Source organism: Xenopus laevis, chromosome 2S (assembly GCF_017654675.1).
Source record: "Xenopus laevis strain J_2021 chromosome 2S, Xenopus_laevis_v10.1, whole genome shotgun sequence".
NCBI classification, from domain to species: domain Eukaryota; kingdom Metazoa; phylum Chordata; class Amphibia; order Anura; family Pipidae; genus Xenopus; species Xenopus laevis.
This window is the reverse complement of record NC_054374.1, coordinates 6,606,996-6,751,174: the sequence shown is the minus strand read 5'-3', so window position 1 is coordinate 6,751,174 and position 144,179 is coordinate 6,606,996. Positions and strand designations below refer to the sequence as shown.

Here is a 144,179-nt window from a genome sequence, read left to right as displayed (position 1 = left end):
CAAAGCTCAGGCCTGGTGTGAAAAAGAAACACAGAGGCAACTGGATAGAAGCTAAAACGAGATTGGAATTTGTAGGCACTTGTAGACAGGAAACTATTCATTCTACTGATGTTCTCAGACGCTCCTTGCAGCACAACAACATGAACTACAGAAGAAAAATGGATGTAGACAATAATTGCAAAATTATGCCTTTTCTTGTGTGAATCTAGCAAATGATCCTCTTTTTAGACCCTCTGGGAGGTGGAGTAGGAAGCTGCAAGGTCTCCTCAGTTGAGTATGAATCCCCAGGAGATCACTGGTAATGTCCTGTAAGGATCTGTGATTGGCTGTGTGCAAGTTGGATTGTAACCAAGCAATTGCTTTTCCATCTGACCTATGGACTGATATAATGCACATTTGACTGATTTTCAATTTGATGAAAAGATGCTTGCATGTTTATCATTGTCGCGCTCAACCTTTGGATGAAGGAAAGTCACCTATCGGTACAAGCCAAGGGTGAATGAAAGATTTAATGCTCATCAGTGGGAAGTTGCGCTGGTTCCTGTGGAAGCTCCTTGAAACTCTTAAAGGAGAAGGAAAGGTTAAAACTAAGTAAACCTTATCAGAAAGGTTCACCTAAATATACAAGTAACCCCTCAAAGTAATGCTGCTCTGAGTCCTCTGTCAAAAGAAACAGCACATTTCTTTCCTTCTATTGTGTACTCATGGGCTTCTGTATCAGACTTCCTGTTTTCACCTTAAACCTCCAGGGCTTGGGCTTGAGCATGCTCAGTTTGCTCCTCTCCCCTCCCTTCTCTGCTGTAATCTGAGCACAGAGCTATAAGTGAGCAGGGAGAGACTCAGGCAGGAAGTGATGTCACACCAAGCTAATATGGCAGTTGCTATCCTAAACAAACAGAGAGCTTCTAGAGCTTTTTACTCAGGTATGGTAAAATATTCAACAGAATAAATATTAGGGATGCACCAAATCCAGGATTCGGTTCGGGATTCGGCTTTTTTCAGCAGGATTCGGATTCGGCCGAACCCTTCTGTCCGGCTGAACCGGATCCTAATTTGCATATACAAATTAGGGGCGGAGGGGGAAATCACGTGACTTTTTGTCACTATGCAAATTAGGATTTGGATACGGTTCGGTATTCAGACGAATTCTTCGTGAAGAATTAGGGTGTTCGGCCGAATCCAAAATAGTGGATTCATGCATCCTTAATAAATATAGCATTCTAGCTTGCACTATTGCAGCAATAAAATGTCTCCGTAGCTTTCCTTCTCCTTTAAGCTGGCATACACTCGAAGATCCCTCTTTTGGAGAGGTTGACAAATGAGTAGATCTTTCCCTGACACTGACAATCATCACAATACAGGCAGTTTCCTTTCACCATAGTTGTGACAAGTGTCATTTTGCCTGTCCTGCTTCTTCTGGTCAATGGTGCTAAATTATCCTGACTGTGGCAGTAATTCCAGGGTTCCCACAGCGGGTCGTTTAATAGTAGTCTTCCATGAACTAACTTCATTTTAACAGTAGTGCAAGAAGTGATACAATCTCCCGACGGGGAAATTTGTCGAATCGATACAAACACTCGACTGTGTGCAACAAATCTCCTGAAAATGCCTCTCCATGGGAAATAAACCGAAATTAGCAGCGGTAAAACCAAAGCATCACTTTGTGCTTCCAAAGACACCTGGGGGTATATTTATCAAAGAGTGAAGTTAATAGTGAAATTCCGCCACTCTCCATTCATTTCTATGGGATTTTTATAGGCGTATTTATCAAAGGGTGAACTTTCACTTTCACCCATTGATAAATACGCCTTTCAAAATACCATAGAAATGAATTGAGAGCTGCGGAATTTCACTCTAGTGGCGGAACTTCATTCTTTGATAAATTTACCCCCTGAAGTTGCCTCGGGAGGAAACTTCAGTTGACTTCACAATATGTTGGTGTTATTGTCAGCGATTTTTATATTATTTCCAATGGAGACGCATTTCTGGGAGATTCGTTGCCCACAGTTGTGACAAATACCGACAAACCTCCCTGTCGGCCACTGACCTTAGCCAAAACTTACATCTGATTTGCTAACACAGGCACCACAATTGCATTGGACACACCTGTGGCATACACACCTACTTACATGTTCTCAATTAAATATTTTCAAAGGGCCACATTATGTACCCACTGAAAGTTTTCAACAAAACACATTTATGGCAGCTGCATACCTCCCAACTGTCCCTTTTTCGGAGGGACAGTCCCTCTTTTGACAGCTCAACCCGCAGTCCCTCATTTGTACTGGAAAGTCCCTCTTTTCTCTGCACTGAACAGCCAGAAAAAGAAACAAAGGGGCAAATTCACTAAGCGCCGAAGGCTAGCGTTAATTCGCTAGCGCTTGGCATTTTCGTTACTGCGCAAATTCACTGACGAACGCTGGCGTAGTTTCGCTAGTGTTACTTCGCACCCTTACGCCAGGCGAATTTTCGCTAGCGACGTAACTACGCAAATTCACTAACTTGCGCAGTGTACTGAACGCTACCTTTTACGCTAGACTTCCTTCGCCACCTCAGACCTGGCGAAGCGCAATAGAGTAGATAGGGATTGTTTCAAAAAAAGTCAAAATATTTTCTAAGTCCCAAAAAACGCTGGCGTGTTTTCTACATTATGGGTGATAGGCTGAAAAAGATCGAAAAAGTTTTTGGGGCTCCCCTCCTTTCCCCCTACATTTCCTGACTCATGGCAACTTACCTATACAGTGGGCACATGTGTAGGGCAAAATAAAAATTTTATTTGATGATTTAAAGGTTTTCTTGGCATTTGTAGTGCTGATACGTATTCCTCCATTGAAATTTGAATTTGGCGCTGTATGCAAATCGCTTTACATAGCGAATCAACGCTAGCGCAACTTCGCAATCTTACGCTACCCCTGAGCGCAACTTCGGATTTTAGTGAATTTGCGGAGCGCTGGCGAAACTACGCCTGGCCAAGTGCGGCGAAGTTGCGCCTGGCGCAACTTCGCATCTTAGTGAATTTGCCCCAAAGTTTCTCACTTAATTGGCTTTTAGCAGAGATCCCAGAACAGCTAACAGGTGCAAATAAGATACTTTGTAACAATTTTGATACACAAAAACACAGTTTAGATAAGGAGAAATATTTTCAAACTTTCATAACCTGCCAAATTTTGTAAAACAAACATGGTAATTAGGGGGTGTGGCCACAGAAAGGGGTGTGGTCAAAAATGCTGCGCTACGTGCTGAAAAAAAATTTTTGTCCCTCTTTTTACTTCCAAAATGTTGGGAGGTATGCAGCTGCTCTATTCTTATTATACTGGTTGAGTATTCATTTTTAAAACAATAAAATGTTCTCTAGTCAGAGTCAGAGGGTGGACTGAAAGGAGAGCTAAATGTTCCATGACATTCTGACCACGGAAGACTAATGTTTCACTGGAATCTCTGGAGATTTCTGTGGTTGCTCTTATATTAAACACTGTAGTAGCTCCCTGTGTTATGGGTGAACAAATATATACAGGTAAATAAGGCACCTGGTGGAATGTGTGGAAGTTATACTGTGGCAACCTAAATTAGTTTACACTTTAGCAGTAGGTGAGAACAGAACTTGCACATATGCCACGAAAGACTACAATGTAGAAGCAACGACTACATATAGAGAATGTAGGAGCCAACTGACTATATCTCTCTTTATTTTGTTGTAAAAAGGATACCGTCATGGGAAAATAAAAATTTTTTCCAAAACACATCAGTTAATAGTGCTGCTCCAGCAAAATTCTGCACTGAAATCCATTTCTCAAAAGAGCAAACAGATTTTTTTATATTTAATTTTGAAATCTGACATGGGGCTAGACATATTTTCAGTTTCCCACTACCCTAAGTCATATGAATTGAGTTGAAGTGATATCCCCTCCAGGAGCCTAACAACAGAACAATGGGAAGGTAACCAGATAGCAGCTCCCTAACCCAAGATAACAGCTGCCTGGTAGATCTAAGAACAGCACTCAATAGTAAAATCCAGGTCCCACTGAGACACATTCAGTTACATTGATTCGGAGAAACAACAGCCTGCCAGAAAGCAGTTCCATCCTAAAGTGCTGGCTCTTTCTGGAAGCACTTGACCAGGCAAAATGACCTGAGATACACCTACACACCAATATTACAACTAAAAAAATACACAAACATACAACATTTTATATTGTAGAGTGAATTATTTGCAGTGTAAACAGTGTCCTTTAGAAATAAAAACGACATCATAAAAATCATGACAGAATCCCTTTAACAGTTTTCTTCTTCTTCAAGAGAAGAGTCAGAGAGGATACCAAGGCCAACAACAAGGGATCTCTGGGACAAGTGACAAAATGACTGTACTAGAAGCACTAGATTAGTACCCCAGGTCTGTGAATTTATCAGAGAAGAAAAGGGTCGGCCAAGGGTCTAAGGTTAGCGATTATATTTGGCGTAGCTGATAAATTGGTACCCCGAAGTACATAAGCCTTTTCTTGTCCTTTAAGTAGTTCTAAAGCATCTAAACCTTACCTCAAAGAACACAGAAGTAAACTATTAAATGTCTTTACAAAAAGCTGATAACATAATTATTTAGACCCCCATGTGAATGATGGTAGAAAACAGGATGGTTTCATGTAAATGTACAAGCCGTAATCATAATGTCAGCAGATTCTGATGGGACATTGTCCCTTCATAGTGGAACATCCAAGCTTTGCTATCAAACAGTGCCCATCAAGAGAGCAAATCAGTTTACAAATCTGAATGCCATAGAGAAGCTTGAGAGCACATAAATTGGACAGGCAAAAAAAGCCATGTCAGGCATTTCAGTGGAAAGTTGGAGCGATTCTCACTGCTGGCTGCATAAAAGCTGCTGGTGTGAGTGGAATCTTTTCTTACTTACTGTATGTATTTCGCAAATAGAGGGTGGCCCAAAAAAAATGCCTCCCATTAGAATTCTGCAAGGTGGCCAAATTAGCTTTAAAGTGCACATCTTGTTTGAATTACCAGGAACCACTGCTTACATGCAAGCTGTTCCATTTGTAGAACTCACTATATATATATATATATATATATATATATATATATATATATATATATAGTGAATAAAGTAGCCCCTTTTGTAAAATATAAGGATATTATAAGTTACCGAGGAGTTTCATGACCATATAAAAGTACGAGGCCGAAGGCCGAGTGTTTTTATACAGGTCATGGAACTCCGAGGTAACTTCTAATATCCTCATATTTTACAACTGGGGGTACTTTATTTATTATAATACACAAGTTTCAATGAGTCATGTGAAAGAAATGACATCAGAACTCACCGTTTATAACTGATGACATCAGAACTCACCGTTTATAAGGATATAATTTACAGGATATTCATGGCTTTTGTGTATTATATATATATACATATATATATACATATATATATATATATATATATATATATATATATATATATATATATATATATATATATATATAATATATAATATATAGTGGATATATTGTGAGCAGTTCTGATGGCAAATTAAGATTCTATGTTATATTTGGTAACTGACGTTAGATGTTAGTTTATCCACTCACTTATGGGGCTGCTTTATTTCTGCTGTTATTTGGCCAGATCTGCTCATTGGCAATATCACCAAATAAGCAGATCTGGGTCCAGTTTGGTCACTAATACACAAATTGGGCTGATCTGATCATTGCTTCTAGAGCGATTTGGAAACCCATCAGATGAGAACTGCTTGGGAGCTGCTTGTGCAACTGGATTTTCAAACCTACCAAATAATACATACCCAATACTTGGCCAGATCTCAGTAGAGCCAGCCTCTCAATGTGCCCCACACACAGGCAGATAAACAGCGACTAAAGAGGCTAAATCAACAGCTGAAAACTACCCATGCTTGGGCACCTTTACAATAGTGATATCACAGAGTTAACTTTTAGTATATTATAGAATGGGCAATTCTAAGCAACTTTACAATTGGTCTTCATTATTTTTTATTTTTTTGTTTTTTTTAATGATTTGCCTTTTTCTTCTGACTCTTTCCAGCTTTCAAATGGGGGTCACAGACCCCACCTAAAAAACAAATATTCTGTAAGGCTACAAAAATATTGTTATTGCTATTTTTTATTCCTCATCTTTCTATTCAGGCATCTCCTATGCACATTCCAGTATCTTATTCAAATCAGTGCATAGTTGTTAGGGGAAATTGGACCTGAGCAACCAGATTGCAAAACAGCGACTTTTTGCCAGCGTTGCCACCCACAGGGACATCGCCAATTCACTAACAGGCACAGGTGCCAATTCGCTAGCGAACGGGACCATTGCTAGTGTTCATTCACACTATCGGCAAACGACTATTCGCTCTGGTGAACGATCTTTACTTCGCAAATTCACTTAAGTGCGGATTTTACTGAACGTTACCTCTTTCGCCAGAGTTGACTTCGCCACCTCAGACCAGGCGAAGTGCTAAGAAGAAGCTACATCTTCCGTCACTTACATCATATTCTGTCTGAAAATGCATTAAAGTTCAAAAAACACTGGCGACTTTTTATTTTTCTCTTGTCTTTATTAAGGTTCTCTGGACATGTGTAATAAAAAACAGTAATTTCAAGCATTTGCACCAACATTTATAATAATACAATTTTAAATTACCCGCCCTATGCAAACTGACCTAAGCGTAAGCTCACTAGCGAAGTTCGCTAGGCACAAATGAACGATAGCGCATCTTCATTATGAAATGCTCGCACTGCCGAAGTAACACTAGCGAAAAGTCGCCAGTGTTCGACACCCAGGACGAAACTTCGCATTTTAGTGTATTAGCATATTCGTAGTGCATTTGCGCCTGGCGAAGTGGTGCGAGGGGTACGAATCGGACGCTGGTGAAAATTCGCTCGTTAGTGAATATGCCCCATGGTCTGCAAAGAGCACTCACACCCCTTGGTCTAAAGGAGAACTAAAGTTTAACTAAAGAAATATTCTAGCAATGTACATTGTGTTTTGAGCTTCTATAGCAGCCCAAGGGAACCACAGTCCTTAGCAGTAAAGATCTGTGTCTCTGAAGATGACCTAAAAAGCTTCTATCGGCTACTGACGTTCAGTACAGAATATATAATAAATGTCACAATATAAGGCTAATAAATAATTCAGAAATCAGCACAATTATCTTCAGCTTATATGACAGACAAAAACTCTTTTTCTGCTTAAAGATTTGTGATGGCCCCTAAACTTATTTTCTCAACAGCCGTTCAAAGCTCATTGAGCATGTGCAGTGTCACTGGCACTCCCCCCAAAAAATCCAAGATAAGAAACTCTGGTGGCAACTTTGAAGGCCTAAATCATTACTACTATAGGGATACTGAACATTTAGGCTGGTTCAGTAAGTTCAGCATATAAAACATGGCATTTCAGACATTTTCATTTTTAGGGTTTAGTTCTCCTTTAAGTCAGTAGCATACTTATAGAGAAAGAGAACTCTGCAACTACAGCTGGGCACTAACTGAAAAGCAGTTTTCATATATTGTATGAGAAATGTCTTACTCACAAAGTTTATGGTGCAAACAGCACGGAGGTACATTCAGCTTTATTGAAATCATGGAAAGAATTTACCACCAAACAAAACAAACCCACGCGCTAGCTGGCGGCGTGTACAGAAGTTCCAGTACAGCAAGGGAGTGTCAGCAGGGGAGGTGGACCAAGCCCAAATAATAAAACAGAAAAGAGCAACAGAATCTTATCATACTGGAATATATATTTAAGTAAATATTGTCATTTTACATCTATTTAAGTAAATATTGTCATACATCATTGTATGACATTCTCTGCTGCCTCAGAGATCACGTGACCAGAAATACTGCAGCTCTAACTGTAACAGGAAGAGATCACCTGACCAGAAATACTGCAGCTCTAACTGTAACAGGAAGAGATCACCTGACCAGAAATACTGCAGCTCTAACTGTAACAGGAAGAGATCACCTGACCAGAAATACTGCAGCTCTAACTGTAACAGGAAGAGATCACCTGACCAGAAATACTGCATCTCTAACTGTAACAGGAAGAGATCACCTGACCAGAAATACTGCATCTCTAACTGTAACAGGAAGAGATCACCTGACCAGAAATACTGCATCTCAAACTGTAACAAGAAGAGATCACCTGACCAGAAATACTGCAGCTCTAGCTGTAACAGGAAGGGATCACCTGACCAGCAATACTGCAGCTCTAACTGTAACAGAAAGAGATCACCTGACCAGAAATACTGCAGCTCTAACTGTAACAGGAAGAAGTGTGGAAGCAAAAGACACAACTCTGTCTGTTAATTGGCTCATGTGACCTAACATGTATGGCTTGTTTGTGTGCACCATGAATCCCACGATACCAGGGGGCAATTGCCAATGACAATTTTCTATTTATGATTACCCAATGGCACATACTACTAAAAAAGTATATTATTATGAAAATGGTTTATTTACATGAAGCAGGGTTTTACATATGAGCTGTTTCATGCAATATATTTTTATAGAGAGCTACATTGTCGCGAGGTATAGTTTTCCTTTAAAACTCTCCTAGCTTGTCCATAGCTTAAGCTTTCATGGGGAATTCACATATATCTGCCCAGCTCACATGCTTTATAAATCCTCTTTTCTTGCATGTAGTTGAATATAATGGTAAAGGAAAATATTATGTATGCACCGAATCCAGAATTCGGTTCAGGATTCGGCCAAGATTCAGCCATTTTCAGCAGGATTCGGATTTGGCCAAATCCTTCTGCCTGGCCGAACTGAAATCATCATTTGCATATGCAAATTAGGACAGGAGGGAAATCGTGAGTTTTTGTCACAAAACAAGGAAGTAAAAAATGTTCCCTTCCCACCTTTAATTTGCATATGCAAATTAGGATTTGGTTCAATATTTGGTCGAATCTTTCGCGAACGATTCGTGAGCCTTTTCCGCATTGCCTTTTAGTCTTAAAGGAGAAGGAAAGCTACAGAGACAGTTTATTGCCAATAGAATAGTCACAATAATACAAGCTATAAGACTATATTTATTCTGCAGAATGCTTTACCATACCATGCCATATTAGCTTGGTGTGACATCACTTCCTGCTGGAGTCTCTCCCTGCTCGCTCATAGCTCTGGGCTCAGGGAGGGGGAAAAGGAGGGGGGAAGGGAGCAAACTGAGCATGCTCAAGCCCAAGCCCTGGAGGTTTAAGCTGAAAGAAGGAAGTCTATTTTGACAGAGGATTCAGAGCAGCATTACTGAGGGTTTACTAGTGTATTTATATAGACCTTTCTGATAAAGCTTACTTAATTTTAGCCTTTCCTTCTCCTTTAATGCTTTTAATCATTAAACGAATAAAGACCTTTAGAGGCACATTTATCAAGCGTCGAGTTTTGAATTCATGTGCGTTTTTTAAAACTCCCATAAAACCCCATAAATTTGAAATTCGACTAGTCGAAATGCATTACTAAAGTAAAATTTTCAATACTTGGACGAATTTAAACAACCTGAAAACTCAAATCAAATTCAATACGAAAAAAACTTGAATGTCAGGAAGGCTACAAATATCTCCAAACTGATCCCTGCACGTCTCTCATTGCATTTAACAGTCATTTGGCAGGTTTTAGGTGGCGAATAGTCGAATTTGAATTCTTAAAGGGCCAAAGTATGATAAATCTCGAAAATCGAATTTGAATTTAAAAAAAAACAAAAAAAAAACTCGAATTGAGTTTGGATAACTCCCTACTTGAATTTGACAGTTTTGACCATAACAAAAAATTTGAATTCAAATTTTAAATTCGACCCTTGATAAATCTGCCCCTTAGTCTGTTGAAATACTTGAGTGTGCTGAATCGCTTAATTGTATTTTATAAACATGCCTTAGGGGCAAATTTACTAAGGTTTGAATTGTAAAGTTGAATTTGATTTTTTGGAAAACACATTTTTGGTTAAAATTCCTAATTTATCATTTAAAAGCACTAACTTGAATATGAATGTGAGATTTATCACACCTCAAACCTGGAAACAGTTCTAATTAGAATATTCGCCACCTAAAACCTGCCGAGTTCATGTAGAAGTCAATGGCAGAGGTCATCTAAGATCTGAAGATGTTAAAAGTAGTGACGAGCCAAAATTTTGGCAAGTTTTGCTGTAAAAAATGACGCCCCATAGACTCCAACGGGAGAAAAAAAATGTTGCGCATCAAAAAAAAAAATTTGTTGCAAAAAAAATAGAGGAAAACTCAATTCTTTTTTTAAAGGTTGTTCGTATTCAATTGAATATTAGTTTCTTCATAAAAAACCTCCCATTCAAGTTGTGAGTACATTCGAATTTTACATAACTTCAAAATTTGAACTTTGATAAATTTACCCCTTAAAGTAAAGATAGAAATATCACAATATTGTGTCCAGTAAGTCTCTGCCTATAATGATGTGGATCAGTTACTAGCAGGAATAGATGAGCATAATGAACAAAGACTGGTGCCTGGGGAGTAATTAGTCTAAATGTTCCAAAGTGTGGCCTTGAAATATCAATAACATTGCATGTTTTCAGGATTTCCTCCCATGAGAACAAGTGAATGCAATTAAAATAGGTGGATTAGCTGTAATTTCCATTCTAGAGTTACTGCAAGGATAGCCTGAAAAACTGCACTGCTATAGAGTCTTCTGAACTATTACTGGTAACATGCAGCCAGAATGTTTAAGGAATAAATATTTTCACGTGTGTCATGCTCATAATGGGCATACCTGCTATTATACTTGTATAGTTTCAGTACGTTATTTTAAAAACATCAGCATGTACACACATAGGGGTAGATTTATCAAGGGTCCAATTTAGAATTAAAAAACTTCGAAATTCGAATTAAAAAAGACCAACCAAAAAAAGGTTTGTTTTTTTTTCGGGTGAATAGGCTGTTTTTGTTCAAATTAGAATCGTACGAATCGAAGTAACGTCGCAATCGATCTAATTCAATTCAAGGTTTTTCCAAAAAAAACTTACATTTTCCAAATTGAAATCGAATTTCGGCTATTCCCTAAAATTCCCTAAATTTGCTCAAAATTATTATTTTTTTTAATTCGCACTTTCATTTCGACCTTTGATAAATCTGCCCCTTAAAGAGAGCCTTCTGATATTTAGATGTTTTAAAGTTCACACTGACAGAATCCTGGGTAGACCAGTGCTGTAATAGCATAAAGTAGTTTATTTACATTCTCTAAGGTGTATTCAACCTCACACATTTCATGCTATGGTGCAGCTAGTCACTGGTCCGTTGGATAAAGCTCAAAATTCTAAGAAATTACTGATTTTGGTTTAAAGAACAATCAGTCCAAAAAATTATTTTTCAAGGTCCAACAACTGACTCCAAATAGGTTCTAGTAGGTCCCCCATAGGCTAAAACAACAATTCGGCAGGTTTTGGATGGTGAATGGTCAAAGTTTTAAAGAGACAATACATGATAAATTTCGATATTCGACTTTTCCAATTTTTTTCAAATTCAAATCGAATTTGGACTATTCCCTAATCAAAGTACACAAAAATTTGCTCAAAATTCAAATTTTTTTTAATTTGCATCAAAGTTCACACTGAAAGAATCCTGGGTAGACCAGTGGTGTAATCGCATAAAGTAGTTTAGTGTATTCAACCTCACGCATTTCATGCTATGGTGCACCTAGTCACTGGTCCATTGGACAAAGCTAACAAATTTAAATAGAAATCACTGATAGATTTTGGTCAACCCAAAAAACAAGTTTTGCTTAATGAAAAAACATAATTCTAAGCAACTTTGCAATATACATTTATTATTGTTTTTATGGTTTTTACATTATCTGTATATGCATTGATATTGGAAGCAGTGTCTGTCCCTTTCTATTCTCTGACCTGATGGTAAGAGTCCTGCAGCGGGTCGGGTACCCGTGGGTTACCCGCAAAAAACTGCGGTACCTGAGGGGAGAAGTTCTGGGTGCGGGTAAAGACGCGGGTCGACGGTTCTGCGGGTTTGCGGGTCGGGCCACGGGTCTTCTGCAAGATTTTTGCTTTTGCAAAACTGTTTAAAAAGTAACAACCAGGAGTTAAGCAAATGCTGCTTTTAATAGCAATTACATTTACAAATAACTTTTAAAGGGGTGGTCCTCCTTTAAGTTAACTTTTGGTATGTTATAGAATGGCCAGTTCAAAGCAACTTTTCAATTGGTCCTATTTATTTTGTATATTTTTTTTTAATTATTTGCCTGCTGACTCTTTCCAGCTTTCAGATGGGGGTCAATGACCCCATCTAAAAATCAAGCCTACAAATGTATTGTTATTGTTGCTTTGAATTACTCATTTTCCTATTCAGGCCTCTCCTATTCATATTCCAGTCTCTTATTCAAAGCAATGCATGGTTGCTAGGGTATTTTTAAACCTAGCAGCCAGATTGCAGCTGCTGAATTAAAGGCTACATAACTCAAAAAGCACAAATAAAAAATTAAAACCAATTGCAAATTGTCTCAGAATATCACTCTACATCATGCTAAAACTTAATTTAAAGTACAGGTATGGGACCTGTTATCCAGAATGCTCGGGACCTGGGGTATTCTGGATAATGGATCTTTCCTTAATTTGGATCTTCATACCTTAAGTCTACTAGAAAATCATGGAAACCGAGTACACTGATTTTACTTCCAATAAGGAATAATTATATCTTAGTTTGGATAAAGTACAAGGTACTGTTTTATTATTACAGAGAAAAAGGAAATACCTTTGTAAAATGTTGGTGTATTTGATAATAATGGGGCCTTTCCGTAATTCGGAGCTTTCTGATAACGGGTTTCCGGATAATGGATCCCATACCTGTAGTAACAAGTTTTAATAAATTCATATTGGAAAGTTGCTTTTAATTGTGTTTTCTTTCATTAAGAAAAACAAAAATTTTGCTAGGGGTGACCCTAACCTGCCCTACCTTGGCCCCGCCCGCCTGCATCCGACTTCTGGGTTGCTTTTATAGACCTGTGCTGACCTGCCGATGATGTCACAAAAGGGGCGGGGCAAACCGCTGCATCGTCTATAAAAGACGAAACCGGGAGTCAGAAGCCGGAATTTGACGGTGGCGGGCAGGGCAAGCAGGAGAAGAGCTCAACCCGCACCTACCTGCCACCTGCAAAGAAGAGTGTGCGGTCGGCCCAAACCCGCGGGTATCGGGATCACTAATCCACAGGGTCAGATACTATTCACCAAGTTTGCAGTCTATTGGCAAGGACATATTTCATAAATTTTAGTCCACAATGTGGGTGGCCAAATCATGCTTAAATTTGGTGATTTGGAATCAGCAGGTTTTAAAGCTTAATGTACTGCAAAAATAACTAAATCATATACCTTGCTAGGGTATGGCTCTGCAACTGGAGGCCATGGGCTTCAAGAAGTTGCCCCAAGTCCTCTTTCATGACATTTATGCATGATATTATGGTTTAAATATTATGTGTCCATCTATTCTGTGTTAGAGCAGATAACTGGCCCACTAGGTTTAAGAATTTGTTATGGGGGGCATAATCAGCAGCCTGGGAAAGGATCTCCCACAGCTTTTTGTTTGTCCAGCTCTGCAGGAAGACTCTTCTCACTCTGCAAAGTCGATTTACTGGCAGGTCTCAAAGGCAGGAGATAAAACAGGAAATGTCAAGACAATCCAAGTTTCTCACCCATTTATTATTTTTATTTTAATAGAGTAGAACCACCCAGCACAAAATATTTTTCTAGTTTCTGAAATGAAGTCGTAGCAGAGCTTTAAGTGAACTTACAGTAAAAAAGTAAATGGTATTCTTAAAAAGAGGGCTATAAAGTAAGCACAGTAAACTATAACATAGGGAGACAGAAAGGATGGGTGGTTAAAGGTATGGTTCACCTTTACATAAACAAAACTGTTTTCAAATACTATGATACAAACTACATCTGTTTTTATAGGGATGCACCCAATCCAGGATTCAGCCTTTTTCAGCAGGATTCAGATTCGGCCGAATCCTTATGCCCCGCCGAACCGAATCAGAATCCTAATTTGCATATGCAAATTAGTGGTGGGAGGGAAATTGCGTGACTTTTTGTCAAAAAACAAGGAAGTAAAAAATGTTTTCCCTTTCCCACCCCTAATTTGATTATGCAAATTAGGATTCGGTTCGGTATTCAGACTAATCTTTTGCGAAGGATTAGGAAGGGTTCGGCTGAATCTAAAATAGTGGATTCGGTGCATCCCTAGCTTTTTAATAGATTTTTTTTATTTACAGTTGTTCTAAAATGTACATTTCCTATTTCCCAATAGCAGCTTAGTAATGATAGTCATACATGGCCAGAATTTGTTGGGTAGTTTGGCTTATTCTGACCACACTGCCCATCTAGGAGTGCTTGACCATCAGGGGGCTGTATAGATAATCCAGTGTTCCTGGAAGATAAAGTATTATCTGTCATGATGGTGCTCTTCCAAATTCTTAGATGACAAGTCTGAAGAAATGGAACAATTAAGGTTATTCAAGTGTATGGCCCTTGTATAGTATCCATCCTTCCAGCCTACAGGCAGATAGATCAACCATGCGAGTATGCCAGTGATTGGCCCTTAAGAAAAGGCAGTAATGTAGAAAGAACCTCACGGCACACAGGTCTGCATGAAGTTTTCAGTGATTTTGCACTCCGCTTCAATAAATCACTGAAAACTTCATGCAGACCTGTGTGCCGTGAGGTTCTTTCTACATTACTACTTTGGGGGGTTGCCTCCACCCACGTGCACCAGGCATATCTTCACTTATCGACAAGGTGGGTGTGCTAATCCACACTACATTGCCTTAAGAAAAGGCACCAGCTAAGTAAATATTAGTTGTGAGTCAAATGGTTATGCTGCTCATGTGCATATCAATAAATTCATATGAACCTGTCTGTAAGATTTTAGGTATGGATGCACTAAATCCACTATTTTGGATTCGACCGAATCCTTTGTGTGTCAAGGCCGCTGGGAGCGCAAAGAGACGCGTCTGCTCCCGGAGGCGAAGAATCCAAAATGGCGGCGCCCAGTCGGCCCACGTGGACGCTGGGACGCCAGCACCGCAACGCCGACGCATGCGTAAAACACGCATGTGCAAACTCGCGGGCGCAAGCACGCCGGCGTAAGGATGCCAGTGACATCACTATGGCGCCAAAATTCACCTATAAAAGGGCGCCCAGGACTCCAGTAGGGCGCCCAAGAATAGGTTCTGCTTCCCTGAATCTGGGTTCCTGTTTCCTAGCCTTGATTTCTGTTCCTGCATCCAGATACCTGCACCTGCCTTGGTTTTGACCCTTTTACCTGGACTCCTGCTTATTGATCCTGTTCTGCCTGCCCTTGAACTCTAGCCTGAACTCTGATTATCCACTTGCCTAACCCCTTCGACACCGTGACCTTGATCCCTCAAGAGGGCTTCCTCCTTGATCCAGACTACCTCCCTGGAGGGAGCTCCCGGCTCCCTGACATTGTGAAAGATTCAGCCGAATACCAAACCGAATTTGCATATGCAAATCAGGAAGGAAAGGAAAAAGTTGGGAAAAATTTTATTACTTCTTTGTTTCGTTCCATTCCTGCCCCTAATTTACATATGCAAATTAGGATTCGTATTCGGTTCAGTCTGGCACAAGGATTCTGCCGAAACCCGAACCCAATCCTGGTTTCAGTGCATCCCTAACTTTTGGTACCTATGTAGATGATCCAGATCAGTATGTTTGTACATGCTGTACATTTTTTTGGAGCACGCTTATAAAGGAACGTTAATATTGGTTTTGGTGTTCTGAAACGGACTACAACAATCATAAATCCTTTTGTTTCTACCCTAATATCTGCTAGATTTTGGTCTTTATGTTAATTGTAGAAATTAATGAATCTTTCTATGAATGTTAGTTGTTGGAAAGATGTTTCTCTATACGAGCATGGGCAGTTTTAGTGTGGATGGAGGTAAATAGGCTTAATCAATGCAAAATAGAAAATCAGATGGCACAAACTTCAGCAATTGTGCTAAATCTTTAGTGATTTATTGAGATCTCTACACTGTGTGTGTGTGGAGATCTCAATAAATCACTAAAGATTTAGCACAATTGCTGAAGTGTGTGCCATCTGATTTTCTATTTTGCATTGAATATTGGGACCAATTTATGCAGCAAGGTTTCCAGATAGAGCACCACGGTATGATGTTAAATAGGCTTAAGCTACTGCTACTGTAAAATATTATCAATGAATGTATGATATTGTTTAGAGATTAGTGACCAGGCTTACTGAGCTGCTACTGGGAAAAAGGTAAGAGAGAGCAGAAAACTAGAATAATTCATTTTTAGAAAGAACAAATGTCAGTAGATATTGGCAGGTCCACATAATGTGTGTATAACTACATGCAGCGCTCATGGTTTTTTTCTTTTGACCTTGCAACTAACCCTGTAAACTGTTCCAGCTCACAGTTAATATTTGTACTTCTGCAACAACAACAGGTTGACCAGCTCTTGAAGGACCTCGGCAAAGCCCAACATCTGCTCCAATATTAATCCTTCGGAGGAACAATTATATTCTCAGGGACTATCAAATTGTAAACCATCCAGTGAAACAGTTTATCCCTTTGCCTTGCTAAGCTTTATCTCAGTCACATAACTGAAACCTGTTAAAGCAGCTAGACGTGGGCTGATCGGGTATGGTATCCATGGGCCGATTGAAGAGCGTACCCAATCAGCTCATTTACAGGTTGTAGGACCAGCCTTCTCTTGTTCTGATCATTTGTGTAAGAAGTATGGGTGATCGGAACAGGACTTGAAGAACAGACACAGCTCCTCTTCACGTTCTCATTTGCAGATACACTATATATCATGTGTATACCTCATGTGTATACCATACACTGCCTGACATGGTGCAGAAGCAGATGAAATCTTTAAACATGCTCAATTCCAAAACTGATTACATGGATACTGGTCAGGTTTGTGGAGCACCGTACTTATACAGAAAGCATATTGTTGTCATGGGTATGTTCAGCTACCAACAGATCTTGGATCACTTTTATGAAAAGGACAGGTGTCACACTGCCAAAACGGACAAGGTGGATTGGGTGCAAGCACTTTAGCAATGATCCTTACCATATAGAGAATGTTGCACTATTGTGTTCTCAATTCTCCAGCTAGAATTTCAGCCATAAACCATGTGAAATATGCTGTGTTGCAAGACAAAAGGTGGCGACCGTTGGACTGCAATTCTCTATGCAAAAAATTCTTTTTTTATAGAAATTACTTACAAACTCTATTACAAAAGTGTCACTTTAAATAACATCTGCACACACCTATATAGCCTTTTACTGACCTCAATGCTGAATGCTTAAGTAATGGGAGATTCCTGTACTCCCTGACCTCACCTTCCAATGCCAAACACTGCAGAGCATACCCTGCACATGCTGTGACCATGCGAGGAAGGGAATCCACTTTAGCACTTTATCAGCTTTAGAGAAGAAATAAAAACATGCTAAACAAACATTTCTGAGAAACCAGCATATGTTAGTTATACAGTATATCACTCATTCATTATCCCATCCCCCAAAAGCAGGTAAATGCTACAACAGAAACCCTATAAATCCACACTACAGTATGTCTGATATGTCTTGCACCTCATACATCTAATGCACAGAGCACTGACACTTGTATCTCCTATTGAAATTTGGATTTAACTTGTGCTGCTTGGGTCACTCAGTGGGATTTAAGGATGGGTTATATGGTCGGACGGAGCTGGACTGACCTTGTCATACACTAGTTCAAGTGAGCTTGGTTGGGGTTAATGAAATCTGGTAGATTAGAAGGGCATGTGGGTTGAACCTGGAAAGTGTGCATCACTGTGATTGGTATTGACTTATTTTATTATTATTAACATGTATTTTTAGAGCACTAACATATTTGGCATTTCTGTAAAATAAATGTGTATATACAAAGAACATACATAATTACATACATGGCAACCAGTAGCCAATGCAAAAGGTGAAGAAGGTCCTGTGCAAAAGAGCTTACAATCATAATGGGGGAGGGAATGAGACATAAGGTGCGGGCAAGATCAGAATTAAGCAAGGTGAGAGGTGTAGCATATGGTATTGCCTTTTGTAGTTAAACAGAATCAGCGTAGGCTCCTCTAATTGAGTGTGTTTTAAGACAACGTTTTAAAGCAGAAAGTTTGGAAGAAAGTTGGACAGAGCGTGGGAGAGAAGGGGTCCAGCCTTTGCAAAGTCTTGAATGCGAGCATGTGAGAAGGTAATGAGAGAAGAGTTGAGTAGCAGATCAGTGGAGGAGCAAGCGGTTGGGTGAGATGAGTTCAGAGATGTAAGGAGGGCAGAGTTAGTAAGTGCTTTGAATGTCAGGGTCATTCATTTGAATTTTATTCTGAAAGGTAGTGGAAGCCAGTGTAGGGATTGTCAGAGTGGCGAGGCAGAGGAGGAGCGGTTGCTGAGGTGTATGAGCCTCGCAACAGTGTTCATTATGGACTGGTGACAGTCTATGGTGGGGAAGGCCAATTAATAGAGAGTTATAATAGTTTAGACATGATATGATGAGAGTGTGAGAAAGAATTTTGGCAGCATCTTGGTTGATTCAATTTTGTATATATTCCTTAGGTGAAAGTGACATGATTTGATAAGTGACTGGATATGACGAATGAAGGACACGGCAGAATCTAGGGTAACCCAAAGGCATCGGGCCTGGGGAGACGGGGTGATAGTGGAATTGTTAATTATGATAGATACTTCTGGAATGTTATGGAATGGAATGTTTTGGGTGTTAGTTGGGGGAAAGTGAACCATTTCTATTTTAGAGAAGTTTAATTTAAGGTTGTGACATCCAAATAGAGATAGCAGACAGGCAGGAGGAGACCCGAGTTAAGAGTTCTGGGTTGAGATCAGAAGAGGAGATATAGATCTGAGTATCATCAGCATAGAGGTGGTATTGGAAACCATATTAGTTGATTAGTTTGCAGAGGGAGGAACTATAGAGAGAAAATATTAAGGGGCCCAGGACAGAGCCTTGAGGAATCCCAACAGAAAGAGGTAGGGGAGAAGAGGATACTCCATTGTAAGAGACACTGAAGAACGATTGGTGATGTAAGACAAGAACCAGGACAGGGCCAATTGTGAAGTCCAAGTGAATGGAGGGATTGGAGGAGGAGAGGATGATCGACAGTGTTAAAGGCAGCTCAGACATCAAACCGTATTAGTACTGAGAAGAATCTTAAGCTGTTAGGTCATCAGTTAGGTCAGGTTAGGGCAGTTTCAGTGGAGTGTTGTTGCCTAAAGCAAGATTGTAGGGGATCCAGCAGGTTATTGTCAGAGAGAAATAGCATTGGTAGGTTATAGAGTAGGCGGTCAATTAGTTTGGAGATGAAAAGAAGCAGAGAGATAGGTCGGAGGGCTGTTTTGGCCAGGGATTATTTTGACATTACAGCAACATGCTTTCCAGTGGGAGCCATTTCCCTACTCAGCAAAGGTGAGAGGGCCCACAGAAACATAGGCTGACCAGGCACAGGGATTGATTAACTTTTCCACTTCAAGTGGTGGAATGCTCTGGATCGTACCATCTTGCTTTGCTTTTCCTGGCCAGACCAATCTCAGCAGGCCTCCAGTGGTACAGCCCTGCCTTAAGCAGTGCCTTCTATTGTCATTAAACAGAAAATTCTAAATTTAAGATTAAGAAATCTAAACAACGTTTGTATATTTTTACAAGACCATTTTTTCTTGACTCAAAAGAAAAAAAATGCCTTTTTTCAGATTTATTCTGCGGTCAGAGTGGAATATTGGAATAACGAAGGACATTTTGTCATCAAACAAGCACAGCCATTAAGTGCAAATGTACCTTTAGGCAAACACCCATACTGCATAAACAATAACTGGCAGGAGTGCAGTCACGGGGTGTTTATAAATAGGCAACTAAATGATAGCCCCAGAGTACTGAGCATTGATAGGAGTTCTCTGCTACCCAGCAACTCAGCTCTCACTTCAGCTCAGTGGGCTGCTAATAATACCAGCGCTGTGGTCACCAGCGCCGTCACCCAACCAGCAGCTAGAGTCAAAGGCCAAGCTAGAAGGGAGAAAATGAGGGAGCAGCATTAAAGCCGACCAACTGCACAGAAGTCTTTCATTGTGGTTAGTGGCAGACAGCAGCTCCCATAGACTGTCTATGCTGGTGCAACCCACATGTAGACCCAGACATTTTTTAAAGGAATTATTCAGCATAAAAATAAAACTGGGTAAATAGATAGTCTGTGCAAAATAAAAGATGTATCTAATATAGTTAGTAAGGGAAAAATGTAATGTATAAAGGCTGGAGTGACTGGATGTGTAACATAATAGCCAGAACACTACTTCCTGCTTTTCAGCTCTCTTGGTTTTCACTGATTGGTTACCAGACAGTAACCAATCAAAGACTTGAGGGAGGGCCACGTGGATCATATCTGTTGCTTTTGAATCTGAGCTGAATGCTGAGGATCAATTGCAAACTCACTGAACAGTTATGTCCCATGTGGCCCCCCTTATAGTCACTGACTAACTCAGAGTTAGAGAGCTGAAAAGCAGGAAGTAGTGTTCTGGCTATTATGTTACACATCCAGTCACTCCAGCCTTTATACATTACATTTTTGACTAATTATAATTGAAACATTTTTTATTTTGCACATCCTTTTCATCCAATTTTTATTTTTACACTGAACTGTTCATTTAACATAAAAAGGAAAACTGCTGCACAAAGTTTGACTAACCAGTATAATCCTTGTCTAGGTGTAACTAACGCCTAAAGGCAAGCTAAAGCCCAAAATAGCATTACGTCCATCAATGGGGCCAGTAGCGTCACTAGAGGGGGGCGGGCCCTGGTGCGTGACGCGCAGCCGGGCCCCGCCCCCCTACGTACGGCCGCATTTGTCAGTGGCGCGCGGGCTGCTGGGGGGCCCTGAGGGGGTGCGGGCCCTGGCCCGCTCGCACCCCCCTGCTCCACCGGTAGTTCCGCCACTGAATGGCGCACAATCAAGGGAAAAAAAATCACTAATTAGCTGGTGCTCACTACAACAAGTTAATTTGTTATAATGCTTTCTTTATAGTGTGTATCTTTTCAAGCCCAATACTGTGCTCAGCCCAATTGATTGGTGTCCATGCCACTGCAACCAGGGCTGCTACCAGGTGAGAGTCCTGTCTGAACATACCTCCCAACATTTTGGAAATAGAAACAGGGACAAAAATATTTGCCATGCTGATTGTGGGAAGAATTTTTGACCACGCACATTTTTGTGGCCACACCCCCTAATTACCATGTTCATTTTACAAAATTTGGCAGGTTATGAAAGTTTGAACACATTTCTGTGGTTTTTATGTGTTATTATAGTTTAGCTAATGAAGGTGAATTGCCCTTTAAGCTGCAAGTCACAGTTTCTGAGTCCTCTGTCAAAAGAAACAGCACATTTCTTTCCTTCTATTGTGTACTCATGGGCTTCTGTATCAGACTTCCTGTTTTCAGCTTAAACCTCCAGGGCTAGGGCTTGAGCATGCTCAGTTTGCTCCTCTCTCTCTCTCAGTTCTCTGCTGTAATCTGAGCCCTGAGCTATAAGTGAGCAGGGAGTGACTCAGGCAGGAAGTGATGTCACACCAAGCTAATATGGCAGCTGCTATCCTAAACAAACAGAGAGCTTCTAGAGCTTTTCTAGGGGTATGTTAAAACATTCTACAGAATAAATATAGCATTCTAGCTTGCACTAATGCAGCTAATCTATTGGCAATAAAATGCCTCTGTAGCTTTCCTTCTCCTTTAATTTTAGTTGACCTTTAAGTGATGGAACACATCTCTGACAACTATTTCCTACTGATTCCTAGAACACAAACGTTTAAATATAAATCACAATTCCCCCTTTAAAAGGATGAGCGGGAAAAGGAAACGTAATACGTGTGTAGTTTGGGATTCACAACGTGACGTAAGTAAAGGACGTTTCTTTTGTTTTACGCGTGTAAAGAGCGCACACAGCGATAAACTTAAATCTAAATGAACTTTTAGGGGCAGATTTACTAAAGGTCGTATTTCGAAAGTTAAAAAAAACAAAATTTGACCCTTGAATTGAAGCTTTTTTTAGCGTATTCGAACGATCGAATAGAAATCATATGATCGAACAATTCGAAGGATTTTTATTCGATCAAAAAAAACGTAGAAAAGTGCTGTGGAAGGTCCCCATAGGCTAACATCGCACTTCGGTAGCTTTAATTTGGCGAAGTATTGAAGTCGAAGTTTTTTTTAAAGAGACAGTACTTCAATTATCGCATGGTCGAATATTCTAACGATTTTTACTTCGAATCGAAGTCGAAGTAAATTGGACGTTGTAGTATCCTATTTGATGGTCGAAGTACCCAAAAAATTACTCTTTTAACTTCGAAAATTCACTCTAGCTTAGTAAATCTGCCCCTTAGTATGATGTAGAGAGGGATATTCTGAAACAATTTGCAGTTGAGTTTCATTTTTTAATTATTTGTGGTTTTTGAGTTATCCCACTTTTTATTCAGCAGCTCTCCAGTTTTCAATATCAGCCATCTGGTTGCTAGGGTCCAAATTACCCTAGCAACCATGCATTTGAATAAGAGACTGGAATATGAACAGGAGAGGCCTGAATAGAAAGATGAGGAATAAAAAGTGGAAATAACATTGAATTTGTAGCCTTACAGAGCATTTGTTTTTAGATGGGGTCGATGACCCCCATTTGAAAGCTGGAAAGAGTCAGAAGAAAAAGGCAAATAATCACAAAACTATAATGAACACCAATGGAAACGTTGGGCATTCTATAAAATACTTATACTTAAAGGGAACTACCATTTTAATGGCTTCTTCCTCCTAAAGTTGTGAAGGAGTAACCCACACACAAACCTCTCTCACAAGCCGCCAGGCTTTTCTGCTACATGTAATGGTGATACAGGTTGAAGGTCTCCTGTCTAAAAGCTCAAGTCCCCGCCCACTTAGGTGCTGAAGTTTCGCACGAGCCTCTGAACGCGGTGCCGTAAGGTCCTTGCAGGAATGTAGTTCTCTCGGCTTTTGTTTCGCTTCTTTATTTTCTCAGTCTCCGAAATGTCGATGTGATATTTAAGAGCTCGGTCAAACAGGGGTTTCACCAACCTCGTTAGGCGATGAAGTTCTTGGCAGAGCTAAGTAGGCGCATGTAATAATACACCGCTTACAGGACCTTGCGCGACTGACTGAGAGTCCGAGGAGGAGGGGAGCGAATGTGAGAGATTCCGGAGTGAGGCCGCAACTCATACACTCACAGTACGGACTAGGGACATGTTTGGGGAGGATTCGTGATTCCGCGGTGCCGCCAGCGAGAGAAGAGAGCGAAGGAATTAATAGGAGTCGCGGCGAGGAGGAAGAGAGGGGGGAGGGAATACAAAATGGCGGACGGGCTGCGACTCCTGGGAGTGTGAGAGACTAGTTCAGGGCACCGGGCAGGACGTGTCACGGCGGAGTTTACACCGTATGAGTGGGACTGTACAGGCGCCACACGGTGAGTCAATAGGTTTAACTCGCTCTTACAGCTTTAGGCATTTTGTGTGGGAGGGTTAAAGGCTGAGACTTGTAGTGTTAGTGCTGCTAATCCTGAGGCAACGCTGCCCAGAGCTCTAACTGCTCATCGGCCTCTTCTATGTTCCACTCCTCAGTCTGACCCCTTGTACGTCAGATACTTGTTATTCTTCTCCTCACTCATTTCTACCCTGTGACCCTGCACTTATTGGCATCTCAGTGTCTTGTTGTTGCAGGGAGCTGAAGTTCAACAACAGCAGCCGGGCATTTGTGAGCTCCATTCCTCCCCACAGATCTGGACCCAGGGTTGTCAGGTCTAATTTTCCAAAACCAGCCAAAGTCGGCTACTAAACCAGCCTCAAAAGTAGCCCAAAAATAACCCCACGTGTGCAGTGAAAATAAAATCGAAAAAACAAATAAATACATGTGAAAATACGCCGTGAAGCAAATGGGACAGTTTTGCCCCTTCACCAGGGTCGTAACTAGTGATGCACTTCATCCACTATTTTAGATTCAGCAGAACCCACAAATCCTTTGCAAAAGATTCGGCCAAATATGGACCCGAATCCTAATTTGCATATGCAAATTAAGGATGGGAAGGAGGAAAACCTTCTTTACTTCCTTGTTTTTTTACAAAGTCACGTGATTTCCCTCCCACCCCTAATTTGCATATGTAAATTTGGATTTGGTTCGGCCGGGCAGAAAGATTTGGCGAATCTGAATCCTGCTGAATCCTGGATTAGGTGCATCCCTAGTCATAACTACAGAGGGGGCCCAGGAGGTATAGGGGCCCCACGAGGCCCGAATACATACACATTCCGTGGCGGAACTACTGGGGGAGCAGGGGGTGCGAGTGGGCCAGGTCCCGCACCAGGGCCCACCCCCCTCTACTTACGTTACTGTACACATTTTCAGTAAATATTGGTAAAACAATTCAACCTCTAGACATTTTGGTAGCCAGCAGATTTTTGCCCCAACATTGTCTGAAATTGAGGAAAGTCGCCGGAAAAAGCGAGAATACTGAGCCCAAAATCTGGTAACTCCCAACTTCTACACTAAATCAGTTCCATTGCATGCTGGGTATTGTAGTCTTACATTGAACTTGACTACTACCCAACATGCATTGGGAGATGCAGACTTGGCACATTAGGGCAAGAAAAAACTTTGGCTCGTTTCCAAAGTAAAAACCAACCAAAGGCCCAAAAAGTATCCCAAATCCCTACCTTGGCTAGTTTGAACTTTTTTAAAACCCACCTGGACTTTAAATTAGTAGCCCAATTTGGCTGGAAACCTGGCAACCCTGCATGGACCCCTGGATTAATGATTGCGGCCTTGCTTACATTATTCCCCCTGCTGAAAGTTGTAGTTCAGTAACTAGACGGCAGTATTTTGGCTTTGCTAGCATGTTTCTGGGATCTTTACTTCGTTTTCACCATCTGCATTTTCTGTAGAAAGCCATGAAATAACCACTGTCAGTTGTCCTCTTTCTTTAATGTCAAATCACTCGACTGTTCTGTGGAGCCTATAGTTAAAGTTATACATACATATAAATAAATACATTAAAGTTATACATACATATAAATAAATACATTAGTTATACATACATATAAATAAATACATTAAAGTTATACATACATATAGATAAATTAAAGTTATACATATAAATAAATACATTAAAGTTATACATACATATAGATAAATTAAAGTTATACATATAAATAAAGAGCTTCTTATCTTTTCGTATGTTGTAGAATGGCCGATTCTAAGCAACTTTTCAGTTGGTCTTCAATATTTTTTATAGTTTTTGAGTTATTTCCCCTTCTTCTTCTGACTCTTTCCAGCTTTCAAATCAAGGTCACTGACCCCATCTTAAAACAAATACTCTGTAAGGCTACAAATGTATTGTTATTGCTACCTTTTTATTGCTCTTCTTTCTATTCAGGCCTCTCCTATTCATATTCCAGTCTCTTATTCAAATCAATGCATGGTTGCTAGGGGAATTTGGACCCTAGCAACCAGATGGCTGAAATTGCAAACTGCTGGATAAAAAGCTAAATAACTCAGAAAACACAATTAACAAAAAAAAATTAAAACCATTTGTATTTTCGGCATCTAAATCATACTAAAAGTTAACTCAAAGGTGGACAACCCCTTTAATAATTTAAATGAACATCCCCATTTGTTGCCCATCAGCCAGAGCTCCCTGGTGTTATAGAACTGGAGGTTATTAGAAGTTCTTTAAGCCTCAACACACTGTACAATAAATGGGAATAAAATGTGAACATACAGATTACGTATAAAGGTACATCCGATACAAGATGGAAAAGAGGGCCCTACCCAAAAGAGCTTGCAGTCTAAATGTGCTGATCAGCGACAAATGGTGGAAATAAGTGAACACCAAGCTTTTATCTGTATATTTCCTTCCAGCCTCAGCACTGGCAAACATTTCTGGGAATTATAGTTGGCCGGCAGCAGTATATTGGATATACAGGATTTCAGAATTAATTGTGGTGGCTACAAGGCTGGTGAGGTTTGCTTCTCCAGTTTTTTATTAAAGTGGTTCTTCACCTTCCAAACACTTTTTCCAGTTGAGTTGTTTTCTGATTGTTCACCATCAACAAATACTTTTTTCAACTGCTTTTCATCTTTTATCGTTTTCCTAAAGTTTAATGTTTGTGTCTCTAGTGTTTCAGTCTGGCCGCTCAGTGATCCAGGAGCATCTGAACTGTTACAATTGAAAACCTTTAGTTGATACAATTAGTTGATACATTTCTCAGCAGCATCTGTGCAATATTAGCAACTATTGTATCAATTCTAAAGATGGTCATTAGTGATGTGCTGCCTGACCTGATACCTGTGGGCCGGCGGGTTCGGACCGATCCCTCAAGCTTAAGCTGGCCATAGATGTTTAAAAGATCAGATCCTGATCGTGAGACCACGATCTTCTGAGAACGATCGTACGAATTTACCATCAACTAAAAAGACCAATTTTCCAGGAAAACAAAGGGGAGCTACCTGCTTGGCCCTGCAAACATAGATACATTGCACTGGGGCCGACAAAGATTTTTTGACCTGGCCGATCAATTTCCTGACAGATGTCGGCCGAAAAATCGTAGGATGTACGATCGTTCGAATCCCACTAACCGCACTATAATTTAGAAGGATCGGTCAGGCTTCCCAAAAATCGTTCGTTTGGCAAGAATAATCGTTGCGTCAATGGGGAGCTTTAGTCGCGGACGGGTGCTGGTTGAGCTCTTCTCCTGCTCTCACCGTCTGCCAGCACCAAATGGCGGCTTCCGGGTTTGTCTTTTATAGACGCTGCATCTGCTCGACCTGCCCCTTTTGTGACGTCATCAGCGGGGCTAGTATGTTCTAGAATGGATAATTCTATGCAACTTTTCAATTGTTCTTCATTATTTAATTTTGTATAGTTTTTTTTTTTTCATTATTATGTGACTTTTTCTTTTTCTGATTCATTCTGGTTTTCAAATGGGCGTCACTGACCCCCATCTAAAAACAAATGCTCTGCAAAGTTACACATGTATTTTTATTGCTACTTTTTATTACTGTTCTTTCTATCCAGTCCCTCTCCTATTCATATTCTAGTCTCTCATTAAATCAATTCATGTTTGTTAAGGTAATTTGGACTGTAGCAACCAGAGTGCTGAAAGTGCAAACCGGAGAGCTGCTGAATGAAAAGCTAAATAACTCAAAAACAACAAGGTAATAAAAAATTAAAACCAGCTGCAAATTGTCTCAGAATATAATTCTCTACCTCATACTAAACGTTCATTTAAAGGTGAACAACCCCCCCCCCATTTGAAAGATGGAAAGAGTCAGAAGAAGGCAAATAATTAAAAAACAATAAAAATAATGAAGACCAATTGAAAAGTTGCTTAGAATTAGTCATTCTATAACATACTAAAAGTTAACTTAATGGTGAACCATCCCTTTAATACAGGGGTGTCCAAACTACGGCCCGCGGGCCGTAGTTTGGACACCCCTGTATTAAAGGTCCATTTTTAATTGGCCCGCGGCCATAGCGCTGCTGGCTGACTCTGACTGCTGTGCTTATGGAACGCATTGTGCTGCCGGTGCGATACTTTCTGCCTGATGCCTCCCACAAGCCGCCCCTACCCCCTCCCTGCATCCGAGGCTGGATGATGTTTGGATCCCCTGGTTTGGGGGCGGGGTTGCCTTTGAGATGGGGAAAGCACCCCGCCCCCTGGAGTTCATTGCAAGAGCCAAGGAGAGCTAATGCATCAGAGGAGAGTCAGATGGCAGCGCCACGGTCTCCACCAGCAGCCCTAGCGTGGCGGTCAGGGAAAACTGTGCGGAAACACTAGTGATCGGCTTGAATACTTCTGCTCCATGTGTGTCCCTACTTCCTCGGTCAGTAGTGGATCCACCTCTGTGACACCTGTCCCTGGCACAGGGTGTATCGTTTTATTGATAGTTGGGGCTGGGGTGAATTGTGGTTGCTATGGGCTCTGACTCTGAGATGGCTCAGGCTGGCTCTGCTCTGCCCTGTCACTGTGTCCATTCAAACACTGCCAGTAGGTCCAGCAGGGATGGGAAGTAAAAGGGGAGCTGCTGTTAGGTTTGGAGCTCCCACAGTGCAAGGAAAGGGGAGAAAAAAATGAGGTATAAAAGAAAACATCAAGAAAGGAAGATAAAATAGACTAACAGAAAAGGAAAGTTGTGGGTGGAGGAAGAAGACAGAGAGAACAGAAAGAGAATGAAAAATATGTTCATAGAGAAAATGAAAGTTAGCACGAAAAAGGAACTGTAGACATCTGTGATATTGGGCAAATTTGTTAATAGCTTCTTGTATGAACTTTGGCTATTGTATTATTTTACATACAGACACACACATACACACACATATATATTTGTCTGTTGCGGGCGGGATGCTACCCTTTTTGATACTACTGTAGCTTACTTGCCCCCCCTTGGAAAATTTTCTGTGGACGCCAATGTCCGCTGCAAATTCTGAAAATATACCAGAATATGGCCCACACATGATCAGCGCATGCGGAGTAGAGAGGAATCTGCGTTCAATGAAAGTAGCAGCCACCACATGAATGGAGACGTCAGGTGCGAGGGGCTATGCGCACATGCGCCTTTAGAGAAGAAAGTAAGCCAGTGCCAGTAATGCAGGGAAAATGGCCGCTGGGTGAAAGACACAATACAGGCAGGAATGAAGTGGTGGTGCAGGGTGCTGGAGGTAAGGCGCTCTACGCAGGCATACTAAGACCAAAATAATGCTTTACATGTACTTTAACTCTAGGACCCTAGACCCAGGTGAGGCAATACGTACTTCACCTCGAGTGAGTGGCCCGGTTGTTTGTGTATTTTACCGCATATGGCCCTTGGTGAAAAAAGTTTGGACACCCCTGCTTTAATACATACTTGATCTGAATCAAGCTGTCACTCACCAGACGCCGTGAAATGGAAACTTAATAACTATATTTACATATATATCTGACTTAGTTGATAGCACCTTGCAGCACTAGGATCCCAAGCTCGATTCTGACACGGGCATCTCAGAGTTTGTATGTTTCTCTGGGTTATTTCATGGCACTTCAGTTTCCTCACACACTGTAAACATACACTCAGGCAGGTTATTTGGCTTCTAATGAATGTGACCGTAGTGTTTAACTTTAGATTTTGAGCTCCTTTGGGCACCCCGATTGATCCGAACAATGAATTGCCTCTGCAAATCATTATGTAACGGGCCATAATATATTTATATATTTCTGAAAAGGTCTGCTTAAAGGGGCTGTTCACCTTTAAATAAACTTACAGTATTATGTAGAGAGTGATATTCTGAGACAATTTGCAATTGATTTTCATTTTTTATTACTTGTTTTTTGTTATTTAGCTTTTTATTCAGCAGTTTTAGCTGTCTAGTAACTAGGGTCCAAATTACCCCAGCAACCATGCATTGATTTGAATAAGAGACTGGAATATGATTAGGTGAGGCCTGAATAGAAAGACGAGGAATAAAAAGTAGCAATAACAATACATTTGTAGCCTTACAGAGTATTTGTATTTTAGATGAGGTCAGTGACCCCCATTTGAAAGCTGGAAAAAGTCAGAAGAAGGCAAATCATTAAAAAACTATAAAAAAAATAAATAAAAAATAATGCAGACCAATTGAAAAATAGATTAAAACTGGCCATTCTATGACATATTAAAAGTTAACTTGAAGGTGAACCACCCCTTTAAGCCGACTCTCCGACACTAATGGATCTCCTACGTTGTTTAAGTGTTGCTTGGCTGGGGGCGGAGCGATCCTTCCATAGGCTAATTACACATGAAAACAGGACTCCAACCTATGGAAGGATGGCTGCGCCCAGCGTCACTGAAACACGCAGAAGAACCGTCAGCAGTGTCATAGGGTCGGCTTCACAAAGGTTTGCGGGGCTGGCTTTGAGAGGAAAGTATTTGGCTTGCAGCACCTCCTTGATATGGATCCAATGGTTTCTAGCATTTTTTTATAGGAATGTGTCGTTATCGCTTTAAGTGGAATAGGCAACATGATGGAGCAGATTTATCAATGGTCAAATTTCGAATTTAAAAAACTTTCGTTTAAAAAAGTTTCGTTCAAATTTGATTTGAATATGAAATTTTTTTCGAGTCGTTCCCATTCGATCTATCTCTTCTAAGACCTGCGAGTGCGATCTCTGTTATTCCCATATACATATGCATTCCTTGGGTTGTAATCTAATTGTTGGGCCTAGCGCCCACGATTATATCAGCTCAATATCGTTTGCTCAAGCTGGACAGAAGCCACTCATTTGGTGACTACTCCAAACAAGCGGATCTGGCCATGTATTGCCACCTTTAGAATTTTTCTTTCCAAAGCTAGCCTGCTTTACAAAAATTGCTCTAGTAGGGTGGGATAGGACGGTGCAACACAGTAGATATATAAATGACATCAATGCTGGGGAGAGCCAGCCACCCACCTGAGACATGCACCTTGGGGTAATTTGCCATCAGAAGTTTTATAGATTACCTGTAGTTAGTATGAACTGCAGTTTTGGGCCAAGTTCTTAAAGGAGAACTAAACCCCCCACCCCACACAGTGCCACACTAGAATGTGTCCCCGCTAGGAATACTGGCCCACACATGCAGAACAGCGCAGCGGGGCACCATGTTTGCCACCCTCTGCTTCTTTGTAAAGCGAGCGTCGACGTTTCCGTTTATTGGCCATGCACACTTTGAGTTGGAAAGCTCTGTAAATTACCGAAAAGAAAGAAGATGCTCTGCATGTGTCTGTCCGTATTCCTAGAGGGGACACACATTCTGGTGGGGGGGGGGAGGCAGGCAGAGGGGCCAGTGGGAACTTTTGGCTTTGGGGGTGGGGTGGGTGTAGTTCTCCTTTTAAGAAGCATATTAGTGTGTTGTACAGAGTGCAGAGACCAACAGCTGAGGTAACCCACAGTGGAAGAATAGAAAAAGCAATCTAATTTAGATTAGATTTAAGGAAAAAAATTTCACCTGAAGCAGCTGGTTGTTTGCAGGGACATTTGGGAATGCACTACCAGGGGATGTCACAGTCCATTAATGCCTTTAAGAGGGAGTTGGATAATTTCTTAGGCAAGAATAATATCCAGTGCCACGGTAATTTCAAGGTATATAAATATATATTTAATGGTTGCCACTTTTTCAACCCAAATGAACCACATTACTATGGTGTTATTGACCCTTAAAGGGGACCCGTCACCCAAAATAATTATTCCAATAATATCATATTTTATGATGTTAGTCAAGCAAAAATAACTTTAATTACATTGTATAATTTATTTGAATATTGTTTCTATCACTCTGGAAATTCATAATTATAGCAAGCAGGCAGGAGCCATTTTGTGGACACTTATTAAAGGAACAGTAACGTCACCATTTAATTGTGTAACCAGGGCATGGGGATGGACATCAGGTCCCCCATTCTGGTGCACAAACAAGATTCTGAGATGAGAAAAGGCTTGCCTTAAAGGAACAGTAACACCAAAAAATTGTAAGTGTTTTAAAGTAATGAAAATATAATGCAGTGTTGCCCTGCTCTGATAAAACTGCTATTTGCTTAACACTACTATTGTTTATATGAATAAGCTGCTGTGTAGCAATGGGGGCAGCCATTCAAAGGAGAAAAAGCTCAAGTTACACAGCAGATAGCAGTCTGTCTGTCTAATGGTGTTATCTGTTATCCATTAGTTAACCTGTGTCATATAGCCGTTTTTCAATTTCCGCCATTGCTCCACAGCAGCTTGTTTATATGAACTATAGTAGTGTTTCTGAAACAAACATATCGTTTAACCAGTGCAGGGCAACAGTACATGATATTTTCATTACTTTAAAACACTTAAAATTTTTTGGTGTTACTGTTCCTTTAAGGCAAGCCTTTTCTCATCTCAGAATCTTGTTTGTGTACCAGAATGGGGGACCTGATGTCCATCCCCATGCCCTGGTTACACAATTAAATGGTGAAGAGAGAGGGGAATGTGGGGAGAGCAGTGACATGTAGGAAGTGCTGAATGGAAAGTGAAAGTAATTGTCTGCCCCGCCTCTATGCCTAAGGCTTAGAGGAGGGGCAGGCAATATTTGATTGACAGCTGAGATTTTTAAATGATTTTACAACAGCTATGAATGCTTTAATAAAATAGATTTTATGTTTAATTCGAAAAGGACTTTTATTATACAGATTTTTATGTCTGGGTGACAGGTCCACTTTAAAGGTAATGGCACTTGTGGCCGTTCCAAGCATTTCATTTCCTTGGATACTACTGTCAATGTTCTTTTGCTATAATTTCTTTGTATGATAAATCACATATAGATTTTTCCAAAATGCTCTTTTTATTGTTGTACTTACTTGCGTACTTTTTTCCTGTCCCCTTTATAGGTGAATTTTTAAACCATGGTCACATTCTGGCTTTGACCTCCCTATTTGTCTCCCATCATGTCAAGTTCAGGATACCCTTCAAATCAAGGAGCTTTCAGCGCAGAACAGAGTCGATACTCTTCTCACCCCCTACAATACACCTTCTCCAGCAGCCGGCATCAGCAGGTAAGTGTATGAAGTATATTTCACATACCTCTGTTTTACATGCTGTGCAATTCTTTATTCCGGTAAATGGGACTCTCTATGTTTGGAGCAATCCAAGTACTTGGGGTAATCAAAAAGTCAGTCAAGGGACCAAAGTTAATGGGAAATGTGCCGGTTCCCAGGGCACACTTCACAAATATTTAAAAAAAAAATCCTGGAACTCAACATTATAAAAAATCCACAATTTATTCAAAAATGTATATTAAAAACATTTCAGCATACTGACCCCATGATCCTCCACATTATGTGTTTCGTACCCTCCGGTACTTACTCATAGGTGATTATACAACCTTTATGGCAGTCACATATTTAAAGCTGACAGAGCTACTCCCATCCCCCTTTAAAACCAATCAGAATGATTGGGCCATGCTTCTCAATTAAACGCAACATTATTATGCACATACATTTCAAGGGTCCAGTTGCATTTTTTCGTAACCTTTATACATAGTAATTTTTCATACAATAACTTATATATAGACCATCAAATTCATAGCCCCATCTATCTTAAATATATGTAATGCTGGTAAAATTCCTTATATATAGTACAGTGAAGATTTCTCCGTTAAAGGAGAACTAAAGCTTAACTAAAGAAGTAAGTAGAAATGTTGTACATTATGTTTTGTGGTTCTGTACCAGCCCAAGGCAACCACAGCCCTTTAGCAGTAAAGATCTGTGTCTCCAAAGATGCCCCAGTAGCTCCCCATCTTCTTTTCTGCTGATTCATTGATTCACATGCTCTGTGCTGCTGTCACTTACTGAGCTTAGGGACCCACTCACAATATACAGTACACATAGAATAGAAATGTCACAATATAAGGCTGATTAGTAATTAATACACATAATTACTACATGGCAGAACAGAAACCAGTGCAATTAGCATCAGAATTGAATAATCAGCAAACCTGTAGCATCAGCTTATATTACAGCCAGGGAAGCTCATTTTCTGCTGGATAATTAGTGACGAGCCCTAAGCTTAGCTTCTCAACAGCCAATCAGAGCCCACTGAGCATGTGAGTGTCACAGACACTTTCCAAGATGGTGACCCCCTGTGACAAGTTTGAAGTCCTGGATCATTGCTGCTATTGACAAGCTCAAACTTTAGCCTCGTGCAATAAGTTCACTATATAAAATATGGCACTTTTAGCCATTCATATTTGGGGTTTAGTTCTCCTTTAAGAAGCATGTCATAGATTAAATGCTCAAGCTACAAGCTGTATCATGGTTGCAGTGCCCTTGCACACCCACAAGCTCTGAATTGGGAGGTCTATTGACTGCTAGATCTCAATTTTATCTAAAGTACAAGCTGAACCTCTGATATCTGTATCCATAGTAACAGCCTTTCCATTGCAAATCTAAATCCCCTGTTTTATGCCCGCCGTCTTACATTTTTTGTTGTTTAAAGCAGAATTGTTGATTCTGAAATATATAATGCATTTGCCAAACTAGATGACGATGTGAAGCCCAGAACAACTAAATTTAACAGTAATTATTGACAAGTGATGAGCAGCTCTACAAAGATGTAGGTGAGGGAACTGGGATGGGTACGCAATTGTATTGATCTGCAATATGACCATCTGAATGTGTGACTAATATAATACAACAATTCTTCTTTAGACTTAGGTACCCAATGGCTGTAGAAGCTGCCGTTGTGTAATATATCCTTTTAAGAATCAGGAGAAAATGCTTCCTTTCACATTTTCTCTTTGTTATGTGATTCAACGGGTAACAAAATGCCCTGTATGCTATGACCTTAAGCCAAAACAATAACAAAAGCAGTGAACATTAAGGGTGCTCTAGGCAGAACTCAATATCTTTAGCTGAACCTACATTAAAGGGAAACGATACCCCTCAATCAACGTAGGTCTCTATTAAAAGATATTGCTTAAAACCGCTCATGTAAAACCCTGCTTTGTGTAAATAAACCATTTACATAATAATATACTTTTTTAGTAGCATATGCCATTGGGTAATCATAAATAGAAAATTGCCATTTTGAAAGATAACGGCCGCCCCCTGGGATCGTAGGATTCACGGTGCACACAAACAAACTATACACGTTAGGTCACATGAGCCAATTAACAGACAGAATGCTCTCTTTTGCTTCCTGTTACAATTAAGGTGGCCATACACAGAGAGATCCTCCTGTTTGAGGTGGGTGATATCGGACTGATCCAATCGTGGACCCTAGGGTGGTTGGTTCTCGGAACATCAACAAACAATGTGGTCCGGAAGCCGACAGGATTTTCAGCCCTGCCCGATCGACATCTGGCCGACTTTTGGACAGATATCGATCGGGGACGCCTGTCGGAGGGTCCCATACACGGGCCAATAAGCTTGAATTTTATGTTTTCATTTTGTCCCAAATTCTCAGTGATATTGTTATGGGGGCTGTGGCTGGTTATTATAGGACAGTAGCTTTTTTGTTCTTAAAACACAACTGCTGGAAGATTGAACATTCGTAGTCTGATTTTTGTAGCAGACTGAAAAAGATCCTTTAGTAGTACAGGTATGGGACCTTTTAAACAGAATGCTCGGGACCTATGGTTTTCCGCATAACTGATATTTTCCACCTTAAGTCTACTGGAAAATCATGTAAACATTAAATAAACCCAATAGACTGGTTTTGCTTCCAATAGGGATTAATTATATCTTGGTTGGTGTCAAGTACAAGGTACTGTTTTAATATTTACAAGGAAAAATAAATTAATTTTTAAAAACATGGATTATTTGGATAAAATGGAGACTATGGGAGATGGCCATTCCATTATTCGGAGCTTTCTGGATAACAGGTTTCCGAATAAATGATCCCATACCTGTATTTCCCTGTGTTTTGTTCTACTGTTGCATATATTTCTCCTTCTACATTTAGCAAGAAGCATTTTCCACCATATTTCACCTGTACGTAATGTGTGAGGCAGTGTTAGACTTATGCTACACTTTTTGAACGTTGGCCCAAAGCTCCATCATTGTCTCCTCTCTAACAAAAAACTTTTCACAGCTGGTTTTTAAGCCTTTTTGGCAAATTTAAGATTTCCTTTCACTAGAAATGAAGCCACCTCCTCAACACAGGCACGCACTTTTTAGAGCTCTTAGTATGGTCCGACTATGGTGTTTTAGGGTGAGAATGGTAAAAAAACAAAACAATGTATTTTATATGAGCAAGGATAATCTAAAATGGAGCACAGTTAGTCACCTGTACAACCTAAAATACCTGTTTTTTTTGTAATGCCTGTATTCACTATCTTTGTAGGAATTTCCTGTTTCTGATTATCGATCTTCTCACTTGGAAGCATCCCAGCTCTTACAGCAGCAGCAGCTTCGGAGACGGCCTTCTTTGTTGTCAGAATTTCACCCAGTGTCCGACAGGTATTTCTACCCTTTATGTCAATAGATTCAATGCTAATGCTTGGGCATCATACTGGGTATGGTGTGCATTGTATTTTAGAAACCGGACTTGGGAGCATGTTTTCTATTGTGGGCTGTTGGAGTTTTTAGTTTTTTTTTTTTAATAAAGAATAAAATGATTCTACTAGCTTGCACACTCATTCCTGTAAATGAGTATCTCCATAGTGATTTGTCACTTGCCAAAAAGGCAATTTTATACAGGTGACAAAACACCCTGAGGCTGATTTATAAACCTTGGGCAAATTTACACCTGGGCAGTTACCCATAGCAACCAGTCAATGATTGGCTTTTTACAAGAAGCTGCTGGTTGAACAATGAAAGCAAACATTTGATTTGGTTGCCGTAGGTTACTGCCCAGGTGCAAATTTGCCCAGTGTTTATAAATAAGCCCCCCTGTATTTTTAGTAGTTCCTGCAAAAGTGTTTTGAAAGAAGTTTGTAGTGGAGCTGAAGGCCCAAAATACCCTGCATTTTTTTTCAAATCCAGTACAGGAAAGCAAGTTGGGATCTGCACACTCTGGATTGCATTTAAAATGGTGTGAACAAAAAGTATATAATTTTGGGTGAACAATCCTTGTTTTGTCTTGCAATATTGTGTGGGAAGGTCTAGAAAGCTCAAGTGCATGGTTTTATAGCTCTACATTGGTTTCATTAAAAAAATCGAGAATCCTGATATCTGGGTGCTTTGTCTCTTGCCCACAGTGCTACTAATAACTGTTAAAGGGGTTGTTCACCTTTAAATTAACTTTTAGTACGACGGAGAGAGTGATATTCTGTAACAATTTGCAATTGGTTTTCATTTCTTATTTTTTGTGGTTTTGGTGTTATTTAGCTTTTTATTCAGAAGCTCTCCAGTTCGCAATTTCAGCAATCTGCTTTCTAGGGTGCAAAATACCCTAAAAACCATGCGCTGATTTGAATAACAGACTGGAATAGGAGAAGCCTGAATCGAAAGACGAGTAATTAAAATAATCTGTAACAATAAGGGGCTGATTTACTATGGGTCGAATATCGAGGGTTAATTAACCCTCGATATTCGACTAGGAATTGAAATCCTTCGACTTCGAATATCGAAGTCGAAGGATTTAGTGCAGAAAAGGATTATTCCTTCGATCGAACGATTAAATCCTTCGAATCGAACGATTCAAAGGATTTTAATCCAACGATCGAAGGAATATCCTTCGATCAAAAAAACTTAGGCAAGCCTATGGGGACCTTCCCCATAGGCTAACATTGACTTCGGTAGCTTTTATCTGCCGAACTAGGGGGTCGAAGTTTTTTTTAAAGAGACAGTACTTCGACTATCGAATGGTCGAATAGTCAAACGATTTTTAGTTCGAATCCTTCGATTCAAAGTCGTAGTCGTAGTCGAAGGTCGAAGTAGCCCATTCGATGGTCGAAGTAGCCCAAAAAAACCTTCGAAATTCGAAGTTTTTTTTACTTCGAATCCTTCACTCGAATTTAGTGAATCAGCCCCTAAATGTGTAACCTAACAGAACATTTGTTTTAGATGGGGTCAGTGACCCCCATTTAAAAGCTGGAAAGAGTCAGAAGAAGAAGGCAAATAATTCAAAAACTTTACAAAAGAAAAAATGAAGACATTGAAAAGTTGCTTAGAATTTTTCATTCCATAACATACTAAAAGTTAACTTAAAGGTGAACCACCCCTTTAAAGCACTTGAATTTAGCTATGGGATATTGGCCTTAAAACTTGCCCATGGTGATAGCTCTATAAATCTATTTTACCTTTAAAGTACGATGCTTTATGGCAGTGGCAAGAGATAGTGAGCCTTTTCCCCCTGCATTAGTAGCTCCACTAGCTTTCATTTTAACAGAGCAGCCCCAGTATGGCTTGAAAATCCTACCTGTACCAACTTCATGCTTTTCATATCCATTCACATTTTCTCCTAAAGTGCCGCACATTTACTACATAATTGTGCTTGAAAAGTATTTGGTTAATGCTTTCTCCTTCCTCTTCCTTCAGGTCAAATTTTATTTCTATGATATAGTTTGTTTTCCCTTTGTTGTACAGCAATTTAAGAACTATTAGTTGTTCAGTAGAAAATTTATAACAATTCTTTTCAATTTGCGTCTTTGAATTGCAGACCCCAAGACAGAAGATCAGGCTATGAGCAACAGTACCATTCCATTTCCCAAAATGATCATGAAGCCCTGGAATCAAAACGACCTCGATTAGACCAAGTGTCGGAATCTCATTACAGAGTCAACCCTTTGCTATCCACCATCCAGGAGGGTGTCCTAGGGCAAAGTGAAGTTAAGAAGGTAGGACCAATAATATACATTAAATGATTAATGATATTTTTCCTTCCGTTATAGTCCTCAGAATTGTGTGTGTATATGTAAATATATATATATATATATATATATATATATATATATATATATATATACACACACACATACAATTTAAAATGGGGGTTCTAGTGTAAATATATATATATATATATATATATATATATATATATATATATATATATATATACATACACTAGAACCCCCATTTAAAAATTTTTTACGGGAGCAGAAAATAGTGTAAAATTCAGGAAAATTTTAAATTAGGAAAATCTATTATGCATAATATATAGACGGGACCAGGTTCCACTGTGTGTGTGTGTGTGTATATCTATATATTTACTACTTTTTATGCTTACTACTAATTCATTTCTGGATTTTTTTTTTTAAACTGGTTTACTACTTCTTGAAGGAACAAGGTTTGCCAAGCAAACATGAGCCTTCTTCATCTCATCTTGCTGGGCAACCTGGAGATGATCAGGATGCCTCTCCATCTAAACTTTCAAAGGAAGAACTTATACAGAGTATGGACCGGGTGGACCGTGAGATTGCTAAAGTTGAACAGCAAATATTGAAGCTGAAGAAAAAACAGGTATCTTTAAACTCAAGATCCGGTGTAAATATTGTCTTGTATTGGGTTTGTGTATGTTTCTGATGCCTGTTTATTATAGTTTGTACTGGAAAACATATTAATGACATTAATGGGTGAAAGGCGCACGTGCCGATATGCTCGAAGCATTCAACTGACACTATAAGCTTTGCCTGACCAATTTTATTTTCAAAAAGGTTGTGTGACTAAGCTAGTACAGGTATGCAATCTATTATCCAGAAACCTGTTATCGAAAAAGCTCCAAATTATGGAAACATCGTCTAATTTTATCCAAATAATCCAAATTTTAAACGTAATGTTAAACCTTTACAGTAAATACCAGGTATTATTTGAGGGGAATGAAATCCTACATATTAACTGAATCTTCCTATTTTTTTCAGCATTGTCAATAAATTGTGTGCAATGATATGTATAGTAAATAATATACAGGTATGGCATCCGTTATCCGGAAACCCGTTATCCAGAAAGCACTGAATTACGTCATAGGGGCAAATTCACTAAGATTCGTAGTTGCGCCAGGCGCAACTTCGCCACACTTCGCCAGGCGTAGTTTCGCCAGCGCTCCGCAAATTCACTAAAATCCGAAGTTGCGCACAGGGGTAGCGTAAGGTTGCGAAGTTGCGCTAGCGTTGATTCGCTAAGCGAAGCGAAGTTACGCTAGCGATGGTTAATTTGCATATGGCGCCAAATTCAAATTTCAATGGAGGAATACGTAGAATCACTACAAATGCCTGGGAAACCTTCAAAACATCAAATACAATTTTTTTTTTGCCCTACACGTGCCCACTGTATAGTTAAGTTGCCATGAGTTAGGAAATGTAGGGGGGAAGGAGGGGAGCCCCAAAAATTTTTTCGATCTTTTTCAGCCTATCACCCATAATATAGAAAAAACGCCAGTGTTTTTTGGGACTTAGAAAAAAATGTGAACTTTTTTTGAAGCAATCCCAATCTACTCTATTGCGCTTCGCCTGGTCTGAGGTGGCGAAGGAAGTCTAGCGTAAAAGGTAGCGTTCAGTACACTGCGCGCGTTAGCGAATTTGCGTAGTTACGTCCGTAGCGAAAATTCGCCAGGCGTTAGGGTGCGAAGTAACACTAGCGAATTTACGCCAGCGTTCGTTAGTGAATTTGCGAAGTAACGAAAATGCCCAACGCTAGCGAATTGACGCTAGCGTTCGACGCTTAGTGAATTTGCCCCATAGACTCCATTCTATCCAAATAATACAAGTTTTTAAAAATTATTTCCTTTTTCTCTGTAATAATAAAACAGTACCTTGTATTTGATCTCAACTAAGATATCATTAATCCTTATTGGAAGCAAAACCAGCCCATTCAGTTTATTTAATATTTATATGATTTTCTATTAGACTTCATGTTTGAAGATCCAATTTATGGAAAGATCCGTTATCTGGAAAACCCCAGGTCCTGAGCATTCGGGATAAACGGTCCCATGCATGTAATACCATCATGGCATTGCTATACTTACAATGTATCTCTTAGTAAAGGTGGCCATACACGGGCCGATAAAAGCTGCCGACAGACCGAGTCGGCAGCTTATTGGCCCGTGTATGGGGGCCCCCGACGGGCTTCCCCGATCGAGATCTGGGCGAAAGTCGGCCAGATCTCGATCGGATGGGGTTAAAAATCCCGTCGGATCGCGGCCGCATCTGTTCGTTGATGCGGTCCCGCGATCCGACCGCCCGTTTGCGAACGTGAAGGATCCGATCGTTGGGCCCTAGGGCCCACGATCGGATCAGCCCGATATTGCCCACCTCAAGGTGGGCATATCGGAGGGAGATCCGCTCGTTTGGCGACATCGCCAAACGAGCGGATCTATCCGTGTATGGCCACCTTAAGACCAGGCAGACTCCCAGATATGCTAATAATAAGAGCAAACTCCCAGATATGCTAATAATAAGAGCAAATAGAACCAAGCAGTTTCGTTCCATGTTCAGACGAACTGCTTGAGTTATTGCATGATGCAGTGATATTTTTTTCCTCTTTACGTAACTTAGCAACAGCTTGAAGAAGAAGCAGCAAAACCTCCAGAGCCAGCGAAGCCCGTTTCCCCTCCACCTGTGGAACAGAAGCATCGCAGTATAGTCCAAATTATTTATGATGAGAACCGGGTAAGTCAGCTGATATATTATGTTTATTTTGAAATGCCATATCTCCAGCAGGCCAGAAAATTTGCTCTTTTTCTTTTTTCAAATAGCTATTCAACCAAATTCAAACTAATTTTTTTTATTCAACAAATTACCAATCACTCCATAAAATATCTGACCGTATACAGAATTGAACTCTAATTTGCATAATCAAATTTGAGAAAAAAAATGGCATCATCCGTTAAAATATTATTGCTGCTTTCCATTGTCCTGGTCATTTGTCACATGACGTGAAGCGTTTGGATTCCCTTCAGCCATGCATTCAGAATTCCATCAAATCCTGCAAAACTTGCTCCAATCCCCAAATTAAATCCTAGATTTGGTGAATTGCTACTTTTGTTGATATTACAGCTGTAGCTGTACACGATCAGCTGTTTGCTTCGCAATACAAAAAACAAACCTGTGCAAATATGGAAATTGCACTGTAAGTTCTTGATATGGAAATTGCACTGTAAACTCTTCTGGGATGAGGGACATGCTTTTGAAGGATACAAATAGTATATTCTTGTGGTACAATAAAAAACATAAATAAAGAGTTCATTTTTATTTCTAATTTGAAGTGCAGAGATGTATATCTGTGATGTTCTTAAATGAACAAACCAAAGCAAGCCATAAATGACGACATTGTATAAATACAATCATTTGTGTTGTCATTGTTCTGTCATTAAATTATTATTCCTGGCTTGATGGGATAGAAGTTTTGTCGACAGTGAATGTTGTTTTGCATTCAATCACATGAAGGGAGAGAGAGTGGTCCCTACCGTGACATTTTCAACCTCCTTTAGATATGGTATGGGATGTCTTATCCGGAAACCCGTTATCAAGAAAGATAATTACTGAAAGGCCGTCTCCCATAGATTCCATTTTATCCAAATAATTCAAATTTTAAAAAGTGATTTCCCTTTTCTCGATGTAATAATGAAACGGTAGCTTGTACTTAATCCAAATTAAGTTATAAGTAATCCTTATTGGAAGCAAAACCAGCCTATTGGTTTATTTCATTTTTCATGATTTCTAGACGTAAGGTACAAAGATACAAATAACGGAAAGATCCGTTATCTGAAAAAAACCCATAGGTCTTTCTGGATAATAGGTCCTATACCTGTACTTGATCTCAACGAAGATATAATTAATCCTTAGTGGAAGCAGAACCAACCTATTGGGTTTATTAAATGTTTATATAATTTTTGAGTAGACTTAAGGTATGAAAATCCCAAGTACGGAAAGATCCATTATCCCAGGTCCTGAGCATTTGCTGTTTTGACAAAGGCCCAGTCGCACACTTTCAAAGCTCCTCTGAGATGTTTATGCCCCTTGTCCTTGGACTCTGTATCAGTTGCCACATATTCTACCCAGACTGGGCCTTTGTCAAAACAGCAGCAACCAAGCCCAACAGGAACACCAATAGAAATAACCAGTTGGAGACACATAGTAGGCAAAACATAGTCATCCCATCTGTAGCTGGAGTGTCTGAGAAACTCGGGAGGATTTTCAACAAACACCATGTCCCTGTGTCTTTCAAACCTAGCAACACACTGAGACAAAAACTCGTACACCTAAAGGATCCAACGACTAAAGAAAAACAAAGCAATGTGGTATACAGAGTCCAGTGTAGTGAGGAGTGCACTGATCTATACATTGGGGAGACAAAACAACTGCTCACCAAGCGAATGGCTCAGCATAGGAGGGCGAACTCTACAGGGCAAGACTCAGCTGTCTTTCTACACCTAAAAGACAAGGGACACTCCTTTGCAGATAGCAAGGTCCAAATCTTGGATAAAGAAGACGCTGGTTTGAAAGAGGCGATTCATGTCAAGGTGGAGAAACCATCTCTGAACAGTAATAGTGCAGATATGCTCATTTGTTTTGTACTGTATTTGGGAAAAGCTAAGAAAACAAGCCTTGGTCTCTACCATTGCCTCATGCTGTCATGGGACAAATTGTTCAAACCTCCAAAGAGACAGTGCCAGGGTTTGCATTTAACTCTTGACCCCAGCATATACAGTCATTCTGCAGTCCTGAATATTTTCCTGTACATTAATTTTAGAGATCCACCGAATCCACCATTTGAGATTCGGCCAAATCTTTCATGAAAGATTCGGCCGAATACCAAATCCTGATTTCGTATGCAAATCGGGATTTGGCCTTTTTCCTATGCAAATTAGGGGCAGGAAATTAAAAAGTGAAAACATTTTTCCCTTTGGTTATGAAAACATCTGATTTCGCTACCTGCCACTAATTTAGATATATAAATTAGGATTCAGTTCGGGCAGGCACACGGATTCAGCCAAATCCGAATCCTGCTGATAAAAGCCGAATCCCGAATCCTGGATTCGGTGCATCCCTAATTAATTCTACTCAAGCTGTAATTTGCTGGTGAGCAGGATTTTTTGCCAGTAACTTCCTATACTGGTCTTTTCCTTAAAGGGTTAGAGGAGAAAGTATTGAAGTGCTGTATTGATGTATTTCATTGGATGCACAGGACACTGGCTACAATAAAGCTATTGAATTGTGCTAATGTAAATAACTTATTTTCCTTTTCAGAAAAAAGCAGAGGAAGCACATAAGATTTTAGAAGGTCTAGGTCCAAAAGTAGAACTGGTAAGTTTGTGGCATTTAATTTACAATGTTTAAAATGTTTGTCCTTTTTCTTTCTTTTTTTTAAATTATACAGGATAAGGGAAGGATTTTAGTAATGAAGGGAAACATGGCATAGTGCTTTTTACTAATAATGCAACATTAAAATAACCCAGTATGATTGTTTTGGTATTGACATTATTTTATGCTACCTTTGTTACCATCAAGTACATGGTATTGTTTCAAAGCATGACCTAAAATATATTACAGATTTAGTTCACATTGCATTATTTCTGATCTCCAAAAACCTGCCATCTATACGGACAGTGCATAATCCACTTTACTCTCTTGGCTTGTCATTAAGAAAAGAACCTAGATAAATAATTGCAGAATGTCTTGAATGACGTCCTACTGTTTTATTAGTAGGAATCGCTAGACATGGATAATGTGAACTGTTATACCACCCGCAAATGTTGGTTCTGAGTTACGTGTGATAAAAAAGCACAAAAAAATGGCTTCTGCACAGTTTCCATAAAGGTTTCTTTTAATAATCTTTGTTTGCTCAAAAAAGAGAATAGCCGTTCAGACTTAGTAAATCATATGGATGACCTTTTTTGTACAGCTATGGGACCTGTTATTTGGGGATCTGGGATTTTCCAGATAACTGATCTCTTGTTTTAAAAAAAAAATAATTTAAACATTAAATAAACCCAATAGGCTGTTTTCTATTTCAGGTGTCTGTGGGACACAGGGACCATGGGTTATAGCATCCACTACTAGGAGTCAGAACACTAGAACAGATGTTGACTCCTCCCCCTCATGTTATATACCCCCTAGTAATAATGGAGCACTTTAGTTTTTCTAGTATCCTCAAGGAGACAGGACGTCTGATTCTTTTTCAAAAGTACAAGAAAATGATACGTTACTACGGCCAGATTCAGTCTTGGCAACAGGGGCTCTCCTGAAGTATTCTCATTTTAGAGAATATTTTTCCCAGGATGTCCCCTTCGTGGGATGGCTACACTTCGGCTAGTAAGCCTCTATAAGAGCAAGCCACGCAGCACCAAGGTCTCTTATTCTAACTGAGCCAGCTGACAAGTGTATGCCTGTCCCTAAGCAAGGAACCGTGAGTATCACCAGCCTATGTTTACTCGGGGTGGAGGTTGAAATGTGTTTTTAGCAAATCCCCTCTTCCCCCCTCACCCCATTCTCCGCCTCCCTACGCCTGCCTGACAGCCTTCCATGCTAAAAAAGCTGCTGAGAACTGCCTCATATTGCTTTCGCTCTCTGAGCGCGCATACCGTTTATAATATATTCGGCAAGTAAATAGCCTTCGGTGTCCATGCGTTCTGGGCTGGAACGCATTAGGCAAATTTGAAGTTCCATATTCAGAGTGACGTCACTTCCACTACGCAAGGCAGCAAGCGGAGGCCATTTCACACTTCACAGAGAAAAAGTAAGGGATAACTACAAGCGCATTCCCTCATATCAACTCCTACAGGCAGAGGCACCGAAATCTCAGCAGCAGCAGGCTTTCCGTAGGGAGCTCGTGGGACCAGAAATACACGGTCAGACACAGGAGTCATAAGGGAGCAAGACAAACATCCCTGCGGGGGGTCAGACACCAGGGAAATTCAGAGGGACCTTTTGCCAGGGCTAAACAAACCACTTCTAAAGTCAGATATTTGGCATGCTCTAAATGCTGCAAACGCCTCCCTGCAGGGCGAAAAGAGCCCTTCTGTGAAAATTGCTCTTCACAAACGCCAGCAGGGCCCTCTCCAGCAGCCCCAATTGTCCTGCTCATCCTCAGACGATATTATCGAAACTGAGTGGGACCATCCTGAAAAAAGATTTCAGGATTTTCAGCGACTTTATCCATTCCCAAAAGATAGAACTGAAAAATGGATTACTCCACCATCAGTGGATGCTCCGGTATCCCGTCTTTCCAAAAATACGGTGCTTCCTGTTCCAGACGCGTATTCATTTAAGGACTCGATGGATAAGAAATTAGAGGGCCTTCTCCGTTCTGTTTTTACAGCGACGGGAGAAGCCTTACGTCCCACCCTGGCGGCAACATGGGTGAGTAGGGCACTTCAGTCATTGTCTTCATCCTTGGTAGAGGATATTTCCACAGGAAAATTACGACATTTAATTCTGGAGATGGCATTACAAATTAAGGAAGCTACAGATTACATTGGGGAAGCTACATTAGATACAGTCCAAGTCATAGGACGGACATCTGTGCTAGCGGTGGCCAACAGAAGGTCACTATGGTTGAAGCTGTGGTCAGGGGATCCTTCATCCAAAAAGTCTCTTGACAATTTTACCCTTCAAGGGTAAACTCTCGTTTGGGCCTGACCTCCCGTGTGAGTTCTTCCTCAAGAGACTAAAATGCACATTCCTCTACATCCAAGCCATGTTTTCAGGAAAAATTCAAATCCAACTGGCAAAACAGACGCACTCAGCAAAAGTCATCTGACAAACCCCTTTTCACACATCACGTCGGCGGCAGATTACGGTTCTTTCAGGAGGTTTTAATAACAGCCACACAGGACCCCTGGGTACACAAGATAGTATCTCAGGGATATCATCTAGAGTTTTCATCAATTCCTCCTCCTCACTTCTTCATGTCCAGGGTTCCGAGCGAACCTCCTACAAGAAAAAGTAATCTCTCCGGTACCGCAAAGAGAAAAATTCAGGGGTTTTTATTCCAAGCACATTATTGTCTGCAAAAAAGACGGATCTTACAGACTCGTATTGGACTTAAAAAGCTCAATATGTTCATCCGACCAGCACATTTCAAAATGGAATCTCTTCACTCAGTGATCGCGGCAATGAAGCCCAGAGAGTTTCTGGTGGCCCTCAACATTCGGGATGCATATTTACACATCCCAATTTTTACACATCCCAATTTTCCATCACCATCAGAAATTCTTAAGATTTGCCTACGGCAAAAAACACTTCCAGTTTGTAGCACTACTTTTCGGCCTCACGTCAGCTCAGAGGATGTTCACAAAAGTAATGGCAGCCACGCTTCACATCCAGGGCATATCAATAACACCTTACTTGGATGATATTCTCCTGAAAGCACTGTCACTGGAAGAAGCCCACAGGATGGTTTCACAGACACTGGAGACGTTTGCCAAATTCGGTTGGCTAATCAACAAAACCAAGTCCAGCCTCATGCCGAGTCAGCGGATAGCCTTCTTAGGCATGATTTTCACACCACTCTTAAGCGAGTGCAACTACCAGAAGACAAGATCTTCAAACTACAGTCAATGCTACGACAGCTTCTCAAGGAGCGACACATCACAATGCGATTCACCATGAGAGTCCTAGGATCCATGGTTGCATCCATAGAAGCAGTTCCATTTGCTCAATTTCACCTACGAGAGTTACAATGGAACATTCTATCCCAGTGGAACCGTACCAGTCTCTCATAGAAAATATCAATTGTGCCCCAAACCAGAGTTTCTCTATTTTGGTGGTTGAGCCGCAACAATCTGTCCAAGGGTCGATCACTAGCAGAACCAAGTTGGCAAATACTCACCACGGACGCCAGCCTCAAGGGATGGGGAGCAGTCTATTCGCAGAGGGGCGACCCCTCCATTAAAGATTAGAGCTCACTCTGCTAGAGGTATCAGTACTTCATGGGCTTTCCAGAACCAGACTTCGGCAAGTCAGCCACATGGTCATCTTTACATGCCTTCACAAAATTTTACAAATTTGAGGTCTTTGCGGCATCAGAGACACACTTCGGCAGGAAGGTCTCGCTTCCTCCCACCCAATTCTTTTCGGGACAGCTTTGGGTATTCAAAACTGAAGTCCTCCGATATTACTAGGGGTATAGCATGAGGGGGAGGAGTAAACTTCTGTTCTAGTGTCCTGACTCCTAGTAGTGGATGCTAAAACCCATGGTCCCTGTTTCCCACAGACCTCTGAAGAGAAAGGGATTTAACGGTGAGTATCACAAAATCCTCTTTTTGCTTCCAATTAGGATACTTTATATCTAAGTTGGGATTAAGTGCAAGTTATTTTTATTATTACAGAGAAAAAGGAAATAGGTTTTTTAAAATGTTAATAATTTGAATAAAATGGAGTCTACAGGACACGGCTTTCACATAATTCGCAGCTTTCTGGATAACTGGTTTCCTGCTAACCGATCCTATACATTTGCTATTAGAGGTTATTGCTTAAAGGGGAACTATTGTTTTATATACGCTTCATCATACTGAAATAAGAAACTTTTCAAATACAGTCAATTAAACATTCTGTATCATTTCTGAAATAATCAAGTTTATCGCCACTATTCCTGTTTCTCATCTTTCTGTCTTCATTCAGGAGCTGGGTGTCCGATAATCATTGACAGATATTGGATCCAATATATCTTATTGGGGGACTCCTTTTGCCTAGAAGATGTATTAGAGCTCACTCTATTAAAACATCATGTCTCCTACATGCAGAATTTCAAGATTTTGTTTGTACTGGAATCGGTTATTTGAGTGAGCTCTAATTCATCTGGGGGAGCCCCCGTATAAGATATATTGGATGTAACTGTCAATGACTCTGACACCCAACTCCTGCATGAAAACAGAATGAAGAAAAACAGATGTAGAGAGAGGGATAGTGAACATAAACAATGCAGAATATTTAATTGATTATATTTAAAAAGTTTCTTATTTCAGTATGCTGAAACTGATCTAGTGCTGTCAGATATTCTGTGCATTTTAATGCAGAGCCAATTAGCAATTTTATGTAATTCTGGAACCATAGCTTCTAAGTAAAATTGCCAGCTCTAAATGTGTTCGTGCTCTCAAAAGCTTGTCCATTACCCAGTTTGTATGTGTGAAATAACTAGAATGCTGCTATAAAGGAAGATTGCTAGCATTATCAAGTAAAGTGCAGTCATTTCTTTTACAGCCTCTTTATAACCAGCCATCAGACACGAAAATTTATCATGAAAACATCAAGACGTAAGTATGCTGGTCTGCACCCAGTTTGCTAAAATGGTAATCTTTGTTTTAGTGCTTGCCAGTAGAAAGGCTGTCTAGCACTCTGGGCCAATTAGTATTATACGTATTATTAGCAGTATAAATGGTGAGAGGAGTTGATCGAATAGTGTTGTGTGATTTCCAAAAACCAGGATAGCTCTCTTGCTTCTGCAGCTAAAAGTCTGCATTGCAGATGCTTTCCACCAAATCAACTGAAGACAGTACTTTGAATATACCCCCTCATCCATGCTTTGTTTAGTAAATAATATTAATTAGGCACAACAATGTTACTGAAGATACAGCATCCCTAGCAAATGAGTCCTGCAAGCTTCCGTTGCAGCACATTTGTAATATAAGGACTGCTGACTAACTGGGAATGGATAACTCATATAAAGACACAGATTAATTCCATACTAAATCAAAATACTTAAAGGGATACTGTCATGGGAAAAAAACATTTTTTAAAAATGAATCCGTTAATAGTGCTGCTCCAGCAGAATTCTGCACTGAAATCCATTTCTCAAAAGAGCAAACAGATTTTTTTTTATATCCAATTTTGAAATCTGACATGGGGCTAGACATATTGTCAATTTCCCAGCTGCCCCTGGTCATGTGACTTGTGCCTGCACTTTAGGAGAGAAATGCTTTCTGGCAGGCTGCTGTTTTTCCTTCTCAATGTAACTGAGTGTGTCTCAGTGGGACATGGGTTTTTACTATTGAGTGCTGTTCTTAGATCTACCAGGCAGCTGTTATCTTGTGTTATGGAGCTGTTATCTGGTTACCTTCCCATTGTTCTTTTGTTTGGCTGCTGGGGGGAAAGGGAGGGGGTGATATCACTCCAACTTGCAGTACAGCAGTAAAGAGTGATTGAAGTTTATCAGAGCACAAGTCACATGACTTGGGGCAGCTGGGAAATTGACAATATGTCTAGCCCCATGTCAGATTTCAAAATTAAATATAAAAAAAATCTGTTTGCTCTTTTGAGAATTGGATTTCAGTGCAGAATTCTGCTGGAGCAGCACTATTTATTATTCCACGGCCATCCGCATAGATTACACATACAAACTATGCAGTTCAACAAGCACATAACTCTTTCATACTTAATACTGGTAAAGTGTTATGGTTGGCCTAATAAAAGATAAATTTGTTTGCATATCATACCAAAATATCGTATAATTGCATTTTTTTTAGTTGTGCAAAAAAAAAAAGAGAGAAAATTGGAGCTTGCATTCACCTTTTAAGCAAGGTGGCACAGTGGTGTATAGCTTGTGGGCATGGGATCTGTCTTTTTTTTTTATTACAGGGTCACGACCTGCAAAGAATATATATTTACAGTATGTGAGTGATGTTCCCTTATCCATCCCACATGCTGGATTTTATGTGCTGTGTGTTGAAATTGGATTAAGGGTGTGTGCACGCATAGGTATTTCTTTTTATAGTGAAATTAGAATTAATTAGCTTCCACTGGGGCAGAATGAGGTGTTAATTGGTGGGCAAGCTCTTTGCTGAGTAATGTAGTTTAGGGCTATATAAGTTAAGGAAATACAGCTATAAAGTTTAAGAGAAGCTAGTAAATGTAAAATAACTGCAGGACAAATGTCTGGTTTTTTTTCTCTTCCAGGAATCAGGTGATGAGGAAAAAACTTATACTGTTCTTTAAGAGACGAAATCATGCTAGGAAACTAAGAGTAAGTACTGTCTAAATATATTGCTTTTTTTTTTTTTTAACAAACACAGGTGATTGCTCTGATTGCAAGGAAGACAGGATTTTCTGCCTTTGACTCACAGGGACCATTTCACCACTGGCCGTTGCGCTTGTGAAGGCAAATTCAGCCTCTTCCTCACCTTGTTCCTTGTTAGAGATGGATTTTGGAACTTGAAGTGCCTCTGCTTTCCAGAGAACTCTGTAAGCTGCCACTCATGGAAGGCAGAGGGTCTGAAAGTTCCAGTATCCCCAATTTCAACATGGAACATGACTAATGGTTTGCTCTTAAAGTGAGGGATTGTCTACGTCTGGTAAAAGTAGGGATGCACCGAATCCACTATTTTGGATTTGGTCGAACCTTCAATCCTTCTCGAAAAATTTGGTTGAATACTGAACCAAATCCTAATTTGCATATGCAAATTAGTGGTGGGAAGGAGAACATTTTTTTACTACTTTGATTTGTGACAAAAAGTCATCTGATTTCCCTCCCCACCCCCTAATTTGCATATGCAAATGAGGATTCAGTTTTGGCCTGCAGAAGGATTCGGCTGAATCCAAATCCTGCTGAAAAACACAGAATCCTGGATTCCGTGCATTCCTAGGGGACAGGAAAAAATAAAATGAACTTATATATTTTTTTTTTTTCTTGAACCAAACTAAATGAGCTTTTCATCCACACCCAATGATCATAAAGATCAATATAAAAACACTGTTTTTGTTGTGTAAAATAAAAAGTAAAATGTTAGCTGGTGACTTCAATAACTAAATGATTGGGTTCTTGTTCAAATGAACAAGATGAGAATGGGCCTGCATTTTCACCTAGCAGCTGTATTGACTAGCTTGTGGCCTTATAGCAGCAACATGATCACATGCTCATGGCTCAGTTATACAAAAAGAGATTGGGGTTCACATGCTCAGTTTATATTGGTTCTCCGTAAGCATAAATCTGTCATTTGTTTTGTTGCAGCCAGCAACACATCTGTCACTATTCTAATAATTGTTTTATAGGCCAGTAGGTTCAGCATTGTTCATCCAGGCTACCATTTCTGCTATTAGAACATGATAGATAAATGTATTTTCCAGAAATATTACCTACCAAAGGGTTTATTCTAAAAGGCTGGTTTAGGTAGGTGTGTTCAAAGGACTTAATTAGGGATGCACAGAATCCAGGATTCGATTCGGCCAGGATTCAGCATTTTTCAGCAGGATTCAGATTCGGCGCAATCCTTCTGCCGGCTGAACCAAATCTGAAACCTCATTTGCATATGCAAATTAGGGGGAGGGGAATTGCGTGTCTTTTTGTCACAAAACAAGGAAGTAAAAAGTTTTCCCCTTCTGACGCCTAATTTGCATATGCAAATTAGGATTTGGTTCGGTATTCAACCAAATCTTTCAGGAAGGAAAAATCCAAAATAGTGGATTTGGTGCATATCTATACTAAATGTTGTTGCCCTTTTCTATGGCTTTATTTATCTATATTATGCTCTTGAAACAACAGATGAGATCTAGATAATTACAAAAGAATATATTTGCAACCATGACTGTAAAGTACTCTGGTGGCTATAAACTGTTTTTGTGTTGGCTATAAACTGTTTTTGTGATATTCTGATTGTAGTACATAAGCTATTTCTTGACACTTTCAATAGGAACAGAACATTTGTCAGCGCTATGATCAGCTGATGGAGGCTTGGGAGAAGAAAGTTGACAGGATAGAAAATAATCCTCGAAGAAAAGCGAAGGAGTGCAAAACCAGAGAATATTATGAGAAGCAATTTCCTGAAATCAGGAAGCAGAGAGAGCAGCAGGAGCGTTTTCAGAGGTCCAAAATTATTTATTTCTGTAAACTCAGTATGGACTTTTTAACCGTTTGTAACATTCCATATTCTTTTTATGTTGACAAAAAAACTTTTAGGATATATTTTAAAGAAATTTAATCATGGCATACTACTTTTTTTATTCAGGGTTGGGCAGCGAGGAGGACTGTCAGCAACCATAGCCAGGAGTGAACATGAAATATCTGAAATTATTGATGGTCTTTCTGAACAGGAGGTGAGCTCACAGTAGTGCTTTTTTAATTGTGTGTGTGAAAATTGCAGAGAATTGCAGCAAATGTTGGGAAGCCATTGAAGTATTTGCTTGATCTTTATATCAATAAAACTGGCCTCCAACCAGGTGTTTGAAAACTATTTTAGAATTCTGCTGGACCCTGAATCCTTTGTGAATATGCAAATTAGGAAAAGTAGTTGGGAAAAAGAACTGCATGCACAAACCGTTTTTGACCTTGTTTGTGTCGTGTGAGACAGTTGTTAGGGCAGTTGCATTTATAGTGAGGAAATTTGTTCTGGATGTTTCCTCTTTCCATGTTCCTAAGCAGACAATTACTTCTCTCATGCGTAGACAAAGGGGTCAAGATGTTGGTTTTTATTAATAGTTTGTTGGAAAATTAAAGCCAGTCCTCTTGTAGGCTGTAGCAGAACTAGTTTATTTCTTATTCTGGGCTGTCTGTCAAAGCTGAAAATAACATGTCCATTTGTTTTTTGTCAACATCTGTTTCACTCTGCATAATTATACCCAGGAACATAAGAATATATAACCAGAGGCAACGGCGTGTTCTTAGTTCAAAAACTTGTTTATGGTGCTTTACTTTCTAGTTCAACAGAACATGAAAGAGTCGCGTGAATGTTCTGTTTTCAAATGACTTTGCATAAATAACGGAAATGTAAACTTAAACTGTCTCTTCACCCTTCATTTCATAAATAGCTTATTGAGAGGATGTCATGGATGGAAGTATTTATTTTTTTCTGGGAGCTTTTAAAAAGAAGACATGTACTTAAAGATACTGTTCCAATATGGCTTTACATGTGTCTTAAGTAGTTGTATAATTAAACATGCTGCGGTTTGCTTTCCTTTACAGAATAACGAAAAGCAGATGCGACAACTCTCCGTCATTCCACCCATGATGTTTGATGCAGAGCAAAAGAGGGTGAAATTTATTAATATGAATGGTTTGATGGAAGACCCCATGAAGGTGTACAAAGAGCGGCAGTTTATGAATCTGTGGACTGACCACGAGAAGGAGATTTTTAAAGAAAAGTAATTATCTTCAGACTGTCTCTCTTAGTATAATTTGTGGTTTAGTATTCGAGGAGTAATTTCTCTGAGCTCGTTTTTCAGGATTACATTTTTTACTTATCAGCCCCTGCATGTAACAAAGTTACAGATAATGGAAATATTGTCATCCAGGAGAGTAGTCCCAATAAATCACAATCTTTCTGGACTGTATGTTCAACTCCACTAAGGGTCCCATGATGATGTGCTGTTGTTGCCACAGTTGGTTCTAGGTCAGAATCTAACACCCATTCTTCAAGTAGAACAGTATTACTTGTCCCACTATGGGCTATAACATATTTGCAGTACAGATATGCAATCTCTCATGAGAAACAGGTTGTCCAGAAAGCTCTGAATTACGAGGAGGCCATCTCTCATGGAGTCCATTTTAAGCAAATTATTCTAATTTTTAAATGTGATTTTATTTTTTTATTTAATTAAACTGTACCTTTTACTTGATCATAACGAAGCTGTATGAATCCACATTAGTGGCAAAACAGTCCTACTGTGTTTATTTAATGTTTAAATGAATTATTACAGTTAGGCCGTCTCTCTTATATTTATCAAAGAGTGAAGTTAGAGATTGCCACAGAGTGAAATTCCACCACTTTCCAATAATGTCTATGGGATTTTTAAAAGAGTATTTATCAATGGGTGGAAGTTCATCCTTTAATAAATATGCCTTTCAAAATCCCATAGACATGAATGGAGAGTGGCGGAATTTCACTCTAGCGGACTGTGACTCTCTCTAACTTCACCCTTTGATAAATATACCCCATAGAGTTAATTTTAAGCAAATTATTCTAAATTTTATCCACATAAGTGGCAAAACAGTCATACTGGGTTTATTCAACGTTTAAATGAATTATTAGCCGAGTTAACAGTGTAGCGGAGTTAAGGTACAGAAAGATCCCGTATTCTATAAACCCTGGGTCTCAATCATTATGGATAAGCGATTCTGTATCTGTTCAGGTTTTATATTTACTTTGAATGTGAAAACCAGCGAAAATTGCTTATATGAAAATATATAGGAAAGTAAAGTCTTCCATTATCTGGCATTGTTCATATAATTCTACTTGTTTTTAAAACTGAACTTTTACAACATTATTCTATTTCTGATTGGTAAACTTTTCCCCCCCAACTAGATTTGTACAGCACCCTAAAAACTTTGGACTGATCGCCTCGTATCTGGAAAGAAAGGTAGGCTGTTGTTTTATTGTTTTCAAACTTTGAATTTTAGGGATGCAACGAATCCACTATTTTGGATTCGCCCGAACCCCCGAATCATTCGCGAGAGATTCTGCCGAATACTGAACTGAGTCCTAATTTGCATATTCAAATTAGGGGTGGGAAGGGGGTTTTTTTTAACTTGTTTTGTGACAAAAAGTCACAATTTCCCTTCCCTCATTTGCATATGCAAATTAGGATGCGGATTCGCTTCTGCCAGCCAGAAGGATTCGGCCGAATCCTGCTGAAAGAGGCCGGATCCCGAACCGAATCCTAGATTCGGTGCATCCCTACTTTAAATGAGTCGACTAATTAAATGAATTGTTTGGACGGTTTCCCTTACGGAAAGGAATATCCAGAAATTAAAGCGGGGAAAAAAAAGATGTGTATGATTAATCTTGAACACAACAATTTTTTTTATACTAAACAAAAAAAAACTCTGCTACCTAAATACATTTGCAATAGACATCTGGCTATACTTAATAAGGCTACTTATAAATGCAGGCTAAGCAATAGCTGAACCACTCACCTCAACTTTCTCCGGTATCTGCACTAATAGGTACTTTGTCTGCCTTTGTCCAAAGTGATCGGTTTTCATTGTGGGAATCATGTGTATTTGTCTCCACGCAGGCCAATGCAGTTCCTTTTAGTGCAGGTATGAGCACTTCATCTGGCTTAGTAACAGCTTAAACATGTGGGAAAACAAAAGTAAAAGGGATACTGTGATTGATTGCTCATTTATAAAACTACAAATTGATAAGATGGATGAGACTGGCCAACATAGTGCTTCTGCAGATGAATATTGTAAAGCAGCCTAATTGACAAGCCAACCTATATCCAAAGTACATACATACCTCCCTATTGTTCCTTTTTTAGAGGGACAGTCCCTCTTTTGACAGCTCAACCCACAGTCCCTTGTTTGTACTGGAAAGTCCAGATTTTCTCTGCTCTGAACAGGCAGAAAAAGAAACAATGTTTCTAACTTAATTGGCTTTTGGCAGAGAGCCCAGAACAGCCACAGCTGTAGATAAGATACTTTTGTAACAATTTTGAGATAAGCAAATAAGTAATTGTAAAAATATAACAACAGGTTTAGCCATAACAGGTCTCTTGGGAGAAGTTAGACTCACAGCTTAAAGGGCAATTTACCTTCATTAGCAAAACTGTAAAAAAGATAATTAGGGGGTGTGGCCACAAAAATCGCCACAACTTTTTTGTCCCTCTTTTTATTTCCAAAATGTTGGGAGGTATGTACATATATATCGGGCCATAATAAGAGATGAGCCCTATTCATATTCCAGAATTCAAATGAATGCATGGTTGCTAGGGTACCAGACTCCAAACTGGAGAGCTGCTAAATACCTCAAAAACCACCAATCATAAAAACAGGTGAACAACCCCTTTGAATGTTTTAGTAGCATATCCTAGGTCAGCCACTTACAGTTTGTACTAAGTCTTTTGCACCACATAATTAATCCTACAGTAGTATCGGCTCCTCTATTATGTCGACAACTGAAAAATCATTAAAGGGGTGGTTCACCTTTAAGGTAACTTTTATTATGTTGTAGAGCGGCCAATTCTAAGTAACTTTTCAGTTGGTTCTCATTATTTATTTTTTATAGTTATTTGCCTTCATCTTCAGATTCTTCAGCAGCTTTCAAATGGGAGTCGCTGACTCCCTTCTAAAAAACAAATGCTCTGTAAAGCTACAAATGTATTGTTATTGTTACTTTTTATTACTGATCCTTCTACTCAGGTCTCTCCTATTCATGTTCCAGTCTCTTATTCAAATCAATGCATGGTTGCTAGGGTAATTTGGACCCTAATTACCAGATTGGTTAAGATGCAAATTGGGAGCTGCTGAATAAAAAGCTTAACTCAAAAACCAAATGCAAATTGTCTCAGAATATCACTCTCCATCATACTAAAAGTTATCTCAAAGGCGAACCACCCTTTTAAAGGGGAAGGAAACCTAGTTGGCGCAAAAACCCTCCCCCCCCTCCCGTGTGTTGCCCACCCTCCCTCCTCCCCCCTGGCCTACCCGTCACGCTGGGCAAATGCCCCTAACTTGTTACTTACCCTTCTGCGCAGGTCCAGTTCAGGGAGTTCACAGACGACATCTTCTTCCACGCAATCTTCTTCCTGCTTTGAACGGCGTTTTGGCGCATGTGCAGTAGGAGCATTTTGCCGGTACGGATCTACTGCGCATGCGCCAAAAGTCACAATGTACTTTTGGCGCATGCGCAGTAGATCGTACCAGCGAAATGCTCATACTATCGCTTGGAAGAAGATGTCGTCTGTGAACTCCGTGGACTGGACCTGCGCAGAAGGGTAAGTAACAAGTTAGGGGCATTTGCCCAGCGGGACGGGTAGGCCAGGGGGGAGGAGGGAGGGTGGGCAACACACGGGAGGGGGGGAAGGTTTTTGCGCCAAGTAGGTTTCCTTTCCCTTTAAGGATGCTTACTTTTCAGAAGTCCCCTATAACAAAAAAAATTACATTTTCAATGAACCAACACGGTCACCTCAAATTATTTTGCTTTTCATGTACATGAAAATAAACCGTTTTGGGGTAGGTCTTTGAAAGTGGAGCAGTCAGGCCCTTTTTTCTTGTTTAAACTTCTTGATTGCTGCTTTATAACATGTAAAATGTACATCCTAAATAATTAGTCTGTCCAATCTAACGCAGATGTTAAATGATTCCTTTCTATAAAATTACATTTATTAAGCCACACAGTTTAGTCAATGCTTTAATAAATTAGAATGGTGAAGGTTTTCATATAATTTAGGTTAAAAGTCCAGTCCAGCTTTAGCTGAGAAAGTGTCATCCCAATTTATGCAGACTGACATTTTTCACTTATGTGCACGTTTGTTTTCCCAAAATTTACTCTATTCTGATGTGGATCCCTGCAGAAAGTAAAATCAGGGTTGTACTGTTCTGCATGTAATCTACCCTCTTTGTTTTTCATTTGTAGACTGTTTGCGACTGTGTTTTATATTATTATTTATCTAAGAAAAATGAAAATTTTAAATCCCTTATGAGAAGAAATTATCCTAAGAGGAGAGGACGCAACCAGGTACATTTTCTTTTTTTCTCTCTTGTATGCAAAATGTGATATAAATATGTTAAAGGGATCCTGTTAGGAAAAAAGTTTTTTTTCAAAATGCATCAGCTTATAAACTTCAGTCACTCTTTACTGCTGTACTGCAAATTGGAGCACTATTAACTGGGTTTTGAAAAAAAAAATGTTTTTCCCATGACAGTATCCCTTTAAATACTATGTGGAATAAATAGTAATGTCCCAAACAGAGGTTGCCTCTTGGTAGTATATGACACATTGCTACAAATCCTCCTCTTATTTATTTATATACAGAATATATTTTTATAGCATGTGGCACAGCCCAGTGATGTGGCTGAACAGTCAGTGACTTTTTCAGCCAATCAGGCAGAGTACACAGGAGATTACCAGGAGTAACCCATGTAAGATTAGTCACTGGCTTGTGAGATGGGCAACTCTTCCCTTGGCAGCTTAAGTGCTAGTGATGATACAATTTCCTGGAATAAACAGGCTGTCGGGTCCAGCAATGCGTTTACTCTCTTGCCCCCTGCTACATTTTATCTCTGTACGGCTTGTTCCGAGCCAAAGGACCAGCCTTTTTGTAGCTGCCGGAGAAGATTTTTCTTGAACAGATGAAGAATGTCCAGGTATGTACAGAAAGACTAGTCTCTGTGGGTGTTTCGTAGCAAAATACTGAGCTCCCCCCATCACAAGCCAAATGTGCTCTCTGCATGAGTGTGATGGGCCACGGCAACTGTCATTGCTTACGAAAACAGCGATTCAGTAATGCAGTTGGTGCACTAGTGACCTGCAGGCTGACCCGATAACCGCGGGTTTACTCGGGCGGGTTCAGGCCGACCTCACACTCTCTTTTCTGGATTGCGGGTTGAGCACTTCTTACTGCTCTCCCCACCCGCGACCTTCAAAATGCCGACTTCCGGGTTGAGTTTTTATAGATGCAAGCCTCTCGCCCTGCCCCTTTTGTGACATCATTCGCGGGTCGGGTGGGCACAGGTCTATAAAAGAGACCCTGAAAGGCGGGCGCGGGTGGTGGGAGGTCAGGTTGCGGGCGGGTGCGGTTCGGGAAAAGCAAATGTCTCAGCATATCACTCTCTACATCTTACTAAAAGTTAATTTAATGGTGAGCAACCCCTTTAACCATATGTAGATTTTGTTTTGTTCTTGTTATATATAACTAGACTGATATTTAAAGTGGACCTGTCACCCAGACACAAAAATCTGTATAATAAAAATCCTTTTCAAATTAAACATGAAATCCAATTTCTATTTTTTATTAAAGCATTCATAGCTGTTGTAAACTCATTTAAAAATCTCAGCTGTCAATCAAATATTGTCTGCCCCTCCTCTATGCCATGGGCATAGAGGTGGGACAGACAATTACTTTCACTTTCCATTCAGCACTTCCTACATGTCACTGCTCTCCCCACATTCCCCCCAATCTCTTCACCATTTAATTGTGTAACCAGGACATGGGGATGGACATCAGGTCCCCCATTCTGGTGCACAAACAAAATTCTGAGATGATACAAGGCTTGTCTTAATAACAGTGTCCACAAAATGGCTGCTGCCTGTTTGCAATCATTTTGAATTCCCAGACTGAAGGAAACAAGATTCATATACTTTATATAGTGTAATTTAAGTTCATTTTGCTTGACTAATGTGATAAAATAGGATTTTTAATAATTCTTTTGGGTGACGGGTCCCCTTTAATAGGAGACATTTTCTCTTGACTATATTTTTTGTTGCCTGGTTAATCATGTGCAGATATTTTTGGTTCTCGTTGTATGTCACATGACTGACATTTAATAGGAGTCCTTCTCCACAGGCATGTGATGTGTGTTCAGGCTTTAATTTACTTTCCAGGCTCCAGATTACTATCACACATACTCACAGCTTACACACGTTCTCTTTGCTGAGTCAAGTAAATTTTGTAAATGATACTAATTATGTATGCTGGGTGACTGATCTCACCCCCACCCTCAGTAAGAGTCTGTGTATCACTATATGCTCCCTATACAGGATGTCTTTCCATTTCACTACATTTACTAGTATGTAGTGCTCTGACACTACTTGCACCCAAAATGCAATTGCCTGCAAAGACTGGTGCAATGACTTGTCAGGGGACTTCCACTTTAACACACACAACACACACTGCAACTTCCTATATTATTCAAGTATTTGATCAAGTTCTGAGCACTTCAATAGTTCCTTCTTGTTGGGTGTATTGATATAGTACATCATCATCACAACTCCTAACTCCTTCTAATGGATATTACATTTATCAGACTTTTTTTTTTTCCTTTTGTGGGCAAACATTTATTCAGAGCTTCTTTACTCTGGTTAAAGATTGATAATAATGTCACTCTCAAATAGTTCTAGGGTGATCAGACTTTCACACTAATGTTTGGTCTTCAGGATTCGGATTCCGCTTGCACTTCTATGGAACCCCCCAACCGAACACTTTGGAAACTGCCTGCTCAGCCTAACCTGTATATCTCACATTTCTCACCCATTTCAGGTTAATCTTTGCTAACAGATGAGCTGTTTGTTGTTAATAATTTATTTCGTTTTGATATTTTCTTTATTGGACAGTAGCATATTTTTGAAGACTGCTGCATAACAGTTTAATTCAGGGGTCACCAACCTTTTTGACCCGTGAGCTACATTCAAATGTAAAAAGAGTTGGAGAGCAACGCAAGCATGAAAAAGTCCCTTGGGTGCCAAATAAGGGCTATGATTGGCTACTATGAGCAAACTTACGGGGTTGTTCCTGCTGAATTATGCTTAGAACAGGGGAATACCTATGCTGCTGCCATAGTTTTATGGGATCTCTCTGTACAGACTGTGCACACTTAGGGACTGTTCCTGCTGAATTGTGCTTAGTACAGGGAATACCTATGCTGCCATAGTTTATGGTATCTCTCTGTACAAGCTATGAGCAAATTTAGGGGGGGTTGTTCCTGCTGAATTATGCTTAGAACAGGGGAATACCTATGCTGCTGCCATGGTTTTATGGGATCTCTCTTTACAGACTATGTGCAAACTTAGGGACTGTTCCTGCTGAATTGTGCTTAGTACAGGGGAATACCTATACTGCCATAGTTTTATGGTATGGTAGCATATTTTTGAAGACTGCTACATAACATGTGGAACCTCTAATTCAGGGGTCCCCAACCTTTTTGACCCGTGAGCTACATTCAAATGTAAAAAGAGTTGGAGAGCAACGCAAGCATGAAAAAGTCCCTTGGGTGCCAAATAAGGGCTATGATTGGCTATTTGGTAGTCCCTATGTGGACTGGCAGCCTACAGGAAACTCTGCTTGGCTGTATACTTAGTCTTTATGCAAGTTTAACTTGCTTTCAAGCTTGGAATTCAAAAATAAGCACTTGCTTTAACACTTAGAGCAACATCCATGAGGTTGGAGAGCAACATGTTACGAGCTACTGGTTGGGCATCACTGCTCTAATTCCAGAGGCTTATGACCATTTAGGACATTAACACAAGTGATGTTTTGTCTCCCATGGTTTATTGTGCTACAAAATCCCGGAAAAATCCTTGTCATTGTGACTGCTGGGGATCTGCAGGAAAAACATTCAGATCACATAATCATGCAAAATATGTATGAAAGCTCTTGATTTTTATTTATGTAAAAGTTCTCTTTGCCGAGTTGATCTATAGAAGGCAATTTTTGAGGAGCCGGGTAATGATTTTGGGAGCTGCTAGATGTTAAGTCATAGAAATGCATTTATTTGGGTAATCTTAAATAACTGAGCCCAGTCCGCACTCACTGTCTGCTTGCCACACCCTGTGTTGTAGGTTTTAACATGCAACTCTTTATGTAATAGCAACAGATAACACGCCCTTCCCAAGAAGAAAAGGAAATTGAAAAAGTAGAGGAGGAGAAAGTAGATAGAAATGACAAAAAGGAAGAAGAAAGGAGGGAAGAAGAAGAAAAAGAGGAGAAGGAAGAGCTTAGGTGAGTTTTTGTTATATGTTTACCTTTATGATAACTGAATTACTATTGTCATGCCTTTGTGTAGGTAGTAGGTGTTACAAAGGAATTATTTCCCTTTTCCAAGTTTTGTTATGTCTATTACCAGGAGCTTGAAGCTGTAATTATTTTATCGTCGTCATACAGAAATAACCTTAAAGGAGAAGGAAAGGTTAAAACTAAGTAAGCCTTATCAGAAAGGTCCATCTAAATATACCAGTAAACCCCCAAAGTAGTGCTGCTCTGAGTCCCCTGTCAAAAGAAACACAGCATTTCTTTCCTTCTATTGTGTACTCATGGGCTTCTGTATCAGACTTCCTGCCTTCAGCTTAAACCTCATTGCCCTGGGCAAGAGCATGCTCAGTTTGCTCCTCTTCCCCTGCCCCCTCCCTTTTCTACTGTAATCTGAGCCCAGAGCAGGTAGAGACTCAGGCAGGAAGTGATGTCACACCACATTAATACTGCAGCTCCTATACTAAACAAACAGAGAGTTTCTAGAGCTTTTTACTCAGGTATGGTAAAACATTCTACAGAATAAATATAGCATTCTAGCTTGCACTATTGCGGCTAATCTATTGGCAATAAAATGCCTCCGTAGCTTTCCTTCTCCTTTAAACATTTTTTAATATTTAATTGTGAATATTAAATATTTATATAACTCTGAAGGTGTCTCCATATTATTAAAGGGATACTGTCATTGGAAAACACATCAGTTGATAGTCCTGCTCCAGCAGAATACTGCAATGAAATCTGTTTCTCAAAAGAGCAAACAGATTTTAATTTAATTTTGAAATCTGACATGGGGCTAGACTTATTGTCAGTTTTCCAGCTGCCCCCAGTCATGTGACTTGTGCTCTGATAAACTTCAGTCACTCTTTACTGCTGTACTGTAAGTTGGAGTGATATCACACCCTCCCCTCTAACAACAGAACTTTGGGAAGGTAACCAGATAGCAGCTCCCTAACAATAGGACATGTAGTATGGGCTGTGAATCAACACAGAATTAAATGCCTTTATTTGCACAGACCACCACATCAATGAGCGGCCAGCCATGGGTATAAATGCATTTCCAGGATATTCATTTGTGTCCTAAATGCAAATACGAGGCAATCGTTCTGTTCAAGAACGTTCATTTTGTGTTGTGCTGTCAGCTCTAGTTTGCTTTGCATTTCTTAAGGTGGCCATACACGGGCAGATAAAGCTGCTGATATAGGTCGTTTCGACCGATTCGACCGCTTATCTGCCCGTCGGGTCTTCCCGATCGATATCTGGCCACGATATCGATCGCGAAGGTTGGATTTTTACCCAACCGACCAGTCGGAGTCCCTTGGCGCATCGTAATTCGATCGTTCGGCCATGCGGCCGAATGTTCGAATTACCCCCGATATAGCCATGCAGTTAGTGGCATATCGGGGGAAGATGCGCTCGTTTGTCCAAACGAGCGGATCTTTGAGTCTATGGCCACCTTTAGGGTAAGGACACACGGGCAAATTCGGGGAGATTTCCCCGAACTGCCTTCCCCTACCTTCCCGTCGGCTATAATGAAAAATCGTGAGGCAACTTCAGGCGACTTCAGAAAACGATGGGGATTTTTCATTATAGCCGACGGGAAGGTAGTTTGAGAAGATTGCCACCCCGAAGAAGAGGCGATTTGTAGACGGGGGGCGACTAATGTCCCTGAATCTTCCCGTGTGCCCTGACCCTTACAGAATTATGATGGGCTTAAGGATCCAGTTGGTGTGTCAAGCCAGGTTCATGTGCCATCTTTTGATTTAATCAAATATGATGTTTTATTTTCTTTTTTTTCTATTTTTAGGGAGGGTACCAAAGACAAAATTGATGCTGTAGCCGAAGATGGGGAAGAAAAAGATCAATCCATGCAAAGGGGTCGTAAAACTGCGAATAGCCAAGGCAGACGAAAGGGTCGAATCACCAGATCCATGGCAAATGAAGCTGCTACGGCGGGAAATACTATCGGCACTGCAACTACTGCTCCAGCCTCTACCACTAGCACCACCACAACTACCACCACTGTTGCACCTGTTACTGTGGCACCACCTTCAGAGGAACCAAACTCTCCTCCTCCACCACCACCAGAAGAACAAAGTGAGTCACTAATATATTCTGCTGACAGCTACTTGTTTTGTGTTGATGTCTTTGTGTCATTCAATAGGTGTTGCATGGGTATCTCCTACTTTCTGTAATGAATGTAGAATGCTACTAAAGAATGTAACCCCGCTATGCTGTGTTAAAAAAAGCAAATGGCATGCATACCTTGTGCAAATGTGCAATGTTGAGGGGGTGTCTTCTCATTCCTCTGTGTGCTGAATCCACATATTTTACATCTGCTGTTCTGTGTAAGGCTAAAGGTGGCCATAGATGTAACAATTACAATCTTTCCTGCGACCATTGGTTCGTTGTCAATACAGATGTTTTAAATCTGAATCATCCGATATACAGGGCGAAACAATAGAATTCAACCTGTATCTGACGATATCAGCATTAACCGTGACGATGTTCGGGTGCCTTCAAAGGCGCCCAATCAGAATTTTCTGGCCAGCCCGATCGACGAGCCGACAGATATCCAAGTCTTCTGCCGATATCGATTGTACGTTATTATCGGTGTATCTATGTCCTTATTAAGAAAAGGCTGTTTGTAGCACTCACAGATATTTATTTTTAAATTCCATGGCAGATGTGTTTTGGAACATTACTTTGCCCAAAGTAATTGTAAATACAATGTATTTACAGTGTTTCATTAGAGTTTATTTGTTGCTGTTTATATGGAACCCATACAGTGTGAGTGCAATTGCAAAATTTTAAATTATAGTAAATAAAGGAGTCAGCCCCCTTCTCCATGAAGCTTACATTCGTAATGGGTAAAGGGAAACTTCAGTTTGAGTTCAAAATTAGGGATGCACCGAATCCACTATTTTAGATTCAGCAGAACCCCCGAATCCTTTGCGAAAGATTCGGCAAAATACCAATCGGAATCCTAATTTGCATATGCAAATTACTTCCTTGTTTTGTGACAAAAAGTCACACGATTTCCCTCTCCGTCCATAATTTGCATTTGCAAATTAGGATTCGGTTCAGCCGGGCAGAAGGATTCAGCCAAATCCGAATCCTGCTGAAAAAGGCCGAATCCCAAACCGAATTCTGGATTCGGTACATCTCTAATCACAATATACAGCTAGTGCTTGTCATGCATTGTGATTGTTAGAATTAAGATTTATATATATTTTCAATTTATTAAACTTATACTGTGCAGAACTGTTAAATTGAAAGGACTTTCTTTTTACAAATGACCCTAGCTCTGTAGCTTCATGAGAACAATTGTGGGAGTGGAAGGTGGTTAAATAAATGGTCAGTCCCTTTATAATTTAGGCAGCAGTAAACAGGCCCAGGCAATACTCTTCCTACCTACCTCTTCCAATGCAAACCTGGCCAATCAACAATCTGATCAATACCTATCAAGATCATACCTCCCAAATGTCATGTTTTCTGCTGGACAGTCAACTCGCTCAACCCGCATTTTCTTACTGAAATGTCCGGAGTTTCTCTTAGATCTCCTGCACTGACTCAAGAAAGAGATACAAAGTTTCTGAAACTTAATTAAAATAAGAGGCTTTTTGGAAGAGAGCCCAGAACACTCAGCAGCTGCACTTGGATACTTTTGTAACAATTTTAGATGACCAAAGAAACAGTTGTAACAATTTAAAATAAGCAGGTCTCTTGGGAGAACTGAGACTAGTAGTTTAAAGGGCAATTCACTGAAATTAGCACATAAAAACATTGCACTTTAACTCCCAGAAATGTTCATACTTTCATGACCTGCCAAATATTGTAAAATGGACATGGTAATTAGGGGTTTGGCCATAAAATGGGCGTACTTTTTTATTTTTTTTAATTGTTGGGAGGTAGGCAAGATGAGCAGGCCGCCACACTTCCAAAAAAAAAAATAAATAAATAAAAATGTATGTGTAGTGACAGTTTTGGTTTGTATTGCCCTTCCATGATGCCGCAACAATGCAGCACCTACTACTTCAACTGCTTGGCTCATGGTAGTGTAAAGTATGTGAGCACACAACTACTACTTGCCCCATTACAAAGCCACAGCAGTGTGTGTTCAACAAGGCCGTAATGATGTCTTTATTGAATGCTTTGACTTACAGCAACTGCCAATAAACAGGGTACGTCCTCCAGCCTCTGCTGCTGCCAGGATCTGAGTCTCCTCATTTCTCTGTTTATTCAAATAGCTCTTGCCAAAAGCTCAGATTCCTGCTATTTTTGCCTTATTTGGTAGAAAAAAAAGGATGCAAATACATGTTATTGTGCTTTCTAGCATCCTTCAAAACATCTGGAGAACTAAAGATGGACTTTCCTGTTCTAGTCTGTTTAGTCTTCTGACAGATCGCACATTTATTCTTTATTGCATAAATATTCTTTTAGAAGGACAGTGGTAAACAGATCTATCCAGTACATCTAAGTGATGGTAATTTTAAAAGGGCATCCAACTCACTGTGGTTTAAATTAAAAAAAAAATTGACATATTAATATAGTACAAATTGCCCTATTAAAATGTTTAGTTCCTTAAAAGGGGTGGTTCACCTTTAAGTTGGCTTTTAGTATGTTATTGAATGGGCAAATCTAAGTAACTTTTTTATTGGTCAAAATTATTTTTTTTAATATATTTTTTGAATTTGTTGCCTCCTTCTCCTCCTCCTTCTCGTCTTCCTCCTCCGTCTCTCCTTTTCCTCCTCCTCTCCTTCTCCTCCTCCTTCTCTCCTTCTCTTCCATTTTCTCTCCTTCACCTTCTCCTCCTCCTCCTTCTCTTCCTTCTTCTCTCCTTCTCTTCCTTCTTCTCTCCTTCTAGTCCTCCTTCTTCTCTCCTTCTAGTCCTCCTTCTTCTCTCCTTCTCCTTCTTGTCTTCTTCTCCTCCTCCTTCTCGTCTTCCTTCTCCATCTCCTCCTTCATCTCTCCTTTTCCTCCTCCTCCTTCTTCTCTTCCTTCTTCTCTCCTTCTCCTCCTCCTTCTTCTCTCTCGTCCTCCTTCTTCTCTTCTTCTCCTCCTACTTCTTGTCTTCCTCCTCCATCTCTCATTTTAATTCTCTTCCTTCATCTCTCCTTCTCTTCCTTCTTCTCTCCTTCACCTCCTCCTTCTCTTCTTCTCCGCCTCCTCCTCCTTCTCTCCTACTCGTCCTCCCCTGCTGACATAAAGTGGCCTTACATGGGGCCCTCCGACAGGTCTACCCATGTGATATGATCATGTCAGGGAAACATCTGTAACATCCTATACAGATGACTGCCAAACCTTTAAAATAAAAAGTTATTCAAGTGATGCTTTTATCAATGCTGGGCAAAATTGCCCATGGGCTGTTACCCATGGCAACCAATCAAATTGTTCCATTCATTATTCTACCTGCAGCTGCCTGAGAAAAAGCCAAGCACTCATTGGTTGCTATGGGCTATGGCCACAGGCAAATTAGCCCCCTTTTTATCCTGTTCGTTTGTATAAATGTCATGATTTTTTCAGTTACTGTATTACACCAAACTAGCCCCAGTAGCTTGCCTTTATAATCTACTAAATTAGCCCAAAAAAGTCTCTATAGGCAAAATCCACTCTATGTTTTCTGGGTTTTTTTTCTGTTTTGTTTTCTATGGATAACATCGTAAATCACTCTGCAACTAGTTTAAAAAGTGTATGTTGCTGTTAGACTTCATTTGCACTCTATTGATAATGGCTTGGATCTTTTAAAAAGAGTTGATTTGAGGTTGTTTATTATTTCTGTTTGCTTTGTTATGCATAATTAATCACTATTCATATTGCCACACAAAAATACTCATGCTCATAAAAACAAATCTTAATTTTCACACTTTTGCAAAACTTGGGGGCAGATTTATAAAAGGTCGAAGGTCGGGTTTTTCTTTCATTCGAATGAACTCGAATGACCTCGACATTCCAATAGTATCTTATTTAAGAAAAAAAACGAATATAACTGACATGAAAACTTGATTTGACTAAACTGGAATTGAGTTTTTTTCTCCGAAACAACCCTCAAATGTCAGGAAGGCCATTAACGTCTTCAAATAGGTCACTGGATCTTTGCCAATGACTTGAATATGAGCTCGGCAGGCTTTTTAGGTGGCGAATGGTCGAATTCGAATTGTTTCCAAGGTCCGGGTAGGATAAATTTCGAATTGAAGTTTGGATTATTCCCAATTTGTGCGTTTTGACTAAAAATCCAACTTGAAAATTTGAATTTCCAATCTGAACCTTAATAAATCTGCCCCTTGATGCGATGCTGCTTATATTCTTCTAGAGCTGTGCTTTTCAGACTTTTTTAGTTCGATCCCCTCTCGAAGGTCCAGCCTTTAGCCAGCCCACTTTAGATGTAGGTGTATTGGCCCTTCATAGTTTAAAGAACCAGTAACATCAAATCTTTTTTTTTTTTTTTTTTTATTTTAAAAATGTTAGTATACAACGAAAAAAATATACACAAAGACAAATGAAAGGTTGAAATCGCAAATTCTTTATTAAGAAATAATTTACCAAAACTCCGCTTGCGCTCCTCTTCACAAAAGGTGATCCAGCAATCCATCGTGCATCGCTCGATTTCTACTCCTTGCCTTCCTTTTAGGAGATAGCCAGGGAGGAGAAATCAAGCGATCTACAATGGATCACCGGATCGCCTTTTCTGAAGATTAGCGCAAGCGGAGTTTCTTGATAAAGACTAAGCGATTTGGAAGTTTCATTTGTCTTTGTGGGTTTTTTTTCGTTGTATACTAACGAATTTAAAAAAAAAAAAAAAAAAGAAAATTTGATGTTACTGGTCCTTTAAGGTCATTGTAATTTCCGTTTAGTTTTTGCTGAAGGAGTATGTGCATATAAAGCTGGCATTGACCGTGCTTAGTGAAGTCTTCTGTGTTTAGTGATGTAACTTCGTATCACATGGCTTGTATTTTGTTAAGTTCTAAAAAGAAAAATTAGGATATTCGATATTGCTAGTGGTTTTGTACTGTACCTTTATTTAGTAATTGGAGTTCATTGGTGACTTCTAATATACTTATATATTACAGTAAGGTGTTCTTTATATTGTCTTTTTTTCTTAAGTGCCAAGCACATCATTTTTCTTTTGATACCGTCTTAAAGGAGAACTAAACTCTAAAAATTAATATGGCTAAAAAAAGCCATATTTTATATAATGAACTTATTGCACGAGGCTAAAGTTTGAGCTTGTCAATAGCAGCAATGATCCAGGACTTCAAACTTGTCACAGGGGGTCACCATCTTGGAAAGTGTCTGTGACACTCACATGCTCAGTGGGCTCTGATTGGCTGTTGAGAAGCTAAGCTTAGGGCTCGTCACTAATTATCCAGCAGAAAATGAGCTTCCCTGGCTGTAATATAAGATGATGCTACAGGTTTGCTGATTATTCAATTCTGATGCTAATTGCACTGGTTTCTGTGCTGCCATGTAGTAATTATGTGTATTAATTACTAATCAGCCTTATATTGTGACATTTCTATTCTATGTGTACTGTATATTGTGAGTGGCTCCCTAAGCTCAGTAAGTGACAGCAGCACAGAGCATGTGCAGTGAATCAGCAGAAAAGAAGATGGGGAGCTACTGGGGCATCTTTGGAGACACAGATCTTTACTGCTAAAGGGCTGTGGTTGCCTTGGGCTGGTACAGAAGCACCAAACATCATGTACAACATTTCTACCTACTTCTTTAGTTCTCCTTTAAACCCAAAATTTTATTTTTAAACTTCTGGTTTAACTCATTTCTTAGTTTATGAATGTATTGATCAGTGAATTCTGACACTACTACTTAGGGGCAGATTTATCAACGGACGAATTTCGAAGTAATGGGAGTTGTTTTTAAATCCCATAAATTTGAATAAAAAAAAGATCAACCGAAATTTATTAAAAAAAAAAAAAAAAATCGATGTTCTTTTCTGCGGCTGAATAGGCTGTATTAGATCGAATTTGATTCGGTATTTTCCAGCCAATTGACTCCAAATAGGTTCTAGGAAGTCCATAGTCCATAGGCTAAAACAGCAATTCGGCAGGTTTTAGATTACGACGAATAGTCAAAGTCGAAATATTTTTTCAAAATCTAATTTGGACTATTGCCTAGTCGAAGTACACAAAAATAGCTCGAAATTTACATTTTTTTTACTTTGAATTTTCAATTTGACCCATGATAAATCTGCCCCTTCGTGTATAGGCACGCTCTGTACAGAATCCGTGCTATGTTGGCGAGGCTGCATCGTTTTCTCATGGGTGAAAGAGTTCAGTTTGCTTTTCTTGCATTTATTAAATTGTTTGTGATTGTAGACATTTTTCCATGGCATGCCATTGTTGTCTTGGTATGATCCCAGCGATCGTTCTGATGAGTGATTTCAGTTCTGCACTTTGGATTTACTTTGCTAGAGGCCGATTTGGCTCGGACGTTATCTGTGGGCGGAGCTATCCGTTTTACGTTTTAATCTTCATGGTATCGTTTTTTGTTTCCATGCTTTTTCCACTTCATTTTAATTGCGCTGTTAGAGAGCAAAGAAGCGAGCGTTCATTAGTATCTCCCCCCTCCACTAGCTGGTCATAAGCTAGCTTGTACTAATAACTGACTCCCTCCACCCGTCTCCCAGCAGTTCTTCCCCTTCGGTGGCTTCCTGAACGTAAATGGATAAATAGAATGGGGGCTTTGTACGATTGGTGCTCATAATGCAAATCCAAGCGTTTCTTTTTGATGGGATTTGCTGTGTTGTGCTTTCAGCTTCGCCAGACACCGTGGAGACCTCCCGTTGGACTGAAGAAGAAATGGAAGTTGCTAAAAAAGGTAAAACATTTCATGTTTGGTATCCAGTGAGACTGATGCTGGCCAGTCATGTAGAAGTAGTGTGTGTGGCACTGACACAGCTGTGGTGTTTCTTTGGTTTTTTTTGTTGTTTTTTTTTTTTATATTGGTTTTTTATTTTATTTTTGGACTATATGTGCACTCTTAGATCTGATTCTATTTCTACTGGAAATGTCATCCTGGTCATAGTCTCTGGGTAATTAGTGAAGCCCTAGCATTATATTGAGTACAGGTATGGGACCTGTTATCCAGAATTCTCGTGACCTGAGGGTTTCCGGATAATGGATCTTTCGGTCATTTGGATCTTCATACCTTAAAGGGAAACTATCGCGAAAATGAAAATGTAATATAAGCTTCATCATACTGAAATAAGAAACTTTCTTAATACAATCAATTAATTCTGTTCTGTTTCTGAAATAATGAAGTTTTTCTGCGCTATTCCTCTCTCAGCGTCTGTTTCTCTTCATTCTCTCTTCATGCAGCAGTTGGGTGTCAGATATTCATTGACAGTTAGATCCAATATATCTTTTAGAGGGGCTCCTTTTGCCTAGAAGATGTATTAGAGCTCACTCTATTAAATCGCCAGACATCATGTCTCTCTACATGCAGAATTTGTGCAAAAGGCAGTTATTTTGTTAGATTGTGTTTATACTGGAATCAGTTATTTTTTTTGAGTGAGCTCTAATACATCTGCTAGGAAAGGAGCCCCCCTATAAGATATATTGGATCTAACTGTCAATGAATATCTGACACCCAACTGCCGCATGAAGACAGAATGAAGAGAAACAGATGCTGAGAGAGGAATAGTGACGATAAACTTGATTATTTCAGACTATTTAATTGATTATATTTAGAAAGTTTTTTATTTCAATATGAGGAAGCTTATATTAAATTGTCATTTTCGCGATAGATCCCTTTTAAGGGTTAGGGCACACAGGCAGATTCAGGGAGATTAGTCACCCAGCGACAAATCTCCCCTAACTGCCTTCCCCCCATGGGACCTATTATCCATAATGCTTGGGACCCGGGGTCTTCTGGATAACAGATCTTTTTGTAATTTGGGTCTCCGTACCTTAAAAATATTTAAAAAACATGTAAACATGAAATAACCCCAATAGGCTGGTTTTGCCTCCAATAAGGATTAATTAAATCTTAGTTGGGATCAAGTACAAGCTACTGTTTTATTATTACAGAGAAAAAGGAAATATCTTTTAAAAACTTGTATTATTTAGATAAAATGGGAGATGTCCTTTCCGTAATTCGGAGCTTTCTGGATAACGGGTTTCCACATAACAGATCCCACACCTGTACTGTTTTATTATTACAGAGATAAAGGAAATCCTTTTTAAAAATTTGGATTATTTCATTGTAATGGAGTCTATGGGAGACGGCCATTCCGTAATTCTGAGCTTTCAGGATAATGGGTTTCTGGAAAAACAGATCCCATACCTTTACAGCAGGGCGACTGTCTCACTGTCTTCAAAGTACATTTAAATAAAAAATTTGCAAGTGGTTTTCATTTTTTATTTGTGGGTTTTGAGTTATTTTGCTTTTTATTCAGCAGCTTTTCAGTTTGCAAGTTCAGTAGTCTGGCTGCTAGGGTCCAAATTACCCTAGCAACCATGCATTGATTTGATTAAGTGACTGGAATATGAATAGGAGAGGCCTGGGTAGAAAGATGAGTAATAAAAAGTAACAATACATTTGTAGCCTTACAGAGCATTTGTTTTTTAGATGGGGTCAGTGACCCACATTTGAAAGCTGGAAAGAGTTGGAAGAAGAAGGCAAATAATTCAAAAACTCTAAAAAGAAAAAATGAAGGCCAATTGAAATGTTGCTTAGAATTAGCCATTCTATAACATACTAAAAGTTAACTTAAAGGTATATTTTTTTTTTCTTTTATATTTTATAGAAGTTTGGTGAAAGACCTGATGTTCTAGCTGAAGTAGGGTTGTGTTAGCCCGTTAACAGTGTGGCCATGAAGTCTACGAAAAATAGCAGATTAGGAAATACTTTTATACACATTTCTCAGTGGTTTGAAGTAGGGATGCATCGAATCCAGGATTCGATTCGGCCAGGATTCAGCCTTTTTTTTTTAAGGAGGATTAGGAATGGACCAAATCCTGCCCGGCCAATCAGAATCCTAAGGGGCGGGAAGTAGATTCCTGCAGCGGGTAGGGTACCAACGGGTTACCCGCAAAAACCTGCGGTACCCTGCGGGTTGCGGGCAGAAGTTCCGGGTGCGGGTATAGACGCAGGTCTGTGGGTTTGCGGTTCTGGCCGCTGTCTTCTCAATAGCGATTTTTACTCCTTTTTTCTGATCACGCCTACTTCCGATGATGTCACTTCTGGCTTACAATGACAGCACTTCCTGTTTTACTCCTCCCCCCTGTTCATGCCTACTTCCGATGATGTCACTTCCGGTTTACAATGACAGCACTTCCTGTTTCTTTATGGTCAGCGGGTCCGGGTTGCGGATAAGGTACTTGCGGGTAGCGGGTCCAAGCGGGTAAGAATGCATGTTGCGAGTTTGGTACCGGTTCCAAAAAATGGACCCGCGCAGGACTCTAGCAGGGAGGGAAATCACCAAACTTAAGAAAAGGTTTCCCCTTCCCACCCCTAATTTCCATATGCAAATTAGGATTTCGGATTCGGTTCGGTATTTGACTGAATCTTTTGCGAAGTATTCGGGGGTTTGTCCGAATCCAAAATAGTCGATTCGGTGCATCCCTACTTTGAAGACACATTTGAATGGTTTTGATTAGGGGTGCACCAAATCCACTATATTGGATTCGGCTGAACCCCCGAATCCTTCACGAAAGATTTGGCCGTATACCGAACCGAATCCTAATTTGCATATGCAAATTATGGGTGGGAAGGGGAAAACATTTTATACTAGTTTTGTGACAAAAAGTCACACAATTTCCCTCCCTGCCCCTAATTTGCATATGCAAATTTGGTTTCAGTTCGGCCGGGCAGAAGGATTCAGCCGAATCTGAATCCTGCTGAAAAAGGCCGAATCCTGGATTCGGTGCATCCCTAGTTTTAATTACGGTAGTTACTTACATATTCACTTGGAAAAGATGCCTGTTTGTAGGGATGCATGGAATCCATGATTCTTGGAGACAATGCTTTATTTACCAGTAAGTCTTTCCAACTGACACGAGGTCACCTTTTCCGATTAGAAGAAAAGAGGTTCAGGCTAAATATTGGGAAGGGGTTTGTTACAGTGAGAGCTGTGAAGATGTGGAATTGTCTCCCTGAATCAGTGGTACAGGCTGATACATTAGATAGGTATAAGAAGGGGTTGGATGGTGTTTAGCAAGTGAGGGAATACAGGGATATGGGAGATAGCTCATAGTACAAGTTGATCCAGGGACTGGTCCCATTGCCATTTTGGAGTCAGGAAGGAATTTTTCCCCCTCTGAGGCAAATTGGAGATCCTCTGGATCAACTGGCAGTTAAGGTGGCCATACACGGGCAGATAAAGCTGCTGATATTGGTCGTTTGGACCGATTTGACAGCTTATCTGCCCGTGTATGGGGGCTTCCGATGGGTCTTCCCGATCGATATCTGGCCACGATATTGATCGGGAAGTTTGGATTTTTACCCGACCGACCAATCGGAGCCCCTTGGCGCATCGTAATTTGATCGTTTGGCCATACGGCCGAACGTTCAGATTACCCCTGTTATAGCCATGCCGTTAGTGGCATATCGGGGAAAGATCCGCTCGTTTGGCTATTATTATTATTGTTATTGCTATTTTTTATTACTCCCCTTTTTTATTCAGGCCTCCCTATTCATATTCCAGTCTCTTTTTCAAATGAATGCATGGTTGAATTTTGAACCTTAGCATCCAGATAATGGAAATTGCAAACTGCAGCGCTGCTGTATAATACGCTAAATAACTCTACAGATGATAAAAAATCAAAACCAATTGCTAATTGTCAAATTGTCTCAGAATATCACTCTCAATGTCATACTAAAAGTTAACTCAAAGGTGAACAAGCCCTTTTAAAGCTGTAATTCACAAAACTTTGTTTTTAAATACTGTAGTATGCCGAAAATAATAACTTAACTTTTACAAATGTTGGTGGCAAAGCATCAAGTCAGGGTTCAGGGGTTTGTAGCTGCTGAGAAATGTGGTGACTAATGTATTCAATATAACAATTTGGACTCTGCAACCAGACTTTTTAATTTTAATTCAATTAAAACACAAACTTTTGAGAAATATGCAGAAAGATTATTAAAAGGCAATTACTTTTGGAGTATTAAAGTATACTGTATATATTTTTTGATTGTGAACGACTCATTTATGTAAACAGATATAGTTGTTAAAGTAATCACTGCTCTGGTAATACCAATAAAGAGAGAAAAGTCTTTAACTGAAATGGCTCTTGCTAATCCTCAGCTAATGCATTTATGTGGTTTCACAGCATGAATAGCCAGGCCAGGAGGCGTTTTTTGGTCTCCCAGGGCAAGTTTAGTTCATTCCAGGTGACTGGAAGGCCAGAAAGAAATGGGAGAGAAAAACATTTGGTTCCATGGGGTTATAGTGTAGAGCAGGGATCCCCCAACCTTTAGAACCTGTGAGCAACATTGAGAAGTAAAAGTTGTTGTGGAGCAACACTAGCATGAAAAATGTTTCTGGGTGCCAAATAAGGGCTGTGATTAGGGTTGCCACCTTTTCTGGAAAAAAATACTGGCATTCCTATAAATTTCTTTTTTTTCCTATTAATAACATTGGGATCAACCATTATTTTTACCGACCAGGCCTGTAAAATACTTGCCAGGTGGCAACCCTAGCTTTAATTGGCCATTTAGTAGCCCCTATGTGGATTGTCAACCTACATTGAGGCTCTGTTTGGCAGGTTTTTATGCAGCCAAAATTTGTTTTCAAATTTGGAATTCAAAAATAAGCTCCTGCTTTGAGGCCACTGGGAGCAACATCCAAGGGGTTGGTGAGCAACATGTTACTCACGAGCTACTGGTCTGGAATCACTGGTTTAGAGCAATTCTTTTGCTCTTAAAAAAATAAATCTTGCTAGGATTTTTTGCCCTGCTGGTAGCTGTAGTTTACAGAGTACCATATTGTTGTATGATTGCAGAATTTTTATGTAGCAAAAGCAGCAGGGATGACTTTAAATTTCCATTGTGCATTCCACGCCAGCCCAGTCACAAAGGGAATATGAGGCTTTTTCACAAAAAACAAATGAATAATTGCAGTAATTATACAACATTACTTACTACTTAGTTCTGGGACATGTTGTGCTGTGTATTGTACTTTCTTGGACATTGTAATGTTTGACCAGTTAAGGGTAGGAAACTTAAGCCGTCCACTAAAAAGTGGCATAATAACATTGGCTGGCTGCTCTAGCTTTCATGTAAGTGATACAGTGTACAATAGGCAGATTTTGGCTTGGAAGATGTATACATTCATATGAAAAAGTTTGGGAACCCCGCTTATCCTGCACAATAATAAAAAAGATAACCGTGGTATGTCTTTCATTTCCCAGGAACATCTGAGTACTGAGGTGTTTTCTGAACAAAGATTTTTAATGAAGCAGTATTCAGTTGTATGAAATTAAGTCAAATCTGAAATGTGTAATTTTGCTAATTTGAATGCATGTAAATTGCTCAATACTGATTGCTGGCAACACCAAATTGGTTGGATTAACTGGTTAAGCCTTGAACTTCATAGGCAGGTGTGTCCAATCATGAGAAAAGGTATTTAAGGTGACCAATTGCAAGTTGTGCTTCTGTTTGACTCTCCTCTGAAGAGTGACAGCATGGGATCCTCAAAGCAACTCTCAAAAGATCTGAAAACAAAGATTGTTCTGTATCATGGTTTAGGGGAAGGCTACAAAAAGCTATCTCAGAGGTTTAAACTGTCGGTTTTAATTGTAAGGAATGTTATCAGGAAATTGAAGGCCACAGGCACAGTTGCTGTAAAACGCAGGTCTGACAGGCCAAGAAAAATACAGGAGCGACATATGCGGAGGATTGTGAGAATGTTACAGACAACCCAAAGATCATCTCCAAAGACCTGCAAGAACATCTTGCTACAGATGCAGGTGTATCTGTACATCGTTCTACAATTCAGAGCAATTTGCACAAAGAACATGAATATGGCAGGGGGATGAGAAAGAAGCCCTTTCTGCACTCACACAAAAGTCGCTTGTTGCATGTAAAAGCTCATTTAGACAGTCGTTTTGGAACAAAGTGTTTTGGACTGATGAGACAAAAGTTATTTGGTCATAACAAAAAGCGCTTTGCATGGCGAAGAACACGGCATTCCAAGAAAAACACCTGCTACCTACTGTCACATTTGGTTGAGGTTCCATCATGCTGTGGGGCTGTGTGACTAGTTCAGGGGCTGGGGCCCTTGTTAAAGTCGAGGGTCGGATGAATTCAACCCAATATCAAAAAATTGTTCTGGGAAATGTTCAAGCATCAGTCCCAAAGTTGAAGTTATGCTGCAGGGGCTGGATATTCCAACAAGTCAGTGACCCTAAACACACTTGCAAATCTACAAAGACATTTATGCAGAGGGACAAGTACAATATTCTGGAGTCCCCCGACTTGAATATCATGGAAAATCTATGGGATGATTTGAAGCAGACTGTCTGCTCGGCAGCCATCAAATTTAACTGAAAACTGAACTGGAGAGATTTTATATGGACCAATGGTTAAAAATAGCCACATCCAGAATCCAGACACTAATCAAAGGCTATAGGAGGCGACTAGAGGCTGTTACATTTGCAAAAGGCTCAACTAAGTATTGATGTAATATCTCTGTTGGGTGCTCAAATGTACGCACCTGTCTAATTTAGTTATGATGCATATTGCATATTTTCTGTTAATCCAATAAACTTTGTCACTGCTGAAATACTACTGTTTGCTTAAAGCATGTTATATATTAAAAGGAAGTTGCTACTTTGAAAGCTCAGCCAATGATAAACAAAACTCCAAAGAATTAAGATCCTACATTTTTTCATATGACTGTATATAGCTTGCTTTAGATGGTCTGTTGTAAAGGTTGCACTTTAAAGGGATTCTCCACCCAAAAACTATTTTTTGTATAGTGGCATAGAATGTACATACAGGTCCTTTCCTATTCATGTTCCAGACCTCTCCCTGATTGCTTGGGTGAGCTGAACCCTAGTGTATAAATACCCAATGACATTGCAGACTGAATAGTTGCTGTGAAAAATAGATCAATAATCCCAAACAACAATGACCATTTGCAGAGTGTCTCTGAATATTGCTGCCTGCATTATTCTTAAAGGAGAAGGAAAGGTTAAAACCAAGTAAGCCTTATCAGAAAGGTCCATCTAAATATACCAGTAAACCCCCAAAGTAATGTTGCTCTGAGTCCCCTGTCAAAAGAAATACTGCATTTCTTTCCTTCTATTGTGTACTCATGGGCTTCTGTATCAGACTTCCTGTTTTCAGCTTAAACCTCATTGCCCTGGGCAAGAGCATGCTCAGTTTGCTCCTCTTCCCCCACCCCTCCCTTCTCTACTGTAATCTGAGCCCAGAGCAGGGATAGACTCAGGCAGGAAGTGATGTCACACCACATTAATACTGCAGCTCCTATCCTAAACAAACAGAGAGTTTCTAGAGCTTTTTACTCAGGTATGGTAAAATATTCTACAGAATAAATATAGCATTCTAGCTTGCACTATTGCAGCTAATCTATTGGCAATAAAATGCCTCCGTAGCTTTTCTTCTCCTTTAAGGCTGGTTTTGTAAAATGCATCTCAATTTCTCTTTTAAATATCCCTAACTATAAAGGTTATGGATGAGCCAAAGATATGCCAAACATGGTGTGCGTTTATTCGCTTATTCTCATATCCATTCATTGATTGAGACCTCCTGTAACTCGCATAACATGTAACCCATACCTTATGCTATTTAATGATGCCTGTAATTCTCTTAATATCAAACCCATCTCCTTGTAAAAAAAAAAAAGGTTAATTGAAATGGTGGATGTTTTTAGGAGTCTGCAATGCGTGTTTTTACAACATTGTAATTGTTATAAACATGCATATAAATTGCAGTGGATGTTAAGAATTAGTTAATTATTTTTGTCATAGTATCGGGGGATATAAATAGTTTATTCGTGTATGTTGCTCAACCCAATATTTCTCCAACTATTTCAGCTGCTGACTCAATGGGGTATTCACAAAAGTGATGATATTGAATAAAAATGCCGGATTTCCCACGAAATTCACAAACCTCTATCTCCACTTTCTTGAATTTATCTTTTAAACAAACACTTTTCAGATTTTGTCTTTTGCAGAACATTTTAATGATTTTTTTTCTCTAAATTTGTCTTTAGCTCTTAGTAAACCTGTCAGGCAGCCATCAAATTAGAATTTTTGGGGTAGGGAATTTATTTTACCTAGGAAAATTATGCATAATTTTTTTTCAGAATAACCTGGACTTTCTAAATATGCCTATATGTTTGTGTAATTCCACTAATGTCACAAGACATAAGGGTCTAAATACAAAATTGCCATTTTATAATATAGTCATATAGGCATTTTTAATCAGAAATATGTTTTAGTATCTTAGGTCAAGTGTCTTAAGTGCTGCTAAAACACAAAAATTGGCTGGGAGGCTTTACTTTTCCTTTAGATAATATATTCACTCAAATTGCTAATATTGCCTCATTCTTTAAGATAAAACTAGTAAAATAACGCAAGTGGGAGTTTAAAACATATCAAATTGTAAAAAAAAAACAAAAAAAACTTTTTTTTTTGTTTAATCCGTGTTTTACTTGTTTTGTTAATGAGGCTTTTACACCTCTAGGGTTAGACAGAAACTTGTGCCCTGACTAAAATGCTGATCCCTATCAATATGATAATTCCCCAATGGGGAACCTACACGAGGTGTGAAGTGAAGATTGGATGAACCAAAGAGCAGTTTATTTTAGAATTGATCTGACCCATGGGGAAGAGTTAAGGTGGCCATAGACGCACAGATAATATCGTACAACACAAATTTTTGTATGATATTATGTGCGTGTATGGTGGGAAAAGAGCCGACCAATATTGTCAGAAGATGTGGATATCGGTTGGCTCGTTGATCAGGCTGGACCAAAAATTTTGATTGGGTGCCTTTGAAGACGCCCCAAAGATCGGGCATTGTTAGTGCTGAATGGTCAGATACAGGTAGAATTCTATTGTTTCTATATGTATATCTGACCATTCAGCTCTATACGTGTGTATTGAAACAAACGATCTTTCTTGGAAACATCTTTTCCAAGAAAGATCTTAATTGTTACGTCTAAGGCCACCTTTATACTGAGCTTTACTCCATTTTGAAAATGTTGTTTTTGCTCCATTCTTATGTCATTTGAAAGATAAATTCATAAAAGTGTCTGTAAACTGCCTTTCTTTTACTAAAAAAATTAGTAGCAGTTGAGTCGGAATTTAGGCGGATTTCTGTTTGTGAATATGGAGAAAGTATTTTACACCAGTTTATCACCACTTTTACTCCAAAAATGGCCTCTCTCCACTTTTGTGAATTCCCCCCAATCTGTCTGTGAGTTAAAGTAACTTGCATCTTTAAATATTAATAACTGTAAGGAAGTCTTAGTGCATAGGCCTCCCCTACAACATCACTTGCAGCTTTCCCATCTCACCTGTGCCTATGTAACAGGTCTCAAGAACAGGAGTGATGGCAGCTTGGCTTGACTTCCATCTTGGACATACACTTGGGTCCCGAGGAATTGGTCGGCTTCATACCTATTTATTGACTGTCTAAACAGAATGGGGCAAATTCACTAAGATTCGTAGTTGCGCCAGGGGCAACTTCGCCAGGCGTAGATTCGCCAGCACTCCACAAATTCACTAAAATCCGAAGTTGCGCACAGGGGTAGCGTAAGGTTGCGAAGTTGCGCTAGCGTTGATTCGCTAAGTGAAGCGAAGTTACGCTAGCGAAGGTTAATTTGCATACGGCGCCAAATTCAAATTTCAATGGAGGAATACGTAGAATCACTACAAATGCCTGGGAAACCTTCAAAACAGCAAATAAAATTTTTATTTTGCCCTACACATGAGCCCACTGTATAGTTAAGTTGCCATGAGTTAGGAAATGTAGGGGGGAAGGAGGGGAGCCCCAAAAAAAATTCTCGATCTTTTTCAGCCTATCACCCATAATACAGAAAACACGCCAGCGTTTTTTGGGACTTAGAAAAAATTTGAACTTTTTTGGAAGCAATCCCTATCTACTCTATTGCGCTTCGCCTGGTCTGAGGTGGCGAAGGAAGTCTAGCGTAAAAGGTAGCGTTCAGTAGCGTTAGTGAATTTGCGTAGTTACGTCCGTAGCGGAAATTTGCCAGTCGTAAGGGTGCGAAGTAACACTAGCGAATCTACGCCAGCGTTCGTTAGTGAATTTGCGAAGTAACGAAAATGCCCAACGCTAGCGAATTGACGCTAGCGTTAGGCGCTTCGGCGCTTGGTGAATTTGCCCCAATATGTTTGATTCCTAAGCATGCAATGTGACAGATCTCCGCTTTTCCACACTGCTCTGGCCCTCACCTCAAGCACCATGGTTGGTCTTCTTTAAGATAGGACTTCATGCTTTATTTGCAGAAGTCCTACTGGCTTCTATAAAACTGTTCTTCTAGGACTAGGCTTCCATCCATGTTTTTCCTCACTTAACAATTTTTTTTTCCTGCAAGAAAATTGAAAGATATGGGACAAATCCATTTCTTTCATTAAAAACCATTTGTGTGATACTGACACACACAAATATCGTTTCAAAATAGTAATCTACATTAAAATTCACTCATAGGTCATGTTGATCGTTTTTGGCTGATAGTTTTGCTTTTGGAAGTGTTACTTGAAATTCCTAAACCTGTTTTGCCAACCTGACTGTCCCTTCTTAACCTGGCAGTTAGATTTTCTAATGCTAAAGGACTCCTGCTGCACAAATATGGCAGCCCTCTTTCATAGGAACTTGGGTTTAAGAAAGTTTATGTAAAAGCATCTGGCAAATGCTTTTATGGCCCAATGATAAAAAGCCTTCAAAGACCATGTTATGATTATTTTCTGATAAGAAAATAAACCGCTTTGTACCTGCCTAACCTTATGCTGCTGTTCCTCCTATCATTGCTCAGATGGCTATCTTAATGTGAAATATTTTCTTTTCGAGAGTATGGATATTTATTGCTCTTTCCCCCACAGGTTTGCTCGAACATGGTCGAAATTGGGGAGCGATTGCAAAGATGGTGGGATCAAAAAGTGAATCCCAGTGTAAAAATTTCTACTTTAACTACAAAAGACGACACAATCTAGACAATTTGCTTCAGCAGCACAAACAGAAGGTGAGTAATGATATTGAGTATAGGTAATAGGTATACCTGAATGGAAAATATATATCAGAACATGCTTAATACGCAGGCCTACAGAGATACCAAAGTAAGGATAAAGTGATTTTCTCCTGGTAATTAGCTGATGATAGGATGGTTCTATCCAGTCAGTTAATAACCTAGACCAGTGATCCCCAACCAATGGCTCATAATCAACATGTTTCTCACCAACCCTTGGATGTTGCTCCCAGTGTCCTCAAAGCAGCTGCTTATTTCTAAATAATTCCTGGATTGGAGGCATGATTTGGTTTCATAAAAACAGTTGACTGCTAAACAGCCTCCTATAGATATCAGTTTACAAAGAGGCTACCAAATGGCGAATCACAGCCCTTGCTTGTTTCTCTGCAATTCTATTTATATTTGAATATGGCTCATGGGGGGAAAAAAAGACCTAGAACAATAAATGAATTTAGCACGCCATAAACTAGGCTTGCACCGAATCTACTATTTTGGATTCTGCTGAATCCCCGAATCCTTTGTGGAAGATTCGGCCGAATAACAAACCAAATCCTAATTTGCATATGCAAATTAGGGACAGGAAAGGAAAAATTTTAAAAAAATTGGTTAACTTGCTTGTTTTGTGATAAAAAGTCAAGTGAAAGCCCGCCATGCCCACAATTTGCAAATGCAAATTGGGATTCAGGTTCAGACAGGCATAAGGATTCGGCCGAATCCTGCTGAAAAAGACCGAATCCTGGATTCGGTGCATCCCTACAATAAACTAAATATTGAATTTTAAATATTTGATTACATTCACCAAATGTTTAAAGGGCATGTAAAGGCAAAAAAATAAAATCCAATTTTTACTTTCTTTAATGAAAAAGAAACCTATCTCCAATATACTTTAATTAAAAAATGTGTACCGTTTTTATAAGAAACCTGACTGTGTGCAGTGACATTCTCCCTTCATTTACTGCTGTGGATAGAAATTGTCAGACGGTCCCTAACTGCTCTGCAGGGAAACAATCATACTTATGAACAGCAGGGGGAGCCCCCGCCTTACTTCCCAGCCATGCAGAACTCAAGCAGCTTTGTTTATGACGATCCCTAAACAGCCCAGACCACACTGAGCATGTGCACAGTCTTGGTCTTGCAAAGATGTATAACAAAGTTACAAGATGGTGACCCCCTGTAGCCAACTTTGAAAGCATAAATTATTTGTTTGATTAGGCTTGTGGTGCAGTAAGTTTATGTTTAGTGTACAAAATACAGCATTTCTAGTCTTATTCTATTTTAGACTTTACATGCCCTTTAAAGCATCTCAACCCCTTAAACACATGTAGGCAAAACCTGGTTCATAATTGTATGAGTATTGTATACAATGCCACGTTACAGCACAATACTAGTCAAAGAAGAAACTCAAACCAGTACACACTGCTGCAGCTTTAACAAGATTGACATATCATTCCTGTTGTGGTGCATTTGTCGACTGAGATTGCTCCAGTGCAGTTGAATACTCTTGTGTGCTTAATTACAAATCCGCATACAAATCTTTTCTCCAACATTTGTTGTTCTGGTATTCTTAAAGTATAAGAATTCTGCCCAGTCCTCATGAACTCCAGCTTAGATGGAAATCTGCCCACTTTATGTTTAAAAATATTGACAAAGGCAGATGTTGTTAAGGTGGCTTATGGGCTTTTTGTCCACCAGTATTTGCCCCTGTTTTCTTACTGATGGTAGCGACGGGCAAAAAAAACCCGGTCCCATAAGCCTTAGAAACTGTGCAGCACAATAAGTCTGAGGTCCAATCAAAGGGGAGTTATTTATCAAAATCCGAATTTTTCTTATGTTATTTTAAAAAGTCCTTTCTGGATAACTGGTTTCCAGATAAATGATCCCATACCTGTATATTTACATGGCTCTGTTCTATTTTTTAAGTCATCCCGGAGGCCTCGAGAGGAACGCGATGTGTCTCAATGTGACAGTATTGCTTCTACTGTATCTGCACAGGAAGATGATGAAAATGAAGCCTCTAATGAGGAGGAAAACCCTGAAGACAGTGAAGGTAAATTCTGCTCTAAATTATTTTCCTGGTTTTGGTTTTATTAAAATTGCAGCACATTTTATTCCACTTAGTTGTCTTAAAATATAGTCCTATTCGTCTTCTGTTCAGAAATCATCTTGAATGAATTTGCCTAAAGGAAGCAAGCAATAAGCCTTTATGCAGAATTTGATTAGTGATTTTATTCACTACTAGTGACTTTAAAATGTTTATAGTATAGTACACAAAAGTTGCATCTAGTGAGACATCGCAACCGACAAGTATCATTTACTAGTCTGAAAATATAGATGTGCCTTTTAGGACTGGGATTCTATTCTTGATTCCTGCCAGGGTAATATCTGTAAGGAATTTGTATGTCATCCATGTATCTTATTTACCTATAATGCTGCTCTGCTCAGATGTCACGTCAATGTCTGGTAGGAACTCACTACAACTTTACAAATCACTTTAAAGCAGAAGGAAAGGTTAAAACTAAGTGAGCCTTATCAGAAAGTCCACCTAAATATACCAGTAAACCCTCAAAGTAATGCTGCTCTGAGTCCTCGGTCAAAAGAAACAGCACATTTCTTTCCTTCTATTGTGTACTCATGGGCTTCTGTATCAGACTTACTGTTTTCAGCTTAAACCTCCAGGGCTAGGGCATGCTCAGTTTGCTCCTCTCTCCCTCTCCCTGCTGTAATCTGAGCCCAGAGCTATGAGTGAGGAAGGAGAGACTCAGGCAGGAAGTGATGTCACACCAAGCTAATATGGCAGCTGCTATCCTAAACAAACAGAGAGAGCTTCTAGAGCTTTTTACTAAGGTAAAACATTCTACAGAATAAATATTGTGTTATAGCTTGCACTATTACAGCTAATCTATTGGCAATAAAATGCCTCTGTAGCTTTCCTTCTCCTTTAAACTAGAAACACGTCTTCTGCTTTGAGATTATTAAACTTTCTCTTACGTCTCCGGGGGACACAGGAGACCTATGGGGTAAAACTCCATCCTCCAGGAGGCAAAACACTTGAATGACAGCTGAAAGAGGCCATGCCTAGGCTACCCCAGCTTTACCCCTAGCACTTCTTCTTTCGCATTAGTTTAACAAGTGTCCTATCCACAGGAGGATGGACCTGCTGGTCTCTAGTGAGACCCAATGAGAAAGATTACTCTGGTCAGCTATTAGAGCTGACACCTGGAGCTATACTTGGGTCAGGGGTTCCCTGCACCCACACCAGTTAACCCCCCCTACGCAGGAAATATCTGTGAGCCTGGGGCCCTCCAGATCATAACCTGTTTCCTGAGGGGAATTAGGGACTCTGGCCGTGAACCGCGTCAAGTATGGCAGTAAGAAAAGTGCATATTTATGTGCCTACTGTATTGCTCTCTCCACTACTTTGGGCAGTGTCCATTCCCCCCAGCACTTCTCCTCCTCTCCAGTTACCGCGCTGTTAATGGATGCGCCGGTGTCTCGCATGCTCGCTAGCTGCTACTGTTACATTGTAAAGTCATTGGCAGGTACGGAGGGGCGAGGGAGAGGTGGCCGCCATTACAGGAACGCTTCTGGTGTGAGAGCGGCATGATAAGGCGGCAGCCATTTTGAGACACGGATGGTACATAGCAGACAAGGACACTCAGACAGAGAGCTTGAATGCAGTTGGAGAGAGCAATTCTTACAGACAGTGCCGGTGTCTAGCAAGGTTATATCCCGCAAGTGGTGACTATCACAGCACCAGTCAGCTATACCAGCTATATCCTTAGCATTGGTCCGGACACATGGCGGAAGGTAGGACAGGGGGGCCATTGACCCAGGGAGGAGGACGAGCTGCATTGGCAGCAGGGGGGACACAGGTCTGTTATTTTGCTTGTGTCAAATGTCAAGCTAAATTTTCTACTGGTCAGACAGTCGCTTTGCCGGTCTTGCACAGCCGTGGCATACATCAACCGTCAAGGGGGAACCAGAAGCAAGGGAGCCCTAAAGGAGGCCGAAACAATCATACAATGGGCAGAAAAGAACTCTGTTCAATTGTCAGCCATTCACATCCCAGGAGTAGCCAACGTGCAAGCGGATTTCCTCAGGAGGCATCAGATAGATCCGGGCGAATGGGAACTCCATCACGAGGTGTTTCAGAATTTAATTCTGCAATGGGGACAACCATAAATAGACTTAACGTCCTCAATAACCAATCGCAAAGTCAACCGGTTCTTTGCAAGGTGCAGAGATCCACTTGCAGAAGGGATCGACGCCATGACCCAAGTCTGGAGTTTCGATCTAGCATACGTGTTCCCACCAATACCAATGCTGCCCAGAGTACTCCAAAAGATCCGCCAGTCAGATCTAGTGTCAATCGTGATAGCTCCCTTCTGGCCACGAAGGACATGGTTTCACGACCTTCAAGATATGTCAGTAGAGGAGCCCATTCCTCTTCCTCGCAGGGCGGACTTGCTCTGGCAAGGGCCCATCTTCAATTTGGCAGCATGGCTATTGAGAAGTCCATTTGGAGAAAGAAGGGGTTCTCAGAGGATGTGATCCACACACTAGTTCAGGCCAGAAAAACAGTTTCTGCAAGGATATATCATAGAATCTGGAAACGTTACTACTCCTGGTGTCAACAGAATGATGTTTCAATGGAGAAGTTTTCGGTGGATGCTATTCTTTAATTCTTAAAAAAGGGCCTTGACATGGGTCTGTGGCTCAATTCTCTAAAAGTACAAATTTCAGCTCTCTCACTCCTATTCCAAAGGAAAATAGCATTTAATAGTGCAGTCAAGGACTTTCTTCAGGGGGTGGCACATGTGGCCCCACCACGGAGTCAACCACCGGCCACCTGGGATTTGAACTTAGTGTTAACATCTCTCTTAGATCCACCATTTGAGCCAATATCGTCAGTGGGTCTACAATGGCTTTCTTGGAAGGTGTTTTTTTTGGTGGCTATATTATCGGCAAGGAGAGTGTCGGAGTTAGGAGCACTGTTAGAGCACTTAAAGTCTACACCAAACGCACTCAGGAAATTAGGAGATCGGAATCATTAATTGTTGTTCCATCTGGCCAAAGGATTGGCCAACGGGCGTCCAAGGCAACCATATCGAGATGGATCAGAGAGGCCATTGGGAGAGCATATATTGCAAAGGGAAAGTCTCCACCCATTCAGTTAAAAGCACATTCTACAAGAGCCATGGGAGCATCCTGGGCCTGGCGGAATTCTGCCTCGGTGGAGCAGATCTGCAGAGAGGTGACTTGGTCGTCAATTCATACATTTACTAAGTTTTACCGCCTAGATACTTTTGCATCGGTGGAAGCGGCCTTTGGTCTTAAAGTACTACAAGCGGTGGTGCAGGCCTAAAAATGGTTTGCATTCACACACACTGTGTCCCTCCCTGTTGTTAGTGGGGCTGCTTTGGTAAGTCCCCATAGGTCTCCTGTGTCCCCAGGAGACGTAAGAGAAAATAGGATTTATGTACTTACCGTTAAATCCCTTTCTTTTAGTCGACAGGGGGACACAGGACTGCCCACCAGGTTCATGCATGTACATAGTTTACATTTCAATGACGTTCCTGTTCTGTTTTTTCCTTGTGTCCTGACTTTGGTTCCAACTGATGTGAAAGGGGAAATGCTAGGGGTAAAACTGGAGTAGCCTAGGCACGCTCTCTTTCAGCTGGCATTCAAGTGTCCTGCCTCCTGGAGGGTGGAGCTTTACCCCATAGTTCTCCTGTGTCCCCCTGTCGACTAAGAGAAACGGATTTAACGGTAAGTACATAAATCCTGTTATTTCAGGTTTTTGGTTTTCTGGTGTTTATGTGCGTAATAATAATAATTGTTTTCTTCAGGTGCAGAAAACAGTTCAGACACTGAAAGTGCCCCATCTCCTTCCCCTGCTGAAGCAGCCAGATTAGGCGATGACTCTGTTGATAGAACCACTTCTTCGGTATCCATGGAAGCTCCTCCAGAACAAGATGCTGCTAGCAAACCTGCTTCAGATTCATCTCCCTCTCCTATAGTAGAAAATACAAAGCCCCCAGAGACTCAATATGCAGAGCTTAAAGTGAAGGAAGAAATAAGCACAGAGAATGAGCAGACAATGGAGGTGGAAGAGAGAAGTCAGAGTGCAGAACTAAAATCAGCACTTAATCTCCAAGTACAGACTAAAGCAGAACCATATGAGACAGAAGCAAAACCAACTGAGAGTACTACACAAGTGAAAACAGAGGTTGACTCCAAAGAGGATGACTCCATGGAAAGGTTAATGGATAGAGCAGAGGCGGCTGATATGGGATATGCACCACCCCAAAACATTAGTCAGGCCAGGCAAGAGTCACAGTCAGACAATGACTCCAGCGCTACCTGCAGTGCTGATGAGGAGGTTGATGGAGAACCTGACAGGCCAAGGTGAGATTAAAGGGGAAGTGTGTGTTCTATATTTATCCCACAGTGCACAGGAAATATGTTTATATGTTGACCTCTGGTGGCCAAATTTTGTAATTTTAAATGTTACATATATTTATATTTTGAAATATTTTTACGTTTTGCAAAGTCATTTTTGGTCAATGCAGTGTTTTTTGGCCATGGAGTAACTTTTATTTATTTCACAATAACATTTATATTTTTGAGTGGCTACATAATGGCTTTTGTTACAGTAGATATAATTCTTGAAAATATCAGTGTTCCTTTATGTGTACATTTATTTGCACTGTACTTTGTGCCTTTTTCAGTAAATGTTTCTTTTTTTCTTTTTTTTTTTAAAGGATGTATTCTTTCGGTTCAAAGCCTTCCCTGCTGAATCAGGCGGGAACTTTTTTAAAACAAGGACCAATGGATTTACAACAGTTACAGCACCGAGCTGCTGTAATACCTCCAATGGTAAATACTTGTCTACCACTAAATGCTGCCTCGGCGTACATAAGAAACCATGTATCCTTTATCACGTTGCCTACTGGAACCCCTCCGCCATTTTTGCTTTAAAGCATCTTTGCTTTAAATGGGTCGTTCACTTACCAAACACTTTTTTCAGATCAGTTGTTTTCAGATTGTTCACCAGAAACAAAGACTTTTTTTTCAATTGCTTTCCATTTTTTATTCTGTGGAATATTAGCAACTATTGTATCCATTCTAACAATTGCTTTTAATGAAACTCCGGGATTCTGCTTAGCTGGGACAAAGATAAGAAATGTATCAACTAAGTGTATTAATTTAGAACAGTAAGTGTCGGCGACCCCACTCCAAGACCTGCTTTAGAAAGACATAAGAAGGTGAAAAATGAAACTTTCAGTTTAAATATTAGCAAAACATCTGCAAATAGAAAGTTATTGGAAAAAAAGTATTTCTTTCTAGTGAACTGTCTAAAAACATTATGCGCATGCCCCAACATGGCCGCTCTTACCAGGAGCAACTTTTCAGTGAAAAAAAAAAAACTGTTACTGTTACCCCCAACCAGAGTGCGGGCTCTATTAACCCACGCCTTTTATTGGGGATAACATTTTTGCCCAACAGGTGCCCTTTAAGTCAAAAACCTCAACTACAAATTTTACGGTTTTGTCAAAGAGAAACAGAAAGGCAGACGTTCCGTTATGATTGTTGTATGCCAGCGAGTTTTCATATTAAAGGAACAGTAACATCAAAATATGAAAGTGTTTTAAAGTAATGAATATATAATATACTGTTGTGCTGCACTGGTAAAACTGATGTTTGCTTCAGAAACACTACTATCGTTAATATAATTAAGCTGCTGTATAGCCTTGGGGCAGCCATTCAAGCACAGTATACACGGTAGATAACAGATAAGTACTACTATAGTTTATATAAACAAGCTGCTGTGTAGCCATGGGGGCAGCCATTCAAGCACAGGATACACAGTAGATAACAGATAAGTACTACTATAGTTTATATACACAAGCTGCTGTATAGCCTTGGGGCAGCCATTCAAGCACAGTATACACGGTAGATAACAGATAAGTACTACTATAGTTTATATAAACAAGCTGCTGTGTAGCCATGGGGGCAGCCATTCAAGCACAGGATACACAGTAGATAACAGATAAGTACTACTATAGTTTATATACACAAGCTGCTGTATAGCCTTGGGGCAGCCATTCAAGCACAGTATACACGGTAGATAACAGATAAGTACTACTATAGTTTATATAAACAAGCTGCTGTGTAGCCATGGGGGCAGCCATTCAAGCACAGGATACACAGTAGATAACAGATAAGTACTACTATAGTTTATATAAACAAGCTGCTGTGTAGCCATGGGGGCAGCCATTCAAGCACAGGATACACAGTAGATAACAGATAAGTACTACTATAGTTTATATTAAACAAGCTGCTGTGTAGCCATGGGGGCAGCCATTCAAGCACAGGATACACAGTAGATAACAGATAAGTACTACTATAGTTTATATAAACAAGCTGCTGTGTAGCCATGGGGGCAGCCATTCAAGCACAGGATACACAGTAGATAACAGATAAGTACTACTATAGTTTATATAAACAAGCTGCTGTGTAGCCATGGGGGCAGCCATTCAAGCACAGGATACACAGTAGATAACAGATAAGTACTACTATAGTTTATATAAACAAGCTGCTGTGTAGCCATGGGGGCAGCCATTCAAGCACAGGATACACAGTAGATAACAGATAAGTACTACTATAGTTTATATAAATAAGCTGCTGTGTAGCCATGGGGGCAGCCATTCAAGCACAGGATACACAGTAGATAACAGATAAGTACTACTATAGTTTATATTAAACAAGCTGCTGTGTAGCCATGGGGGCAGCCATTCAAGCACAGGATACAACAGTAGATAACAGATAAGTACTACTATAGTTTATATAAATAAGCTGCTGGTGTAGCCATGGGGGCAGCCATTCAAGCACAGGGATACACAGTAGATAACAGATAAGTACTACTATAGTTTATATTAACAAGCTGCTGTGGTAGCCCATGGGGGCAGCCATTCAAGCACAGGATACACAGTAGATAACAGATAAGTACTACTATAGTTTATATAAACAAGCTGCTGTGTAAGCCATGGGGGGCAGCCATTTCAAGCACAGGATACACAGTAGATAACAGATAAGTCACTACTATAGTTTATATACACAAGCTGCTGTATAGCCTTGGGCGCAGCCCATTCAAGCACAGTATACACGGTAGATAACAGATAAGTACCACTATAGTTTATATAAACAAGCTGCTGTGTAGCCATGGGGGCAGCCATTCAAGACAGCGATACACAGTAATAACAGATAAGTACAACTTATAGTTTATATAAACAAGCTGCTGTGTAGCCATGGGGGCAGCATTCAAGCACAGGATACACAGTAGATAACAGATAAGTACTACTATAGTTTATATAAATAAGCTGCTGTGTAGCCTGGGGGCAGGAGAAAAGACTCAGGTTACACAGCAGATAGCAGATAAGCTATGTAGAACATAATGGTGTTATCTGTTATCCACTATTTAACCTGTGCCATATAGCCTTTTTTTTAATTTTCACCATTGCTACACTGCAGCTTGTTTATATGAACTATAGTAGTGTTTCTGAAAGTGTTTCATTACTTAACACATCAATTTTTTGGTGTTACTGTTCCTTTAAACACTGACCCATTCTTTGCAATTTTCTGAATGCAAAACTTGTATTTATATATGCACTACTCATTTAAATACCAGATATTGATTATTAATGACTACTTTCTTAGACATCCTGTAGTCCTTGCAATTTAACTACGGGAACAGCTATAGCAGCGAGCAACTTTTCTATGTACCAGAGACATCTCTATGAAAATAGTCTCCTAGAAGAGCAAAGACAGAGACAAGAACAGCTGACTTTGGAAAACAGAATGTCAGCCAGCCCAGGAAACATGTCTAAGAGCCCAAATATGGATTGGGAAGGTAATTTATTCAGTTCAGTTATCAGTTGCTGTTCACAATATATGAAAACATCCAAGTCCTTTGCTTTGACTTGAGCCAAGAATTCCTTTTCAATGTGAAATTGTAATGCGAATACAAAGCTTTTAACATTTTTATACCTTGGTTAATTCCCTAGTATAGTAGAACATGCCTGGCATCTATTATCTGCAAAGCTGAAGACCCGCAGGCAGTGATTCATAAACTTCTTTGTGGGTTTATCATCATTCAGAAATGTAACTAGTACCAACTAATAGTATTTTGCTGGAATAAAATGTGAACTTGAGAATCACTTGTTGGTGTAATTTATTGTGGTTTCAATTAACAAATAAATTCATTTTGTGAAAACCAAAACGCAATGTCATTATCCAAAATATTGTGAAATAGAAAATTAGACAAACTCAATTAATTCATGTTAGAGTGCTGGTAGTACTTAAATGTTGATTGATATGCAGTTAACACTCCACTAATCAATAGATTACCCAATTAACACGTAACATTTAATAGCTCCTTAAAAAATTCATAGAGGGGGGGAAAAAAGCCTTCACGGGCAAGACGCATGTTGGGAGTTTAGCTCCATCTATAGTTCACAGCAATAGCGAATGGCTCGGTGGGGGGGATAGAATCTCAGCGGGAGGCAGAATGGTGGGAAAATCCTTTCTTTTTTGAAAAAATATTGGCATGCGACTAGGGATGCACCAACTAAACTATTTTAGATTCGGCCGAATCCTTTACGAGAGATTTGGCCGAATACCGAACCGAATGTGAATCCGCATATGCATATGCAAATTAGGGGTGGGAAGGGGAAAAAAATGTTTTACTTCCTTGTTTTGTGACAAAAAGTAATGCAACTTCCCTCCTCACCCCTAGTTTGCATATGCAAATTAGGATTCGGTTTGGCCGGGCAGAAGGATTCAGCCGAATACTGTTTAAAAAAGCAGAATTCGTATTCGGTGCATCTGACCATTCACCTCCTTACTGCACTCAGACTTTTTGCTTGGGCAATTGCTCCTTTCCAATGCAAGGTGTTGCGATATACAAGTGCTAGGGAATAGGCCATTTATCATTAGATGATAGTTGACTTTTGTTGGCACACATATTGGACCAATGTCTGGAGTGATGTTTATTTAAGGATTGATACTTATTTATTGGTCTATCCTCCATTCCTATTTACAATAATAACCACCGCAATTACTGCACTGCATCTACTCTCTCGTGATCCCCATGTCATACTATATATATATATATATATATATATATATATATATATATATATATATATATATATATATATATATATATATATATATATATATATATATATATAATGAATTTGAGGGCATTTAGGTCGAAGTAGGATCTAGGTGGGACCAGAATAAAGAATCACCGATTATGCTGTAATCCCTTAAATTCTATGCACATCTAATTGTTTTTAAATGCTTTTAACTTGTAAATTTTGCCTCTATGTATTTTTTAAGGAGCAATTAAATGTTACATTTTAATCGGGTAATCTATTGATTAGTGGAGCGTTAACTGCGTGTCAGACAATCAACATTTAAGCACTCTTAACATGAATTAATTAATTGAGTTTGTCAAATTTTAATATTTCAGAATATTTTGAATAATGACATTGAATTGTAGTTTTCACAAAATGAATTTATTTGTTAATTGAAACCACAATGAATTAATTACACCAACAAGTGATTCTCAAGCTCACACTTTATTGCAGCAAAAATTCACACTCATTTTTGTTTTAGATTGTGCAACGCTATTAACTCTCTTTAGCAATTCTGTCCTCTTTGGTACTAGTTGAATTTCTTATATATAAGAGCTGTCAGATCATCTATAGCGGCCCTTTTTGGACTCTGAACCATAGGTGGCAATTTGTTTGAAGGTGCGGAAGACAAATATTTCCACAAAATGTTATCGTCATTCAGCTTATTAAAATAGGAAGAATAGATCATTGTACCAAGTACTGTGCCTTGTCTGGAGATGCACCATGCACTGGCTAAAGCGCTGCATTTGCAGGTGAAATTATCAAACCTGCCTGACCAACTAACCAATTGATATTCATGGTATATAGATATCGGTCATGATCATCCGGCCAGCATTCATGTGCCGAAAATAGTAAGAAGCTTTGTTTGGTATGATTTTTATCATGCTTGTACGGTCAGCTTTAGAGCAAAGATCATTTTTGTTTTCTAATTAAATGTTCTGTGACTTTCTTTGACAGGAAAATCAGTCTATATGCCTTACACTGAAGTCAAGCATCCTTTTGAGCATGAAGCACAAATGCAAAATGTTGCTCGGTCTGTTTCACCATACCGGCTCTCTCCTAGAGATGTCGGCAGAGCTTCTCCACAAGTAGATATGAATCCGTCTCGTTACTGTGTCCCTCCAGGTATTTATATTTACATTCATGTGAGATTTTACATCACTTTATTTAATTTCAGCAGAATTGTGCTTACTAGAGACATACTTGCAAGTGGTCCCAGTTTTTGCAGGACTGTGATGCATTTCATACAGAAAGGGGCTCAGTGGTAAAGTGAACGGTGGTTAGGGGGAGTGTCCAGCGTTATTTGGCATGCTCAGGGTGGAGCATGGGTGTTGTCCCTTGTTTGATGATTCAGCTGTTAGGAGGTATGGAGAAAGAGTACCTATGCTAGCACAGACCTCAGTTAATAGTGCTGCTCCAGCAGAATTCTGCACTGAAATCCATTTCTTAAAAGAGAAAACAGATTTTTTTTTTTAATTTCATTTTGAAATCTGACATGGGGCTAGACATATTGTCAGTTACCCAGGTGCCCCCAGTCACGTGACATGTGCTCTGATAAACTTCAATCACTCTCTACTGCTGTACTGCAAGTTGGAGTGATATCGCACCCTCTCTCCCCCCAGCAGCCTAACAGATCAATGGGAAGGTAACCAGATAACAGCTCCCTAACACAAGATAACAGCTGCCTGGTAGATCTAAGAACAGCACTCAATAGTAAAATCCAGGTCCCACATTCAGTTACATTGAGTAGGAGAAACAACAGCCTGCCAGAAAGCAGTTCCATCCTTAAGTGCGGAGTCTTTTTGTGAAAGACAAGAGATATGGGAAGCACTACTTACACTGTTCAGGTGTTGGAAAGGCAAGCACTTCACCACTTCTTGCTGTGCTTTTTGTGAAAGCACATGGCCAGACAAAATGAGATGGCTGCTTATACACCAATATTATAAATAAAATTGTTAATAAAAAAATAACTTGTTGGTTCCGGAATTACATTTTAAATTGTAGAGTGAATTATTTGCAAACTGTGTAATGTAGAAATATAAACTACACCATAAAAATCATGACCGAATCCCTTTAAGACATGCCCTACAATGCTTTTTGCGGTGGGATTATAAAGTTATAGGAGCTCTCTGGAAAGCTATGCCTTGACGAAGGGGCCAGCCCCTGAAACGTTGTGAATCTTTGTTTGACATAACACGTAGGGGAATCACCCATTTGCAAAGCTATTGTGTGCCAGTACTTTAATTGAAGGATCCTATACTCGTGGGGAGAGCTGTATCCCCCCCAAGGACTGAGCACCTAGCAACAGTTACGTGGGAAGGCCAAGGTGTGCAATTTTGGAATTGCCTTGGCAAGGCTAAAACTACAGGTAGAGCCATATACAAATGAAAAATACCAATGAACGTTCAGCTATTCTGATTTCTATTTGGCAAACCTTGGAATATTTAAAATGAAGTTCTATTTAGCAGATAATTGTTCTTGTACACTGTTTAATATGAAGAAAATCAATAAGGCTTGTTTTGAAAATATGTATCTTTAATCATATATAACTGAGCTGTCTTACTAACCAATTGTAAATCCGTAATGGCTGGTTTGAGCACTAAAGTGACCTAATAGCTTTCATCTCTGTTTTAGTATTACAGCCTGCTCCACATCAAGTCATTACCTCCTTATCAGATAGTGCAAGACTGCCAGTGACTCGCCCAACCCGTCCTCCCCCACCTCTGATCCCGTCCTCCAAAACTTCAGCAACTTCTTCTGATAAGCCATCTTTCATTACAGGAGGCTCAATATCACAGGTATGAACCCATTATCCTATAGTTATTATTAAATTGAGTAAAGTGCTAACATATACACATCAACAGTGGCAACCTTAAAAAAAAAAAAAGTTTGTTCCAGTTGTAATAACCCATAAAAACCAATTAGCGGGTAGCATTTGTTGGTCTTCTGTTGTAAAGCAAGCATCTGATTGTCTGTCTGAGCTATATCACAAACTTTGTACATGGTATTACAGGTATGGGATCTGTTATCCGGAAACCCGTTATCCACAATGTACTGAATTACAGAAAGGTTGTCTCCCATAGACTCCATTTTAGCTAATAATCCAAATTTTTAAAAATGATTTATATATATAATATATATATATATATATATATATATATATATATATATATATATATATATATATATATATATATATATATATATATATATATATATATATATATACTGTCGGTTCAGTGGACGCACTCCTTCCGGATTTGTTTCAATCGATGTTGGTGCGTTGGTCAAAGTGTAATACAATTCAGTAAGCAGGACCCGCACTCGTTCAAATTCAGTGAAATAAAAGTGTCTTTATTCACAGGTTCATTTTCCAACGTTTCGGTCCTCACTGGGACCTTTTTCAACCCCATTTGGGGTTTACCTTGACGTGGTATGGTGGCTTATCAATTTTATGATCATAACTTTGTAACAAAATAACCCCTATTTTGGGTACATATGCAATAGCATTTATTATACTTATACTATATATATATATATATATATATATATACTTTAAAGCCTTTAGAGTGCTCCCACAACCCTCCTGTTTTGATATCATATATATAGATATATGGATATATGGATATATAGATATATATATATATATATATATATATATATATATATATATATATATATATATATATATATATATATGTGTGTACAAATTGCAGAATGAAGTCTAAAATGAATTTGTTCTTAAATTATTAAATATTTCATTTTGTTCGTTTGTGGTTGACACAACTTGACTTGTTATTTTTAGGGAACACCTGGCACTTACTTAGCGTCACTCAGCCAGCCTTACAGCCAGGAAACATTGAAGCCCTCTGTGGGTTCCATCTCCCTTGGCCTACCAAGGCAACATGAATCTACAAAAATTGGTAAGTTTCATACTAGACGTGGGACTTTATAGGTATCTATGAAGCATAGTAACGTAGTAAGTTAGGTGGAAAAAAGATACACATCCATCATGTTCAACCTTTTAACCTGCCTATATGCCGTTTGATCCAGATCCCCATCTGAAGCCTCTCCAATTTGCCTCAGAGGGGAAAAAATTCCTTCCTGACTCCAAGATGCAATGGGACCAGTCCCTGGATCAACTTGTACTATGAGCTATCTCCCATATCCCTGTATTCCCTCACTTGCTAAACACCATCCAACCCCTTCTTATACCTATCTAATGTATCAGCCTGTACCACTGATTCAGGGAGACAATTCCACATCTTCACAGCTCTCACTGTAAAAAATCCCTTCCTAATATTTAGGCAGAACCTCTTTTTTTCTTCTAATCGCAATGGTTGACCTTGTGTCAGCTGGAAAGACCTACTGGTAAATAAACAATTAGAGAGATTATTCTATTTTTATTCACATTTATTCATAGTTATCATATCCAGTGTGAACATCCCCAATTTGGCCAGTCTTTCCTCATAGCTAAGATTTTCCCTTTACCAGCTTAGTTGCCCTTCTCTGTCCCCTCTCTAATACAATAATGTCCTGTTTGAGAGATGGAGACCAAAACTGTACGGCAAATTCTAGTTGGGCCTTACCAGTGCTCTATACTATGGAAGAATGACCCCCTCCTCCCGTGAATCTCTGCCCCATTTAATACAACTCAAGACCTTATTTGCCCTTGATGCTGTTGACTGGCATTGCTTGCTACAGACAAGTTTATCATCTACAAGGACTCCAAGGTCCTTTTCCATAATGGATTTGCCTAGTGCAGTCCCATTAAGGGTATAAGTGGATATTTTTACATCCCAAGTGAATGACTCTACATTTATCAACATTGAATCTCATTTGCCACTTAGCTGCCCAGATTGCCAGTTTGTTAAGATCCTGTTGCAAGTGCCACATCCTGGATGGAATTAATTGGGCTGGATAGTTTTGTGTCATCTGCAAACACTGATACATTACTTATAGCACCCTCCCCTAAGTCATTAATGAACAAGTTAAATAAAAGTGGACCCAATACCATATCTTGAGAGACCTCACTTAACCTTACTCCAAGCCGAGAATGTTCCCTTAACAACCAGACTCTGTACCTGATCCTGTAGCCAGTTTCCTATCCATGTGCAAACGACTTCATTAAGCAAATAGACATTCTTCCCATGTATCATCTGAATTGGCCTTAAAGAAGAACTAAACCTCAAAAATGAATGTATCTAAAAGTGCCATCTTTTATATACTGAATTTATTGCACAAGGCTAAAGTTTGAGCTTGTCAATAGCAGCAATGATCCAGGACTTCAAACTTGTCACAGGGGGTCACCATCTTGGAAAGTGTCTGTGACACTCACATTGGCTGTGATTGGCTCTGATTGGCTGTTGAGAAGCTAAGCTTAGGGCTCGTCACTAATTATCCAGCAGAAAATGAGCTTCCCTGGCTGTAATATAAGCTGATGCTACAGGTTTGCTGATTATTAAATTCTGATGCTAATTGCACTGGTTTCTGTGCTGCCATGTAGTAATTATGTGTATTAATTACTAATCAGCCTTATATTGTGACATTTCTATTCTATGTGTACTGTATATTGTGAGTGGGTCCCTAAGCTCAGTAAGTGACAGCAGCACAGAGCATGTGCAGTGAATCAGCAGAAAAGAAGATGGGGAGCTACTGGGGCATCTTTGGAGACACAGATCTTTACTGCTAAAGGGCTGTGGTTGCCTTAGGCTGGTACAGAAGCCTAAAACGTAATGTACAACATTTCAAGCCTACCTTAGACTTAAGTCCAAGTTAGACTTTAGTTCTCCTTTAAGAGTTAATTCTACTAGCCTCTGTTCCAGGTCTCTGTTGAGGCCAGCCCAACAGCTTGGGAAACACTGGCTCGCACTCTAGTCAAGAGTACAATAATATTGATATATACCATGTATATAAGTAAGTCCCTGTTTATGGATTGGACTATTTGGGGTTTATTTATCAAGGATAAGTAATTTTGATAAACTTGCAAAGTTGTAAGGGGGAAGGAAGCCTCAGATCTGTAATTGGTGACTGATCCCTGTTTATTTACACAATTAAAACCAAGATTTGTGCAGTAAACATGATGCAAAGTGTTGAATCTCTGGGTGGTGACATTCTTGCATGCAGCCCTGTGCATTTTTAGTAATGGCTCTTCATTCCCCTACTTCTTGACTTTTTAGTTCATCATGTACCAATCATTTGTTTTTACCCAGTCCAATAGCACCAGAATTGCTCCATACTAGAATTTTTAAAGGAGAAGGAAAGCTACTGAGGCAGTTTATTGCCAATAGATAAGCCACAAAAGTGCAAGCTAGAATGTTACATTTATTTTGTAGAATGCTTTACCATACCTGAGTAAATAGCTTTAGACACTGTTTGTTTAGGATAGCAACTGCCATATTACCTTGATGTGACATCACTTCCTCCTGAGTCTCTCCCTGCTCCCTCATAGCTCTGTGCTCAGATTACAGCAGAGAAGGGAGGGGAGGGAGAGAGGAGCAAACTGAGCATGCGCAAGCCCAAGCCCTGGAGCTGAAAACAGGAAGTCTGATACAGAAGCCCATGAGTACACAATAGAAGGAAAGAAATGTGATGTTTCTTTTGACAGAGGACTCAGAACAACATTTACTGGTATATTTAGGTGGACATTTCTGATAAAACTTACTTCATTTTAACTTTTCCTTCTCCTATAAGTATTGCGATCAATTATGATATTTTGGGGGCAACACACAAATATTTGTGTCTTACCATGAAAAACAATTGCTAAGTTGATTTCCATTTTTGTTTGTATATTGTATTTTAGGCTGTGTGACCTACATCAAGCAAGAAGAGTTTCCTTCTCGAGGCCAGAGTTCTCAGCCTGAAGGACTACTAGTCAGAGCACAGCATGAAGGTGTTGTCAGAGGTACAATAATAAACAGAGCAATGCTGTCCCTCTGCTATTCTACTCCATAGGTTGTATCTGTGATCTTATGTGCATCAGTGGGATATAATAAACTTCTGACTTGAATATTTAAGCGTTAATGTAATAAACGGCATAAAATACAATTAGATTTGTATTTGCAACACTAACACTGTTTATCATACTGGGCAATAAATGTGTTCCTAAGTTCAAAACAGTTACCTGAAATTTTTCTTGCATATTGTGTTTCCTTTTACACATGGGAGGGCTTGTGTGGGGCATTTGCAATACATTGATGGCCTGATGTGCACCTTGCCTAGTAGGATTTTCAGCTTGCCTGAACCCCATATTTTGTTTGGGCCACTGTATTTTATTTTACTCTTGCACTGATTTGTGCCACTTAAAGGAAAACTAAAGCCTAACTAAAGAAGTAGCTAGAAATGTTGTACATGATGTTTTGTGCTTCTGTACCAGCCCAAGGCAACCACAGCCCTTTAGCAGTAAAGATCTGTGTCTCCAAAGATGCCCCAGTAGCTCCCCATCTTCTTTTCTGCTGATTCACTGCACATGCTCTGTGCTGCTGTCACTTACTGAGCTTAGGGAGCCACTCACAATATACAGTACACATAGAATAGAAATGTCACAATATAAGGCTGATTAGTAATTAATACACATAATTACTACATGGCAGCACAGAAACCAGTGCAATTAGCATCAGAATTTAATAATCAGCAAACCTGTAGCATCAGCTTATATTACAGCCAGGGAAGCTCATTTTCTGCTGGATAATTAGTGACGAGCCCTAAGCTTAGCTTCTCAACAGCCAATCAGAGCCCACTGATCATGTGAGTGTCACAGACACTTTCCAAGATGGTGACCCCCTGTGACAAGTTTGAAGTCCTGGATCATTGCTGCTATTGACAAGCTCAAACTTTAGCCTCGTGCAATAAGTTCACTATATAAAATATGGCATTTATAGCCACATAAATTTTTAGGGTTTAGTTCGCCTTTAAAATGTGGTGGACCACCTGTAAGGGAAATGGTGGTTTACTTGTGGTGGTGTATATTTGATTGGTGGGGGGATGGAGTGACACCAAAAACACAAACTGTCCGCAGGTTTTTCCAGCATTTAAAGCAGCTTGCTGTTTTATCGTTATGTTGATACAGGCTCCATGGCTGCAATTCAGGAGGGGAGCATCACTAGAGGCACTCCAGCAACCAAAGTTCCATTGGAAGCAGTTTCCACCCTTCGTGGGTCCATTACTCAGGTATGTTTCTTAAGTTGTACTTTGAGGATAGCATTTTCTTTATTCTTTGCAAATAGTTAAAAGCAGAGATTGCAAAGAAGCCATGAGACCACAAAATTCTTTGGGACTGCATTATTTGAGTGTTTTCCGCATTGAGGTTATATCTATTTTTGATGTTGATAAAAAGTCAGAGTTGCTGTTTCTAATGGATAGTCATGCACAATCTTTTAGTTTTGCCACATTGACTTTTTAAACTGGTCAGTGAATTTAATTGCTTGCCTTAGACCCCAGACCAGCTCCCTCTTTGCTGAAAAACCCACTGACCCAGTGTTTCCCATGGATTCCTTATAGGGATGCACCGAATCCACTATTTTGGATTTGGCCAATCCCCCGAATCCTTAGCGAAAGATTTGGCCGAATACTGAACCCGAATTCTAATTTGCATATGCAAATTAGGGATGGGAAGGGGGGAAATTTACTTCCTTGTTTTGTAATAAAATCATGGTATTTCCCTCCCCACCCCTAATTTGCATATGCAAATTAAAATTCTGAAATGGTTCGGCCGGGCAGAACGATTCGGCCGAATCCTACTGAAAAAGGCTGAATCCTGGATTCGGTGAATCCCTAATTCCTTATGCATGGCATTGGGCTGGCCATGTGCTCTACAGTAAAGTTTCCAATTTCCCCATTATTCACATGCACCAGCTAGTACATTTTCAACGAAGGGGAGTGCCTTACCAGGGTCCAAGCAAAGCTAATTTGTAGGTAATGGGTCATTTGTATTGTATAACTTTGGAGCTTGATATGTCAGATGGCAGTTCCTACTCCTGCTATTTTCCCATGTGCAGGTGGGAATTCAGAAATTAAAGGGGAAGTAAAGTGTAAAATAGAATATGGCTAGAAATACTGTATTTGTATACTAAATATAAACATGAACTTACTGCACCACAAGCCTAATCAAACAAATTATTTATGCTTTCAAAGTTGGCCACAGGGGGTCACCATCTTGTAGCTTTGTTATACATCTTTGCAAGACCAAGACTGTGCACATGCTCAGTGTGGTCTGGGCTGCTTAGGGATCGCCATAAGTTATCAAGACGGCACAAGTCAAATATCTGCCAGAAGCCGACACAGCAAGACTGATAAATAATCAGAATATACAGACTGCACTGGCTCCTGTGTTGTCATGTAATCTAATGTGGATTTTATAGTTTTTGTATTGTTTAATACAAACTTTCTCCAACTCTGCACAACCAGTGGCTGCAGCAAAATAACCCTCCAAATAGAATCCCAGTTTATCTGTTTAAATCTGGCTCCATGATCTTTGTCCCTGCAGCTGGAGTTGGAAACAATAAAGGGGATATAAAGGCAAAAATAAAATCCAATACAAATCTCTACACAGTCGCTGACTGCTCTACAGGGAAACAAACCAAAGCTGCTTGAGTTCTGCATGGCTGGGAAGTAAGGCAGGGGCTCCTCCTGCTGTTCATAAGTATGATTGTTTCCCTGCAAAGCAGTTGGGACCGTCTGACAATTCCTATCCACAGCAGTAAATGAAGGGAAAATTTCACTGCAAACAGTCAGGTTTCTTATAAAAACGGTACACATTTTTTAATTAAAGTATATTGGAGATAGGTTTCCTTTTCATTAAAGAAAGTAAAAATGGGATTTTATTTTTTTGCCTTTACATGCCCTTTAATAAGATAAAGTACTACCATTGAAGGGGAAATCTGACCTTTACCCCCAATCCTATAATACAATCTGAACTATTAGCCTGACCAGAAGTAAGGTTTGACATTGTATTTAACCATTTTGTTAAAGGGGTTGTTCACCTTCCAAAATTTTTTTTCAGTTCAGTTGTTATCAGATTGTTTGCCATAAACAACGACTTTTTTCAATTACCTTCCATCTTTTATCTTTTACTGTTTTCACAAAATTGAAGTTTAAAGGGATACTGTCATGGGAAAAAAAAATGTTTTCAAAATAAATCAGTTAATAGTGCTGCTCCAGCGGAATTATGCACTGAAATCCATTTCTCAAAAGAGCAAACATATTTTTTTATATTCAATTTTGAAATCTGACATGGGGCTAGACATATTGTCAATTTCCCAGCTGCCCCAAGTCATGTGACTTGTGCTCTGATAAACTTCAATCACTCTTTACTGCTGTACTGCAAGTTGGAGTGATATCACCCCCCTCCCTTTTCCCCCCCAGCAGCCAAACAAAAGAACAATGGGAAGGTAACCAGATAGCAGCTCCCTAACACAAGATAACAGCTGCCTGGTAGATCTAAGAACAACACTCAATAGTAAAAACCCATGTCCCACTGAGACACATTCAGTTACATTGAGAAGGAAAAACAGCAGCCTGCCAGAAAGCATTTCTCTCCTAAAGTGCAGGCACAAGTCACATGACCAGGGGCAGCTGGGAAATTGACAAAATGTCTAGCCCCATGTCAGATTTCAAAATTGAATATAAAAAAATCTGTTTGCTCTTTGAGAAATGGATTTCAGTGCAGAATTCTGCTGGAGCAGCACTATTAACTGATGTGTTTTGAAAAATATTTTTTTCCCATGACAGGATCCCTTTAAAGTTTATTGATCCAGTGATCCAGGAGCATCTAAACTGTTACAATTTGCTACATTTAGTTGTTACAATTAGAATTGATACAATAGTTGCTAATATTCCATAGATACTGCTGAGAAATGTATCAACTAACAGCTGCCTTCAAAGGAGAACCAAACCCTTTTTATTAAAACTGCCTACACCCCTACCCTACATGGACCCCTGCTCCCCCAGCCTAAGTGTTACCCTGGGTAAATGCCCCTAATGCTTTACTTACCCCTCGTAGCAGATTCAGGGCATCAGATTTCACAGGCGCCCTCTTCTTCTCTTCGGAAGAATGTGGAGTGTCGGCGCATTCGCAGTTGGTGCAATCTGCCGGTCCCGAACAACTGCGCATGCAAGTCACAGAAACGGAGGAAAGACCCGTAGAGAAGAAGATGTCGTCCGTGAACTCCGAATGCCCTGAATCTGCAACGAGGGGTAATTAAGAGTTAGGGGCATTTACCCAAGGTAACACCTAGGCTGGGGGGGGGGGCAGGGAGGGGGCCTATGTAGGGTAGGGGATTTTAATAAAGGGTTTGGTTTTCCTTTAATGAAACTCAGGGATTCTGGTCAGCAGGGACAAAGAAAACAAAGGTATCAACTAAAGCTAGCCATAGATGTTGAGATTTTTAAAAGATCAGATCCTGATCGTGAGACAATGATTATCTCTGAACGATCGTACGAATTTACCATCAACTAAAAAGATCAATTTGGCAGGAAAACAAAGGGGAGCTGCTTGGCCCTGCAAACATAGATACATTGCACTGGGACCGACAAAGATTTTTTAACCTGGCCGATCAATTTTCTGACAGATTTTGGCCGAAAAATCGTAAGATGCATGATCGTTCGAATCCCACTAACCGCACGATAATTTCACTAAAATCGATAGTTCGGCAAGAAGAATCGGCGCGTCTATGGGGAGCTTAAATGTATCGATTTAAAACAGTTAAAGATTCGGCGACCCCCCTCCATAGAGCTGCTTTAGAAGGTGAAAAATGAAACTTTACACTTCAATATTATGAAAACAGTCACATAGAAAATAGAAAGTAATTGGAAAAGTATTGATTTCAGGTGAACAATCTGAATCCAACTGAACTGAAAAAAGTGTTTGAAGGTGAACAACCCTTTTAACTTCAGTGCAAAGCCAGTAAATAGGATAGTTCCTGTTAAAATCTCATGTTTAATCATCTTTCTCAAACCATTTCTCTAGTTGATTGAACTGCAATGTCTCATTGCTTTTATTGGTACGCATTTGCATCATTCTGTCTTGCAGGGTACACCAGCTCTTTCACAGTCTGGTATTGCTGCTGATGTTTTGTTAAAGTCCACCATCACTAGACTGGCAACAGAGGATATTGGTAGTCCGGAGAGGTGCAGGGAGGATACCTCTGCTAAAGGGCATGTTATATATGAAGGCAAGAGTGGGCACATTGTATCTTATGACAGTAAGTTGCTCGTATGATTAAAGTTTTTAGAGCTGTATGATCTATGCACACCATTGTCGATTAGTGTACTGTTCTTATTCCACCATTTAAATGGAATTGCCTTGTGCAGTAAGTGTTTTTCAGTATATTTCTTTCCTCTAAAATGATTTGCTTTAAATGGAAGACTGATTTAGAGTCCAACAAGAGCACACCATAAGCAGTCAATTCAGTAACAAATGGCCACCTTATGCTGTGTCTTAAAGGAGAACTAAAGCTTAACTAAAGAAGTAGATAGAAATGTTGCACATTATGTTTTGAGCTTCTGTACCAGCCTAAGGCAACCACATCCCTTTAGCAGTAAAGTTCTGTGTCTCCAAAGATGCCCCAGTAGTTCCCCATCTTCTTTTCTGCTGATTCACTGCACATGCTCTGTGCTGCTGTCACTTACTGAGCTTAGGGACCCACTCACAATATACAGTACACATAGAATAGAAATGTCACAATATAAGGCTGATTAGTAATTAATACACATAATTACTACATGGCAGCACAGAAACCAGTGCAATTAGCATCAGAATTTAATAATCAGCAAACCTGTAGCATCAGCTTATATTACAGCCAGGGAAGCTCATTTTCTGCTGGATAATTAGTGACGAGCCCTAAGCTTAGCTTCTCAACAGCCAATCAGAGCCCACTGAGCATGTGAGTGTCACAGACACTTTCCAAGATGGTGACCCCCTGTGACAAGTTTGAAGTCCTGGATCATTGCTGCTATTGACAAGCTCAAACTTTAGCCTCGTGCAATAAGTTCACTATATGAAATATGGCATTTTTAGCCACATTCATTTTTAGGGTTTAGTACTCCTTTAACTAAACAGCTTATCCAACATGAATGAGATTGGAATTGGGAAATTTGGACCAGATATACAGGCTTATATTGGCCAGTTTGGTTAAATATTATCTAAAATGACCTACATTACCTGCCTTTGTGTGATCAGATTTAGTCTAGAGCGAGGGCCGCTCTTGTCCACTGTAACAATCAAAAAGTAGTTAGGCTAACCTAACTGAAGTTAGCAGAGAAATGTATGATACTAGTGTGTGATTGTGAAAATCCCCAGTGACATTGAGCTAATCATACCAATATATATTAATTAGCTATCAAGAATATGCGAGAAGGAACCAGGAGCCCAAGGACAGCACCTGAGGTGGCTCTGAAGAGAGCATATGATACCATGGAGGGAAATATTAAGCAAGCCATGTCTGTAAGAGAAGCCGCTGTATCAGGACCTATGGAAGGTATCTGTGCTGTATTGTCATATCAAATATATTGTCTTATAAATTTGTTACCACATGTTTTTGTATTGTCAAACAACTCACAAAAATATGCACCTCTCTTAAAATGTGTTTATTTTTATTGTTAGGACTGATATGTCGTACACTGCCTAAAGGAAGTCCACATCCAGAACTCAAAGATAGGCAAGTCTTGTCTGGTTCAATCATGAAAGGTGAATCCAATAATTTGTTTTACACCCCATGATGCCCAGCAGATCTGCGAGGAGAGTTTATTGTTAATTTCTCAGAATTAGCTAAATGGATTTCCTATTTTTCTCCTTTTAAGGCACTCCGAGAACAACATCAGACAACTTTGATGATGGCCTTAAGTATGCAAAGCAAATAAAACTTGAAAGTCCGCCTATAAGATCCTTTGAGGGAGCCATCTCAAAAGGCAAACCTTATGAGGGTGTCACCACGATTAAAGAGCTGGGGCGATCTATTCATGAAATTCCCAGACAAGATCTTGTAAGCCAAGAAAGTCGCAAGACTCCTGAAAGTTCAAGGCAAATAATGGAAGGTTCCATTTCACAGGTGTTTATCTTTTTTCCCTCTCTCCCTGGTGTTTGATATCCCTTTATGTTTGTGTTGCCTTTAGGTCCAGGCAGAAATGAATCTTTACTGAATGATGTATTTTACAGGGCACACCCATAAAATATGAAAGCACTTCAGGGCAGTCTGCTATCAAACACAATGTGAAGTCTTTGATAACAGGCCCAAGTAATCTATCCTGGGGAGTACCTCAGATGGACAATATGCCCGAAAATTTAAAAATGGGGGAACGTTCAAAACACGAAGACACCAAATCATCTGACGCCATCAGATCACGCCATACGTCTGTTGTCAGCTCAGGTCCATCTGTGCTCCGATCAACCTTGCATGAAGCTTCTAAATCTCAGTTAAGTCCTGGGATTTATGAAGACAATAATGCTAGAAGGACTCCAGTCAATTACCCCAGTCCCATGTCAAGAAGCTCACCTATGGCACGCTCAGCAGAAGGTAAGTCCATCTTTCTATTTGGAAAATTATTGATGAGGTACATACATTACAGACTCCTTGGTACAATAACATGGCAATTAATGATTATGAATGATTCTTGTAAGTTTAACACAGGAAAGTGTGTCTTCCGTTTTTTTTTCCACCTACTGTCTCATCTGTGTTGATTAATCTATCATATATATGCTATCTTTTATGGCAGAAAAGGGGTAGGGGTTTCAGCACTTTACTGTATTGCTTGTCTCTGTAGGAGGGATATATATATATTAGGAAGGGCCCCTTTTCAGGCTTTTGCCATTTACTGACTTGTGCAGTTAAGTCAAGCTGAGGATGTGCTGGAAGAAGACACAAAGACCCAGAAGATGGCTGCTGTGAACTGCAATCCCTGAATCTGCACCAAAGTAAAAAGTTTAAAAACAGTTGAATTCTCCTTTAACATAATCAGCCATCACAACATCACCCGGCAGTGCATTCCCCGACCTCACTGTCCTCACTGTAAAGAACCCCCGACGTTGCTTCAAATGAAAGTTATTTTCCTCTAGTCTGAAGGGGGGGCCACTGGTACGGTGATCCACTTTATGGGTAAAAAGGTCCCCTGCTATTTGTCTATAATGTCCTCTAATGTACTTGTAAAGTCTAATCATGTCCCCTCACAAGCGCCTTTTTTCCAGAGAAAATAACCACAACCTTGTCAGTCTCCCCTCATAATTTAACTCTTCCCTCCCTCTAACCAATTTAGTTGCACTTAGTCTCTGCACTCTCTCCAGCTCATTTATATCCCTCTTAAGGACTGGAGTCCAAAACTGCCCCTATACTCCAGATGAGGCCTCACCAGGGACCTATAAAGAGACATAATTATGTTTCATCCCTTGAGTTAATGCCCTTTTTTATACAAGAACTTTATTTGCTTTAGTAGCCACAGAATGACACTGCCCAGAATTAGACAACGTGTTATCTACAAAGACCCCAAGATCCTTCTCATTTAAGGAAACTCCCAACACACTGCCATTTAGTGTATAACTTGCATTTATATTATTTTTGCCAAAGTGCATAACCTGCATTTATCAACATTGAACCTCATTTTCCAGTTTGCTGCCCAGTTTTCCAGTTTAGACAAATCACTGTGCAAAGTGGCAGCATCCTGCATGGAACCTATAGTTCTGCACAATTTAGTATCATCAGATAAAAAGTAGAAACATTACCTTCAGTGTCCACCTCCAGGTCATTAATAAACAAGCAACTTTTCATGAGGTATTCCTTTTTTTATATAGTTTAATTGCTCTTCTCTGGCTTGCAATTTAAAGCGCTGTGTGTTTCTTGTCAGTCACTGACCTTTGCAGCCCCCCCTCAAAAAAAAACTACTGCTCTGTGCAGCTACAGTTTTATTGTTATTTTTACTTTTTTCATGCTTCTCTTTCTGTTCAGGCAATTCCCCATTCAGCTTCCAAACTCTCATTCAAACTAGGGGTGCACCGAATCCATGATTCAGTTTGGGATTCGGACAGGGTTCGGCTTTTTTCAGCAGGATTTTTGCCCCTGGCTGAACCGAATCATAATGTGCGTGTGAAAATTAGGGGCAGAAAGGGGTATCAAGTGACTTTTCATCACAAAACAAGGAAGTACAAAAAATGTTTCCCGCATATGCAAATTCGTGTTCGGTATTCGGCCAGATCTTTCACAAAGGATTCAGAGATTTGGCAGAATCCCAAATACTGGATTCGGTGCATCCCTAATTCAAACCACTGCCTGGTTGCTAGGGTAAATTCAACACTTCAAACCAAATTGCTGCTGAAGTGCCAAGCTTGACGGCCACTGAACAAAAGGCAGATTTAAAAAAATGAGAACCAGTAGCAAAATTGTCTCACAATATCACTCTCTACTAAATGTTTATTTAAAGTGGATTATTTCCTCCACTTCTCTAGTGTAAACAAATCATTGAGCTTCAGGGTTGTTAAAACTCATATTTGAGTAAATAGCATTTGTGACTGTAAGAAATCAATGTAGTACACAAACAATGTGTACCAGAAAATATTCAAATTAAGAATTAAGCCACCATTATTCCATTATTTCTTTTCCCTAGATTGGGGGACACGGGCACCATGGGGATGAAGATCCTGCAGCTTGGAGAACGGACACAACACTGTTAAAAGTGACTCCTGCTTTGGGCTTCATCCCCTGCCTCTTCCTGTTCAAACTCAGTTTATTTTTTAGTGTCCTCAGAAGGAGGCACGGATACACTATGAGGCTGGAGCAAGTGACTATAACCACGGTTAAAAGTCATGCCACAATGGGGTCAGAGAGTTCCAACTCCAGCACCAACCCAGCCAGAAGGTTTTTTCTTCCATGAAACTGCTGCCATTAGCCTTCCTGCTCTTAGGAAGATTGCAGGCTGCACTCAATCCGAAGAATGAAGCCAGAGGTGCACGATCCAAAATAGAATAATATATGAACAGAAGATCAGTACTCTCTGTAATTTAGTGAAACTGTGTTGATTTATTTCACAAAATATCACATCTTATCCTTTGCATAGCAAAGGAAACAGAAGTAAATATTTGGACTCTGTATTCCTTATATGGACTTATGATGTCATTTTTGGCGCCCAAATTCACTAATGGGGGTAGGTATTTATTTTCAACACTCCATGTACACTGTACCCTTGAGAAAGGTCCCCATGTGGGACCGAAACGTTGGATAAGATGTAATATTTTGTGAAATAAATCAACACAGTTTCACTAGATTACAGAGCGTGCTGATCTTCTGTTACCTCTTCTCCCCCCCCCTCCCCTATCTGCTATTTTCAGCCCACATCTCTACTTTCCCTGAGACTGGGTTCCGGCTTAGGCACCTTACACGGCACTAATCATTGACCGCTCATTCCCCCAGGCGCCATTCCCTCACAGGCGCACAGCAGGGAGACACTCGCGTACAGGGAGGCGCGCGCGCACACACAAGCCTTTTCCGGGTTCTCTTTGCGCCAATCCTCCCGCGCTCTCCTTCTCTTCTCACGAACGCACAGAGGAGGCTGCACCTCTTCACAGCGGCGGTTTTCAAGGTCTCAGCAAAGATCTATCAGAGGGTGTGGAAGACCTTCATAGGATGGTGCGATTTAAGGAATAGTGATCCACGTGTAGCGGATGAGACAAATATTCTTTCCTTTCTCCAAGAGGGCTTGGCCACGGTTCTAGCCTTGAGTTCTCTAAAGCTACAAGTGTCTGCACTTTCCATACTATACCAACAAAGGCTGGCATTACGTAACAATATAAAGACATTCCTTCAAGGTGCTATCAGACTAGTGCCACCTTACAAGCAACCGGTTCCTCCTTGGGACCTAAGCTTGGTACTCTCGGTCTTACAAGAGGATCCATACGAGCCAATAGATGCCATTCCGCTACCCTTTCTCACAGAAAAGGCATTACGTCAGCACGTACAGATGAAGCCACTTGGATTTGTGTGTTAAATGTGTCGTGACTCAGGCTTAATTGAAGAAACTGTGTTATCTAAAGTCATCTTAACGCATTTAATGCATTTAACCTTTTCATTAGCATTGCAAAGCACCATTTTTCACAATAGTGAATTAGTTATTCTGTGTCAAACAGACAAACCAGACAAAGTGGCTTCATCTGTAGAGTTTCAGAACTAGTAGCCCTGTCATGTAAGCCTCCGTTTAACTATCATCCATCAGGACAAGGTGGTGTTAAGACCAACACCTGATTTTTTTACCAAAGGTAGTGTCAGACTTCCATCTAAAACAAGATATAGTGGTACCGTCATTATGTCCGAAGCCTAACGATCCTCTGGAAAGAAGACTGAACACACTAGATGTGGTTCGAACAATTGACACATATTTAGAGGCTACTAAGAAGATAAGGAAGGTAGATTCACTGTTTATCATACCTAATGCCCCTAGGGCAGGAACCAAGGCTTCTAAGATGACCATTGCAAAGTGGATACGCTCTACCATCACCAGGGCATACACAGTGAAGGGTAAGTAACCTCCCTTCACAGTCCGAGCTCATTCGACACACTCAATCAGCACATCCTGGGCAGTTTAGCACCAGGCCTCAATTGAACAGGTATGCCGCGTGGCGACCTGGGTTTCTCTTCACACTTTCACGAGATTCTACAAGCTGCACGTACAAGCTTCAGCCGAAGCCAGCTTCGGGAGGAAGCTGTTACAGACTGTATTAAGCTGAAAGCCTAAAGGGAATTCATTGTCCCGCCCTCAGGGGTTGCTTTGGGACATCCCCATGGTGCCTGTGTCCCCCAATCTAGGGAAGAGAGAGAGATTTTTATACTCCCAGATAAATCTTTTTCTGTTCTCCTACATTGGGGTGGACAGCCTTCCCTCCCTGAAAAATATATAAAAATTAACTCCATGTTCGGAGGTTTAAGTTGTTCTCCATTTTCGGAGATTAAGATGATTATAGTAAGTAATGAGGAGGTGGGGAGACTCCTTCTCCAGTGTGGGTTGTCATGTTGAGATTGCTCCTTCTTCAGTTGAAACTGAGTTTGAACAGAAAGAGGCAGGGGATGAAGCCCAGAGCAGAAGGAGGAGTCACTTTTAACAGTTTAGTGTCCATTCTCCAAGCTGCAGGATCTTCATCCCCATGGTGCCTGTGTCCCCAATGTAGGAGAAGAGAAAAAGATTTATCGGTGAGTATAAAAATCTCTCTTTATAGGCTAAACCACATTTTGTGAGAGCGCTCATATCACCAGAATGTGGTTATTTAGTGATAGAGCAGTTTATTTTATAGGTAATATGCACTGACCATAAAACCAAAACTTTTCTTTATCTATTTTATATCTTCAGGTTGTCTTACCCCATCCAAGTCTTCCAGCCATGAAAGAAAAAGCACTTTGACTCCCACCCAGAGAGAGAGCATAGTTGTGAAGTCACCTGTTCCTGGTGTGGACCCTTCTGCAGCACACAGTCCCTTTGACACTCATCTCCGAAGTGCTCCACCTGGAGATGTTTATAGAGCACATTTGCCTCCTCACCTAGATCCTGCTCTTCAGTTCCACAGACCATTAGACCCAGGTAAGTCCTACTGCCTCGGTAAGCAATGTTGTCTTTGGTGAGCAGCACGGCTGCCTTTCCAACTTTCAATTATATTGAACTTGTCACTGGCAGGCTGTGCACAATCACGCCTTATCCCCTTTCACTGCAATAAATCAAGTTAGTACTTACAGCTTAGAGCAGTCGTCCCCAACATTTTTTTTTTACTAGTGAGCCACATTAAATATAAAAAAAGTTGGGAAGCAACACAAGCATGAAAAAGGTTCTTAGGGGTGTCAAATAAGGGCTGTGATTGGTTATTTGGTAGTCATGTTCTTATGGTTTTTATGCAACCAAAACTTGCCTCCAAGTCAGAAATTCAAAAATAAGCAGCTGCTTTGAGGCCACTGGGAACAACATCAAAGGTGTTGGTGCGCAACTTGTTATGGGATCACTGGCTTAGAGGAAAAAAGAAAAAAATATAGTGTATTATGTTCTTACAAGTTCGGTGTATTAAAGGGGACCCATCGCCCAAAGAAATTATTCACTTTAATTACACTTTAATTTTAATTACACTGTTAATTATTTGATTCTTGTTTCCTTCAGTCTGGGAATTCATAATTATAGCAAGCAGGCAGGAGCCATTTTGTGGACACTGTTATTAAGACAAGTCTTGTATCATCTCAGAATCTTGTTTGTGCACCAGAATGGGGGACCTGATGTCCATCCCCATGTCCTGGCTACACAATTAAATGGTGAAGAGAACTAGGGAATGTGGGGAGAGCAGTGACATCTGGGAAGTGCTGAATGGAAAGTGAAAGTAATTGTCTACGCCGCCTCTATTCCTAAAATCTTTAAATGAGCTGACAACAGCTATGGATACTTTAATAAAAAAATAGAAATTCAATTTCATGTTTAATTTGAAAAGGACTTTTATTATACAGCTTTTTGTGTCTGGGTGACAGGTCCACTTTAAGAACAATTCTGCTGTAAAAGTATAATAAAAGCTTTTGGAACTTAAGCAGCAGGGAGTTGACATTGGAGCTTCCTCTTGGGATCCTAGTTCAACCTCTAAGTCATTATTCCCTGAGCTTTTGAAGGGCCAGAACCTTTTTAGAATTTTAGATTTTTTTTACCTTCTTGATACTTTTACCTTCTTGATACTTAACAAGCTGTGCAATTAGTGAAAGTTCAGAGCATAACAGGTATTGGACTAAATATTAGTTAGTGGGCATGTTCCATACTCATCTTATTCTTCTGTCTCTTTTCACAGCTGCTGCTGCTTACCTGTTCCAAAGGCAGCTGTCACCCACACCTGGTTACCCTAGTCAGTACCAACTGTATGCCATGGAGAACACAAGGCAGACAATCCTAAATGACTACATAACCTCGCAACAGATGCAGGTTAATTTGAGGCCGGATGTTGCTAGAGGACTTTCCCCAAGAGATCAGGGACTAGGTATTCCATATCCTGGAGCCAGAGGTGCGTGTATAATTTAAGATTTCCATAGAATGCTTTCACTTTTGCATATTTTGTATGGTACTAAATACAGGTTCATTACTAAATTCTCTTATATGTTCTACTGGGAACCCCAGTAGAGTGAGGCAGAATAGAGTACATGGAAGAGGGGAGCTGAAAAGAACTTAATTCTAAAGTTTTTACTTTTCTGTTTATATGATGTCCTTCATATTAGCAGTTCCTTTTTTGTACCTTTTAAGTGCTTAATGAGCCATTTATATATGCTATTTTGGTTGCACTGCCCTGTATATAATCATCATTTTACCGTATATACTTGAATATAAGCCAAGTTTTTCAGCCCCCAAAATATGCTGAAAAACTCGGCTTATACTCGGGTCAAGCACAAAAACGGTCGCCGTCGTCTAAGAATAGTCGCCGGAGTCCAAGAATAGTCTTCAAGAATATTCGCTAGCGTCCAAGAATGGTCGCCGGCATCCAAAAACGAGATGCCAGCACCTCCAATGGGAGCAGAAACCCTCAATTTTTTGATTGAAACTTACCAGAAGCTGCTGCATTTCTCACCCTCGGCTTATACTCGAGTCAATAAGCTTTCCCAGTTTTTGGAGGTAAAATTAGGTACCTCGGCTTATACTCGGTACGGCTTATACTCGAGTATATACTCAAACGTGATCATACATGAATTGCTTTGGCACATGCTGTTGTTTTTGTGTTCGCTACTATACAACAGGATTGTTTTAAATGCTGTATTGTCATACAGTAATGTGCTAAGCCAATTCTAAAATGACAAACATTCTAAAGTAAAGAGGCCCTAGTTCCTGGAACATACAAGGTAGAAGTAGATGGAATGTGAAGGTGCTTGGGAGAGCAGCTCATCAGTCGGAGTCATAGTTCAGCAAATAGGGGTATTCCACTTCATTTTAAAGACCTTTCCAGCTGTATATTGCTTCCTTTTAAACAGAGGAATCCAGTATGGTTAGAAACACATTGAGTTGGTTCAGTGTAAAAGTAGGTATGTAGGTCTTTTTCATTTCTATATGGAGAATACTGTAGGCCTGTGGATCTGTTGTAACACCAATGTATTTTTATATAGACCCTTGTAAGTGCTTCATAAAGAACCTTTTATTTAATTACTGTCATAGTTTAAATGTTAAACTTTCCAATTTGGCATGATGGGAATCCATTGTCCTAAGTTAACTATTACTTGTAAGTTTCTTACTATATCAATATAATATTTCTGAGAATGGATTAATGTGGAAAAGTGTTAAAATCATATATTGAGTCATCTCTACAGATGTCTATACTATACATTTGTTTTTGTTTATACAGGGATTATTGACCTTACCAATATGCCTCCAGCAATACTGGTCCCTCATCCAGGTGGCACAAGTACACCACCCATGGACAGGATTACTTACATTCCTGGCACACAACTGGCTTTTCCTCCTAGGCCTTACAACCCTGCGTCCATGTCTCCAGGTTGGTTATAGCATATCACTTTAAGGGGCAGAGTTATCAAAGGTTGAACTTTAACTGTAATAAATTTGTATGCACTCACAACTCGAATCGGAGGTTATTTAAAAAAATCTAGGAGCACATTTACCTAGGGTCGAATATCAAGGGTTAATTAACCCTCGATATTCGACTGCCGAATTAAAATCCTTCGACTTCCGAAGTCGAAAGATTTAGCGCAATTCGTTCGATCGAAGGAATAATCCTTCAAATCGAACGATTCGCAGGATTTTAATCCATCGATCGAAGGAAACCTATGGGGACCTTCCCCATAGGCTAACATTGGCCTCGGTAGGTTTTAGGTGGCGAACTAGGGGGTCGAAGAAATTTTTAAAGAGCAGGACTTCGATTATCGAATATTCAAACGATTTTTAGTTCGAATCGTTCGAGTCGAAGGTCGAAGTAGCCAAAAAAACATTCGAAAATCGAACTATTTTTCCTCTATTTTCCTCTATTCCTTCACTCGAGCTTGGTGAATGGGCCCCCTAATATTTGATCAAATTCGAACAGAAATTTTCTCATAAAAAAAAATTGAATGTAAGGAAGGCTATTAAAGGGATACTGTCATGGGAAAAAATGTTTTTTTCCAAAACGCATCAGTTAATAGTGCTGCTCCAGCAGAATTCTGCACTGAAATCCGTTTCTTAAAATAGCAAACAGATATTTTTTATATTAAATTTTGAGATCTGACATGGGGCTAGACATATTGTCAGTTTCCCAGCTGCCCCAAGTCATATGACGTGTGCTCTGACAAATTTTAATCACTCAATGGTAAAGTGAAATATTTGCAATGTAAACATTGTAATATAGAAAAAAACTACATCATGAAAATCAGGACAGAATCCATTTAACATTTTCAAATGGTTCAACGATCTCTGCCAATGACTTCTATATGAACCTGGAAGGTTTTAGGTGGCCAACATTCAAATTAGTGCTGTTTTCTGTTCGAGGATTGATAAATCTCACATTCAAATTTGAGTTAGTGATTTGTGAGTTTTGGCCAAAAGAAATTTAGAAAATTCGAATTCACCATTCAAACTTAATTAATATGCCCCTAACTCTGTCAGTTTGCAAGCCTTCAAAGATTTGTATCTTTTGCTATGACTGGTGAACCAGTCTGCTACAAATGTATAACTGAATATATCATACCTCCCAACTGTCCTGTTTTTAGAGGGACAGTCCCTCTTTTGACAGCACAACCCACAGTCCCTCATTTGTACTGAAAAGTCCTGTTTTTCTCTGCACTGAATAGGCAGAAAAAGAAACAAAGTTTCTAACTTAATTGGCTTTTGGCAGAGAGCCCAGAACAGCAACAGATAAGATACTTTTGTAACAATTTTTTGATAAGCAAATAAATAATTGTAAGAATATAAGATAACAGGTCCTTTGGGAGAAGTTAGACTCACAGCTTAAAGGGCAATTCACCTTCATTAGCAAAACTGCAAAAACGAGGGGGAAAAAAACAGAAATATGTTCAAACTTTGCCAAATTTTGTAAAATGAATATGGTAATTGGGGGGTGTGGCCACAAAAATGGGTGTTGTCAGAAAAGTTTTCACCGCACTACACGTGCCAACTTTTTTTGCCTCTCTTTTTATTTTCAAAATGTTGGGAGGTATGATAAATAATAAATAAAAGTAATAAAAAGTAAGGTAAATAATAAATATTTCAGAATAAGTGGGTGCCCACCAGGAACGTTTAAACAAGTTTAAAAATGAATCCGATTTTATTAGAACAATTAAAAACAGGCCAACGTTTTGGTCTTCTCAGACTTTTATCAAGACCCGAATTGTAATGGGGAAATAACTTTATATGGATGAAATACAAAAGCACTAACCGAATCACGTGTGTTAGGACAAATCATGTGAAAGAAACCCAATCACCTGGATGATTTAACCTCAAAGGGTGTTCAATTTCTTAATCCAAAAAACCTCTCTTTGGAGAAGAATTTTGGACAACTATATGTGAAGCAACTGGATGAGATTCTTCTGTATGCAATAATTTGAAATCCGTGATAACCACTAACTACTGTGTAAGATTTCTTTGCAGGTGAGAGCTTCACCTCACCGAAACAGGATTTAGAAAACTAAGATTTATCAAGGGTCGAATTTCAAATTCATGGGAGATTTTAAAACTCCCATGAACTCGAAATTTGACCAATCTAAATTTTATTAAAAAATAGAATTTTCAAAACTCGGGTGAATAGGATCGACCGGGAAAATTCAAATTGAATTTGAATCGCATACCATTAGAGTTTTAAAAACTCGATTCACGTTTTTTCTCAGTAAAAAAAAATTTGAATGTCAGGAAGGCTGCAAACAACTCCAAATTTATCCCAGGACGTCTCCTATTGACTTAAACAGCAATTCGGCAGGTTTTACGTGGGGAATAGTTGAATTTGAGTTCTTAAAGCGTCAGTGTATGATAAATCTCAAAAAATCTAAATCGAATGTTTAAAAAAAAAAAACGAATCTTATTTTAATAATTCCCTTGTCGAATTTGACAGTTTTGGCCATAAACAACTAGAAAATTTGAAATTCGACCCTTAAATCTGCCCATAACAGTCTGTATCAGGTGTTGAGAGACTTTAACATAACTGTGGTATGTGTAATATGTTTTGTGCCATAAAATAGGTCTGAGGATTTAGTTACGGAGTACTACCTATGAAGCAGAAAGATACCCCAAAATACCTTCCACAATAAAAAACCCTTTCTGCATATTTTCCTAGGACATCCTGCACATTTAGCAAATTCTGTCAGTGCTGAACGGGAAAGGGAAAGAGAGCGGGAGAGGGAAAGAGATCGAGAGAGAGAAAAGGAGCAACGTGAAAGGGAAAGAGATCGTGAGCGAGAAAGAGATCGGCTTGCTCATGCTGCTGCTGCTGCTGCTTCTGCTCCTAGTGAACATTACCTACGACCTGGTAAACTTATGTTTTCACCACTACAATACTTCCCATAACAGTTCTTTCTATTGCCTTTAATTAAATATTGAGTTTTGCTAGTAACATTATTTGTATTGCTTTACTAAACATTGTACCTTCCCAAAACATGGACACCGGCATTTTAGAGACCCTTCTAAATATTATGGATTGTGACTGATGTCTCCCATCTGGATGTAGGATTCAAATTTTTTATGGTGCAAACATGATGGTAACAATGAAACCTATCTCTAACCAGCAACAAGTAGTAGCTACCTGTTTACCTGTTGAGTTGTGCTAGAAGTATTTAGTAAACTAAGTAGGTATTGTCCAGAAACCCTTTTTCCAGAAAGCTTCGAATTACAAAAAGTCCCTCTCCCATAGACTCTATTTTATCCAAATAATCCAATTTTTTTAAAATGATTTCCTTTTTATCTGTAATAATAACAGCCCCCTGTACTTGATCCCACTGAGATATAATTAATCCTTATTGGAAGCAAACTAAACTTTGGACAGCGAAAAGCAACGTTTTTGACAAATTTTTAGAAAAGAATTCAATATACAGGTATCAGATAAGTCATCCGGAAACCCGTTATCCATAAAGCTCAGAATTATGGAAAGACTGTCTCCCATAGACCCAATTTATCCAAATTCAAAATTATTATTATTCTCTGTAATAATAAAACAGTACATTGTATTGGTATTGTACCTATTGGGTTTATTTAATGTTTACATGATTTTCTAGTAGACTTAAGGTATGAAGATCCCAATTGCGAAAAGATCCGTTATCCAGGAAAAACCCCAGTCCCCAGCATTATGTATAACGGGTTCCATACCGGTACAATTAAAGGGCATGTAAAGGCAAAACAAAATAGAATCCAATTTTTGCTTTCTTTAATGAAAAGTTTTCTTTAAGGAAAAATTTAAAATGTGTACTGTTTTTTTATAAGAAACCTGATTGTATGCAGTGAAAATCTCCCTTCATTTACTGCTGTGGATAGGAATTGTCAGACAGTCCCTAACTGCTCTGCAGGGAAACAATCATACTTATGAACAGCAGGGGGAGCCCTCACCTTACTTCCCAGCCATGCAGAACTCAAGAAGCTTTGTTTGTTTCCCTGTAGAGCAGTTGGCGACTGTGTAGAGATTTGTATTGTATTTTATTTTTGCCTTTACATCCCCTTTACTGTTTCCAACTCCAGCTGCAGGGACAAAGATCATGGAGCCAGATTTACAGATAAACTGGGATTCTATTTGGAGGATTATTTTGCTGCAGCCACTGGTTCTGCAGAGTTGGAGAAAGTTTGTATTAAACAATACAAAAACTATAAAATCCACATTAGATTACTGTATCGGCTTCTGGCAGATATTTTTTGACTTGTGCTGTTTTGATCATTTATGACGATCCCTAAGCAGCCCAGATCACACTGAGCATGTGCACAGTCTTGGTCTTGCAAAGATGTATAACAAAGTTACAAGATGGTGACCCCCTGTGGCCAACATTGAAAGCATAAATCATTTGTTTGATAAAGTTCATTTATTTTTAGTATAGAAAATACAGCACTTATATCCTTATTCTATTTTAGACTTTACTTCCCCTTTAAGGATTGGCCATATCTTTTGTGGATTTTGTGTTTGGTGGAATCCAAAAATGATGGGTTTGGGTAAACTTAAAATTTGAATGTTCACTATTTGGTTTTTCATTGTTTTTCCATTTTTTTGGAACAGGAGTATCTGCTTCAGCTTCTCAGGGTTTGATTTTGATTTCTTGCTTTTATGGATAGGATAGGACTTTTAAGTTCGAGGCAAGGTTAATGGGTTAGATAGCTTGATTACAGCCACAAGGTTAACTTGATTGTTTTGTTTTTTTTGTTTGTTTTTAATATTCATACACCCCCTTTTAGATTTAGTTTAATACTTTTCTTTTGTCTGCAGTCAGCGAACAGCCAAGCAGGCCGAGTAGCAGGCCGAGTAGTCATGGGTATGTGCGCTCACCGTCGCCTTCAGTCAGAGCTCAGGAAAGTATTATGCAGCAAAGGCCAAGTATTTTCCAGGGAACTAATGGAAAAAGTGTCATCACACCCTTGGATGCAGCTCAGTTTCGGATCATGTGAGTTTATTTAATTATATATTACAGTTAAATCAATTACTCGTCATTTCCTACTTGTTAGGTAAAATCATGGCAGTGCTAAATACTTAAAGTGGACCTGTCACCCAGACATAAAAAGCTGTATAATTAAAGTCCTTTTAAAATTAAACATGAAATCCAAATTCTTTTTTTCCATTCAAACACTCATAACTGTTGTAAACTCATTTAAAAATCTCAGCTGTCAATCAAATATTGTCTGCCCCTCCTCTATGCCTTAGGCAGACAATTACTTTCACTTTCCATTCAGCACTTCCTACATGTCACTGCTCTCCCCACATTCCCCCATTCTCTTCACCATTTAATTGTGTAACCAGGACATGGGGATGGACATCAGGTCCCCCATTCTCTTCACCATTTAATTGTGTAACCAGGACATGGGGATGGACATCAGGTCCCCCATTCTCTTCACCATTTAATTGTGTAACCAGGACATGGGGATGGACATCAGACCCCCATTCTGGTGCACAAACAAGATTCTGAGATGATACAAGACTTGCCTAAATAACAGTGTCCATAAATGGCTCCTGCCTGCTTGCTGTAATTATTATTTCCCAGACCTAAGGAAACAAGATTTAAATAATTCATATAGTGTAATTAAAGTGTATTTTGCTTGAATCATGTGATAAAATATGATTTAAATACTTTTTTCAGGTGACAGATCCCTTTTAAATACCTATTGTGAAAATGTAATATTGGCTTCATCATACTGAAATAAGAAACTTTCTAAATACAATCAATTAAATATTCTGAACTGTTTCTGAAATAATCAAGTTTATGTTCACTATTCCTCTCTCAGCATCTGTTTCTCTTCATTCTGTCTTCATTCAGGAGTTTGGTGTCAGGTGAATGGTCCAATAAATGTATATGTAGGGGGGGGCTCCTTTTGCCTAGAAGATGTATTAGAGGTCACTCTATTAAACTCACCAGACATCATGTCACTCTACATGCAAGATTTGTGCAAAAAGCAGGTATTTTGTTAGATTTAGTTTGTACTGTAATCCGTTATTTGAGTGAGTTCTAATTCATCTGCTAGGAAAGGAGCCCCCCTATAAGATATATTAGATCATTCATCTGACATCAACTTCTGCATGAAGACAGAATGAAGAGAAACAGATGCTGAGAGAGGAATAGTGAAGATAAACATGATTTTTTCAGAATCAATGTTGTTTTATTGTATTTAGAAAGTTTCTTACTTCAATATGAGGAAGCTTATATTAAATTTTCATTTTCGTGAGTGTTCTCCTTTAAAACTTCAGTTGCTTTTCTTTGATCATTGCTGTATAATTTACTATGGGATTTTTCATTCAGGCCTCCGACTCCAGGAGCAGCCTCAATTACACAGGGGATACCTGCCTCCCGTTACAGCACAGCTGCGGATGCATTGGCCGCACTTGTTGATGCAGCAGCTTCTGCTCCTCAAATGGAAGTTGCCAAGCCAAAGGAAAGCAAAAATGACTCTGCACGTAGCGAAGAGAATCTAAGCAGGCGTAATGCACTGGAGCAGCAGCAACAGATCGACTGTGAACGGAGGGTCATGCAGAGCCCTTACACATCCTCCAGTTTCTCTAGCAGCAAGTCACAGAGCCAGCCTTCCTCTGCTGTCTATTCAGAAGCAGGCAAAGAAAGAACAGCGCACACAAAGTCACGCTATGTAGAGGAGCTACGAATGCGAGGGAAGACCACTATCACTGCTGCCAACTTCATTGATGTTATAATCACTCAGCAGATCGCTTCTGACAAAGATGGTAGAGAGAGAAATTCACAGAGCTCGGATGCTTCAAGCAGTCGTACGTGATCATTTTGATTGTGTTCTTCCCTCACCCCACTCCCAGTTCAGTTATTCTACAACTCTGTAGTATAAACAGTGGAAAAAATAAATCACAGGTATGGGATCCGTTATCTGGAAACCCATTATCCAGAATTACGGAAAGGCCGTCTCCTATAGGCTCCATTTTATCCAAATAATCCACATTTTTAAAAATGATTTCCTTTTTCTCTATAATAATAAAACAGTAATTTGTACTCAATTCAAACTAAGATATTATTAATCCTTATTGGAAGCAAAACCTGCCTATTGGGTTTATGTAATGTTTACATGATTTTCTTGTAGACTTAAGGTATGAAGATCCAAATTACCGAAAGATCCATTATCCGGAGAGCCCCATGTCCTGGGCATTCTGGATAGCAGGTCCCATACCTGGATTTTGTCTAACAGGTCCACAGCATTGCAACAGTTTCCTATAGAACCATGAATGTTGGTGAATTTGTTAGAAGATGAAGTAAATATTTTGCTTTAAATGTTATGACATAAACTTTTTTTCCCTATGGCTCTGTTGGATATGCACTGCTGTATTTTCCTATAAATGTGTAAATCAGGTGATCCGATTAGTAAAGTTACACTTGTTAAAGGGCATGTAAAGGCAAAAACATAAAATCCTATTTTTTCTTTAATGAAAAAGAAACATATCTCCATTATACTTTAATTAAAAAATGTGTACCGTTTTTATAAGAAAACTTACTGTATGCAGAGAACTTCTCCCTTCATTTACTGCTGTGGATAGGAATTGTCAGGCGGTCCGTAACTGCTCTGCAGGGAAACAATCATACTTATGTACAGCAGGGGGAGCCCCCGCCTTACTTCCCAGCCATGCAGAACTCAAGCAGCTTTGTTTGTTTCTCTGTAGAGCAGTCGGCGACTATGTAGAGATTTATAGTGGATTTTAATGTTGCCTTTACATCCCCTTTACTGTTTCCAACTCCAGCTGCCGGGACAAAGATCATGGAGCCAGATTTAAACAGATAATTTGGGATTATATTTGGAGGATTATTTTGCTGCAGCCACTGGTTCTGCAGAGTTGGAGAAAGTTTGTATTAAGCAAAACAAAAACTATAAAATCCACATTAGATTACATGACAACACAGGACCCAGTGCAGTCTGTATATTCTGATTATTAATCAGTCTTGCTGTATCGGCTTCTGGCAGATATTATTTGACTTGTTTTGATCATTTATGACGATCCCTAAGCAGCCCAGACCACACTGAGCATGTACACAGTCTTGGTCTTGCAAAGATGTTTAACAAAGTTACAAGATGGTGGCCCCCTGTGGCCAACTTTGAAAGTGGTGCAGTAAGTTTGTTTAGTATACAAAATACAGCATTTCTAGCCTTATTCTATTTTAGACTTTACTTCCCCTTTAAACATTACTGAAGTACCCCATTCTATCAGTGTAATGATACAATTTACAAGTTATGGCAGAGGAATTTGAATGTTCGGTGGGTGGCTTATCTACTACTTTGTGAGAAATGCAATGTGTTTTCTTACCAAGCCCAATGTATACAATTCCATTGGTCTGTCATGTGCAGATTCATCACATCGATATGAAGCTCCCAGAGAAACTATAGAAGTTATCAGTCCAGCAAATTCACCAGTTCAGGAAAAGGAGTCCTACCCACAAGAGATGCCCAAATCAAGCCAAACTGAGAGTAAGTGGAATGCAAAGGTATTGTATGTAGATAGTACCAATTAAATACCTGTTTAAAGGAAATGTCAACCTCAAAACCGTTTTTTGCCTAATGAAAATATTTCGAAAAACAATTTTCCAAATCTGCAATAATAGCACATTTCCGTGTTTTGAAAGGTTTTCATTTTAATGAAGAGCAGTCGTAGGGAGACACAGGAACAGTGGGATAAAGGGCTCCTCCCTCTTGCCTTTTAGCCCTTTTGCTTCGCTAGCAGAGCTCAGTTTTTTCAGTGTCCTCATTACAGGAGGTTAGGACAGGCCTCTAGAGAGATCTTTGTTCAGTGAATAGCATTGACAACAAGAGTCGGCAGTCTGTTTGCACTCATTGCGGGACCTCCCCTCTGAATCTCCGGTACCTACGGGTACCTTTCCCAGACTGATGACCTGGCTGCAGTAAGTCTATATGGGGTTGGGGTGTCCCTACTTGGGCTGGGAGAGGCAAATGCTTGGCACGGGTTCTCTCCCTGAGGTATGTGGGCGCTATTCCCAAGTGCTTTCCCTGCATTCAGACATTTTATCACACGATGGTGACATCACTGCCCTTCTCGCCAAACTATAGGAGGAGTTCTAGGAGTTCTGCTCTGCCTCTGCTCTCTGGAGAGGATCAGCTCCACATTACCTACAGCTGACCCGCTCCATTAACTCAGAGCAGTGGCTCAACTCTGGGCTACTCTTCCCAGGGTCATGCCCTGCAGGTACAGTCTCTATTGAGGCTCCTCTCCGGTAACACTGGGGCATGCATGGATTTATTCACCAGGGGAAGCAGGCAAACTCTTTAAGTGCTTTCAAAAGTTCAAGGAGTGCCAACCTAGCCCACTTTGCCCTGATTGCAGCCCACGTCAAATGCGAGTGTGATCCTGGTAGGGAGGACATTGCCCTTAAAAGAGAACTAAAACGTAACGAAAGAAGTAGCTAAATATGTTGTTCATTACGTTTTGGGTTTCAATAGCAGCCCAAGGCAACCACAGCCCTTTAGCAGTAAAGATGCCCCAATAGCTCCCCATCTTCTTTTCTGCTGATTCACTGCACATGCTCCGTGCTGCTGTCACTTACTGAGCTTAGGGACCCACTCACAATATACAGTACACATAGAATAGAAATGTCACAATATAAGGCTGATTAGTAATTAATACACATAATTACTACATGGCAGCACAGAAACCAGCGCAATTAGCATCAGAATTTAATAATCAGCAAACCTGTAGCATCAGCTTATATTACAGCCAGGGAAGCTCATTTTCTGCTGGATAATTAGTGACGAGCCCTAAGCTTAGCTTCTCAACAGCCAATCAGAGCCCACTGAGCATGTGAGTGTCACAGACACTTTCCAAGATGGTGACCCCCTGTGACAAGTTTGAAGTCCTGGATCATTGCTGCTATTGACAAGCTCAAACTTTAGCCTCGTGCAATAAGGTCACTATATAAAATATGGCATTTTTAGCCACTTTCATTTTTAGGTTTTAGTTCAACTTTAAGGTCCAGCCTATCCCTGTCCGAGGATGAGGTCAGTGAAGGAGAAGTTTTCACCTCCGCACATTCTGATTCAGAGGGACAGAATAGTTCCCTTGATTCTCCTTCTAAAGTTGACAACCTTATAAGAGCAGTGTTGGAGGAATTACAAATTGAGGGAGCAGATTCTGCTCCTGATAAGACTAAAATCCTTTTTAAGAAGCATCATAAGACAGTGGGTTCAGTAGCAATTACATTCAGACATTACTTTCAGAATACAAAGGGGAGTTTAAAAAGAAGTCTAAACGTGTGCAGAACTGTGTGTATAAATATCTGTATTGTTTAACCTAGTGCCAAAACTTCTAAAGTTAATATGTGATGGTTTTTCTCTAGCAGGTGAAGGCAGCCGGAAATATGATGGGCAGCCCAATCGCTACCGGCAACAGCAAGAGTCTCCTCCGCAACAGACCATTCCAGGGCATGTACCACAAACTCATCGCCTCATCACGTTAGCTGATCACATATGTGTACGTTTAAGGTCCTTTTTTGAGCTTTCTTGACTGCTTCTGGATTTAATGATGTTTTAGCAAAACCTCAGAAATTTAAAGGTGAACTATCATGAAAATTAAAATTTAATATAAGCTTCATTATACTGAGTTAAGAAACATTCTACATACAATCAATTAAATATTCTGCATAGTTTCTGAAATAATCAAGTTTATATTCACTATTCCTCTCTCCGCATCTGTTTCTCTTCATTCTGTCTTCATGCAGCAGTTGGGTGTCAGATATTAATTGACATTTAGATCCAATATATCTTATAGGGGAGGGGGGGCATCCTTTCCTAGCAGATGAATAAAGCTCACTCAAATAACTGATTCCAGTACAAACAGAATCTGACAAAATAACTGACTTTTGCACAAATTCTGCATGTAGAGAGACATGATGTCTGGTGATTTTAATAGAATAGAGCTAATACCTCTGCTAGGAAAGGAAGCCCCTCCTATAAGATATATATTGGATCTAACTGTCAATGAATATCTGACACCCAACAGAAACAGATGTTGAGAGAGGAATCGTGAAGATAAACTTGATTATTTCAGAAACAATGCAGAGTATTAATTGATTGTATTTAGAAAGAGTCTTATTTCGGTATGTTAAAGCTTATATTAAATTTTTACTTTCGTGATAGTTCCCCTTTGGGATTAAATTTGTGCATTCACTATTTTCTTCTACAGCATATTATTACCCAAGACTTCGCCAGGAATCAACCTGTAAACCAACCTTTGCAGCAACCTCCTGCATCTACATTCCAGAGCACTAACCCTACATCCACAGCAGTGCGAACGAAGGCATCCAGCAGGTTCAGCCCCGAATCTCAAGTACAGCCTATGCATAGTCAGCGCCCTGCCTCTAGGGTGTCTCCGGAAAACATACCCGACAAACCCAGAGGAAGGTCAGAATTTGTGTTTTGTTCCCCCCCCCATTTAATATTTTCTCTAAAAATGTCATGGTTCTTTTAAAAAAGGAAAATATGCTCCCCTTATTGACATCAGCTCAGTCAGTTTGACTTATGTAATAAAAAAAAAAAGCGCATAACTTTTTTTTTCTCTATTAAACGCGCATAAAAATTTCCACAGATTAAAAGGAACCCATGATAGTCACTCTGTGCTGCAGCAGGTTTTACTCCAAGTCCCAAATGATCCAACTCCTCCCTCTTCATGTTCCATTGCGAAGGAATGGATTCTGGGACTTAAAGTCCCTCTTCCTTTTGTGGTGGTTGATGCACAGATTCTCTAGAAAGCAGAGGGGCTTAAATTCCTAGAATCCATCACTTTACAATGGATTGTGATAAACGAGGGGCTGCATTACACTGTGCGCACAGGAAATGATTCTTCAGAGTAGCATGGCTTACTTTAATTCTGTGGCATTAGGTGTATCTGTAAATTACACACACACACACACTCACACTCACACTCAATCTGCTGGTGCACACACAAAAAGCTTGTCAATGCCTGGATGCAGGCATATATAGGGAGTTCAGATATTACTTTTATTACTATTAACTTATGTAAATAAGCCCAACAGAATGAATGCAAAAACTATATTTCTCTGTCGTCTTAGGGGGACACAGGGACTGATGGGTTAAGCTCCATCCTCCAGGAGGCAGGACACTTGAAGTAATTAAAGGGGCGTGGCCAACGGGCTTTACCCCTCACACTGTACATTCCTATTCAGTTTTTTAAGTGTCCTGCTACCGGGAGGCTGGATCTGCGTTTGATGCTACGTTCAGCTCTGTCTGATACCCGGGGTGAGGCCGAAAAAGCAGGGTTACCTGTTTTTTGTATAGGCAGCCCCCTACGTGGTGATACACACCGGGGTCATTCTCTAGCATAAAGCTATACAGACCACCTAGACGTTGCCTGTACTGCAGAAACCAGTGCAGAGGGTCTAGCCGGTGTGGGGGGAAAGGTAAGTGGCATTTTACCTGTTAACAGGAACGTTGCCTAACCTTGGTTTCCCCCCCATTGCCCCCCCTGACCTCCACCCTCCACCTCCCCCCCCTGACCTCCACCGACGCTGCCCTTCTGGGGTGCTGGCCACAGTATCCGCTCTATAGCCTGTGTGTGTTGGGCGCATGGTCTGTCTTCTGTGTGAGAGGATGGAAGCGCTGCAGTTACTTGCGCTGAGCCGGGAGCGCCTGAGAGTGGAACGCATATGCGTTCCACCTTCTGATTCTCCGGCGGCCATCTTTATTCGGCGCGAATTAAAGCGCTGGTGCGCATGCGCGCACGTATTGGAACGCATACATGCGTTCCAGGCGGCCATTTTATAGCATACAGCGCAACGACAACCACGCTACTGACAGGCTCTCCAAGAGAAACACTATCTGTGATCTTCTGGCGATACCCCACACACTATACCTTCACATATAACATGGCAGAAGGTAGGCCAGTGGGAATATTCACGAGGTCGGGGGGGGAAGGTCCCTACTTCAGCACAGGTGAGATACCTTGCTTGTACAAATTGTCAGAATAAGTTCTCAGGGGGCCAGGGGGAGTCGCTGTGCAGGTCTTGCACGCAGGGGCAGGGTGCAGCCAGCGCCTCAGGGAGTATTCCACCGGCACAAGTGGAAAATTCTCCTAGAAGTGACACAGAGGAACCAAATCCTAGAGTTCCAGTTGAACCTCCGCCCCCTCTATGGGCTGTTCAATTGTCCCAATCCCTAGCATCTCTACAGGGGTTACCTGCTATTGCAGACAACCTAGGAAAGGCTCTAGTCAGACTTAGTCACAAATCCAGTACTAAACGCAAACGGTCAGATGACACAAAAGATGATGATGTCAATTCTACTAGATCTGATGAGTCATCTCCTGAGCGACAATTATTTCATTCTGAAGGTGAAATTGATTCTTCTGGGGCTTCTTCTATGGGTGAGGAAGACTATCAGGATGAGGGCAGAGACCGTGAAAATTTACACGATGTAGACAATATTATCAGGGGCGTGCTTGAGGTACTGAATATTTCTCAAAAGCCCAAACAGACTGATAACGCACCTACGCTATTTAAAAGACAGCATAAATCAACAGTATGCTTTCCAGAAAATGAGCAATTACAGAGTTTGATTCAGGAGGAGTGGAATTCCCCCGAACATAAATTTCAAGCTACCAAAAAATTCTCAAAGTCATATCCATTCCCAAAGGAATTGGTGGAAAAATGGTCTAACCCACCGGCAGTAGATGCTCCAGTGTCTAGACTTTCAAAATCCACCACTCTTCCAGTCACTGACTCGGCAGCATTCAAAGACCCTTCGGACAGAAGGCTCGAAGGTTTTCTAAGGGCAATTTACACCTCTGCAGGGTCGACGTTGCGTCCCTGTTTGGCATGCTATTCAAGCATGGTCTGAGGGCCTAATTAAGGACATTCAGAATGGAACGTCCAGACAAGAATTGTTAACCTCTGCTCAAGCCATAGCTGAGGCCTCTAGTTATCTCTGTGATACCACTTTGGATACATCTCAAATTACGGCGCGCACTTCAGCTTTATCCATTGCAGCACGCAGAACACTGTGGCTCAAAAATTGGTCTGCGGACCTTAGTTCCAAAAAGTCACTAACTTCACTGCCCTTTAAAGGTCAACGTCTTTTTGGAGAAGAGCTGGAAAAGATCATCTCGCAAGCAACAGGGGGCAAGAGCACTTTCCTACCACAAGCCAAAAGCAGAGCGGCCGCTTCACATAGAAAGGGGAAATTTTTTCGTGGCCACAGCGGCAGATATACAAGACGTAACAGTTCCCCTCAAAGATCTCACTTTCGACCTAAATCCAACGATAAAGGTCGGCCAACCTGGAAGACCAATAGACCTCACAACAAGCCCTCAGGAGATAAGCCCACGTCAGTCTGACGGGGCACTCCCTCCGGAATCGTTGGACTGGATAGGGGGCAAGTTACTTCGATTCCGGGAGGAATGGACCCGGCATTCTACGGATGCTTGGGTCAAAGAAATTGTGACGGAAGGATATCATCTAGACTTCACAACTGTTCCACCCAGGAGGTTCCTCATGTCCAGAGTACCCCACAACCCCCAGAAGGCAAAAGCCTTTCTACAGTGTATAGACAAGATGGAGAGATCCGGAGTTGTAGTTCCAGTACCCTACACGGAGAGATTCTCAGGGTTTTACTCCAACCTGTTTACAGTACCAAAGAAGGATGGGGGACTACGACCAGTACTAGATCTCAAGGGTCTCAACAAATTCATTCGGTCGATACGATTCAAGATGGAAACGTTGAGGTCTGTAATTCGGGGGATGGAACAGGGTCAACTGATGATGTCCTTAGACATCAAAGATGCCTACCTACATGTACCGATTTGGCCTCCTCATCAATGTTATCTCCGATTCGCATTCAAAAACAAGCACTATCAGTTCGTGGCGCTTCCGTTCGGACTATCGTCCGCCCCCAGAGTGTTCACGAAGTTAATGGCTGTAACAGCGGCCACGTTGAGGCTACAAGGGATTTCAGTGACCCCCTACTTGGACGATCTCCTCCTGAAGGCCAGATCAGAGATGAGGGCCAAGGAGGATTTACAGAAGGCGGTACAGTTGTTACAGGACTTCGGATGGACCATCAACTGGTCGAAGTGCAATCCCCACCCCAGCCACAACATGTTGTTTTTGGGCCTGGAATTCAACACGATTTCGCAGACTGTTAGTCTACCCGCAGAAAAACAGATCAGGATCAGGGATCAGGTGCGGTCACTCTTATCCAGCCAATCGATAACGGTGCACAGGGCAATGCAAGTTTTAGGGACGATGGTGTCGGCCATCGAGGCGGTACCTTTCGCACAAATACACCTTCGACCGCTTCAAGCAAGCATTCTTGCTTCATGGAAAGGGGGTCCGCTATCTCGACTCCTTTCATTATCACAACCGACAAAGAAAGCATTGCGGTGGTGGCTGAGTCCGAAGAACCTAGCAGTAGGTCAATCCTGGGCAACTCCGAACTGGGTTGTGATATCAACGGATGCCAGTCTTCAGGGATGGGGTGCGACTTGCTACAATCAGTCAGCACAAGGTCTATGGTCTCCCGAGGAATCCAGACTATCGATAAATATCCTAGAACTAAGAGCAGTAAAGCTAGCCCTAGCTCAATGGACAAGACAACTCGCAGAAAAACCAATACGCATTCAAAGCGACAACGCTACAACGGTAGCGTACATAAACCGTCAGGGAGGCACGAGAAGTCGGGCAGCACTGACGGAAGCAAGACAAATTCTACACTGGGCAGAGATCAATTCAGTAAAGCTATCTGCAATTCACATTCCGGGAATATCCAATACAAAGGCAGACTTCCTCAGTCGAAATCATCTGGATCCAGGGGAATGGGAACTACACCCAGAAGTGTTCGAACAACTCACGAATCAATGGGACATTCCCAGCATAGACCTAATGGCTTCCAGAAGCAACCGAAAAGTAACAAGGTTTTTCGCCCGCTACAGGGATCCGTTGGCACTGGGGGTGGATGCCATGACCCAGCACTGGAATTTCAATCTAGCTTATGTATTCCCTCCACTTCCTATGCTACCGAGAGTGCTCAAAAAGATCAAACAATCTCAATTGACGGTAATTGTGGTAGCACCATACTGGCCTCGGAGAACGTGGTTCACCGATCTACGGGAAATGTCAATCGCTCAGCCAGTTCGGCTGGAGTCCAGACCAGATCTTCTGCAGCAGGGGCCCATAACACACCACAACCCCGGACTGTTCTCTTTGACGGGATGGCTGTTGAGATTTCCATCTGGAAGAGCCAAGGATTAGCTGAAGAGGTCATACCTACCATGTTGAAGGCTAGAAAAGCATCTTCGTCCAGGTCTTACCACAGAGTTTGGCACTCGTACTACAATTGGTGTAAGGGGTCAGACTTTCCTTTCCTTGAACTACAGTTACCACGAATACTTTCCTTTCTGCAACAAGGTTTAAAAATGGGCCTCAAGCTTAGCTCCTTAAAGGTTCAAGTGTCGGCTCTGTCAATCCTCTTTCAATCTCGCCTAGCGAATGAAGATATTATACGCACGTTTCTGCAAGGAGTGGCACACATCATGCCACCATTCCGCCCACCCGTGGCAGGCTGGGACCTCAATCTAGTGCTGGAAGCATTGCTCGATCCACCGTTTGAACCATTGAGTTCAGTCTCTGATACATGGATTACTTATAAGGTGGTTTTTCTGGTGGCAATTTCATCTACTAGAAGAGTATCGGAACTCAGCGCCCTTTCATGTGAACCTCCATACTTGATATTCCATAAAGATAAAGCTGTTCTCAGAACGGTACCGACGTTCTTGCCCAAGGTTGTTTCTGCCTTTCATGTGAACCAAGAAATCGTAGTTCCTTCTCTCTGTCCAGATCCGAAGAATGATAAGGAACGCCGACTACACAAGTTAGATGTTGTCAGAGCATTGCGATGGTATATTGATCGTTCCAAATCCTTTCGGAAATCCCCAGCTCTGTTCGTTCTTCCATCTGGTCCCCGCAGGGGTCAGCCAGCTTCTAAATCAGTCTTGTCTAGATGGATCAGAGAATCGATTAAGCAAGCTTATTCTGCAAAAGGAAGACCTCCTCCAGAGGGACTCAGGGCTCACTCTACCAGAGCGGTGGGTGCTTCCTGGGCATGGCGTAACTCAGCTTCCTTAGAGCAAATCTGTAAGGCGGCTACCTGGTCCTCTACTCATACATTTGCCAAATTTTACAAAGTCGACACATATTCTTCCGCCGAAGCTTCTCTTGGACGGATGGTGTTGCAATCCGTAATCAAATAAATTCATATATGTATATACAGCTCGCTCCCACCCTGCTGTTGTTGGGACTGCTTTGTTAAGTCCCCATCGGTCCCTGTGTCCCCCTAAGACGACAGAGAAAACAGGATTTTTGTTACTCACCGTTAAATCTGTTTCTCTGTAGTCGAAAGGGGGACACAGGGCTTCCCGCCTCAGCGAGCTGGTGACCGCTTGGTCACGTTTGAATAGTTCCTTGGTTTACTTTCTGTCTGTTGATAGTTTTAATACTTACGTTAGCAGCTTTGGAACAAACTGAATAGGAATGTACAGTGTGAGGGGTAAAGCCCGTTGGCCACGCCCCTTTAATTACTTCAAGTGTCCTGCCTCCTGGAGGATGGAGCTTAACCCATCGGTCCCTGTGTCCCCCTTTCGACTACAGAGAAACAGATTTAACGGTGAGTAACAAAAATCCTGTTTTTATTAATCATGCTTAGAATGTGCATGTCGCGTGACTTTTTGTCATAAAACAAGGAAGTAAAAAATGTTTTCCCCTTCCCATACATAATTTGCATATGCAAATTTCGGATTTGGTTGGGTATTCAGCCGAATCTTTCACAAAGGACTCGGGGGGGGGGGGGGTTCGGGCGAATGCAAAATAGTGGATTCGGTGCATCCCTTCCTACAAGAGGTGTGAAATGAAAATTGCGTGAACCAAAGCAGAGCAAATGATCTTAGAATTTTAGAAAATGTAGTTTAAAATGTAGTTTTTGCTCCATTTTTATGTCGTGTGAAAGACAAATTCATAAAAGTGTCTGTAAACTGTCTTTCTTTCACTAAAATTGAAAAGTGGGGGTTGAGTCGGAATTTAGGCGGATTTCTGTTTGTAAATATGGAGACATTTTTTTTTTTTTTGTAACACAAGTTTACCACCACTTTTACTCCCAAGTGTGTATAACTTATATTGCTTTAAATGCAGGCCTGGAAAGTCTCCTGACAGAGGACACATCTCTGAGCCATACGAGCCTATCTCACCTCCACAAGCACCTATGTTGCATACTAAACAAGACAATATGATGTTACTTTCCCAGAGGCAGGAGCCCCCTGAGCAGAGGTAAGTGCAGAATTATCATTGCCTTCAATGCTGTGCTGTACGAGATTACTTGCATTGTTGTAGCTGCATGTATTTAATCGGTGGGATCAATGTTACAAAAGCCACATATGTAAAAAGCAGTGTAAACTACACAAGTTTCTTACCCAGTTTTGCCAATACAAGTGTTCCTCTCTTATACAGGTATGGGACCTGTTATCCAGAATGCTCGGGACCTGGGGTTTTCCGTATAACGGATCTTTCCGTAATTTGGGTCTTCATGCCTTATGTCTATTAGAAATACATTTAAAGATTAAATAAACCCAATACGCTGGTTTTGCTTCCAGTAAGGATTCATTATATCTTAGTTGGGATCAAGTACAAGCTACTGTTTTAATATTACAGAGCAAAAGAAAATAATTTTTAGAAATTTGGGTTATTTGGATAAAATGGAGTCTATTCGGAGCTTTCTGGATATCGGGTTTCCGGATAAGGGATCCTATACCTGTACAATTCTTTCACAGCATTTTAACATGAGTCTCCTAAAGCACAACTAGCCTGGGGGAAAAATCTATGCAATTGGATACATTGGGGAGTGCCTAAAATATTGGCAACACCTAGTGAATTTACTTTTCCTTATTTTTTAAATCGTTTTCTTTGGTGTTATGATTAATCACACATACTCTTAGCTGTAACCTTTATTATCTGTGGCTCGTATTGGATGGAGCATTCACTGCCCCATATGGATGCCTGTCCCTTACTGGTATAATTTTATGGTTGCCTTTCCACAACTGAAGATATATATATTTAATTGAATGCCAGCCTGATATCCCTGTCTGTATAGTTAATAGAGCGGTGCCCTTTTTGTCACAGTCACTTCCCTGCTTTGGTACAGTAATACGCAAAACAAAAACACTGTTGAGGTTGCCAAACAAGTGGATCCTTGCCCATCTATGCTTGGGTGGAGGGAACTGATAAAGAAAAAAGGTCACTTTATATTACACAAGCATGGGTTTTACCACTTTATTGTGGTACCACATAGATAAATACACAACCCCATTGCTCATTCCCCATCAGTGAGTTTTAAATATACATTATTAGTGATGGGGGAATTTATTCTCCAGGCATAGATTCGCAGTGATTTTCCACACTTTGCCGACTGCAAATGTTTTTGCCACGAAAACATCCGCCGACTGTGAATGTTTTTGCAAAACTGCCGCGAAAAATTGCTGCAACAAAAAAAAGTTGTGCATCAAAATTATTCGGAAGCCCGTTAAATGCATTTGGACAAAAGAGTTGTGCATATAAATATTGTCGCTCGCATCAAAATAATTTTGATGCCCATTGTCTTCGATGGTTTTCGCAATCTTTTCGCAGTTTCGCAAATTTTTTTTTTTTTTGTGATCGCACACAGGCTGATCGGACTCAAATCAATGGAGCAGTGGCACTGAGCAGATCTTCTTCTCTAAGATCTGTGTTCCATAGCCTTAAGGTGGCCATACACGGGCAGATAAAGCTGCGATATGGGTCGTTTGGACCGATTTGACAGCTTATCTGCCCGTGTATGGGGGCTTCCGACGGGTCTTCCCGATCAATATCTGGCCACGATATTGATCGGGAAGGTTGGATTTTTACCCGACCGACCCGTCGGAGCCCCTTGGCGCATCGTAATTCGATCGTTCGGCCATAAGGCCGAACATTCGAATTACCCCCGATATAGCCCTGCCGTTAGTGACATATCGGGGAAAGATCCGCTCGTTTGTCGATGTCGCCAAACAAGCGGATCTTTAAGTCTATGGCCACTATACTCTTCTTTTTCACCTCCTTTTTTCCCCTTTATTTCTTGTAAGAACTTCTGTATCTTCATCATATGTTGATATGAGGGCTCATTGTGTCAACCTTTTCAATTGTATGTTAGGTTGAAATGTATAAATATTATTTAAACGAAGAATGTTATTCAATTCTTGCTTATTCCTTATTGTCCTTGTATATAGAAACGACTCCCGTTCCCCTGGAAATATTAATTATCTGCCCTCATTCTTCACTAAATTGGAAAATACGTCCCCAATGGTGATGTATAAGAAGCAAGAGATCTTTCGCAAGTTGAACTCTTCTGGTGGTGGTGACTCTGACATGGGTAAGTGAGATCTAGGCTCTGGTCGTTTTGGTAACATTTCTATCTGTTTTCTGGCCTTTGCCAGGATGGCAGGAATTCATCTAAAATTCGAATTTTACCATAAATATAAAGCACTTTACGGCCTGGCCAAACATGATAGGGGCTGTGGTTTTTTTGTAATTACAGAATTAATTTATTGAAGCACTTCCGCTTAAACTAAGTGTATTTGTTAATTATATTTTAAGAACTGCAGGAATTAAGGGGTGACTCATTTTGCAAGCCACTACTCACTATAGCAGCAGAGAGTCCGGATGTTGCCAACAAAGCCTTTTTTAACACAATAATTTAATTTCAGGGGCTCAGAAGCAATTGGACAAATTAAAATACTGAAAATAAAATGTTAATTTCTAATACTTGGTTGAAACCCCTTTGCTGGCAATGACAGGCTGAAGTGTTGAACTCATGGACATCTGCCAGGCTCTTACTGCAGCCGCTTTCACTTGCTGTTTGTGGGCCTTTATGTCATTGCCAGCAAAGGGGTTTCAATCAAGTATTAGAAATTAACATTTTATTTTCAGTTTTTTAATTTGTCCAATTGCTTTTGAGCCCCTGAAATGAAATGATTGTGTTAAAAAAAGGCCTTAGTTCCTCACATTTTTATACAATCTTTTTGTTCAACCCACTGAATTAAAGCTGAAAGTCTGCAGTTCAACTGCATCTGAGTTGTTTCATTTAAAATTCATTGTGGTCATGTACAGAACCAAAATTAGAAAAAGAATTGTCTCTGTCCAAAGATTTATGGGCCTAAATGTAAGTGGCTAAATTATTCCTTTCCTTTAGAATTGTACATATTTGTTTTAAAGGAAAACCATACCCTGTTTATTGGTAATATCCTGGCATAGGTTATAATTCACACAAAGCTTTTCCATTCTTCTTCTTTCACATTTGTGTACAATATGTTGGTGCTCTATAAATACTTTAATAATAATAATCAAAGCCACGCTTTTTTCTGAATTTCATTAATAGAACCATTTGTGTGTGTTTCAGCAGCTGCACAACCAGGCACGGAGATATTTAACCTGCCGGCTGTCACTACCTCTGGTAAGTTGCGGTATTTTGGTTTGTGTTTCTTTTGTATATGTTACATTATATGTACTTATTATTTTGTCTTTAGTCTGTGGTGAGATTTATCCTCTTTGTGTTAAAGGAATTGTTCAGTGTAAAAATAAAAACTGGGTAAATAAATGACTGTGCAAAATAAAAAATGTATCTAATATAGTTAGCCAAAAATGTAATGTATAAAGGCTGGAGTGACTGGATGTGTAACATAATAGCCAGAACACTACTTCCTGCTTTTCAGCTCTCTTGCTTTCCACTGATTGGTTACCAGGCAGTAACAATCAGTGACTTGAGGGGGGGCACTTGAGTCATAATTGTTGCTTTTGAATCTGAGCTGAATGCTGAGGATCAATTGCAAACTCACTAAACAGTTATGTCCCACAGGGCTGGACTGAGAATTAAAATAGGCCCTGGCATTTCCGGTACACAGAGGCCCAAACAGCCCACACCAGCCCACTAAATACTGACTTTCTATGGGACCTTATAGCAGCCCCTCTGGCATTTGCCAGAACCCACAGATTGCCAGTCCGGGCCTGATGTCCCATGTGGCCCACCCTTATAGTCACTGACTAACTCAGAGTTAGAGAGCTGAAAAGCAGGAAGTAGTGTTCTGGCTATTATGTTGCACATCCAGTCACTCCAGCCTTTATACATTACATTTTTGTCTAACTATGTTAGATATATTTTTTATTTTGCACAGTCTATTTACCCAGTTTTTATTTTTACATGGAACTGTTCCTTTAAGCTTCTGTCACACGTTTTGGGTTCTGCACCTCCCTTAACTTCCATATGGTTTTGTTTTTATTATGAGTTGGCATCACATTGTGTTTCCTGTTTTTTTGCAGGTGCGATCAGCTCTCGGGGCCATTCTTTTGCTGACCCAGCCAGTAACCTAGGCCTGGAGGACATTATCCGCAAAGCACTAATGGGCAGCTTTGATGAGAAATCAGAAGATCACGGTGTACTGGTGGGCGTGGCACAAGGAAACCCATCAGGGACACCTAACAGTGACTCACGTAGAGAAGAGGCTAACCCATCACCTAATTCAGGTTGGTATTTTGGGGGAAATCTGCATCTTTTCTGCCAGTGAAAGATGGATGACTTATTGCATGTATTAGCCAAGTGGAAGATGTTTGATGTCTCCTGTGTCTCCAGAAAAACAAGTGTCAGATGGAGGGGTTGCATTTTTGGACAGGCTCAAATTCTAGTCTGGAGTTTTTTGTGCTGCTTTTAAGGGCTCATTACTAATCAGGTTTGTGAAGGATACAACTTGTTTATATTAGAGGTTATTATGCAAAGTCTGCAAATAGGAGGTGCTCCAAGGTGCTGGTGGAACATTGAATGCCAAGGTAAGTCCAATATGATTGAAAAGCAAATGATATCTTTTATACAGCCAAAGAGCGAAATCCAAATAATAAACGACTAGACTAAATGGATTGCCATCAAGTTTTAGACTTTGCGATACATTCAGCAGTGTATAAATTTACCTTCTGTGTCGGCGTGTAAACACTTATTGCTGTGGGTAGAGTTATAAAGTAACTTTTGCCTCTGTCAAAGTAAAGGGGAAGTTCACCTTTAAATAAACTCTTAGAATGTTTTTTTTGTTTTTAATTATTAGCTTTCTTGCCTGCAACTGAAATTTATATCCTTTAAATGGAGCAATGATCCAGGCAACCAAAACATAGTAACTATGAGATATTAACTCTTGTTTATCTTTCTCATTTTTCCCCTGGCTCTTCATCTGTCCTGGCTACCTTCCTGCTTGCTAGGAATTTAATATTTTAAGCCTGATAACTACATAACAAAAAAAAGACCAGGTTACTACTATCAGTGTTATAATAAATGTTTGTTTTAGGGTGAACTACCCCTTTAACCTGCAGCAGCAAATCACTATGTTCTATGACTGCTTTAATGCAGTAGGAATAATGACCAGTGATTGGCTGCTGTGTGTTGCGGGACCTGGGAAAACAGCTTCTGATCACAATAGGTTAAATGCATGCTTGTGAGCACACTCTGTACACTTAGTGTAGGTTCTGGGTTTCTCACTTGTTGTTCCCTCCGCTAGTATATAATGGAGGTTATCAGTCCATTCAGTAGAAGGGCCTCAACTCTTTAAATGAGCACTAATACTAAAGTGCAAGAGAATGTTGCGTTAGAGGTACAGATATAATATAAGATCCGTATATCTGGCCTTTGCTTGCTGCACATACTGTAAGTCTTTGTTGGCCAATAGGAATCAGTGTGTACTTTAGTAAGAGTGTTCCTTTAGAGGAAAAAGGATTCAAACAAAGAATTCTGCTTTAATAATGTCAATATGGCTTGTAATGCAGCCGTGTGTCAATTCTACTGGCATGTTATGATTTGGGAGTTGAAAGGTTCTGGCCCTCCCCTTGTACAGGCTGTCATTGGCTTACAGCATAGGTGGCATTCTAAGGGCCATAAACACCACAATCTAGGATTAAGTCATAAAAATGGTATTTAGTTTATTACTGTAACTACATTAAGTAGCATAAGCACACTTCAGACTTGCTTGATTCCTTAAAGGGGATCTATCTCGAAAAATGAAAATTAAATATAAGCTTCATCATACTGAATTAAGAAACTTTCTAAATACAGTCCATTAAATATTTGATTAAATAATCAAGTTTATGTTCACTATTCCTCTCTCAGCATCTGTTTCTCTACATTCTGTCTTCATGCAGCAGTTGGGTGTCAGATGAATGATCCAATATATCTTATAAGGGGCTCCTTTTGCCTAGAAGATGTATTAGAGCTCACTCTATTAAAATCACCAGACATCATGTCTCTCTACATGCAGGAGTTGGGTGTCAGATAGTCATTGACAGATCCAATATATCTTATAAGGGGGATTCCTTTCCTAGTAGATGCATTAGATGCATTAGAGCTCACACAACTAACTGATTCCAGTACAAACATAATCTAACAAAATAACTGCCTTTTGCACAAATTCTGCATGTAGAGAGACATGATGTCTGGTGATTTTAATAGAGTGAGCTCTAATACATTTCTAAGTAAAAGGAGCCCCCCTATAATATATATTGGTTTTAACTGTCAATGAATATCTGACACCCAACTGCTGCATGAAGAGAGAATGAAGAGAAACAGATGTCGAGAGAGGGATAGTGAACATAAACTTGATTATTTCAAAAACAGTGCCGAATTTTTAATTGGTTGTATACTTATTTTGGTAAGCTGAAACTACTATTACATTTTCATTTTCGCTATAGTTCCCCTTTAATGAAGCCAGTAGAAGTGAGACAGCTGTGTGTTAAACCATATTGCATTTATTTACTTTCCTGCAGGATTCTCCTGCGGTAAAAAATCTAGACCTTTTGATCAAGCCCTTTCCTACTACCTTATATACACACAGTTCTCCATGTTACAGGCGGAGGAACCCACAAGCAAAAGTTGATAAGCAAATATGGCAGTCGCAAAACGAAGTCGCCCATATCTGGCAGTCAAACATACTTGGGGGCTGAACGGCCCTCTTCTGTCTCCTCCGTTCATTCCGAAGGAGATTACAGGCAGGCTTCAGCATGGGCCTGGGAAGACCGACCTTCTTCCACAGGTGAGAGAGTACTTTATGGGTCAGGATTTAGCCATGTCCTTGCAAGGGCACAGACTTCACCTATAGATAAGTACTTTTTGGCTAAACTTGAGCCATGATTAACAGGGTAACAGTACTTGTGAATATGAAGTAATTGTGCTATCTACCTTTCTGGGACACCGTGTCCATGCCAGCACTTGCCAACACAAATTACAAAGCCACAAGAGAGAAATCTACGTGTAGCATTTAACTTTGTAGACTAACTATTTGGCATGTAACGGCAAAAAAATAGAATCCCATTTTTACTTTCTTTAATGAAAAAGAAACCTATCTCCAATATACTTTAATTAAAAATGTGTACCTTTTTTATAAGAAACCTGACTGTATGCAGTGAAATTCTCCCTTCATTTACTGCTGTGGATAGGAATTGTCAGACGCTCCCTAACTGCTCTGCAGGGAAACAATCATAGTTATGAACAGCAGGGGGAGCCCCCGCCTTACTTCCCAGCCATGCAGAACTCAAGCAGCTTTGTTTGTTTCCCTGTAGAGCAGTCGGTGACTGTGTAGAGATTTGTATTGGATTTTATTTTTGCCTTTACATCCCCTTTACTGTTTCCAACTCCAGCTGCAGGGACAAAGATCATGGAGCCAGATTTAAACAGATAAACTGGGATTCTATTTGGAGGATTATTTTGCTGCAGCCACTGGTTCTGCAGAGTTGGAGAAAGTTTGTATTAAACAATACAAAAACTATAAAATCCACATTAGATTACATGACAACACAGGAGCCAGTGCAGTCTGTATATTCTGATTATAAATCAGTCTTGCTGTATCGGCTTCTGGCAGATATTATTTGACTTGTGCTGTTTTGATAATTTTTGACAATCCCTAAGCAGCCCAGACCACACTGAGCATGTGCACAGTCTTGGTCTTGCAAAGATGTATAACAAAGTTACAAGATGGTGACCCCCTGTGGCCAACTTTGAAAGGATAAATCATTTGTTGGATTAGGCTTGTGGTGCAGTAAGTTCATGTTTGTTTAGTATACAAAATACAGCATTTCTAGCCTTATTCTATTTTAGACTTTACTTCCCCTTTCACAGCAGTCCAGATTACTCACAAGGGCTGCTCATTGTATAGCAACGTTGACTGATATTTATATGGACCATTCCATAGAAAAAAAACATACTTTTATTTATTTTTTTTAGTTTATTGGTGAATTCATCTAATTAAGGTGACATCTGCTTTAGTAGTAGAGCTTTGAGGGTTGGTAAGTTGTTTGCTCGCGATTGATGTGTTATACTTATTTTGTTTTGTTTTTTTTAGGTTCCACTCAGTTTCCATACAATCCTCTAACCATGGGAATGCTGAACAGCACACCGCCATCCTCTATGTCCTGCATTCCCACATCCATGACTCAGACCTCTGCACACCAGCAGAGCCGAATCTGGGAGAGGGAACCTGCACCTCTTCTTTCTGAACAGTATGAAACTCTGTCAGACAGCGATGAGTGAAACGAGTGAGGCACCTATGTGTCCCGATGTCCCTGTACGTCTGTCAGACCTTCTCAGACATGGAGTGAAGCAGACAGAGAGCTGCAGGGAATCCGAAGCCATGTACAAATGATAATAAAATACGAGCACTGGTCTGCTCGGCCGGGCCCCCCGTTAGGAGAATGTAATTAATAAAGTCGAGGCTCTTCGTAAAAATATGTAAAGAAGTTTTAAAGAGATAAATGGACAATTATCAATTTACACTTATATGTAAAGAAACCCTTAATGTCTTCAAATCTTTCTTCTGTAAATATTTGCAGTGTTATTTTGTTTTGTTTCTTTGCTCTAGTAACTGGTGTATGTATGTTTCAATCGGGGCCTCGGCTCTGGAGGACATTTATTTTGTATGTTTTTTGTTTTCAGTTTTCTCAAACAAAACTAAATGTAGGATCTAAAAATCAGACCCTAACAATGTTCATTAGCCCTGCCCCTTAAGATGAAAGGCCTAGTACAATTTAGGACTTCATCCTCAGTCTAAGCCCTTCTCATCTGTCAGTTTTTCTGGCCCATAAGAGAAGTCTGGTCACACAATAATCCTCTACACAACTCGGATTATTCAATACAAACAGAACATCGCAGCCTAACCGCATAAAACAATCGTGAAACCGACGTTCTCCCTTTATAGCAGAACTATGAGTGAAGCTTTCCTGCACTAGCAATGATCATTGCAAAACTCATGTCTGTGAATTTTAGGTTCTGGGTTTTAATTTGCTGCAGGAACACGTCCCCCAGGGTGAATAGTTGTGTATCAGTGGGATTGTTACCAATCCGGTATCGGTCAGGTTGGTAGCTTTTAAATGCTTTTCCCCCCCCCCTTACAATTTCATTTAATTATGTTCATGGATTCTAATAAAAACTGGTTTCCTGCAGAATAATACACATTTTGCTTCCTGTGAATTTCACTTGTCCTTGGGATAAATTTACGAAGCTGAGAAAATTCGCCAGCGGCGACATCGCACCGATCACTACACTTCGCCAGGCGAAAATTCACTCAGACAACGCTAATTTACTAAAATGCGAAGTTGCGTTCAGGGCGCCGAATGAAGGCGAATTTTTGCTAGCGTTACTTCAGCAATCAAAGGGACGATGCGCTAGCGTTGGCTAATTTGCATGCGGCAGGAAATTATAAAGTTGAATGGACGTATACCTGAGTAAAAAGCTCTAGAAACTCTGTTTGTTTAGAATAGGAGCTGCAGTATTAATGTGGTGTGACATCACTTCCTGCCTGAGTCTCTCCCTGCTCTGGGCTCAGATTACAGTAGAGAGGGGAGGGGTGGGGGGAGAGGAACAAACTGAGCATGCTCTTGCCCAGGGCAATGAGGTTTAAGCTGAAGGCAGGAAGTCAGATACAGAAGCCCATGAGTACACAATAGAAGGAAAGAAATGTGCTGTTTCTTTTGACAGAGGACTCAGAGCAGCATTACTTTGGGGGTTTACTGGTATATATAGATGGACCTTTCTGATAAGGTTTACTTAGTTTTAACCTTTCCTTCTCCTTTAAGGCTTCAAAGCTCTGGCGCTGTTTATCCTCAGTAGATTCTTATGACTAACAGAGTGGGGTCTCAGAATTGTAGTCTGGTTACCTGTGGATTTATTGTTCACTGGGATTTAGGAAGGAAATAACGTTCAGGACTGACTGTGGTCGACACGTTTTCCATGGTGCTTAGACATTTGTAGTAAAACTTTTTGCTCAGTCAACTAAAACTGCCAACTACACAAA

The 144,179-nt window shown here is 40.1% G+C and overlaps 1 protein-coding gene across 11 annotated transcripts; it reads left to right on the top strand.

Annotated features, from left to right (window-relative positions):
* Nucleotides 1-22,890: 22,890 nt before the first annotated feature.
* ncor1.S (nuclear receptor corepressor 1 S homeolog) lies at nucleotides 22,891-143,356 on the top strand. 11 transcript variants are annotated; one of them, XM_041583026.1, is made up of 47 exons: nucleotides 22,891-23,519; nucleotides 32,442-32,606; nucleotides 35,896-36,011; nucleotides 38,155-38,332; nucleotides 38,775-38,954; nucleotides 40,985-41,098; nucleotides 43,679-43,735; nucleotides 48,632-48,684; nucleotides 50,324-50,390; nucleotides 52,054-52,226; nucleotides 52,369-52,456; nucleotides 53,322-53,500; nucleotides 54,661-54,715; nucleotides 57,715-57,816; nucleotides 61,665-61,795; nucleotides 63,627-63,916; nucleotides 70,592-70,654; nucleotides 81,871-82,010; nucleotides 83,934-84,060; nucleotides 87,863-88,421; nucleotides 88,778-88,892; nucleotides 91,734-91,926; nucleotides 94,175-94,342; nucleotides 95,852-96,015; nucleotides 97,023-97,140; nucleotides 100,020-100,121; nucleotides 101,286-101,386; nucleotides 105,246-105,417; nucleotides 106,552-106,692; nucleotides 106,818-106,901; nucleotides 107,015-107,262; nucleotides 107,370-107,727; nucleotides 112,535-112,762; nucleotides 113,994-114,203; nucleotides 115,527-115,676; nucleotides 118,437-118,628; nucleotides 120,561-120,735; nucleotides 122,083-122,561; nucleotides 124,139-124,258; nucleotides 126,139-126,272; nucleotides 126,984-127,201; nucleotides 133,993-134,127; nucleotides 136,098-136,240; nucleotides 137,267-137,320; nucleotides 138,184-138,387; nucleotides 140,745-140,927; nucleotides 142,233-143,336. In XM_041583026.1, the coding sequence occupies exons 2-47, from the start codon at nucleotides 32,499-32,501 to the stop codon at nucleotides 142,418-142,420; spliced, it is 7,557 nt and encodes a 2,518-aa protein (XP_041438960.1). In that variant the 5' UTR covers nucleotides 22,891-23,519; nucleotides 32,442-32,498; the 3' UTR covers nucleotides 142,421-143,336.
* The last annotated feature ends 823 nt before the right edge of the window (nucleotides 143,357-144,179 follow it).

What these genes read in the sequence shown, in the direction of transcription:
- ncor1.S (XM_041583017.1), top strand. Translation starts at nt 32,499, where the DNA reads ATGTCAAGTTCAGGATACCCTTCAAATCAAGGAGCTTTCAGCGCAGAA. An exon ending in TAGGTCCAAAAGTAGAACTG is followed by an intron (nt 43,736 to 48,616) that starts GTAAGTTTGTGG and finishes AGTAAAGTGCAG; the next exon opens with TCATTTCTTTTACAGCCTCT. An exon ending in TAACCCATCACCTAATTCAG is followed by an intron (nt 138,388 to 140,729) that starts GTTGGTATTTTG and finishes ATATACACACAG; the next exon opens with TTCTCCATGTTACAGGCGGA.